This window comes from Pleurodeles waltl, chromosome 3_1 (genome assembly GCF_031143425.1).
Source record: "Pleurodeles waltl isolate 20211129_DDA chromosome 3_1, aPleWal1.hap1.20221129, whole genome shotgun sequence".
Lineage (NCBI taxonomy): Eukaryota > Metazoa > Chordata > Amphibia > Caudata > Salamandridae > Pleurodeles > Pleurodeles waltl.
In genome coordinates, this window is record NC_090440.1 from 92533973 (window position 1) to 92678151 (window position 144179).

Here is a 144179-nt window from a genome sequence, read left to right on the forward strand (position 1 = left end):
TTCTGCCTTCCTGGGACTGGGCTGCTCAGACCCCAGGAGGGCAGAAGCCTGTCTGTGGGTTGGCAGCAGCGGTAGCTACAGTGAAAACCCCAGAGAGCTAGTTTGGCAGTACCCGGGGTCCATGCTGGAGCCCCAGGGATGCATGGGATTGGTACCCCAATACCAGATTTGGCATGGGTGGACCATTCCATGATCTTAGACATGTTACATGGCCATATTCGGAGTTACCATTGTGAAGCTACATATAGGTATTGACTTATATGTAGTGCACATGTGTAATGGTGCCCCCACACTGACAAAGTCCAGGCAAATTGCCCTGAACTATGTGGGGGCACCTTGGCTAGTGCCAGGGTTCCCTCACACTTAGTAACTTTGCACCTAACCTTCACCAAGTGAGGGTTAGACATATAGGTGACTTATAAGTTACTTAAGTGCAGTGTAAAAATGCCTGTGAAATAATGTGGATGTTATTTCACTCAGGCTGCTGTGGCAGTCCTGTGTAAGAATTGTCTGAGCTCCCTATGGGTGGCAAAAGAAATGCTGCAGCCCATAGGGATCTCCTGGAACCCCAATACCCTGGGTACCTAGGTACCATATACTAGGGAATTATAAGGGCGTTCCAGTGTGCCAATCAGAATTGGTAAAAATGGTCATTAGCCTGCAGTGACACTTTTAAAAGCAGAGAGAGCATAAGCACTGAGGTTCTGGTTAGCACAGCCTCAGTGACACAGTTAGGCACCACACAGGGAACACATTTAGGCCACAAACTATGAGCACTGGGGTCCTGCCTAGCAGGATCCCAGTGAGACAGGCAAAAACAAACTGACACACAAGTAAAAATGGGGGTAACATGCCAGGCAAGATGGTACTTTCCTACACTTACTTACCCTTGCCATAACTCATACCTTAGCATCATTATTACCTTTACCTTTTTGTAGCTGGACACAGTATCTGCACCCTTCTCCTATGTCTGGATTGCCAGAAAAAGCAGGCTCCTACCTTTAGCCGCTTTGCCGTTTGTGCAGCAATCCCACTTGATGTGAAACGTATCTCTAACGATGGGTCACACAATGGAGGACAAATACAATTAAGGCATTAAAAAGCTCCTAAGTGGTCATAACTACAGAGGCTAGATGGAAGAATACTGGAGAACTGAAGAGGAACTGACATAGAGTGCCTTTAACACTGTTGAGTAGGTTTACACTTTTGAGAATGTTTACTACTTTTTGGTATTCACAAACTCAGTGTAAATTACTACTAAAAACAGTACTATGTTGTAAGAAAATACCTCTTTTTGCATGTTCATGCCCACATTTTTTGACTGATGCTGCTGTTTTTCGACTCTGAGAGTGCATAGAGGCCTGCTAACTAGAATTCAGTGTCAATGTACAAACCTCCTACAAAGTGTATGTCGATTTGGCTATCTCCATTTGGCAAGTGCTGACTTATTTAGAAGTCTCAAGTATATGGTACTCAGGATACAAAGGGCATGTAAGGCAGAGTGTCTACCCAGGGCTGCAACACTAATGGTGCCACCCTGTGTGTGACAAAGTAGTGGTCACACTGCTAGTTCGACTTTGCCATTCAAACCAACGGCAAAGCCACCACTCCCCTTAACAATATATATAAGTCTCCCCTACTTAAGACCTTTAGAGCCCTATGGCAAGGATCTGTATATTATTAAGAAGTCACTATATTTTTTTTATATATGTCTTAGCAGCAACACCTCTAAATTGTTGGTTTGCTGTGGCAAAAAGAGGCTGAGCCCCCTGTTGGACTGGACCTGTTGCACCTTGCGCCAGCAAAGTTGGTACTCTGCCTGTGGCTCCTGGCTCGGTGAAAAGTAATGTCCTAGTACAAAGCAGTGACTCCAAGGGACTATTGGCTGATCACCTGGAACCAGCCAACCAACCAAGGGACTGATCCTCAAGAGCCAAAAGTTGACCCAAGTCAGCCAGAGCTCAGAGCATTGTCAGAGTCCAGATTGGTCACCCAAGAGGGACACTAGGCTCCACTAGAGGGTTTCACTCTGACTGCTGTGTTTAGCGACCAGTAGCCCAGCAGCAGCTGGCTTTCTACTGTCTTGAAGAGGCCTTTGTCAGCCTTCAACCCCTGTGGCCAAAGTCACTCCACATGACCTATGGTCCGAGGAATCACCACAAAGGCATCCTCGTCAACCACACAGCAACCGCAGCAACTCTGGTGGCGAGGTAACTGTCCAAATCTGCCCCATTGCATCCCACACCCCCAGACCTCCATCCTGTCCGATTTGGTCACCCAACTGGGTAGGAGTAGTCGAACTAACACTTTACAAACCTTTCAAAAGTTTGCAAACTTTAAATTGACAAATGCTTTTTTGCGGTTGAATTAAAAAGTGATAAATCTTTAAAAATCTATAATTGCGGTACCCTCTGGTGGATTTTGTCTATCTTGGCCTCAAAAAATTCATTGAAATATCATCTATTTTTATAAATTGGTGTTGTCTTTCTTTTGTGTTGCGTGGTTTTCTTACTTTGTTGTTTGGTACTGTTAAATGCTTTCACTAAGGGCCTGATAATGATGTTGGGGGATGGAATACTCTGTCAGAAGCGTGAAGGATATTCCGTCCAGCGTATTACAATTTCCATAGGATATAATGGAATCATAATACGGAGGACGGGCTACCCATCACGTTTGTGACAGAGTAACACCATCTGCCAAGATCATAATCAGGCCCTAAATTCCCTGATGCAAGCCTTGTTGCTCAAAAGCCATAGCCACCCAGGGTTGAGCTTAAGGTTGTTAAAATGAGCCTAACTGGACCGAAGACAGTTTTGGAGATTGTGTTCCATGGTAAGATAGCACAGCCATATTATATATTACACCCATAACCTCACATGTGGACAACCACTGGTACTGCAGCACCCTTCCATAGAGAGACACCACATTCAAAGAGGTGATGTCCGCAGGGGCAGGTGAGAGGGGGATAAAATAGTATATTTAATTAAAAAATAAATATAAAAAATATGTTTATGTTAACTTTTAATGTAAATTCAATTTCTATATTTTAAAATTTTTATAATGTGCATTAACAATTGTTAAAATGATGTATAGAATTAATTAGAATTAATATTTTTTTTATAAAACTCAATGTTACATTACTTTTGTAATTTAAAATAGGTTATTTTATAGTTAAATAATAAATATGTACTATTTTTATAAATTATTTTTAACATAAATGTGTATTTATTTACATTTTTAACTATTTTAAAAAATGTAAGTTACTTTACCATTATTTACTATGGGGTTTTATTTTAAGTCCCTACCTCTGTTATTGTCCATACCAGTGTTTTTTAGTGGTAGCTTACAATTAGAGTTTGTGAATATGTAAAATTAGTAAACGTAGTAAAAAGTGTAAGTTACATTTGTAAATTAGGCCATTAGTCATCAGTAACTTTCACTGCCACCTGTGAGGCTATCTGCAGCCGTCCACGCAGAACTTCCAGAGGTCACATCACCAATATACACTTGTCCTTGTCCTTTCCTTTACCCTCATCCTTACCTTTACAGTTATCCCTACCCTTATCTTTCCACTTACATTTAAGCTTACCTCTACCTTTACACCTAGAGCCCTAACAATAGACATAGCTTTACCCTTAAATTTAACCCTTGTCTTTTCCTCAACCTTACCCTTTAACTTACTATTCCCCTCCCCTTACCCTTGCGCTTACCCTTATCCTTATTCTTACATTTAATATTACACTTTTCCAACTCTTATCGTTCCACTTACCTTTAAGCCTACCTCTATCTTTACACTTACTCTTAGACATAGTTTTACCCTTATCTTTAACCCTTGCCTTACCCTCACCCCTACTCTTACCTTTTCCCTTCCCTTACCCCTTCCCTTTACTCTTCCTCTTCTCCTTATCTTTAACCTTGCCCTATCCCTATCTTTATAATGCGCCCTATCTTTACAATGTGTTTCACAGGGGCGGCATGCATTCTACCTGACCACTACTGACTGCAGTAGAAAACAGTGGTAGAAACTTTTGAGGAAGAGCAGCAGGGAAATGTTTCATGCAAGCATCAATGCTGGGTTAGCTCCATTGCCCACTGATGCTTAATATATCAACATAAAAAAGATACTTGAGTGGCCAGCTGGATCAAGCCTGAATCTAGCAGGCAAATTCAGTCCCCAATCCATAAGACAGATTGATCGATGTGAGCCACTCATCAAGTGTGCCTCTTTGTCCAGGTCTAGGCACTAGCTTCTAATGTGGTGGGTAGGTAAGGAAAGCACATGTAAGTCAAAGGTTAGTTTTTGTTACAGCTTCTTTTTGTAACAAGTAACGATTGGTACACTCCTGATTAACGGCACATACAATTGAAGGAATAGTATTGGTTCTAGGAGTCTACCTAAGCAATGCCAGTCTAAGGCTCCTCTTCAGCGACCAAGACTGTCTTTCTGTACTGATGGACAGAACGCTTGACTATGGCCTTATATCCCGCCGTAGCGGGCAATACCAGTCATTAAAGGCCCGCTCCAGTGTTAAAGGACCAAACTGAAGGCGAGGCCTTTTAACAAGGGAGCAGGACTTTAATGCAGGTATTGACCAACTAGGAAGGGCTATAAGGCTATTAGAACATTCTGCCACTAGAGGGATGGTGAGGCCTTTGTTCACAGCTACAGCTGTGAACAAAAACATTGGAATGTTAATGCTCCGGGCATCTTTCGACCATTGTTTTCAATGGAGCTTCCAACATTCCAATGTCCTAATTAAGCATGAGTTGCTGCTAAGCCCCTTCTGAGCGAGTCGATCGCATGAGAGCTCACCACAGTTACAGTGATCCAAAACTTCTTCTGCTTCTGAATCCAGGTGCCCCAGCAGTGTTCTAGCATGTCACCTGATGTTCCTGGCATTTCTTTTCTCTGAGACTGAGTGGTGTCATGCATCCTAGTAGGTAGCCAGTTTACAGAGTAATGAGGGTCTCTGGACTTTAGCTCTTACACCCGCACGGTGGCCACTATGATTTACTGAACAATCTGAGATATTGCCAGCGTTTCTGAAAGTAGTTGCCATGGTTTGTCAGAAGAGAGAAAAATAGCAAGTGACTCCCTTCAGCTGCACATCCTCTAGCTGGCACACAAGTTCCCACGCTTGTGTTGTTTGTGCTGCATAAGACTTTCCAGGCTAAGGAGACACTATAATCACTAACCCAAACACAGCGCCCTAACCCCTTCCCTCATCCTTGTTTGTAACATACCCTTAATCTTATCTTTAATATTTACCTTTACACTAACCCTTATTGTTTTGCTAGCTCTACGTTCAACTTTCACTATAATCCTAATGAAATACTTCCCTTATTCCTCTTTCTCAACCCTAACGTATTAATTCATAACCAAGGCTACACAAATTTACAAAATGTATTATTCCTTAACATTTTTATTTTTTATTCATTATTACTTATTTTTGTTATCACAATGTTTTATATGGCGGCTATCTCTATTGCCATACAAAGAAGGATGAACCTCTGTTGTCTGAGAGATCCAGAGCAGCAAAAGTTTTAATTCAGATTAGCAGATTCAAAAGTTTCATCTGACATGAATATTGTGTCCTAAATATTGTTTATAAAAATATCATCCGATGTAAATACTGTATTCCAAATGCCATTTGTTAGAATGTTGTCCCAGTGAGTGTAATTTTCTATTAATAATTTCAATGGGTGATATTTTTGGAAATGATATTGAGGTTGCAATATTTGTGTCTGATGATATTCTCACTGCAGTATCCTACCAGACTGCTCTGAGGTGACACCCTATTCATGGATGTAGACACTGGACTTCAGAACTCATCAACCAGAGAGGTAATTTAATGGACATTTCGCAAAGAAAATTGTTAGGCATTTATCTGCCCCAAAACAGTAGGAAAGGACAGCTTTCCCCTTTCTCATCACATGAGCTTTGCTCCAAACTCTTCTCTAGAGAAGCTTTGGCATAATCAGTTGTCCAGAACACACACCAGCTGAGGGCAGAGACTCTACATTTGTCTTGCTTTTGAGATAATCAATGCAATGCTAGAATAGTTGTGCTTTCTAGGTGAGCTACTAAAACACTGTTCCTCTAGAGTCTGTAAAGTGTATCCTTTTTTTCAAAGAAGAACTGAACAAATTACCATGCAGAAATGACTGCCTCCTGACAAGGCATAGAACTATCTGCCTTCACCAGCCGGCTTCATCAGCAACCTACCTGCTTCTTCCTTAGAACTTGGTTCAAGGACAAGAAGAATTTGCCCCTCAAAGCACTTTAGTACAGAGGGAGGGCAGTCTAAAATTACTCAGCTATTAGCACCGAGTTAATTGTAGTGCTAATCTGGTTACCCATCACCTTTGCTCAAACATGGAGACCAAAACAATGGAATCATTCTGGCCCTATTTCTGAGCTTCCTAGCAAGAAGTACTCTATCTGTGGTACCTCCAGTTCCTCAGATGGTAGCTCAGGACAACCAAACTATTGAGTGGCTCAGTTCCACTTGTGCATAGTCAACTACCGTAGCCTGCCTGTGAATGATGTAGCCTGTACAAACTTAATTCAGAATGCTGTTCTCAGTTACTCAACTTTTTAGTCAAACCATCGGAGGAGTATTTTAATTTTTGGAATGAGCAGCAGAGGCCAGTTTTCAAGGAGGTGATGGTGTCCAGAGATGGCCTTCGGTCTTTTGCCTGCACATTCGACTTTACAATGGTGCTGGCATGAGGATTCTTTAGAGCCTGACTCTTCCTCTGAAATGTTGGCTCCGCTGCAGACTCTAAGGTCCCTGAAGCCTGCTCTGTTAGTGATGAAAACTTCAAGAGCTGTGGCACCAGCCAAGCATTCGACATTAAGGCCAAGGTACCTGAAAGACTTCTATCTTTAGAATCAGCCTGCTGCACCTCTTTGATGACATTCCCAGAATCCATTAAAACTGATTTTCCTGCTGAGGTGCAGTCTGGAAACCCACTTTAATTTATTTTGCATCTCCCATCTCAGCCTTAAGCACCTCTTTGTTAGTGTTAAGTATTGAGGCAGAAGCTGCAGCAAGATCCCTAGATCTGACATTCCATTTAATGATAAGAGAAGGATTCTCTTTCAAGACTACAAGTATCCACCAACCTTATGTTTTTTGAACCAGAATGCAGAAGTCATACTACACACTTTGACTGTAGAAGTTCTTTTAGTCTGAGAATCCATTAATGAGAAATTAAACTCAAACAAATCTAAGGGGCATTGTGTTATAATGCCATAAAAGCTTAAACAACAACTTCATTATTCATAATCGCAGTCCATACTCATGGTAACCCTCTGAAGCATCCCAAGCCTCTGCTGATTGTATCTTCTCCCTAGTTGCAGTTCTAAAGCCTTTTGGGTAGGCAAGCTCCCTAGTTAGGGATGGTAGCTGAAGAACAAAGCTGTGCTTCAAGGCCACTAGTCACGGGAGAGCATTGTCAAAGCACCTCCCTCTAGTACTAACCCAGCCATATCCTAAAATGCACAAATGCTTCTTGACTGCACAAGGGGATGAACAAGGAGTCACCTATCTAGAAGTTGGGTAATAGCAGGAATGACCACAAAAGTGGTTTTTATTCCACATTCATGTGTCACTAAATATGATTTAGCATTTTGTCAGTCATATATGTTCTATTCAGACGGTTTTATTTGTATTGGGTCGATGACTGAATGTTCTTGTAATTAACTTGTTTGCTCTGCTACATGTCTAAAAATATTGGCAAAGCCAAAAGATCTTGCATATGCAAGACCTGTTGGCTTTGGTGATACTTGCTGTGATTCCCATTTCATCAGAGGGTAAATGTATCTTCTTTGTCTTTAGACAAGTTCCGCAAAAGAACTTCATCTCAGGCCATCTTTTAATCAAAATGAAGACGCTGTGCTTCTCGAAGGCTCTCGGTTCATTTCTGAACCAAAATTAATAGATTCAAATTGAACTGGACACAGAAACTGGGATCTAGCTCCCTTAAAAATGTGCAATTAATATTATGGACCGCTGTAAAATTTTCAACAATGATATATGGCCAATGCAAATCCTCTTGGTTAGTTTTCAATATGTTGCTTTCTGTTTCAATTTACAAAAAGCTGTAGTACTTTTTCTTTTGAAGAGGCAGTTTAGTACTCAGTTGGCAGTTGCTAATATTGCTGATTGTACTAAGAGATGCACCTCAGGCAATTAATTTTTAAAATGGAGATGTTTGTCTGAGCTGTCTTTCGATTTCTATGGGATTCATAAAATTATAGGTGGTGGTTTTATGCATACCATAAACAGACAAAGACCTCAGGTGACAATCACAATATGCAATAATTGATGTAAACTCATCTAAATTGGAGAGCATGCCCATTCGCTCCATATCAGCTTCCTGTTGTGCGCTATATAAGTAGATTATAATTATTATTATTATTATTCCTTAGCCGGAAAAGGACCATTACATGGAAATATAAAATTAATACAAAGTTGACCCTTTCAATACTGAAATTACTAATTTTTTTATCCTGATTTGAGTGTCTTAATGTAAAAATGTAATTTAACTTTTCTCATTAGTAGATGTTTTCAAACTGCTGTTATACGGTTCCCACTAAGATAATAGGACTGTGTATTAGGACAACAGAACTGCAGAATGTGGGAGACTATGTCCGTCCCCACCATAAGGAGCTTTCGGCCCAATTCTTGGTGAGCTCAAAGTGCCTTACCTAAACCCTTAATCCTACTAAGGTGGGAGGTGATTGTGGCAACCTAAACATGGCACTCTGACTCCCAAGGAAGTTGTAGAAACAGATCTCACCCTTTTGTTGTATTACTTATGCATGCCCAGGCAAAACACAAGAGAGATACAAGTTAGAATGTGCTGCAATAATTAAGCAGAAGAAACAAAGCAAAGTAACCAGCATTAGGAACATTGTAAAGAGAATGAACAAGCCAACCATGTTAAATGATTTCTAGAGATTCCTACAAAACGTTAAGTCTATACTGAGAGCATAGTGGGTGACATTATCCTGAGCACCCATACCTGAACAGTAGCATTAGGAGCCAGCCTGTTGTATGAAAGGCAGTCCTTTCAGGCAGCTGGTAGATTAACTCCAGCAGAACTGCATGCTCAACACAGCATTCGTCCCAGGACATTAGTGGCTTGAGTGACCCTCAGCCCATTCTAGGTCAATGCATTGTTTATGTAATCAAATCAACACTGTGCTAGAGGCACAGCTCTGATGCAATGATATGTCTAGATGGTAAAAGTTGTCTCTGAACGGGCAAAGTAATCACTAGGATATTGTGTTCTGTGTTCCTAGCATTAAACAGATTGTACTGATTATATGTTGAGAAAAGGCTAACTAAAACAAGCAACTTGTCCAATATATTCCTAAAATAATATCATGCAAACAAAGTGTGTAAAATGTCACTGCTAAAAAGCACCGCAACTAAAACAAGTAAAATATGAAATATAAAATAAAGGTAAAAATCAGGAACCAAGTTAGGTTCAAATGGGCCTCACTACACTCTCCTCTTGGACGTGAAGAGACAGATTCTAAAACAAAACATACCATCAAAGGAATAAAAGTAATTAGGGGCCAGATGTACGAAATTTGGGAATTGCGACTTGCAATTTGCGAGTCGGAGCGACTCGCAAATTGCAAGTCGCAATTCCCAATGCAGTACGGTGTCTCAGACACCGACTGCAACTCGCTATGGGGTCGCAATGACCCACCTCATGAATATTCATGAGGTGGGTCGCAAATTGCGGCCCCATAGCGAGTATGGGCACTCGCTAACATGGAGGCCTGCTGACGTCAGCAGACCTCCATGTTCGCGACCTGCTTTTAAATAAAGCAGTTTTTTTTTTTTGAAGTGTAGCCCATTTTCCTGACAGGAAAACGAGCTGCACTGCAAAAAAACCGAAACCTTTTGTTTCGGTATTTTTTCAGGGCAGGGAGTGGTCCCTTGGACCACTCCCTGCCCTGAAAAAATATTTTGGGGTCCAGTCACAAACTGGAAGGGGTCCCATGGGGACCCCTTCCAATTTGCGAGTGGGTTACCATCCACTTGAAGTGGATGGTAACTGCGATGCCATTTGCGACCGCGTACGCGGTCGCAAATGGTATGGCATCCCACAGCGACTCGCAAATAGGAAGGGAACACCCCTTCCTATTTGCGAGTCGGAAATGCATATTGCGAGTCGGTAACGACTCGCAATATGCATTTCTGCATGCCAAACCCACGTTTGCGACTCGCAAACGGCGATTTTCGCCGTTTGCGACTCGCAAACGGGTTGCTACATCTGGCCCAAAATGTTTACTGCAATGAGCAAAGCAAAAAGTTGAATTAAAAACATAGGGGGTCATTACAACATTGGCGGTAAAAGGCGCTTACCGCCGTGCAGAAGACCCCCAATACACCACAGCTATTATGACACACATCTCGGAATCCGCCGAAATTCAGACACCCACACAACACCGCCACACCAAAGGTCAGTGAGAAACTGGCGGAAACAAATCCTCCACCTCCACGCCAACAGAAACACGCCCATGCTATTACGACCCACGAATCCACGCGGCGGTCATTCAACCGCGGTATTCCATTGGCGGTACACACCGCTGCGCTCAAAATACACACACATCTACAAAACACCGCCACGTTGGACAATTACAAATACACACACCTGATACACATACACACACCACTCCCACACACCCAACACAATATGAAACACACACCCACATCACCCACAAACCCCTAAAACCAGAAATTCTGAAAGAAGGCCAGAGAGACAGCACAGCAATTGACAACCCCATCACACAGAGGCACACAACACCATCACCCACACAACATCCACGCACAAAACACCACACACCACTACACTCACCACATTCATCACCACATACACCACCCCACACCACCCCATGGCACGTCAAAGACACCCCCGCTTCTCTGAGGAGGAGCTCAGGGTCATGGTGGAGGAAATCGTCCGGGTAGAGCCACAGCTATTTGGCTCACAGGTACAGCACACATCAATAGCCAGGAAGATGGAGTTATGGTGCAGAATAGTGGACAGGATGAACGCCGTGGGACAGCACCCAAGAAATAGGGAGGATATCAGGAAGAGGTGGAACGACCTACGGGGGAAGGTGCGTTCAACGGTCTCCAGGCACAACATCGCGGTGCAGCGGACTGGCAGCGGAACCCCACCTCCTCCCCCACAACTAACAACATGGGAGGAGCAAGTCTTGACCATCTTGCATCCTGAGGGCCTCGGAGGAGTCTGTGGAGGATGGAACACTGGTAAGTCAAATCTTAACTATCATATCCCCCACCCTACCTGCATGCTCTCACACCCCCCCACCCTCACCCCCTCCCCTATCACTACAACTCCTCACTAATGTACCCATGACACCAACCACCCATCCCAACACCAAGCCCTGCATGACACACCTAAGCATGGACACCCCTCACTAAAGCATGCCCACTGCACATACACAGAACACCCCCCCCAACCATCATCACACAAACCCACAAACAGGAATGCTTGCACTGGGGTACACAAACACCCACCCATTGCACACCATCACACACACACATTCAATAATCATGCTCTTATGCCCCTGCAGGAACCCGAAGAACCGTCACCACACCAGAGGGTCCAGACAACACCACTCCACCCCCAGAAGAGGCCCACAGTGACGAGAGCAGCTCTGCCCTACTGGATCTTGATGACCAGCCCGGACCATCGTGGGCCTCAGGACAGTCGGTTCCCCTTGCACAGGCACAGCCGAACACCGACCTTCCACCCTCTGGTAACACCAGCACAGCACCCACCCAGCGGGCCCAAACCTCCCTACCCAGGACAGGTCAATCAGCGGTGTGTCCACCACTACAGGGCACCCAGGGTAATCCACCACCCCAACAACAACAGGGACCTGGGGGCAGTGGTAGTGGACACACAGTCCAGGGGTCGGAGGCACAGGAACACAGGGGAACTGGGAGGGCTGCTGTGTGACAGAGGGAGGACAGGCCATGGGAACCCACTCTCCACCATCATGAGAGCATACCACCACTACCAGGAGACGATGGCTACGGTCCTGGACAAGTTGCAGGAGACCCTGCGCCTGCAGGAGGGACAGTATTTGGGGTTCAGGGAGGAGCTCAGGACCATCGGCTCCGCCCTGGGCACCATCGTAGGGGTGCTGAAGGACATACAGCAGACCTTGAGGGACACCGTGGCACTCCAAGGGGCCCCTGACACTAGCCAGGACGATGAACTGCCCACCACCTCCGCCGGCACTAGTGGACAGGACGCCCCGCCACAGGACCACTACACCGGCACCCCACCCCCTGCAGACGGACCACCATCCCGCAAGCGGTCCCTGAGATCCAGGAACAGGACAGAGCAAGATGGCAAGACCCCCGCCAGGAAACAAGACCACCCTGATTGTCCTCCCACTGTCCCACTTTGTTATCCTGTCCATATTAGAACTGCCCCTGCTCCACTTCCTATGCCCAGATGGGCAGTGCACCTTTGAGACTAATAGACTGGACTCTGCCATGGACATTCCTCCACCATCACCCATCACCATTTTAGAACCCCCCTTCATTTTTGAGCACTTAAATAAACACCATTGAAACACAAAACAATCTGGAGTCAGTGTATGATTTGCTAATTTGTATTATCAATGACAGTGTCATAATGGCTTTACCATTGTAAGGCTAACATACCTATGTCACACATCACAAGGCCTTGAAGGATGCAAGCAGTTGACACGTAGGTAACCACACCTGTGAAACCGTAATGGAAGGGTACAACTCAGTTAACAAATAGTGATTTAAATCTAGGAACAGGATAGAGGTAGACGTGTGAAAGTGAATGTAATGTTAAACCTGAAAATGTTCTCACCTGTGTCTCACTGGAAATATTGCTGTATGACTGACTCCCTGTTGTTGTTTTCTTCTTGCTCAGCTTCATCCTCATCACTGTCCACAGGCTCCACAGACTCCACAGCTGCTACAGCACCATCATCTGGATCATCCTCCTGCAGAAAAGGCACCTGGCGTCGCAAAGCCAAATTATGGAGCATGGAGCAGGCGATGTTGATGTCACACACCTTCTTCGGTGAGTAGAATAGGGATCCACCTGTCATATGGAGGCACCTGAACCTGGCCTTCAGGAGGCCGAAGGTGCGTTCGATCACCCTACTAGTCCGCCCATGGGCCTCATTGTACCGTTCCTCTCCCCTTGGCTCTTCTCTCTGCTGCTCGTCGCTCCTCTTCTTCTTTTCCTTCTTCTGAGATCTTCTCTCTTCTGCTCTCCTGCTCCTCCTCTTCTTTACCGTCTTCTTGGCTCCTCTCTCTGCTGCTCGTCGCTCCTCTTCTTCTTTACCTTCTTCTGTGATCTTTTCTCTTCTGATCTTCCGCTCCTCTTCTTCTTCTTTACCTTCTTCTGTGATCTTCTCTCTTCTGATCTTCCGCTCCTCTTCTTCTTTATCTTCTTCTGTGATCTTCTCTCTTCTGCTCTTCTCTCTTCTGCTCCTCTTCTTCTTTTACCTTCTTCTTGGATCTTCCCGCGTCTGCCCTCCTGCTCCTGACTCGTCTCTCTGACCTCCCTCACTCGCCACCCCCTCTGTAACGCCCCTATCTTCCTATCTTTCTATCTTTCTCCCTCACTCGCCACCTCCTCTGTAACCCCCATCTTCCTATCTTTTTACCCTTCTAACCCTTCTATCCCTCACCCTCACTCACCTCCACCTCCACCTCTGTAACCCCCTATCTTCTATCTCTCACCCTCACTCACCTCCACCTCTGTAACCCCCCCTATCTTCCTAACTTTCCTCCTAACTTTCTTCCTAAACTCCCCGCCACACTTAACCCCCCCATCTTTTCTCCCCTCTACCTGTCCCCCCTCCCTCCGCTTTCCTGCCGCCACCTCCTGCACGCCCCCCCCCCCCAGCTCCCATTCGTCGCCCCACTCTCTTCCCCCGCCCCCAGCTGACCCCCCCCTCCTCCCTCTTATGGCGGCCGCTGCGCGACAGAGTTAGCGACCCTTGACCCAAGGGTAGGTCGCTCCCCCTGCCGCTGCAGCTCCACCAGCCCAGGGTCCTGAGACCTCCTAGCAAGCCCAGCAAAATCACAGTAAGTACCCCCCCACCACCCAGCCCCTCGCCCTGCCCCGCGCTACTCACCTCCTCTCCTCTTATTTTCTTCATCTCTGATCTTCCTCTGCGCTCTTCATCTGTATTCTTCATCTGTACTCTTCTTTCTTCCCTGCTCCCCGTACTGCGTGTTGTTTCTTCTGTCTTCATCTGTGTTCTTCTTCTGTGTGCTTCTTTCTTCTCTTCTCTGCACCGCGACCTGCGTGTGCTTTCTTCTTCTGTGTCCCTCTTCTAGGCTCTTCTCTCCTCTGCTCCTCTTCTTTTACACCGTCTTCTTGGCTCTTCTCTCTGCTGCTCGTCGCCCCTCTTCTTCTTTACCTTCTTCTGTGATCTTCTCTCTTCTGATCTTCCGGTCCTCTTCTTCTTCTTTACCTTCTTCTGTGATCTTCTCTCTTCTGATCTTCCGCTCCTCTTCTTCTTTATCTTCTTCTGTGATCTTCTCTCTTCTGCTCTTCTCTCTTCTGCTCCTCTTCTTCTTTTACCTTCTTCTTGGATCTTCCCGCGTCTGCCCTCCTGCTCCTGACTCGTCTCTCTGACCTCCCTCACTCGCCACCTGCTCTGTAAAGCCCCTATCTTCCTATCTTTCTCCCTCACTCGCCACCTCCTCTGTAACCCCCCATCTTCCTATCTTTTTACCCTTCTATCTCTCACCCTCACTCACCTCCACCTCTGTAACCCCCATCTTCTATCTCTCACCCTCACTCACCTCCACCTCTGTAACCCCCCCTCCCCTATCTTCCTAACTTTCCTCCTAACTTTCTTCCTAAACTCCCGCCACCCTTAACCCCCCCATCTTTTCTCCCCTCTACCTGTCCCCCCTCCCTCCGCTTTCCCGCCGCCACCTCCTGCACGCCCCCGCCCCCCCAGCTCCCATTTGTCGGCCCACTCCCGTCCCCCGCCCCCAGCTGACCCCTCCTCCCTCTTATGGCGTCCGCTGCGCGACAGAGTTAGCGACCCTTGACCCAAGGGTAGGTTGCTCCCCCTGCAGCTCCACCAGCCCAGGCTCCTGAGACCTCCTAGCAAGCCCAGCGAAATCACAGTAAGTACGCCCCCCCACCGCCCAGCCCCTCGCCCTGCCCCGCGCTACTCACCTCATCTCCTCTTCTTTTCTTCATCTCTGATCTTCCTCTGCGCTCTTCATCTGTACTCTTCTTTCTTCCCTGCTCCCCGTCCTGCGTGTTGTTTCTTCTGTCTTCATCTGTGTTCTTCTTCTGTGTGCTTCTTTCTTCTCTCCTCTGCACCGCGACTTGCGTGTGCTTTCTTCTTCTGTGTCCCTCTTCTAGGCTCTTCTCTCCTCTGCTCCTCTTCTTTTACACCGTCTTCTTGGCTCTTCTCTCTGCTGCTTGTCGCTCCTCTTCTTCTTTTCCTTCTTCTGTGATCTTCTCTCTTCTGCTCTCCTGCTCCTCCTCTTCTTTACCGTCTTCTTGGCTCCTCTCTCTGCTGCTCGGCGCTCCTCTTCTTCTTTACCTTCTTCTGTGATCTCTCTTCTGATCTTCCGCTCCTCCTCTTCTTCTTTACCTTCTTCTGTGATCTTCTCTCTCCTGATCTTCCGCTCCTCTTCTTCTTTATCTTCTTCTGTGATCTTCTCTCTTCTGCTCCACTTCTTCTTTTACCTTCTTCTTGGATCTTCCCGCATCTGCCCTCCTGCTCCTGACTCGCCTCTCTGACCTCCCTCACTCGCCACCCCCTCTGTAACGCCCTATCTTCCTATCTTTCTATCTTTCTCCATCACTCGCCACCTCATCTGTAACCCCCCCTATCTTCCTATCTTTTTACCCTTCTATCTCTCACCCTCACTCACCTCCACCTCTGTAACCCCCCCTCCCCTATCTTCCTAACTTTCCTCCTAACTTCCTTCCTAAACTCCCCGCCACCCTTAACCCCCCCATCTTTTCTCCCCTCTACCTGTCCCCCATCCCTCCGCTTTCTCGCTGCCAACTCCTGCACGCCCCCCCCCCAGCTCCCATTCGTCACCCCACTCCCGTCCCCCGCCCCCAGCTGACCCCTCCCCCCCCTCCTGCCTCTTATGGCGACCGCTGTGTGGCCGCGCGCAGCGGGCGCGCTGCTGCCGTGCCAAAGGCAAGCCCGTCTGCGCCCGTCTGCGCCTGGCCCGCGCCCAGCGCCACGACCCCTGGCCCTCAGCACTCCCTAACCCCGCTGCACTGCTACGACCCCATCACCCTCCACGCCCTCAACCCAGGGCGTTCCAGCACCTGCTTCCAAGCCAACCCGAAACGTACCCACGGACCCTTCGTATGTCACACCTGCAAACTTACCTTCCACCACAAAACCACCACGACCACCAGCCCACGCGCCATCAACCACCTCAAATGCATCCTGATCAACGCACGATCCGTCCACAAGCACGTCGTTGAACTCTGGGACCTCCTGGACTCCACCGCACCAGACGACGCCTTCATCACTGAGACCTGGATGAAAGCCTCCTCGGCCCGACATCGCCATAGCCATCCCCGAAGGCTACAAGATTTCCAGAAAAGACCGCACCAACCAAGTAGGAGGAGGAATCGCCATCGTCTTCAAAGACTCCATCAACGTCACCACCTCCACCGAAGACACCCCCCTCGCCGCCGAACACCTGCACTTCCAGATCCGCACTGACCCCAGGACCACCCTCAGAGGATCCCTCATCTACCGTCCCCCCGGACCGCGCGCCCTCTTCAGCGACTCCATCACCGACTTCATCTCCCCGCACGCCCTCGCCTCGCCGGACTACATCCTCCTCGGCGACCTCAACTTTCATCTGGAACAGAACAATGACCCCAACACCATCACCCTGCTCGACAACCTCACCAACCTCGGCCTCAAGCAACTGGTGAATACCCCCACCCACATCACTGGACACACGCTCGACCCCATCTTCTCTGCCAGCAAACCCGTATCCTTCAGCCACGCCTCCGCTCTACACTGGACCGACCACAGATGTGTCCACTTCACCTTCAGACGCGAAACTCACCACCTCCGCACACAACCCATCCCACGTTGACAGTGGAACAAAATCCCCAAAGAACAGCTTCTCTCCACTCTCATCGACAACCAACCCACCTTCTCCGCCGACCCCAACGACGCAGCCCTCAGCCTCACGAACTGGATCACCAACTGCACAGACAACCTCGCTCCCCTCAGACGCCTTCCAAGACAGTCCAACACCAAAAAACCCCTCTGGTTCTCTGACACCCTTAAGGAATCAAAGAAAACTTGTCGCACCCTCGAGAAAGCTTGCGTACGGACCACACCGCAGACAACATGACTGCCCTCAAGAACGCTTCCCGCGAACACCATCACCTGATCCGCGCCGCCAAAAAGAATTTCTTCACAGACAGACTGGACAAAAACAGCCAAAACAGCAGAGAACTCTTCAACATCGTAAAAGAGCTCTCCAACCCCAATGCCAACGCTATCACGCCCTCACAAGACCTCTGCAACTCCCTCGCCACCTTCTTCCATCGTAAGATTACCGACCTACACGACAGCTTCGGACACCAGACCCAGCCGACCACCACAGAACCCACAACCCCAGCCATCACCCTCAACGCCTGGACCCACATCAACACAGAAGATGAGCCACCATGAACTCCATCCACTCTGGTGCCCCCTCGGACCCCTGCCCACACTTCATCTTCAATAAAGCCGACGACATCATCGCCCCGCACCTCCAGACCATCATCAACACCTCGTTTTCGTCTGCTACCTTCCCCGAGAGCTGGAAACACGCTGAAGTCAACGCCCTACTGAAGAAACCTACGGCTGACCCAAGCGACCTGAAGAACTTCCGCCCCATCTCGCTCCTCCCCTTCCCTGCCAAAGTCATAGAGAAGACCGTCAACAAGCAGCTTACCACCTTCCTTGAAGACAACAACCTTCTCGACCCCTCTCAGTCCGGATTCCGAGCCAACCACAGCACAGAAACCGCCCTCATCTCAGTCACAGACGACATCAGAACCCTGATGGACAACGGAGAAACAGTTGCTCTCATCCTCCTCGACCTCTCGGCTGCCTTCGACACCGTCTGTCACCTCACCCTAATAACCCACCTCCGCTCCACCGGGATCCAAGGCCAGGCCCTGGACTGGATCGCCTCCATCCTCTCCAACCGCTTCCAAAGAGTCTACCTCCCACCTTTTCGCTCAGACCCCACCGATATCATTTGCGGCGTCCCACAAGGCTCCTTGCTCAGCCTGACACTCTTCAATGTCTACATGAGCCCCCTCGCCGACATCGTACGCAAACACAGCATCATCATCACCTCCTACGCCGACGACACTCAACTGATACTTTCCCTCACCAAGGACCCCACCAGCGCCAAGACCAACCTGCAAGATGGAATGAAAGACGTCGCAGATTGGATGAAACTCAGCCGTCTGAAACTGAACTCAGACAAAACGGAAGTCCTCATCCTCAGTAACACCCCAACCGCCTGGGACGACTCCTGGTGGCCCACGGCCCTTGGCACTGCACCGACCCCCTCAGACCACGCACGCAACCTCGGCTTCATCTTGGACCCACTTCTCACCATGACCAAACAAGTCAACGCCGTCTCATCCTCCTGCTTCCTCATCCTCCGCATGCTCCGAAAGATCTTCCGTTGGATCCCCGCCGACACCAGAAAGACCGTGATCCACGCCCTCGTCACGAGCCGCCTGGACTACGACAACACCCTTTACGCTGGAACCACCGCTAAACTCCAGAAACGTCGGCAACAAATTCAAAACGCCTCCACCCGCCTCATCCTCAACATACCCCGCAACAGCCACATCTCTGCACACCTGAGACACCTGCACAGGCTTCCCGTCAGCAAAAGGATCACCTTCCATCTCCTCACCCACGCACACAAAGCCCTCCACAACAAGGGACCAGAATACCTCAACCGTCGCCTCAGCTTCTGCGCTCCCACCTGTCTTCTCAGCTCCACCTGCCTCGCTCTCGCCACCGTCCCTCGCATCCGTCGCTCCACGGCGGGTGGGAGGTCCTTCTCCTACCTGGCGGCCAAGACTTGGAACACCCTCCCCACCATCCTCAGGACCACCTAGGACCACTCCGCATTCCGGAGACTACTCAAAACCTGGCTCTTCGAGCAGCAGTAACCCCTTCCCCCTAGCGCCTTGAGACCCGCACGGGTGAGTAGCGCGCTTTATAAATGTTAATGATTTGATTTGATTTAATCAGGTCCTGGGATTCCTCACTGGGGTCAATAGCCAGGAAAGGTTGGGGTAACCTGAGTCCCCCAATAGCCATACACAGTGCCTCTGGAGTTGACCCATCATATCAGGGATGCTGCTATTCCACAGGATGTAGGCGTCATGCACTGAGCCAGGGAACATAGCATTTACCTGCGAGATGTACTGGTCTGCCAAACAGACCATCTGGACATTCATGGAATGATAACTCTTCCTGTTCCTGTACACCTGTTCACTCCTGTGGGGGGGGGACCAGAGCTACATGGGTCCCATCAATGGCACCTATGACGTTGGGGATATGTCCAAGGGTATAGAAGTCACCTTTAACTGTAGCCAAATTCTCCACCTGAGGGAAAATGATGTATCTACTTACGTGTTTCAGCAGGGCAGACAACACTCTGGACAACACGTTGGAAAACATAGGCTGGGACATCCCTGATGCCATGGCCACAGAAGTCTGAAATGACCCACTTGCAAGGAAATGGAGCACTGACAGCACCTGCACGTCAGGGTGGATTCCAGTCGGATGGCGGATCGGTGACATCAGGTCTGGCTCCAACTGGGTCATAGTTCCTGGATTGTAGCACGGTCAAACCGGTAGGTGACGATGACATGTCTCTCTTCCATTGTCAACAGGTCCACCAGCGGTCGGTACACCGGAGGATTCCGCCATCTTCTCATATGTCCCAGCTGACGGTGCCTACGAAGGACAACAGCGAAAACCAGTCATTATTCCTCCAGGTATGTACCCACAGTTACACACAAGACTACACCAGACACAAAACCCTTCCTGTATGTGTGTTGAGTGTAGGCCTAACTATGTGTGACACAGAGGTAAATTAAGCCATGTGGGCCCCTGAAATGGCGGCTGCCTGACCTCTAAACTGGGACAATGGGATTGTGGGGTAACTGCGCTGGTGTTGTACACCGTCGCGGTAGGCGGTCGTAGACCGCGGTGCAATGCTGCATTGGTTAACATTGAACCCTATGGGTCCCAGGAGCCAATGAACAGGTGCGCCGGCGGTGATGATGCGCACCTCCGCGGACGTCACCGCCATTTTCTATCTGTTTAATCACTAGATACCTGACCTTCGACAGGAGAGGACCTACACTGCAAGTGCTGCTGTGACCTCGGTCTGGAAGCGATGATGGCTGCTGCGTCTGCGTCTGCGAAAGGGCCCCTGCCTCCCCAGTACACGCTACTCTACGGTCCTCCAGACCAACAGGTTAGCACACAGGGAGCACGTTGTATGGGCTAGGCCTGGGTGGAGAGGGCTGGTTGGAAGAGGGAAGGGGGCAGAGTACATAGAACATTAATGCATGGGAATAAATGGGCCACATGGCCAGAGTAGGGAGGGGGCCACTCACATTGACGGTGCAGTTGGTAATGACTGTTCCTCTTCCCTTGTGCATGTCATGTGGGTCAGGGCCCACCAGAAGAGGGACATCTGGCGTGCCATCGCCAAGGATGTTCGGACCCTGGGGGCCCACCAGAGACGGGGCACCCACTGCCGTAAGAGATGGGAGGACATTCGCCGCTGCAGCAAGAAAACGGCGGAGGCTCAGCTGGGGATGGCCTCCCAATGTGGGAGGGGTGCCCGTCGCACCATGACCCCCTGATGTTCCGGATCCTGGCGGTGGCCTACCCGGAGTTGGATGGGCGCTTGAGGACATCACAGCAGACACAAGGGGGTGAGTACAACCTCATTCTGCTGACTTTGCGTGCAGTGGAGGGGTCTGAGAGGGGGAGGTGGGCTGTGGGTGTCCGTAGACCAGTGCGAGTTAGGTAGGCAAGGCCCCTCCGTAATGTAGGCCATGTGGCACTCTACCCCACCTCAGCAGAGTGGCAAGTCGAGGTATAGTTGCCCCTGTGGCATCCATGTGCGCAGATGTCCACCATTCCCATGTAGGCCATATCCCAGAAATTGCGTGTGCACAGTGCAGGAGCACGGCGTAATGCAGGGGGCTGCTGCGTCTGTCTTCTCCGCCAACGGTAGCGGAATGCCATGCACTAAAACTCTCTTTCTTTTGTCTCCCCACCCCCTTGGCGGAAACAAATCCTCCACCTCCACGCCAACAGAAACACGCCCATGCTATTACGACCCACGAATCCACGCGGCGGTCATTCAACCGCGGTATTCCATTGGCGGTACACACCGCTGCGCTCAAAATACACACACATCTACAAAACACCGCCACGTTGGACAATTACAAATACACACACCTGATACACATACACACACCACTCCCACACACCCAACACAATATGAAACACACACCCACATCACCCACAAACCCCTAAAACCAGAAATTCTGAAAGAAGGCCAGAGAGACAGCACAGCAATTGACAACCCCATCACACAGAGGCACACAACACCATCACCCACACAACATCCACGCACAAAACACCACACACCACTACACTCACCACATTCATCACCACATACACCACCCCACACCTCACCCACACCACCCCATGGCACGCCAAAGACACCCCCGCTTCTCTGAGGAGGAGCTCAGGGTCATGGTGGAGGAAATCGTCCGGGTAGAGCCACAGCTATTTGGCTCACAGGTACAGCACACATCAATAGCCAGGAAGATGGAGTTATGGTGCAGAATAGTGGACAGGATGAACGCCGTGGGACAGCACCCAAGAAATAGGGAGGATATCAGGAAGAGGTGGAACGACCTACGGGGGAAGGTGCGTTCAACGGTCTCCAGGCACAACATCGCGGTGCAGCGGACTGGCAGCGGAACCCCACCTCCTCCCCCACAACTAACAACATGGGAGGAGCAAGTCTTGACCATCTTGCATCCTGAGGGCCTCGGAGGAGTCTGTGGAGGATGGAACACTGGTAAGTCAAATCTTAACTATCATATCCCCCACCCTACCTGCATGCTCTCACACCCCCCCACCCTCACCCCCTCCCCTATCACTACAACTTCTCACTAATGTACCCATGACACCAACCACCCATCCCAACACCAAGCCCTGCATGACACACCTAAGCATGGACACCCCTCACTAAAGCATGCCCACTGCACATACACAGAACACCCCCCCCAACCATCATCACACAAACCCACAAACAGGAATGCTTGCACTGGGGTACACAAACACCCACCCATTGCACACCATCACACACACACATTCAATAATCATGCTCTTATGCCCCTGCAGGAACCCGAAGAACCGTCACCACACCAGAGGGTCCAGACAACACCACTCCACCCCCAGAAGAGGCCCACAGTGACGAGAGCAGCTCTGCCCTACTGGATCTTGATGACCAGCCCGGACCATCGTGGGCCTCAGGACAGTCGGTTCCCCTTGCACAGGCACAGCCGAACACCGACCTTCCACCCTCTGGTAACACCAGCACAGCACCCACCCAGCGGGCCCAAACCTCCCTACCCAGGACAGGTCAATCAGCGGTGTGTCCACCACTACAGGGCACCCAGGGTAATCCACCACCCCAACAACAACAGGGACCTGGGGGCAGTGGTAGTGGACACACAGTCCAGGGGTCGGAGGCACAGGAACACAGGGGAACTGGGAGGGCTGCTGTGTGACAGAGGGAGGACAGGCCATGGGAACCCACTCTCCACCATCATGAGAGCATACCACCACTACCAGGAGACGATGGCTACGTTCCTGGACAAGTTGCAGGAGACCCTGCGCCTGCAGGAGGGACAGTATTTTGGGTTCAGGGAGGAGCTCAGGACCATCGGCTCCGCCCTGGGCACCATCGTAGGGGTGCTGAAGGACATACAGCAGACCTTGAGGGACACCGTGGCACTCCAAGGGGCCCCTGACACTAGCCAGGACGATGAACTGCCCACCACCTCCGCCGGCACTAGTGGACAGGACGCCCCGCCACAGGACCACTACACCGGCACCCCACCCCCTGCAGACGGACCACCATCCCGCAAGCGGTCCCTGAGATCCAGGAACAGGACAGAGCAAGATGGCAAGACCCCCGCCAGGAAACAAGACCACCCTGATTGTCCTCCCACTGTCCCACTTTGTTATCCTGTCCATATTAGAACTGCCCCTGCTCCACTTCCTATGCCCAGATGGGCAGTGCACCTTTGAGACTAATAGACTGGACTCTGCCATGGACATTCCTCCACCATCACCCATCACCATTTTAGAACCCCCCTTCATTTTTGAGCACTTAAATAAACACCATTGAAACACAAAACAATCTGGAGTCAGTGTATGATTTGCTAATTTGTATTATCAATGACAGTGTCATAATGGCTTTACCATTGTAAGGCTAACATACCTATGTCACACATCACAAGGCCTTGAAGGATGCAAGCAGTTGACACGTAGGTAACCACACCTGTGAAACCGTAATGGAAGGGTACAACTCAGTTAACAAATAGTGATTTAAATCTAGGAACAGGATAGAGGTAGACGTGTGAAAGTGAATGTAATGTTAAACCTGAAAATGTTCTCACCTGTGTCTCACTGGAAATATTGCTGTATGACTGACTCCCTGTTGTTGTTTTCTTCTTCCTCAGCTTCATCCTCATCACTGTCCACAGGCTCCACAGACTCCACAGCTGCTACAGCACCATCATCTGGATCATCCTCCTGCAGAAAAGGCACCTGGCGTCGCAAAGCCAAATTATGGAGCATGGAGCAGGCGATGATGATGTCACACACCTTCTTCGGTGAGTAGAATAGGGATCCACCTGTCATATGGAGGCACCTGAACCTGGCCTTCAGGAGGCAGAAGGTGTGTTCGATCACCCTACTAGTCCGCCCATGGGCCTCATTGTACCGTTCCTCTCCCCTTGGCTCTTCTCTCTGCTGCTCGTCGCTCCTCTTCTTCTTTTCCTTCTTCTGAGATCTTCTCTCTTCTGCTCTCCTGCTCCTCCTCTTCTTTACCGTCTTCTTGGCTCCTCTCTCTGCTGCTCGTCGCTCCTCTTCTTCTTTACCTTCTTCTGTGATCTTTTCTCTTCTGATCTTCCGCTCCTCTTCTTCTTCTTTACCTTCTTCTGTGATCTTCTCTCTTCTGATCTTCCGCTCCTCTTCTTCTTTATCTTCTTCTGTGATCTTCTCTCTTCTGCTCTTCTCTCTTCTGCTCCTCTTCTTCTTTTACCTTCTTCTTGGATCTTCCCGCGTCTGCCCTCCTGCTCCTGACTCGTCTCTCTGACCTCCCTCACTCGCCACCCCCTCTGTAACGCCCCTATCTTCCTATCTTTCTATCTTTCTCCCTCACTCGCCACCTCCTCTGTAACCCCCATCTTCCTATCTTTTTACCCTTCTATCCCTCACCCTCACTCACCTCCACCTCCACCTCTGTAACCCCCTATCTTCTATCTCTCACCCTCACTCACCTCCACCTCTGTAACCCCCCCTATCTTCCTAACTTTCCTCCTAACTTTCTTCCTAAACTCCCCGCCACACTTAACCCCCCCATCTTTTCTCCCCTCTACCTGTCCCCCCTCCCTCCGCTTTCCTGCCGCCACCTCCTGCACGCCCCGCCCCCCCAGCTCCCATTCGTCGCCCCACTCCCGTCCCGCCCCCAGCTGACCCCCCCTCCTCCCTCTTATGGCGGCCGCTGCGCGACAGAGTTAGCGACCCTTGACCCAAGGGTAGGTCGCTCCCCCTGCCGCTGCAGCTCCACCAGCTCAGGGTCCTGAGACCTCCTAGCAAGCCCAGCGAAATCACAGTAAGTACCCCCCCACCACCCAGCCCCTCGCCCTGCCCCGCGCTACTCACCTCCTCTCCTCTTATTTTCTTCATCTCTGATCTTCCTCTGCGCTCTTCATCTGTATTCTTCATCTGTACTCTTCTTTCTTCCCTGCTCCCCGTACTGCGTGTTGTTTCTTCTGTCTTCATCTGTGTTCTTCTTCTGTGTGCTTCTTTCTTCTCTTCTCTGCACCGCGACCTGCGTGTGCTTTCTTCTTCTGTGTCCCTCTTCTAGGCTCTTCTCTCCTCTGCTCCTCTTCTTTTACACCGTCTTCTTGGCTCTTCTCTCTGCTGCTCGTCGCCCCTCTTCTTCTTTACCTTCTTCTGTGATCTTCTCTCTTCTGATCTTCCGGTCCTCTTCTTCTTCTTTACCTTCTTCTGTGATCTTCTCTCTTCTGATCTTCCGCTCCTCTTCTTCTTTATCTTCTTCTGTGATCTTCTCTCTTCTGCTCTTCTCTCTTCTGCTCCTCTTCTTCTTTTACCTTCTTCTTGGATCTTCCCGCGTCTGCCCTCCTGCTCCTGACTCGTCTCTCTGACCTCCCTCACTCGCCACCTGCTCTGTAACGCCCCTATCTTCCTATCTTTCTCCCTCACTCGCCACCTCCTCTGTAACCCCCCATCTTCCTATCTTTTTACCCTTCTATCTCTCACCCTCACTCACCTCCACCTCTGTAACCCCCATCTTCTATCTCTCACCCTCACTCACCTCCACCTCTGTAACCCCCCCTCCCCTATCTTCCTAACTTTCCTCCTAACTTTCTTCCTAAACTCCCGCCACCCTTAACCCCCCCATCTTTTCTCCCCTCTACCTGTCCCCCCTCCCTCCGCTTTCCCGCCGCCACCTCCTGCACGCCCCCGCCCCCCCAGCTCCCATTTGTCGGCCCACTCCCGTCCCCCGCCCCCAGCTGACCCCTCCTCCCTCTTATGGCGGGCGCTGCGCGACAGAGTTAGCGACCCTTGACCCAAGGGTAGGTTGCTCCCCCTGCAGCTCCACCAGCCCAGGCTCCTGAGACCTCCTAGCAAGCCCAGCGAAATCACAGTAAGTACGCCCCCCCACCGCCCAGCCCCTCGCCCTGCCCCGCGCTACTCACCTCCTCTCCTCTTCTTTTCTTCATCTCTGATCTTCCTCTGCGCTCTTCATCTGTACTCTTCTTTCTTCCCTGCTCCCCGTCCTGCGTGTTGTTTCTTCTGTCTTCATCTGTGTTCTTCTTCTGTGTGCTTCTTTCTTCTCTCCTCTGCACCGCGACTTGCGTGTGCTTTCTTCTTCTGTGTCCCTCTTCTAGGCTCTTCTCTCCTCTGCTCCTCTTCTTTTACACCGTCTTCTTGGCTCTTCTCTCTGCTGCTTGTCGCTCCTCTTCTCCTTTTCCTTCTTCTGTGATCTTCTCTCTTCTGCTCTCCTGCTCCTCCTCTTCTTTACCGTCTTCTTGGCTCCTCTCTCTGCTGCTCGGCGCTCCTCTTCTTCTTTACCTTCTTCTGTGATCTCTCTTCTGATCTTCCGCTCCTCCTCTTCTTCTTTACCTTCTTCTGTGATCTTCTCTCTTCTGATCTTCCGCTCCTCTTCTTCTTTATCTTCTTCTGTGATCTTCTCTCTTCTGCTCCACTTCTTCTTTTACCTTCTTCTTGGATCTTCCCGCATCTGCCCTCCTGCTCCTGACTCGCCTCTCTGACCTCCCTCACTCGCCACCCCCTCTGTAACGCCCTATCTTCCTATCTTTCTCCCTCACTCGCCACCTCATCTGTAACCCCCCCTATCTTCCTATCTTTTTACCCTTCTATCTCTCACCCTCACTCACCTCCACCTCTGTAACCCCCCCCTCCCCTATCTTCCTAACTTTCCTCCTAACTTCCTTCCTAAACTCCCCGCCACCCTTAACCCCCCCATCTTTTCTCCCCTCTACCTGTCCCCCATCCCTCCGCTTTCTCGCCGCCAACTCCTGCACGCCCCCCCCAGCTCCCATTCGTCACCCCACTCCCGTCCCCCGCCCCCAGCTGACCCCTCCCCCCCCTCCTGCCTCTTATGGCGGCCGCTGTGTGGCCGCGCGCAGCGGGCGCGCTGCAGGCGTGCCTAAGGCAAGCACGTCTGCGCCCGTCTGCGCTTGGCCCGCGCCCAGCGCCACGACCCCTGGCCCTCAGCACTCCCTAACCCCGCTGCACTGCTACGACCCCATCACCCTCCACGCCCTCAACCCAGGGCGTTCCAGCACCTGCTTCCAAGACAACCCGAAACGTACCCACGGACCCTTCGTATGTCACACCTGCAAACTTACCTTCCACCACAAAACCACCACGACCACCAGCCCACGCGCCATCAACCACCTCAAATGCATCCTGATCAACGCACGATCCGTCCACAAGCACGTCGTTGAACTCTGGGACCTCCTGGACTCCACCGCACCAGACGTCGCCTTCATCACTGAGACCTGGATGAAAGCCTCCTCGGCCCCGACATCGCCATAGCCATCCCCGAAGGCTACAAGATTTCCAGAAAAGACCGCACCAACCAAGTAGGAGGAGGAATCGCCATCGTCTTCAAAGACTCCATCAACGTCACCACCTCCACCGAAGACACCCCCCTCGCCGCCGAACACCTGCACTTCCAGATCCGCACTGACCCCAGGACCACCCTCAGAGGATCCCTCATCTACCGTCCCCCCGGACCGCGCGCCCTCTTCAGCGACTCCATCACCGACTTCATCTCCCCGCACGCCCTCGCCTCGCCGGACTACATCCTCCTCGGCGACCTCAACTTTCATCTGGAACAGAACAATGACCCCAACACCATCACCCTGCTCGACAACCTCACCAACCTCGGCCTCAAGCAACTGGTGAATACCCCCACCCACATCACCGGACACACGCTCGACCCCATCTTCTCCGCCAGCAAACACGTATCCTTCAGCCACGCCTCCGCTCTACACTGGACCGACCACAGATGTGTCCACTTCACCTTCAGACGCGAAACTCACCACCTCCGCACACAACCCATCCCACGTTGACAGTGGAACAAAATCCCCAAAGAACAGCTTCTCTCCACTCTCATCGACAACCAACCCACCTTCTCCGCCGACCCCAACGACGCAGCCCTCAGCCTCACGAACTGGATCACCAACTGCGCAGACAACCTCGCTCCCCTCAGACGCCTTCCAAGACAGTCCAACATCAAAAAACCCCTCTGGTTCTCTGACACCCTTAAGGAATCAAAGAAAACTTGTCGCACCCTCGAGAAAGCCTGGCGTAAGGACCACACCGCAGACAACATGACTGCCCTCAAGAACGCTACCCGCGAACACCATCACCTGATCCGCGCCGCCAAAAAGAATTTCTTCACAGACAGACTGGACAAAAACAGCCAAAACAGCAGAGAACTCTTCAACATCGTAAAAGAGCTCTCCAACCCCAATGCCAACGCCATCACGCCCTCACAAGACCTCTGCAACTCCCTCGCCACCTTCTTCCATCGTAAGATTACCGACCTACACGACAGCTTCGGACACCAGACCCAGCCGACCACCACAGAACCCACAACCCCAGCCATCACCCTCAACGCCTGGACCCACATCAACACAGAAGATGAGCCACCATGAACTCCATCCACTCTGGTGCCCCCTCGGACCCCTGCCCACACTTCATCTTCAATAAAGCCGACGACATCATCGCCCCGCACCTCCAGACCATCATCAACACCTCGTTTTCGTCTGCTACCTTCCCCGAGAGCTGGAAACACGCTGAAGTCAACGCCCTACTGAAGAAACCTACGGCTGACCCAAGCGACCTGAAGAACTTCCGCCCCATCTCGCTCCTCCCCTTCCCTGCCAAAGTCATAGAGAAGACCGTCAACAAGCAGCTTACCACCTTCCTTGAAGACAACAACCTTCTCGACCCCTCTCAGTCCGGATTCCGAGCCAACCACAGCACAGAAACCGCCCTCATCTCAGTCACAGACGACATCAGAACCCTGATGGACAACGGAGAAACAGTTGCCCTCATCCTCCTCGACCTCTCGGCTGCCTTCGACACCGTCTGTCACCGCACCCTAATAACCCGCCTCCGCTCCACCGGGATCCAAGGCCAGGCCCTGGACTGGATCGCCTCCTTCCTCTCCAACCGCTTCCAAAGAGTCTACCTCCCACCTTTTCGCTCAGACCCCACCGATATCATTTGCGGCGTCCCACAAGGCTCCTTGCTCAGCCCGACACTCTTCAATGTCTACATGAGCCCCCTCGCCGACATCGTACGCAAACACAGCATCATCATCACCTCCTACGCCGACGACACTCAACTGATACTTTCCCTCACCAAGGACCCCACCAGCGCCAAGACCAACCTGCAAGATGGAATGAAAGACGTCGCAGATTGGATGAAACTCAGCCGTCTGAAACTGAACTCAGACAAAACGGAAGTCCTCATCCTCAGTAACACCCCAACCGCCTGGGACGACTCCTGGTGGCCCACGGCCCTTGGCACTGCACCGACCCCCTCAGACCACGCACGCAACCTCGGCTTCATCTTGGACCCACTTCTCACCATGACCAAACAAGTCAACGCCGTCTCATCCTCCTGCTTCCTCATCCTCCGCATGCTCCGAAAGATCTTCCGTTGGATCCCCGCCGACACCAGAAAGACCGTGATCCACGCCCTCGTCACGAGCCGCCTGGACTACGACAACACCCTTTACGCTGGAACCACCGCTAAACTCCAGAAACGTCGGCAACAAATTCAAAACGCCTCCACCCGCCTCATCCTCAACATACCCCGCAACAGCCACATCTCCGCACACCTGAGACACCTGCACAGGCTTCCCGTCAGCAAAAGGATCACCTTCCATCTCCTCACCCACGCACACAAAGCCCTCCACAACAAGGGACCAGAATACCTTAACCGTCGCCTCAGCTTCTGCGCTCCCACCTGTCTTCTCAGCTCCACCTGCCTCGCTCTCGCCACCGTCCCTCGCATCCGTCGCTCCACGGCGGGTGGGAGGTCCTTCTCCTACCTGGCGGCCAAGACTTGGAACACCCTCCCCACCATCCTCAGGACCACCCAGGACCACTCCGCATTCCGGAGACTACTCAAAACCTGTCTCTTCGAGCAGCAGTAACCCCTTCCCCCTAGCGCCTTGAGACCCGCACGGGTGAGTAGTGCGCTTTATAAATGTTAATGATTTGATTTGATTTAATCAGGTCCTGGGATTCCTCACTGGGGTCAATAGCCAGGAAAGGTTGGGGTAACCTGAGTCCCCCAATAGCCATACACAGTGCCTCTGGAGTTGACCCATCATATCAGGGATGCTGCTATTCCACAGGATGTAGGCATCATGCACTGAGCCAGGGAACATAGCATTTACCTGCGAGATGTACTGGTCTGCCAAACAGACCATCTGGACATTCATGGAATGATAACTCTTCCTGTTCCTGTACACCTGTTCACTCCTGTGGGGGGGGGGACCAGAGCTACATGGGTCCCATCAATGGCACCTATGACGTTGGGGATATGTCCAAGGGTATAGAAGTCACCTTTAACTGTAGCCAAATTCTCCACCTGAGGGAAAATGATGTATCTACTTACGTGTTTCAGCAGGGCAGACAACACTCTGGACAACACGTTGGAAAACATAGGCTGGGACATCCCTGATGCCATGGCCACAGTAGTCTGAAATGACCCACTTGCAAGGAAATGGAGCACTGACAGCACCTGCACGTCAGGGTGGATTCCAGTCGGATGGCGGATCGGTGACATCAGGTCTGGCTCCAACTGGGTCATAGTTCCTGGATTGTAGCACGGTCAAACCGGTAGGTGACGATGACATGTCTCTCTTCCATTGTCAACAGGTCCACCAGCGGTCGGTACACCGGAGGATTCCGCCATCTTCTCATATGTCCCAGCTGACGGTGCCTACGAAGGACAACAGCGAAGAACGAGTCATTATTCCTCCAGGTATGTACCCACAGTTACACACAAGACTACACCAGACACAAAACCCTTCCTGTATGTGTGTTGAGTGTAGGCCTAACTATGTGTGACACAGAGGTAAATTAAGCCATGTGGGCCCCTGAAATGGCGGCTGCCTGACCTCTAAACTGGGACAATGGGATTGTGGGGTAACTGCGCTGGTGTTGTACACCGTCGCGGTAGGCGGTCGTAGACCGCGGTGCAATGCTGCATTGGTTAACATTGAACCCTATGGGTCCCAGGAGCCAATGAACAGGTGCGCCGGCGGTGATGATGCGCACCGCCGCGGACGTCACCGCCATTTTCTATCTGTTTAATCACTAGATACCTGACCCAGGAGGGCTCAAGTATCGTCACTGGTCCAGAGACCACCGCCAGAGTCACAGCCCAGGAGGGCTCAAGTATCGTCACTGGTCCAGAGACCACCGCCGGAGTCACAGCCCAGGAGGGCTCAAGTATCGTCACTGGTCTGGAGACCACTGCCGGAGTCACAGCCCAGGAGGGCTCAAGTATCGTCACTGGTCCGGAGACCACCGCCGGAGTCACAGCCCAGGAGGGCTCAAGTATCGTCACTGGTCCAGAGGCCACCGCCGGAGTCACAGCCCAGTAGGGCCCAAGTATCGTCACTGGTCAGGAGACCACCGCCGGAGTCACAGCCCAGGAGGGCTCAAGTATCGTCACTGGTCCAGAGACCACCGCCGGAGTCACAGCCCAGGAGGGCTCAAGTATCGTCACTGGTCCAGAGACCACCGCCGGAGTCACAGCCCAGGAAGGCCCAAGTATCGTCACTGGTCCAGAGACCACCGCCGGAGTCACAGCCCAGGAGGGCCCAAGTATCGTCACTGGTCAGGAGACCACCGCCGGAGTCACAGCCCAGGAGGGCCCAAGTATCGTCACTGGTCAGGAGACCACCGCCGGAGTCAGTGCCCAGGAGGGCCCCGGATGCCACAGCCCCGCTGGGCAATGATGGAACGTCATGCCACACACCAATGCCCAGTGTAGAGAACGTCATGCCACACACCAATGCCCAGTGTAGAGAACGTCATGCCGCGCACCAATGCCCAGTGTAGAGAACGTCATGCCACACACCAATGTCCGTATCAGAACCGCCATGTCAAAGCACCGCTGAACAGGGCAAAGACCGCCATGGCAAAGTACCGCTGAACAGGGCAAAGACCGCCATGTCAAAGCACTGCTGAACAGTCCAGAACCGCCATGGCAAAGCACCGCTGAACAGGGCAAAGACCGCCATGTCAAAGCACTGCTGAACAGCCCAGAACCGCCATGTCAAAGCACCACTGAACAGGGCAAAGACCGCCATGTCAAAGCACCGCTGAACAGGGCAAAGACCGCTATGGCAAAGCACCGCTGAACAGGGCAAAGACCGCCATGTCAAAGCACCACTGAACAGTCCAGAACCGCCATGTCAAAGCACCGCTGAACAGTCCAGAACCGCCATGTCAAAGCACAGCTGAACAGGGCAAAGACCGCCATGGCAAAGCACCGCTGAACAGGGCAAAGACCGCCATGGCAAAGCACCGCTGAACAGGGCAAAGACCGCCATGTGAAAGCACCGCTGAACAGTTCAGAACCGCCATGTCAAAGCACCTCTGAACAGGGCAAAGACCGCCATGGCAAAGCACCGCTGAACAGGGCGAAGACCACCATGGCAAAGTACCGCTGAACAGGGCAAAGACCGCCATGGCAAAGCACAGCTGAACAGGGCAAGCACTGTGTAGGAATGAATAGCCCGCCACATCAGGCATCCTTATCCCATGTGCAGCTGGGGCAGTGACAGGACAGGAACTTTCACAGGGAGACTCATCCAGTCTGGGCAAGCCACCCACTGTAGAGACTTGAGAGACTGTGGCTTTCACTCCCCAGGATTGAACAGTGGGCATCCCACCCACTGTAGAGACTTGAGAGACTGTGGCTTTGCACTCCCCAGGATATATCAATGGGCATGGAGCCCCGTCGTGTATCTGGCTTTGTATTAATCCGGCTGAGGTGCCCCCCCTTCCCTTCCCCCTGAGGTGCCTGTAGTATTTCGATCTGATGCCCCGGCAGTGTTCTCTCCGATTGTGGTCAGGTATCGTTTGTGGGCCTCGCCCATGCATTTTTGGACTGTTGGTCCACTGGCATTGTTGTGTACATATCTGCACTACTTCTCGTATTGTATATATAATTATGACTGATTTTCTAATATATATCTGTATATTTTTGTATGACATGTATATTGGCACATTACAATGTTTGACCGAATTTCGCATTGTCTTTGCATTCTTCCGGGGGGATTGTGGGTTGTTACTGTGATTTTTGTGAATGCATTGGTGTGTATGTTGTAATATGCGAGGGTGGGGGTGTTTGGTGGGTGTCCCCCTAACTTTTGCCTCCCTCGTTTAGTAGGTGCAGTACTCACCGGTGTCTTCGGCGCCTACGTAGTTGTTGGTCGTAGAGGAGCAGGAAGACAAGGGCAGGTAGGATTTGTAATTCCGGCTCCATGGTGTCCTCCTTCCTCGTAGGATGTGTTCAGGTGGGTGTTTTCCCATAGCAAAAGCTGTTTCCGCCGTGTTTTTATCCACGGTGAATCCGCCCCGGAAAAGGTGGCGGATTGGCGGGTTGTAATACTATGGGCGGTACATTGTCTCCCGCCTGTCTGTTGGCGGTGACCGCCGCGCTGCTTGTCTGTACTGCCGTGGCGGGCGGTGTGTTAAAGTGGCTGTCTTTGTTGGCGGTTTCCGCCAGGGTCATAATTCCCTTTTTTTTGTCCGCCGGCCTGTTTGTGGTATTTCTGCAGCTTTAACACCGTCCGCCAGGGTTGTAATGACCACCATAAATTTAACCAAAAAATGTACTCACAAACAAGAGCAAAATTAAAAGTTAGTGGAGGTTGCCAAGATGTCATCCAAATTGTCAATGGAATCCAGAATGGATCCCGCTTCATCAGACAACAGAACCACAATGGCCTTGGTGAGCAAGTCAAAGAAACAAACATGGTCAGTATCATCATCCAGAGAACAAGGTAGTAGTATCCTGTACAGTGCTGCAGTAGGACAGCCAGAAGTAAGGAATCTTGGAGCTACAGCATTCATATCCATATGGAATGGCTCATAAAAGGTATCTAGAAGCAACTGCAGTCTCATAGGACAGCCCCGAAACTTAACCCTCAACGGGACATCAACAGATCCATGTCTATAGATTGTACCAATTGCATTACAAAACAGATATCCAGTGCACACGCGAAAGGGCATGAAAGACAGCGGAACACAGGCTGCACACAGTAGCAGCATACTGGCTGGAAAGATATGGACCAGTTTCCATTTAGTTTCTCCAATAAAGGTACGTCAGATACTGTATCATGCATTCATGACACAACTGGACAGGCTGTAGTTTCATCACCATTTGGCCTGATGGTGGGACATCCATTGCAGAGCAGCAAAAGTAGAACCACAATACCACCAATTAGGAATAATACAAGTAGTATACCTACAAATACACTTGAAAATAAAGCATGCATAAAAGTTGGTATCACTCTGAAAACAGCCTGGAAAGTGATGAAAAAACCAGACTCACCTACTTTAAAAAAGTGCATAACAACTACGGTGTTAGATGCGTTAAAATGTGACTTCCAAGGTCGCCAAAATGTCAGGGAAAATTGGTGTATAACAGCAATTCTGTTTCAGAGGACGACCTTGCAACTTGCAATTCAAAGGTTTCACAGACAGACGTAAGCACTATGCTGATGGTGTTTCGGCTACTGTGAAAAGCAACTTCTCAAATGTTTCCGTGTTAAATATTGTGTATGTAGCATCTTTCCTTGTCATTATTTGTTGTTTTTGTGTCAAATTAAAAGGTAAGAGCAATTCTGTTGCGTTCACATGATTCCAGTGCATGCAGTTAAAATTTAAGACTTGTATTGTCCGAATTAACTGCATAATAGATCTAAGCTGACTTTGCCCATGTTGTAAAAAAGGCATGTCATTTTGTATGATATCAATTGCAGAAAATACAGTGTTACTTAACATGTAAATATAAGTGGACAATGTATTCATCCCATTGTCATCAAAAGCCAATACCTTTTCTAGATTAGTCTGACCTATTTCCCTTAAATGAGAAGCAGTTTCAATTTGTGAAAGCTTCCAAATTTCAATTTTATGGCATAAAGGAATCTTTTAGAATGCAGTGACCTATGATCTAACAAGAAATCCTAAAAATACATGTCATCAAAGAGGAGAGAGGTGCTCTTTTAATGCAAATAAAGTGGAATGTTGCATCCATTGCTAGCCTAACTTCCCCACAGTATACACAGCGACCAGTCCTGAGTGAATATAATGAGGTTCTGGTCTGCTTACTTTAAAACCCTTTATAAATGTGCAAAACGACTATTTTCGTGTCCAGTGGCCACAATAACCACCCTTTCGGACCTGAAAGTGTAGAGTTAAATGTACCATTCAGTGCCATGCCATTGAGCTGTTCTTCAGTGTAATTAACTAAATGCTGCCAATTTTCAAAACGGGCAGTTGAGGGAATACTGGGCACATTCATTTCTTTATTTTTTGCTAGACCTAGTCGAGTGGTCTGCTGCACTGTCATTCAAACACATATCTGTAGAGGAATTAGACATGCTTGTGCTTTCAAAAATAAGGCATTGATGCCCTCACTTGCCAATTTTGTGTTCTTCGAACTAATCTTAAATCAATTGTTTCTTTCCAATAGTCATAGTCTTTGATTGCTAGTTGGGAAACAAACACATTTGAAAAAATATCATTTTGTGTGGGTCAGCATTTTTTTCCTAGCTTTGGACCAGAAAAGGTATGCTAATTTGTCTGAATATGCTTCGAAACTTCCCACCGGTGGAGTTATACAATGTTCCCATTGTGTATAGTTGAAAATTGTACATGGAGTACTAGCTCTATGTAGGTAATGGTGTGCATAGGTATGATAGCAAAACATTTCACCATATTTTTGCTGAATTCATGTACATATCTTCACTTTCAAATACAGCTAATATTCTAACTCAGAGAGCATCAACAACACTTTTAAACTCCCCATTGTTCAGATATTGCACCTGGCGTAATCAAATTGTGCAAAGCAACTTTAAAAACATAAGTAAATTGTACAGTCTCTGTAGGACCAAAAATATCATAGGGGACCTTATTCCAAACTATTTCATCAGAAAGAGTAGAAATGTTCACAAGAACTGGGTGACGACTTTGGCTTCAACATCTCACCTACCACTTCCAGAGCAGAACATTCTTGGTGATAATGCCCATTTATAAGAAGAAAGCATTTACAAATCCAATACATAAAAGTAAAGGAAGGAATACAATTGTAATTGACAAGTAGGATTTTGGACAGATGATATAAGTGTGCTTCAACTAGTGAAAGAAATCACGTACACCATGAAGAGAAGAGTGAGAAGAATCAGGAGAGAAGTCGTCAATGTCGACACACTAACCAGAAGTAGTCTGCGCAAAGACAGGTGCCCCAATAGCGGAGAGAGACTGTTGTTTAGAGCAGTAGAAGAAAACTGTAGACCTATGTCTGATGCATTTCTTGCATTTGCAGCAGTAACAGGAATCAAGAAAAAAGTTCAGTCTCTGATGTTCCCAGCCTGGAGGAAACCATAGCAGTTTTGTTTAATACTTAAAGAGGTATTTCCCGCAGGGCAGTGAGAGGAGTTAGGGAACTATCCAGGCATCATAACGGCCTACTGTGAAGAATCGGCCACATGATGCTACTTTACTTGATCAATGGAGACAAAGGGCCAGATGTATGAAAGCATTTTGCAGTCACAAACGGTGTGAATGCCCGTTTGCGAATGCAAAATGCCAGTTCAGAATGTATGAAATACATTCTGAACGCAATTTTAAGGAATCGATAAAATAGCGATTCCTCAAAATTGCGACCCTGTTTAGAGAGTCGCAAATTGCGACTCTCTAAATTAGAAATCGCAAATAAGGATTCCTTATTTGCGATTTCTTAGCACATGTATGAAGCAATTCCTAAATGCGATTTTGGCATTTAGGAATCACTAATTACCACCAAGTTGAACTTGGTGGTAACCATGTGCAAAATTTAAAAATGCATTTAAAATGCATTTTTAAATTGTACATGTAAACACACATGCCCTTTTGGCATGTGTGCACCTTACATGTCCCCCAAAAAATGTGGGGATGCAGCAGAGGGGGTCTTAGGTCCCCAGCACCCTGGGCTTTTGCATTTCCAAAATTGCGATTTCTGGTTCAGAAATCGCAATTTAGGAAATGCAAACATTTTGCAGATTTGGGCCATAGCTGCGAATGGGGCCGGTATCGCAATTTGCGATTCGGTAATAGCATTTGCAATTTTTAAGAAATCGCTATTACCGAATCGCAAATGTGATACATGGCACTTTGCAAGTCGGAAATAGCGATTTCTTAAAAATCGCTATTTCCGAATCGCAAAGGGCCATGATGATACATCTGGCCCCATATCTTTGTCTTTACTACCAGTAAGTGGTGGTAAAATCACAGTTCTGGTTCCTTCAATGCCAAGGACTGGCACCGGTGCATGGTATAATGGGCCAAATTCTTTCTTCACCTCAATCTTTTCTCAAACCAGATCCCTAATCTTTGGAATCCAGTCAGATGGTGCTGGTTGCTCCTTCACTCTTTCAGAATGTATGTTTGAATGCTAATCCTGGAAGTTTTGGACTTCCTTCAGGACAAAACGTTCATTTATGTCCAAAGGTGTATCTGCCACCAATGCACAGAGACCATCAAGATCTGGGACATACCTATGGATGCCGACCATGACTTCATATGGGGTCCAGCCACTCAAAGATTGTCTAGGCAGATTATTTTATGCTCTCTGAAATCCTTACAGGTGATGAATCCAACTATGACCTGAACCTAATATGTTAACTGTTAAGGATTGCTTTCAGTCTCAGTTTTTCCTCTCCACAATCACATTTTCCTTAGGCTGATATAGGAAGGAGTAATGCACAGCTACATCCAGGGTTTCCAGGGTGTTACTGAAATCCACAGAGGGAAAAGAAGGGCCCTGGTCCGAGTGTAATGCTGCTACTGCATATGCCCCGATGAAAACCTGCAAATCCTTAATAACAGTGTGAGCATCAACTGATCATTGTGGTAACACCCAGAGGAATCTGCAGCAAGAATCTACAGCAAGTAGAGTGTATTTGAATGCAACATCTGAAATCTGTTTTAAACTGAGGCTTCCAGGTAGCTGTAGAATTTCCACCAGCAGTGCAAGGTCTAGGGTGGGCCTGGAAAGTGGAGTTCCCCCTGCTGATAGCAGATTATCTTTGGTTGATTTATTACCCAGCTCATCTGCCACCCCACAGGCAGTTAGATCATCTCTTGCCACTGATGGGTTCGGGCTGTCTCCTACAAGGGACATTGGGGCTTCCATCCTTGAGGTAAGGGATGGGCGGCCTCCCACTGGGGACACCATGGATACTGTCTCTGATGTCACAGAGAAGAATGTCTATAATTCCCCGGCCCCTAAGGCTAACAATGTCATACATGAATCGGGCCCCAACCCTTCCCCCAATACCCCTCTAACCTACAGCTACTAAAGTGGAATATAGCTGGTATTAAATGAAACTGATAGATGAGAACTGGGGAGGCTTTATTGATGGTTTTCTTATCTGCATCCTTCAAGAGGCCTGGGCAACCAACAAGGTCTATAGAAAGGGTTTTATTAGATATAGCTTGGAGGCAATACCCTAACCTGCAGGAAGGCCCTTGGGAGGGCTTATTGTTTGGATTAAAATAGGACTTAATTGTTTAGTGAAGATGGTCAAGACTGACTCCCTTGACCTTCTTGGCCTAAAAATAACACAAAAGGTTGGGATACCCTACTTGTTGGTTAATATTTACAATAGGTCATCCCTCTTTAATAAACCATCACATAACCTGGAATCTCTGAATTTACTATTAGAAGATCATGGGGCAGGATCCCACATGATCGAAGCAGGAGATTTTAATTCCCGTTTCGAGCCCTATTCCCTCATCCTAGAGCTGACAAGTGTAGAAGATGATGCTGGGGAATTCCTTCTTATTTTAATTCCAGGAAGAATGTTAAGATGAGTGCAGCCGCATTACAGATAGCTGACATAATTGTGTCTCGTGGATGAAGAGCATGCAACGGCCGATCAACACCGGGCCCCAAGATTAAATCAACTTTCAAGAGGGGTGATTATCAAAATGATATAGTTTACATACTGCTAGACGTAAGGATTTGGCATGAAATGGTTGATGTGGCAGTCATAGATCACCACAATATTGACCACTTCCCTCTCCTCTTGTACCTAAAAGGATTCCGAATCAGAGGCATATTCTGCCCTGAGATTGTAACATCTACTGCAACAGTCTTGACAAATAATAGACAGAATGTGAAATCGGTAGTCTTAGCTAAAACTGGAAGTGTCCTAAAAGAAATCTGTGAGCTCATCAGTGTAGCGCTGTATATGCTCAAAACTCAAGCCTGTCCAACTTCCCATATGTTGAGTGTTCATGAAGATCTGTTTGCTAACTTAGGGAAATTATTCAGCAAAGATGTTAAGGCAGCAGTATCCTACCTAAGACACATTAATGGTTCAATAACCATTGCAGGGTGGCTAAAACTGCTTTTATGAATGCTTTAAAGAGTAAAACAAGGACATACATTATTACCACTAAACAGAATTATACAAAGGTTATTAAGACTAGTAAATCCCAGTGGGAAGCTCCCTTCTAGGATGACCTGGTGGAAGCAGCAAAAGAGAAGGACTCTAGACGTTTTTGGCATTTGGTCACACACAATGGTTGCAGCGCCTACGCTTGCCCAGAGTGACACATCCCAGCATCAGAGTGGGTTAAACATTTCTCTGTTCTTTATGCAGACTCATCATGCATGGAGAGATATAATAGTTCTCAGTCCTCCCCCAACTCTGCAAGCAGTGAAGGTGCCCAGATGGTATTCATATTGGAAGAAACCTTGAATGCAATCCAGGCATAAAAAGCAGGGAAAGCTCCTGGTCCTGATAGAATCCAGTCTGACCTATATCTCTCTGAACCCTTGATTTGTGGCCCTTATATAAACTCTCTTTCCAATGCTGTAACAGCAAGTGCTCTAATTCCTTATTCCTGGAAAGGGGCAAAACTGTGCCTATTTATAAAAAGGGTGATCAACAAGTGCCAGGCAACTATGGGCCAATAAGCCTTATTGATAATATTTAAAAAATCTACAGTAAGCAACTCCAGGGAAAACCAACTATGGGAACAGATACAGGATGAAAAAGTGATATTGCTTTTCCAGGCAGTTTTTATGGACAAGGTAAGGACTATTGATCAAGTTCTGCGGTTTTTGACTATAAAATAGAAAACTACTGGCCTTGATAGGGGGTTACTTTTTGTTGCATTTGTAGATTTAAGGGCTGCCTTTGACCTCATCCCAAGGTCAAAATTATGGGAGGTCTTAGGGAAAATTGTGGTTCCTGCTGGTCCGCTCTTGCTAATCCAGCAACTATTTGCAGGAAATTTTGCTAGGGTTATACTGGGCCAGGTGAGTAAACGAAAGACGAAATTCCCATTAAAGAGGGGTGCCCCAGGGTTGTGTCCTGGCTCCCACTTTCTTCTTGTTATACATTAACAGCTTTATTCCATATATACACAATTGTGAGAATGATGCCCCCAGGATCACAGGGCTGAGGGTACCAGGCCTGTTATTTGCAGATGACACGCTTCTCACGTCCAGGACTGTACAGGGCTTAAACACCCTGCTGGGGAGGTTCAGCTTATTTTGTAAGGATCAAGGGCTAGAAATCAACAGCAGTAAAACAAAATACATGGGGGGTCATTACAACATTGGCGGTAAATGCCGCTTACTGCCGTGCAGAAGACCGCCAACACACCGCCGCGGCCGCGGATTTCCACCACAGCTATTACGACCAACAGCTCAGAATTCACCAAAATCCAGACACCCACACAAGTCCGCCACACCAAAGGTCAGTGATAAACTGGCGATAACAAAACCTCCACCATCACGCCAACAGAAATACGCCCACACAATCACGACCAACGAATCCATGAGGTGGTCTTTCAACCGCGGTATTCCATTGGCGGTACACTCCGCCGCGCTCAAAATACACACACATTTACAAACCACAACCACATTGGACAATTCTAAATACACACACCTGATACACATACACACACCACTCCCACACATCCAATGCAATATAAAACACACACCCACATCACCCACAACCCCTTACAACCAGAAATTTAGACGAAGGCCAGAGAGACAGCACAGCAAAGACAACACCACCATACAGAGGCACACAACACCATCACACATACACATCCACGCACAAAAAAACACACCCCTAGACATCACCCCACACATCACAACACACACCACCTCACACATCACCCACACCGCCCTATGGCACCACAAAGACACCCCAGGTTTTCTGAGGAGGAGCTCAGGGTCATGGTGGAGGAAATCATCCGTGTAGAGCCACAGCTATTCGGATCACAGATGCAGCACACCACCATAGCTAGGAAGATGGAGCTATGGCGCAGAATCGTGGACAGGGTCAATGCAGTGGGACAACACCCAAGAACACGGGATGACATCAGGAAGAGGTGGAACGACCTACGGGGGATGGTACGTTCCGTGGTCTCAAGACATAACATTGCGGTTCAGAGGACTGGCGGCGGACCCCCACATCCTCCCTCAGAACTAACAACATGGGAGGAGCAGGTCTTGGCTATACTGCATCCTGAGGGCCTCGCAGGAGTATCTGGGGGAATGGACCCTGGTAAGTCAAAGCTTTAACCTCTTCATCCCCCACCCTACCTGCATGCTATCACATACCCCCACCCTCGCCCTCACCCCCATCACTCCAACTCCTCACATATGTCCCACTATCACAAACCACACATCTCAACACCAAGCCCTGCATGCAACAACAAAGCATGGACACCCATCACCAATGCATGGCCACTGCACATACCCACACACACCCCTAAACAATTATCACACAAGGTCCTACACAAGAATGCAAGCACTGGGGTACAGGGTCACCCACCCATTGCACACCATGGCACACACAGATGCAATAATCATGCCTTTACACCCCTGCAGGGCCCCTACACAACATCACCGGACAGGAGGTTCCAGACATGTCCACACCCCCCCCACAGAAGAGGCCCACAGTGAGGACACCAGCTCTGTCCAACTGAATCTAGATGACCAGCCCGGCCCATCTGGGACCTCGGGACAGTCGGTTCCCCTCACACTGGCACAAGCCACAACAGAGCCTCCCCCCTCTGGAAACACCAGCACAGCACCCACCCAGCAGGCCCATACCTCTGTCCCCAGGACACGTCAAGCAGCAGTGTGTCCACCACTACAGGGAACCCAGGCTAACCCACCACCCCAACAACAGCAGGGACCTGGGGGCAGTGGCAGTGGGCACACGGTTCAGGGGACAGAGTCCCAGGAACACAGGGGAACTGGGAGGGCTGCTGTGCGACAGGGGGAGGACAGGCCCAGGGAACCCACTCTCCATGAGGCCCTCTCCAACATCACGGGAGCATACCACCATTCCCAGGAGACGATGGCAACAGTACTGGCCAAGTTTCAGGAGGAACAGTATTTGGAGTTCAGGGAGGAACTCAAAACCACCAATACCACCCTGGGCACCATTGTACGGGTGCTGAAGGAATTTGTGAACACCAGGAGGGACACTGTGGCACAACAAGGGGCCCCTGACACTAGCCTGGATGATGAACTGCCCACCGCCTCCACCGGCGCTAGTGGACAGGAGGCACCGCCACAGGACCACAACACCAGCACCCCACCCCCTGCAGATGGAGAACCACCCCGCAAATGGTCCCTGAGATCCAGGGGACAACGACAGAGAACAATGCCAAGACCCCGCCAAGAAATGAGACCACCCTGATTGTCATCCTTTTGTCCCACTTTGTCACCCTGTCCATCCATCAACTGCCCCAACTCCACTTCCTATGCCCCTTTGGACAATGCACCTCTGAGACTAATAGACTGGACTCTGCCATGGACATTCCTCCACCATCACCCTTGACCATTTTACAACCCCCTCCACTATTTAGCACTTAAATAAACACACTTCAATCACAAAACTATCTGGAGTCAGTCTGTGCTTTCGAAAATGTGTATTTGCAATAACTGAGGAAAAATGCAATATCCATTGTATTGTCAACCTACCTATGTCACACAGCTCTAGTCCATGAAGAAACAAAGTAGATGTCACACAGTGGGACCCACATCCGTGAAATTGAAAGGCAATGTGACAACTAAGGGTCCATACACTGGGTGAAAGTGACAGACAGATGAGAGGTTGAACAAGGGTATCAGATGTAGCAGGCAGTGATGTCTTCGTACCTGTGTCTCACTGGAAGTATTGATGAATCACCGTGTTTCTGTTGTCGATATCCTCTTCTTCTGCTTCCTCGTCTTCACTGTCCACAGGCTCCACAGCTGCCAGAAGACCTCCATCTGGACCGTCCTCCTGCAGAAAAGGCACCTGTCATCGCAAAGCCAAGTTGTGAAGCATACAGCAGGCCACGATGATCTGGCACACCTTCTTTGGTGAGTAGAATAGGAAACCACCTGTCATATGGAGACACCTGAACCTGGCCTTCAGGAGGCCGAAGGTCCTCTCTATAACCCTCCTAGTTCGCCCATGGGCCTCATAGTAGCGTTCCTCTGCCCTTGTCCTGGGATTTCTCACTGGGGTCAGTAGCCATGACAGGTTGGGGTACCCAGAGTCACCTGCAAATGTCGAGGGACAACTGTTAAACACACTAACTCTTAGGGACAACCCCAGACACCTAGTCACACTGTATAGGGTCCATGTCCTCACCTAATAGCCACACACGGTCCTCTGGAGTTGCCCCTCCACATAAAGGATGCTGCTATTCCTCGAATGTAAGCGTCATGCAGTGAGCCAGGAAACTTGGCATTCACATAGGAGATGTACTGGTCGGCCAAAAACACCATCTGCACATTCATTGAATGGTAACTCTTCCGGTTTCTGTATACCTTTTCACTCCTGCGGGGGGGTACCAAGGCCATATGTGTCCCATCAATGGCACCAATGATGTTGGGGATATGTCCCAGGGCATAGAAGTCACCTTTCATTGTAGGCAAATCCTCCACCTGAGGGAAAACGATGTAGCTGTGCATGTGTTTCAGCAGGGCAGGCAACACTCTGGACAACACGTTGGAGAACATAGGCTGGGACATCCCTGATGCTATGGCCACTGTCGTCTGAAAAGACCCACTTGCCAGGAAATGGAGTACAGACAGCACCTGCACTAGAGGAGGGATACCGGTGGGATGGCGGATAGCTGACATCCGGTCCGGCTCCAACTGGGCACACAGTTCCTGGATTGTGGCATGGTCCAGTCTGTAGGTGACAATTACATGACGCTCTTCCATTGTCGACAGGTCCACCAGCAGTCTGTACACCGGAGGATGCCACCATCTCCTCACCTGCCCCAGCGGACGTGCTCTATGGAGGAGAACAGCGAGCAGAGGGTCAGCCAACACTGAGGTACGAAAACACAACTTTATTGCACACATTTTTTAATCCGCTATGTCCCTGTCTTAATGTGTATGCAAGGCCTAGATATGTGTGATGCATTTAAAATTAATGCCATGTGGCCCTCTGAAATGGTGGCTGCCTGACTTGTAATGTGGGACAAAGGGATATGAGGTAACTGCGCTGGCATTGTACACCGTTGCGGTAGGCGGCCGAAGACCGCGGCGCAATCCTACATTGGTTAACATTGGACCCTATGGGTCCCAGAAGCCAATGACGATGTACGCCGGCGGTGACGGTACTCACCGCCGCAGACGTCATCGCCATTTTCTCTCTGTTCACTCACTTGATACCTGATCTTCGACAGGAGAGGACCTACACTGCAAGTGCTGCTGTGACCTCAGTCTGGAAGAGACAACTGCTCATGTGTCTGGGGAAAGGGCCCCTGCCTTCACCACGGAGGAGTTGGAGAAAATAGTTGATGGGGTCCTCCCCCAGTACACGATACTCCACGGTCCTCCAGACAAACAGGTAAGTACACTGTGAGCATGATGGATGGGCAATGCCTGTGTGGAGTGGTGTCGATGGACGATATGGGGGGGTGAATGAGGCGTGCATGAAACAACGGTGAGTGGATGTGTGTCATGGCAAGGGTGGGAACGTGGGCCAATGACTGTGACGGTCCGGACGGTTAATGTTGTATCTTTTCCCCTGTACTTTTCCTGTAGGTCAGCGCCCACCAGAAGAAGGATATTTGGCGTGCCATCGCCAAGGAAGTCCGGACTCTGGGGGTCCACCACAGACAGAGCACCCACTGCTGGAAAAGATGGGAGGACATTCGCCGCTGGAGCAAGAAGACAGCGGAGGCCCAGCTGGGGGTGGCCTCCCAACGTGGGAGGGGTGCCCATTGCACCATGACCCCCCTGATGTTCCGGATCCTGGCGGTGGCATATCCGGAGTTGGATGGGCACTTGAGACCATCACAGCAGCCACAAGGGGGTGAGTACACCCTCATTCAGCTGAATCAGAGCGCATTACGAGGTGCCTGGGTGGGGGAGGTGGGCTGTGGGTTCCCCTAGGCCAGGGCGAGTTTAGAAGGCAAGGTCCCTTCGTAAGGCAGGCCATGTGGCACCCCACCTCACCAGTGTTCAGAGCCAACTACACCTAGTCAGGCTCCTGTGACTTCCATGTGTGCAGCAGTCGGGCATAGGCCTTGCACCCCATGTCCCTGGGATTAATTAGGGAACTCTCAGTGCACGGCGTAGTGCAGAGGGCTTCTGTGTCAGTAGTGTCCGCCAAAGGTAGCGGTATTGCATGCACTCAACATGTCTTTCTTCTGTCTTTCTCCCCCTTTTTTTGGTCTCCCTGTTTTTGTGTGCAATAGTATCATCAGGCAGAGGAGCAGTGGCACCAGAGCAGGAGGGAGCTGCATCCCACATGGCCCTGGAGGGCAAGACAACGGAGTCTGAAGGCACCAGTGGGACGGAGGGCGAGGGGAGCTCCACGGCGGGGACAGGAGCTGAGACCAGTGACACAGACTCCTCCTCTGATGGGAGCTCCCTTGCGGTGGCGGGCCCCTCTGTGCCCCCTGCATCTACAGCCGCCACCCCCCTACCAGCACCGCTCTCCCAGCAGCCCCTCACCGTGTGCCCCGTGGCCGCTCACCCAGGAGGGTGGGCATCTCCTTCGCCCCAGGCACCTCAGCCCCTGCCCCTGTCAGCCCTGCTGCCCTCAGTGAGGAGGCCATTGACCTCCTCAGAACCCTCGCTTTTGGGCAGTCTACCATTCTGAATGCCATCCAGGGTGTAGAGAGGCAGTTGCAACAGACAAATGCATACCTGGAGGGCATTCATTCTGGTCAGGCAGCCCAACAGCGAGCTTTTCAGAATCTGGCCTCAGCATTGATGGCAGCCATTGTCCCTGTGTCCAGCCTCTCCCCTCCAACTTCCTCCACCCAGACCCAAACCCCTGTACCTCAGCGTATCCCAAGCACACCATCAGACCAGCATGCACACACCTCAACACACAAGGGACGCTCTTGCAAACATAAGCACCACACATCCCACAGGCACTTACACAAGCATCATACCCATGCAGACATACCAACATCCACTGCCTCCACTGTGTCCCCCTCCTCCTCGTCTCCCTCCTCCCTCCCTGTCACGTCTCCACTCATACCTGCATGCACCACATCTTCATCCACTACGTCCATCACCAGCACACCCATCACCACACACCGCTCACGTGCACTCACCACCCCACTACCATTCACACATCCCCTGTGTCCTCTCCCAGTGTGTCGGTGAGCCCACCTCCCAAGGTACACAAACGCAGTCACACACCCACCCAACAACCATCCACCTCACGACAGCCTCCAGCCCATGCACCTTCACCCAAAGTTAGCAAACGTACACCTCCTACAACCAAAACCTCTTCCTCCACTCCCAAACCCCCTCAATCTACCCGTCCCAGTGTGTCTAAAAAACTTTTCCTGTCCAACCTTGACCTCTTCCCCTCACCTCTCCCACCCCTTCAGTCCCCTAGGGCACGCCTTTCCAGGTCCCAAGTCAGCACCTCAGCCACCACATCAGCGGGAACAGTGGTGCCAGCAGTAACCAGCTTCTGGAGTGCACCAAGCAGCAGGGCAGCCAGTGTGCCAAGGAGCCAAACCACGGACAGTCCCCCACCTCAGAAGCATAAGAAGTTGGCCACTGGCCGGAGGGAGAAGGGCAAAACACCTGCCACCAAGGGCTCTCCCAGGACTAAAGTTGGGAGTGGGAAGACAGCAGCGGCACCATCCAAGGTGGTGAAGGAGCACAGAAAGAAAGGGAAGTCGGCGCCAACCTGCACGGCGGACAAGACCACCAGCAGCCCCGCTTCCCAGGACACCGCCGCCACCAGCACCACTGCCAAGGACACCGACGCCACCAGCACCGCTTCCCAGGACACTGCCGCCACCAGCACCGCTGCCAAGAACACCGACGCCACCAGCACTGCTTCCCAGGACACTGCCGCCACCAGCACCGCTGCCAAGGACACCGCCGCCACCAGCACGCTCACTGAGCCACCCACCAGCACCGCAGGCCAATGAGCGCTGCAAGCACTGCCGCTACTGAGGCCACCACCAGCAGGATGAAGCACTCTGGGCACAAAGCCCCCTCCAGAACCAGTGGAGATTCACATCCACTACCTCAGTCCTTGGCAGGATGAAGCACTCTGGGCACAAAGCCCCCTCCAGAACCAGTGGAGATTCACATCCACTACCTCAGTCCTTGGCAGGATGTAGCACTCTGGGCACAAAGCCCCCTCCAGAACCAGTGTAGACTGTTATCCACTTGAGAGACTGTGGCTTTGCACTCCCCAGGATAAAGCAGTGGGTAGACCACCCACTGGAGAGACTTGAGAGACTGTGGCTTTGCACTCCCGAGGATAAAGCAGTGGGCATGGAATCCCCTTGTGGATCTGGCATTGTGCACTCATCCGGCTGAAGTGCCCCCCCTTCCCTTCCCCCTGAGGTGCCTTTTGTATTTCTATCTGATGCCCCTGCAGTGTTCTCTCCGTTTTGATCGGGTATCTTGTGTGGGCTTCGCCCATGCATTTGGGCCCAGTGGTCCACGGACTATAAATGGTGCAGTACCTGGACTTGTATTCTTGGTGTATATATTTGTTAATAGTGTATATATATATATATTTTTGAGTACTGGATTTTAATTGATTACTATCGTTATAATCATTTCCTTTTGTCTTTGCATTCTTCCAGGAGGGTTGGGTGGTGTAACTGTAATGTCAACATTTATTATTGTGTGTGTTGTAGTATGTGTGTGTGGGGGTTTTGCGTGTTGCGTTTGTGTGTCACTCTCGTTTCTTCCCCCCTCCCCTGTGTTGTAGGTGCAGTACTCACCGTGGTCTTCGCCGCCGGCGTTCGTGCTCCTGGTAGAGGAGCAGGAAGACAAAGGCAGGTAGTATATGGAGTTCTGGGTCCATGGCGTCCTGGTTCCTCGTGGAGTGTGTAGATGTGAGCATTGTCTTCCGCCTGTCTGTTGGCGGTTACCACCGCAGTGTTTGTTTGTACCGCCATGGCCGTGCCGAGGAGTGTTAAAGTGTCTATGTTGGCGGTTTCCGCCATGGTCGTGATTCCATTTTTTTTCTGCCGGCCTGTTGGCGGTTTTACTGCCGCTTTAACACCGACCGCCAGGGTTGTAATGAGGGCCATGGTGTTCAGTCCCTGGAAAAAAGTCAGAGTGACTTTAAAGATTAAATGACTCTCATAAATGGATGGGTCAAATTGCAAAAACCTCACTGTCATTGAAAGGTAGAGCTGGTTCAATCCTATGGGTTACCAAAAGGTTCTCCTCATATCTGATTTCTCCAGCCCTGGAGATATATGAAGCCTAAGCTTGCGGGGCTGCACTATACGGGGCCAACTTGTGGGGCCATTGCAACTTTGATGTACTAGATAAAAATGAAAGGTCCTTCATTAAAGCTTTGCTGAAGCTCCCTAAGAGTGCTCAATCACTTCCATTAAGGTCCGATTTAAACCTTGGATATCTGTCAGATATTGCCGGCCTAAAACCCATTTTATACTGGATTATGATATGGTCAGTAAAAGAATTAGAGCCTTATAGAGCTTGCCTTGGGGAGCTATTGGCTAATAATCAAGCCCTTATGATCTCCTGATTAACTCACATTATTGATGGGCTGACCAGGATGGGGTTAAGAGAATACTGGCTTTCTCCTTCTACAATTCCAAGTTGTTCTTGAGAAACTGTCAACACTCGCTACTGGACACTTGTTTACTGCTCCAAAATTTCAAATGCTACTATGGGTAGTCTAACAAACTCATATTTGTCTTTTAAATGTGTTCCAGATTTTGAGGATTTTATGGACTATATCAACGCCTCGCTCCTGTGAACACTTTTTATTAAGTTCAGGCTGGGGGTCTTGCCAACATCCTCTTTTGCTGGTTCTTGATCCAACTCTTCCACCCTGTGCCCTATGGGCTGCAATATCGAAGAGAATGGCAAGTACTTATAATTTTTCTATAGTGCCTTGACTCATGTCAAGCAATGAACTCGCTGGATTATCCCCCTTTATCGGTTGTTCGGGTTCAGAGACACACACTAGTCATTAAGAATTAAGAGCCTGTAAAACTAACATAGGTGTTAGTTTTAAAGCATAGCTCATGAGCTAGTCTTCAACTGTATCAAGCATTAAAAAGGCACATCATTGTAATATTGTGTTAAATTTTGTGAGCTACTTATGAAATGGTAATTCGAATGTACCTCACCGATGTGCAAAAAAATGACATTAGCTCTATACACCAATCTGGACCACACGAAACAAAGACGCAATACAGAATTAAAAAAACAAAAAGACAATGCCAAACAAAAGAATACTGTACAGTACAAATATAAATAGATATAATCAACCACGTGGAATCAACAAATTCAAAAGCCCACCACCACACAAAGGGACATTCTGTATTCCAAGAGCCATCCACCCATCATCCAACAAAGTAACATTCTTTAAGGGACATTCTGCAATTCAAAATGCAACTAGACATGAGCAACGAAAAGGACATTCAGAAATTGTGCTTCCTGCTGATTATTGTTATTGGTGGAATGATGACTAACATTGTTAATATAAAGATGGGACTGTGTGGCTGCAAAGGCTATAGATACGCCAGGCACATGTAAGAGAACCCTTTGAAATATGCTATGGTGGCCACTTTTGGAAATAAGCAGCTTCCCTTGAGGCATGGAGGGAGGGGTCTTACAGAATAAAACGGCTGTTTGATCTGATCATAAATATCATATTATTTAGCCATATGAGTGTGGCACCTCCAGAGTGCAAATTGTGTAATGAGTACAGTACATCAAAGTCAATGAAACTGCTCTGTTGCTTTAATATGCAAGGGTGTCCTTGAATTTGTTCTGAACGTCTGATTTATTTTATTTACTGGGTTATAATAACAAGGCTGTACTGATGCATCTCGGCTTCAACAACACAGCTTATAGTTTTTTTTGCTTACTGAACAAAACCCTTCCATAGTCCTCAAGAGCTCACAGCCTGTCATTAGGGCCCTCTAATCAGAAGAGCACTAATCTAGCTAAATGAAACAGGATTAAGAGACAGACCAGATTGATTTGGTTAAAACTGTATTTTCTCTCTATGCCACTCTCTTGCTTGGATGTTGCCAAGCTCTGTGGCTTCCATTTTAGATCACTCCACTCAGCTAGATGAATGGTGAATTCAAAATGAGAGATATCACTTGAATCAAAATTAGGGATATCACTGGTGTCACTGCTACATTGTTTACTGATGAGGGACCTCAACAGAAACACTGTGGGCCTGATTTAGCTCATGTCGGTGTCACCAACAAGCCACGTCAGTGGCGGGCCTGAAAAAAACGTCAAGTCAAAGGTGTTCTGCCCATTGTATTTAGATGTAACAGCTCTGCAAGTGGAGGGCAGGCAATAGATTGCTGACGGACGGAGATGGCGGGGGGACCCAGCGGACTTTGTACAATGGCAGGGGCTATGGAACAGAGGTAAGTGACACACACACTGTACTTTAGCCATATGTGTCCCACGCACTACACAACACACTACATATACACCATCAGACATTGCAATTCCAACACAACCAGTACATGCCAAAAACACACATTGACATACATCCATGACAAAGCACACACCATTGAAACTGCACCCACACATGACACTACCTCAACAACCATCACAACTACACACTCAGCTACAGAAACGCACAAAGCCACAACTACACACATCACGACAATGTCCGCCGCACAACAACACTCACCTGAAAGTGTCACACAGCAATACAACATTCACAACAACATTGGTCTCACATGCAAGTTACACACATACAGACACGGCCACATCACCCACTCCAGCCCTCTCCACCTCTACCAGCCAATCCACACACACACACTCATACACGTACTGGCTCACATACACAACAGATAGCACAAACCTGCCAGTATAGGTCCCCTTGCAATGCGCACACATGGACACCACTGGCAAGTGTGATTGTGCCATCATTGTGGTGCCAGAATCCATTTGGCAATGAATGATGTCACCACAATGACAGTTGTGTATGTGTGCGATATGTGTGTTGTGCCAGTGTGTCCCCAGTCATGTGTTACACAATTGTCTCACCGACATATGCATGTCACAGTGATTTTCAAAAATTACTGTGCCACGTATATGACTGAAGTGGTCCTACCTCCCGTGCAGTGCCGACCCAATGAACCCTGCCTATGCGGCATGTGGGGGGGTCATGTTTTCACACATTCAAATCTACATGGCGGGAGGGGTTGCTGGGGTCCCACCAGCATCCACTTTTCCCTCTCCGGCCATTGATGCGGGTGGTGTTGCTTGGCGGAGACAGCGGTTCTGATGTGGGTTTTCGGATATACGACCAGCAACATCTAAATGTGGCGGGCAGACCATCACGGCATCAGACGGGTTTCATTTAGATGGAAGGATGTGAATCTGCAAAAGATAAGAAATACATCCAGGTATTAAGACAGCAGTGGAGATAAGCGTACTTCAGCAGATTCAAGGTACTTAAAGGGAGTGAATAAGAACACTAGTGCAAAGTGGAAAGAATGGCAAAGACGGAAGCTATTGTGCTGCAAAAAGCCAGGAAAACCAACAAACCATTTTTTTCGGGGTCAATGTTGACATTTCTGAAAATGCACGGCCATCAAATCATGCACCAATAGTTCTCTGTGGTGATTCTTTGAGTGAGGACCATAAGAAGCATCTCCCTGTTTTTTGCATTTCCCTATTAAATGGCAACTCCTACGGAGGACTCCCAAATGAGCTATGCCAGTGGGATCTAGCTGAGTCTACCAAAATATTTACTATCTAGAGATCAGTGAGTTCAGAATGTGGTATTGCAGCCCCTGCTGCAGGATCACATACTTTAACACTGTGAACCTGTCTTTCTATTCTGAAAGAGACTAATTTCAACAAAATGACAATGATTGATCAAGGCTTCTGAAGCACGTGACCCAATTCCTATTTGCGAAGACAGTTAAGATTTCCTCCCCATTGAGTCTGTTCATTCCAAAATCCAGGAGGAGGCATTTGGGTGAATTTGCCATCTCTGTAATGGCCGCAACCAAAAAGCAGGTTCCGCCTCTCCCCTTGCATCCACCTAACAGTCATTAATAATAAACCTGACTAAATAGATTCAAACAATTGGTTTGAGGGAAACCGACAAGAAAGTGTCACCCCCCAGGTTTATTGGGTGAGTGGTACTGCCCAAGCTATACCTGGGCTATTTTTGGGCTATTCACAAAGCCCTAGAGTAGCACATATATATACATATAGGTCCCCATTTTCCTCCTCCAGACACCATTTTATGGAAGGTGACACGATGGCTGGAGGAGCTTTTAGGTTTAGAAATATTGTCCTGCCCATCCAAACCTTTATATTTTTCCTTTAGTGAAATTGTTTTGGGTCCTCATTAGGTTGCGTTTCTTTTGACTGCTTTCTTTGGATACAGGTGTGCAGGGTGGAGAAGTTTTTGTGTGTTCGTTCATGCTTGAGGCAGATGCTGGGCAGTTAGCCTATAAATTGCATGTCTTTTAGATAAAGTTATTGTTAATGCGATAGGCGGATCACGAAAAAGGGGAGGGTGTCTAGGAAGGACACCTGGATGAGGCAGGGAAGTTAAAGTGATGGTGTCGGATTTTAGATCGAGGTTATTAGATGTAGGTTAAGAGTAGGTGAGGTTAAAGATCACTTTCTATTGTGCATCAGGGTAGGAGTTAGATAGAGGTAGGTTGTTCGGGGAGGGAACATTAGGATGGGGTGTTATTAATCATAGGTAATTTGATGTATAGTTTGGTTTATAGTTTGTAAAGCAAAAGCCTAGGGTTGTTTGTAATGTGCACCTGTCTTCAATAAAGCCGACTTTTTCACACCAAAAATAGGTATCTGTGGTATGTGCCATTCACCTCTCACCCAATCTGGTGTTTGTAGGAGTACAATCAAATGTAACATTGTGAATCAGCAAATACGTCAAATATATTAAATAAAAATAAATAACCATATCTAGGAACTTGTTCAATGATAAGCAAGATTTAAGCCACACCCACGAATCATATGTAATATTAAAGACTATTTAAACGGCTGATTTTATTTTTGCTCAAAAAAATTGTTGAAAATGACTGCATACTCCTCAGTATAAAAGAACGCATTCACGTGCAGGCTGTTAATGGTTCTCTGCCTGTCTCTAAACCAAACCAGCAGGGCAGACAGAATCTCGTTTTCATCCACCCACTTCTACAGTTTGTCCAGAAGGACTATAGAATATAGCGCCTTATTTACACAAATGATGCATCACTGGTGCAGTATTGCGTCTAAATATTTAACGCTGTGTAATGACAGATCCTAATGCCATGCTTGCGCCGTATTTACAAAACAGCGCACAATGGCATTAGGATCTGGGCAGCGTCAAAGTGGGGTGAGGCCCCAACAATTGTTGACTCTAACAAAACAACATGTAGTCCCACTGGATATGGACATGCATGATCGACGTGTTGTAGGCATGTAAGAATGAATGCATGATTTGGGTAGGATCACCGTGTGCTACTTATCTGTGTACTAGGACCCAAAAGTGGGTAATCTGAGGAATCAAATTCTGCAAGAGACTGTCATGAATACATTTAATTGAAATGTGGGTACTAGAACATCTTTTTCCGGAGGATACACACACACACTCCCACACACAAGAAATCCACACTGTATTTTGAAATAAGTTTAATAATACATTGATGGCTCGATTTACAGCATTATATAAGAAAAAGGTATGGCAGATTTAAGCGTTAAGGTGAGTAAAATGAAGGCAATACATGAAAATTGACTCGATTGAAACCAATCTCTCTTTAGAATGTGTTCAGTTCAGTTCCCTTCCTCCTTAGTACACGCTTGTGTCTACATCAGCAACATTAGCAACAAAATCTTGGAAAAATAGGAGTTTAATAAATGGCTCATACGCATAAGTGGTCATATCTCATATGTTTACATTCCACAGCCTGTCTGGAGGCAAGGGCAGTCTTCGTCTAGGATTTGTCAGTGTGCAGAGTGCAAGTGCCAGTTCGCATCCTTAACACAGATTGTTTGTCATAGGTGCTCTTTCTAAAACGTCTGAAATCACTCTATCACCCCAAGAGGCTCTGGTACCAACTTTATATAACATTTTTCAGCAATATTATGAGAATAAAATGAGCCCTGTGATCTCTGATGCTAGTTGTGAACATAAATGTATGATTTCTCATGCACATTAATTTAAAGCTCCTGTGTTTCCCTTTAAATAGCAATATTATGATGTGTATAATATATGAAAATGCCCATTAGCACACAAATAAATGTAGGCTATGAGAAGCCTCAGAAGCAGAAATATGTTAAGGCATGTAACCCACACAGAGTTACTGCTGTGGGTGGAATACCACCACTCACAATGAGGGCCCAAGAAGCAATGCTGTGAACTCAAATTACTTTTGCAATATCAGTGCTCAAAATCAGTAGCTCATGTCATTCCTGCTGTTTGCTGTGCTATTCGCAAACAATGAGTAGTGCAACCCTACTGCGGAATTATCTGACTCTCTCTCTACTGTTCGGATAAATAATTATTACTGATCAAGAGGAAGTTTACACCAAAAATATGTATAGCACCTGCTAACAGTGGAAAGATTCAACAATACATTTGCACATTATTATTAATAGTGCCAGGGACTAATGTAGAGACTGCCTTTATAAATGCTGTGATGAATTTACAGGTGCAAAGTTAGTACCAGCTTTGTGCTAGTGCTGACATGAACAGATTCCCTGGGCAGCTGAATGATATTACTGCTTCCATGATATAGTTGTACCACTTAATTCAAAAATAGTCAACTTGTGTTAACTACAGAGAAATCAACTTACTGCACATTTAAGGCAATTGTATACTCCAGCTTTCACTTTTTGCTTCAGTGCTGGAGCAGAGAGGAAGTTAAGTTTCCCACCCACAGCATATCCAGCAACAATAGGTGTACCAGATCAGCACAGACAGCTGAAGGTAATTATAAAAGTGTTCATACATGCAGGTGTGTGTGTGTGTGTGTGGGGGTATGTGTGAGTGTCTGCGCGCGAGTGAAAGTGGTTGGCAAAGGACTGAGTGAGAATAAGTGACAGTGTAACTAGGAGTGACTGAGAATAAGTGAGAATGAGCCTGACTGAGTGAGTAAGAATGATTGAGGGTGAGAGAGTGTGAGTGAAAGAGTGCATGTGTGTGAGAGTGTATGCATGTGGGTGTGTCAGAAGTGAGAGAATATAACTGAATGAGAATGAGTGAGCGACAACAAGTGAGACTAAGGGCCTTATTACGACCTTCACAAATGTGGCTGATATCCGTCTGCCGTATTATGATCCTATTATATTCAATCGAAATACGGCAGACAGGATATCCATCACATTTGTGATGGCGGAAACTCCTCCGTCAAGGTCGTAATAAGGCCCTAAGTATGAAAAGAGTGACACTGTGAGAGTGTACGAGAGTAAGAGTAAATGAGAGTGACAGAGTGAGTGAAAATGAGTGTGAGACGAAACAGCAGTGTAAAGGGAGAGAGTCTGATTAAGGAAGAATGGATGTGATTGTGAGTGAAAATAAGTCTGGGTGAGTGAATGTAAGTCAAAACGAGTCTGAGGCATTCTTCAGGGCTACGGATCCTTAGCTTGTACAAGCGGCTGGGAGATGTCATCAGTACGTGCAGAGGGGAAGGGTGGACCTTTCGAGAACAATGTGACTGCAAAGAACATCATCCTAGCCCAAGACCAGAAGTTTGTACCCTAGAATTGAGGGTGTCTGTAACTTATTTCCCCACTCAGATAGGACTTGAGTGTTATTCTCAATAATTAGGGTATTGCGTTATTAAACCACTTTTACTAGGGATCCGTAGCTCTGAGGAATGCCCCAGACTAGGGTTGGCTCTTTGTGAGGGCAGAAACATGTTGGCTGAATCCAAAGGCCAGAGTCATCAGTCTCAGTAATTCCATCAGCGTGTTTTTAGTCATACCTACGAACACCACTAATAAAGTTAAATTATACTGGTAGTCCTGAAGGTATTTTTAAACTGATCTGGATCCCAATCATTGTCCAGTAGCTTTTTTAAAAAGAACTCCTTCTGGTGCAGGACTACAGAGAGGTTGAGTTGGTGGCACTGTCTTACTAGGGTGAGGAGAGGTGGTCAATGATGAAGCATGTGTTGGAGTGTAGTTATTATAATCAAAAATTAACATGAAATGTTTGCAAATTAATGCCTAGTAATGCCATATAGAAATTGTATTGCTGTGTTTTACTAAATGCATGTTTGAAATGTGCCCACGGGGAGTGGCCACCAATGTATACGATGGTAAATTAAATTGACTAACGATGAATTATTAATGTACTAATGTATGATTTTGCACTAGCATCAAGAGTTATATGTTAAGATGTCGCTAAAAATTAATAACCAGGCCTTAGCTTGAGTTGGGGCCTAGCTGCCGGTCTCATATTAAATGTGTTTTTCCAACATGAAATGTGCTGACTTGCTGAAGGACGTGTAGCCGTACTTTTCCAGAAACTAGAAGATGTGTGTAACCGTAGTAAATTCTTTCTCATGAGACTCGACTTGCTCAAGGAGACATTCTTGCTGAATGCAACAGTGTAAACTTGCAACAGGTACAAGGTCGCCTGAACTGGTAAACACAATGGAACTACTGACTGAGCCTGAGAGAAAGTTCGTACCTAACATTCTACCCGTTGGAGACGTCAATTACAGGAGCCAATTAACTACGTGAGAACTGTTCTAAAGTGACAATTCCAATGAGGTGATTACCTGATTATTGGACGGAGATAATGATGCACCAAAATTTGCCCAATTGAAAATTAGGGGACTGTAGAACAGGGATGTGGAATTCCTATCACCCGAGACATCTTGTTTGGGGTCAAGGGCAACAAGTTTTTATGTTTACTTTGTCCTTGGGACAAGTAGACCCAACCCTCTGCAGTACAAACCCTTTGGCTGCCTTTTTACAGAAAGTGGAACTCTCTGCAGTTGAGGTAATGTGTTTCCAAAAGATAATGCTGTTCGAACTTGTATTTATGGTTCATTATTTGAAAGCTTTCATTATTAGGGTGAGTGCTGTAAATAAATGTTTTAAGGTCACACTTCATTACTGACTTGGTTCCAGTACAAAAAAAAAACGTGTATACACATGTTTGAAAAGTTTAGGCTATGAGGCTAAGTATAATGTTCCCAGAATGCTCTCTGATTAGATGCAAATCAAGTGTCATTTAGTAAAATGTTTTGATGCATGCTAGTATTTCCCAAAAATCTTTCTAATGGAAAATCAGTGTAACCATTTTCAACACGATTATGGGAAGCATGAAAATAAACAAACACTGACAAAGCCAACTGATCTGACATATTTTTATAAGTCTTTTAGTTTCATCAATGCATGACTTGTTTTGACATGGCTTTTGTAACACTTTATTGTTGTGGGAGCTACCAGGCCCTCAACATTGTAACAAACACTGGCAAAAAAAAACCAAAACGTCTTTGGACTCTAAAAGCACACGTTGCCACCAGTGGCATAACAAAGGCCCCGCAGCTGCCCTCCAGGGGGCCCCTTCAGCACAGCACCTGCCCTGAGTGAGTCTGGAGAGGGGGCTCCTCCATGTTCTTTGCAAAGGGGCACCCTCCAGTTTCCTTACGTCACTGATTGCCACTGTAGTTCCTGACACTGAACAAAACTACTTTGTGTGCCAATATGCTCCTTTTGGAAGAGCAGAATGCGATCACTCACAGTAAAGCCAGCCGAAAGAGAGAGAAATAGAAGTTTAATAAAAACAAAATGTCTTTGTTAACACCAGACCTAATTAGGGACCAAGACCCACATGTAGGTAGCTTTTTGCATGTCGCAGAAAGCACATTGCGATGCACAAACCCAGTTTTGCGATTCGGTAACCTGGTTACCGAATCGCAAAACGGGTTTGCGACTCGCAATTAGGACGGGGTGTTCCCTTCCTAATTGCGACTCGCAGTGCTATGTAGGATTGTTTTGCGAACGCGGGCTCCAACCAATCGCAGTTTGCACCCATTTCAAATGGGTGCTAACACTTTCGCAAAAAGGGAAGGTGTCCCCATGGGACCCCTTCCCCATTATAAATGTCACTGTAAACATTTTTTCAGAGCAGGCAGTGGTCTGCATTACAAAAAAAAAACTGCTTTATTGAAAAGCAGTCACAGACATGGTGGTCTGCTGTCTCCAGCAGGCCACCATCCCTGTGAGGGCCGCCATTCGCAAGGGGGTCGCAAATTGCGACCCACCTCATGATTATTCATGAGGTGGGCATTTGCGAAGCCCTTGCGAGTCACAGATGGGGTCAGGGACACCATCCTACATTCGGATTTGCGACTCGCAATTTGCGGGTCGCAAATCTGAACCTACCTACATGTGACCCCAAATTCTTAAGGAAAGTCACAAAAGTGCACCCATGGTATATGTCGTACCCCTATAAAATATTTGTGAACTGTATTTTAGCATGGGTAAATACCATGTGTAGATTTGCTCATGTGAAAATCTATTGAGCATTTGCAAGTTCATTTTCCCTCCAGCCACTTTCTTCCCAACCCTGGAAGAAGTTCTAATTCTGCCATTGTCAGGAGTAAATGTCCAACCTTTCTTATTATGGGAAAATATTAGAGAGAAGCTGGTGAAAATCTTTAAAACATACAGGTTAGTAGGTTTGCAGACTCAAAGGCATTCCAGCCCTGGAACTATTGCTTACTGCTTCCTCCAGCCCCAGTATGCAGATCTGCAGAAAGGTGGCAAAATAAGGAAATTGCTACAGTAGGGATTGAAACTGCAAGTATTCAAGCCCTACTATGGTAGTAGCCCTGGCATAATCAGAGAGGCTATTATCAGAGCTCTTACATAATGAGGCTGCTGCCATAATTTGGCGCCACACTACATGGCACCAAAGGGACAAGTAGATCTTTTTACAGGACAAGTAGATTTGAGAAGCAACCTGTCCCCTGGACAAGTAGATATTTTAATAAATTCCACACCCCTGGTAGAACAAGATTGATATAATCCTTTGACACAAGGAAAAATCAGCCATTACGTGCCTTTGCTATTACCTAGACACTTCGTCACTTTGTCTTTAAGACTTTGCTGTTTAATTCTTCGAACCATCCTTATCTTTGTCCGGCCCGTTTCATACTTTTCCTCCTTATGAGGGAAGTGTTCCTTATTACCTGTCTTGCTGAACTTTGCTGTGTTTCCTGGCTGATGGCGAATCAACTGATGTCCTGAGGACGAAGACTGACTCTGTATGCTGACCCATTACGGAGGGTAAGTATATGATAATTAAATTGTAATTGTCTGTTTGCCTTTCCTTTCTAGGTACCAACTGCTACCTTTTGATAGAGACCATAGTTAGATGTTTTCTAAATTTGTGTTGCTAAATTGTTTTTGCATGAAGCCCAACATGCTAATGCTAATTCGAGCTAGTTAAGGGGTTCACTAAACGGACGCAAATAGATGAATGACTGAATAAATGCTTTGTTGAATAATGTGCTAATGATACACTGCTAAAGTTAATCCATGTTGACGTCGTGCTTTGTTCTAACGTTCATGATCTTTGTTTTGATTAAATCTTATTCAAGTTGCCATATTGTGACAGTATTAATGTGTTTTATGGTTTTGAGACTAATAAACTTGTTAGTAGAGTGTAACTAATAGGGAATAAAATTACTTAAATCTTACTCATTTTTTGTGTGGTTATTCATGGTTGAAAGGTCATGGTGTGATTAAACTTTATTAATGCATTTATCTAAATTGGTTTACTTTGACATATTGGTTATTGAGAAAATTATTGACCTAGTGATTTATGTGCTGATTAGTTGTCTCGTCCTAAGGTGTCTTCAATCAGGGTCAAAAGATTCATTGGCCTAAATCGAGTCCCAGACAAAGTAAATTACCTAAGAAATGACCTAAGACGTTATCACATGAAACAACTAAATGTGTGAAACCACCTCTTCCATAAAGAAAAGTCTTTTTCTCTTGCTTCCAATAGCGTTTATGGTAACCCCAAAAGGTGGGATGATATAGCTTTAAATAGGAACAGGCAATAACCTACCTAATAACTCGCCTGCCACCAAACCGTTTCTGATAATTGACTTTCATTTATTTACATTCTGCATTTATTCTGACATTATGCATGCACATATAATTGTGTATTTGAGGTCCACTTTAAAAATGATTAACTAAAGTTAGCTTGACTAGGCCTTTATATCTTGACATTATATTTATTTTTTTCTGAGTTGTGTGTGTTTCTTTCCATTTTGCAGGTGCGCATTTGTGATTTCATAGTTGGGAATGGAGTTTTGTGTATTAGAGATAGAGAAGCCTCAGAAGGGAAATATTGGCAAGAACAGGACACTTTAACGAGCAGAATAAGCCACTTATTCATCACATTTCAGCAACAAGAATGCTTAAGGTTAACTTGGTTGTTCAAGCTCTGTGGAATGGGAAATTTAATCGGTGTTGGAGAAGCACCTTGTGAGAAAGAGATGTAATTGTGTTTTGTTGACTTGTTAAGAGATATGGATACATCTGGAATTTTTTGGTCTTTAATTGGTGTTCACACTGTTAGATGGCACAGCAGAATCCCTTTAGACTTTGAGGAATACAGACTCCTCTGCTTCCCTTTGTCCTTCGAAGTGTGTAGATTCATGCTAAACCCTGATTTCCCTTTTCAGAAAACTTCTACTGGAGTCTTCACTATGCTGACACCTCCACCTGTTTATCCTGAATCTTTTGAAATCTCTATATTAAGCATTTCTATTCTAGCTTAGAGCCTGCATTGGATGACCCTTAAATCTGTTCATGTTTAGAAGAGATGATCAGAGTTCCTTTATGGAATGCCAATTTCTGTCTCTTAGTATCTGTGTAGCGGTGACTGTATTCTTTGTATGCGTAATGCTACTGAGATTGAATCTATTTCGGTACCTCAGTGTGCCGATTCTGATTTTGTGGCTTTGTAATATAATCTTGATATGCACCTATATTGGATTGATTACTAATTTGTAATAAACCTACTAAATTTCATTTACAGATTCCTGGCCCTCATTGTGTGGCCAAATGGGCTACACAAGAAATCAAATTGTAAGCTTGATATTAACTCCCTTGCTTCCTAGTCAGCTACAATGGTCCATCAGATGAAGACTGACTTCAGCTTCCGTGTGTGCTCCAAAACCAACATAGTTCATCAAGAGAGGGTGTGATGTGATTATGATCTTGCAGACAAAACAATATTCGGGAGGACTGTGTGTTGGACTGAGTGCTCCTGTTTTTGCATTTTGTATGGATGGTACTAGAGAAGCCAAGCCTGGAGATCACTATTACTAGAAACTAAGAAAGATGAAGGTAAACAAATAGACAAGAGTGCTGAATTTTCCAAGTAGAATTGTATTGTATTGTATTGTAATCGTATTTATATAGCGCTCACTACCCCTGACGAGGCGTCGAAGCGCTTTTTGGTGAGTAGCACGCTACTCTGGAACCCAACAAGAATTAGTGATGGATTAGTATAGGGAAATAATGAGTACAGTTTTAGTATTATTATGAGTTAATTTGAGCCGCAGATATGAGAGTTTGTTAGTTAGATTGACTGGAGTAATGGAGGAGTGGAAGAGGAAAGAAATCCAGAAGTGTTAATTGGGAGTATATCCTTCATTTACTCAACTCAAAGGCTTGGGATGAGTAAAGGGGGATGGAGGAGGGAAGAGTATGTGGAAGGGTTAGGGAGAGCATAGTAGCAGGGTGAGATAAATGCGGGAGAAATTAGTAGGATTGTGTGGGAGGTCACAGTAGTAGAGTGAGGTTTGGTGAGTTAGATGTGGAAGCGGAGGGAAGAGCTTAGGCAGAGTTATTTAGGAGATGAAAGTAGTAGAAAGGACTTGGGATGAGTCACAGTGAGAATGGAGGATAGTTTGATAGAGATATGACATATGATGATGGGTAGATAAGTGTGATAAGATGAGAGCAGGAATTCATCGATATCTAGTATAACAACCCACCAAGGAGCCATGCAATGACCCACGAACATGCCAAGCACAGAAACAACATATACACGTACATACATACACACATACAAACACACATGAATACACACACATATGCATATACAATACATAATTAGAACCATGGGTAAAATATACTTAGTCAAACAGGTTTAAAGAGTGTGTGTGTATTTTATTGTTATGACATAGTAGCGATACATATATTCTAAAGAACTATACATAACTAGAAATATACACATAATCTGAAAAAAATATTTATCAACATAGGCATATGCAGTCCATAGTTGTTTGAATATGGTGGTTATGACGGAAAGAGACAACTCTTGAGTAGTTTTCTGAAGACAAGAAAGTTATCTGTGGCTCTTATAGTTGGGGGTAATGAATTCCATAGTTTGGCTGCTTGAACGGAGAAGGATGTACCACCTATAGTCTTTTTCTTGTATGGTGGTGTTCTAAGGCAGGGTGCCAATCTTGAGCGGAGGTTTCTTTGTTGGATGTATTTGGTTATTTTGTTTCTGATAAAAAGCGGTCCTGTTCCATGCATAGCTTTGTGGGTGATACAAAGCAGCTTGAAAGTGCATTTTCTGGAAACGGGTAACCAGTGTAGTGCTCTCAAGGCAGAGGAGATGTGGGCTTGCGGCTTTACATGCAATAGTAGCCTGGCTGCAGAATTCTGGATATGTTGTAGTTTTTTCATAATAGATAGAGATGATCCATGGTAGAGGCCATTGGCATAATCCAGTTTGGATAGTACAAGCGAGATACTAGCTTGCACCTTGTGTGGAAATCCGAGGTGGGGGAATATGCGTCGTAAAGTCTTTAAGGTAATGAAGCTTGTTCGTGCTAATTTGTCCACTTGGGCATTCGTAGTTAACTTGGAATCCATGGTGATTCCTAGGTTTTTAACTTCCTTGGATAAATATGTTATTTTCATAAGTGTGCTGACCTGTGGATTGAAGGAAAGATTGCTTTTGAACAATATATCTAAATGGTGCATCGTTTGAACTGGTACTGGAGGCCCTGAAGAGTCAGGTCAGGTAAATATTAAGCATGGAGGCTCGATTACTTATGTATAGAATGTGTGCAAGTGGTCACTGAGGCACAAACAATTTTGATGCATTGAAGGCAGAACTTCCTTCAGGTAGTTTGCTGCTTGATAGCATTCCTCATACCCATCTTCCAGTCTGAGTTAGATCTGGGTCATACCTGCATGATGGGTTTCTATCATGAAAACCAGGGGCAGCAGTAGGTGTTGACAAGCATGTGCAACACAACTAAATCCCACATCTTCAGTTTGTCCCCAGATGTATCACAGAGGTACTTACCAAAGGCTGTTACTATGAGTGGATGATAACACAACTTTTTGAATGAATCTCTAAGGCCTATAATATTTACTATTGGGTTGTGTCCGTAACCAATAAAGGACTATTGATTTGACTAGAAACTACCAATTATGAGGCCTACAGTGATAACATTATAAATACTCACAGAATTCCAGTTGGCAAAACAACGTACAATCTTTCTCAAAAAACCCAAACAAGGATTATACCAGTGAGAATTTTATGCCTTCAAGGCTTGTCAGAGAGGTGATCAAAACCAAAACTCTTTCTGAGTTAGGTAATCTGTGAAATTCCAGGTAACAAAATACCTGCCATTAGCATGTAACACAGAGTATTAACAATCCACCCTCAAAGGCCTATTAGCTTTAACAAATGATTTTTACAATATATATGTCAAGGTTACTGCCTCTTATGTAATTTTTCATAATAAACAGATAAGACCTATGGCATTGAATATAACAAAATTATCACAGTGCTAACATTTTATTCACAGGATTTGTCTGAGGAGGGGTCCAACACCAAGGGCCAGATGTAGGAAGGCATTAGCGCATCGCAAACAGCGAAAAACGTCGTTTGCGAGGCGGTAATGCCCTCACGCGATGCTGAAACACATATTGCGAGTCGGAACCGACTCGCAAAATGTGTTTCAGACTCACAAATAGGAAGGGGCGTTCCCTACCTATTTGCGAGTCGCACCGCTATGTAGGGTTGATTTGTGACCGCGAAAGCGGTCGCAAATGAACCCGCAGTTACCATCCACTTGAAGTGGATGGTAACTCATTCGCAAACGGGATGGGGACCCCTTCCCCTTTGTGTATGCTCACAAAATTATTTTTTCAGAGCAGGCAGTGGTCCTATGGACCACTGCCTGCTCTGAAAAAAAACGAAACAAAAAGGTTTCGGTATTTTTTTCTATTTGCAGCTCGTTTTCCTTTAAGGAAAACGGGCTGCAAAGAGAAAAAAAAAAATGCTTTATTTAAAAGCAGTCAAGGACATGGTGGTCTGCTGTCTCCAGCAGGCCACCATCCCCGTGAGTGCCTAGACTCGCTATGGGGTCGCAAACTGCGACCCACCTCATAAATATTTATGAGGTGGGTCTTTGCGACCCCATAGCGAGTCGCAGAAGGTGTCTGAGACACCTTTCTGCATACCAATTTGCGAGTTGCAAATTGAGAGTCAGAAGGACTCGCAATTTGCAACTCGCAAATTGGTTTCTACCTACATCTGGCCCCAAATCCCTTTTCTACTACAATAATTTGTGAGATTTCAAGTAACACAGAATCCTCTCTGTAGACCTTAATACAGAGTAATAAAAACCCACCCTTTCGTGCCAATAGACAGGATCATATGATTTTCACAACATAGTTGCCAGACTTACTGCCTTTGTCTTAACTTTTCAAAAGGATTAGATCAGGCCTATAGCCTTGACCATTGGCTTGCGCCATAACAGACAGACTCCTGCTGAATGGAGAATTAGCTTTCCCATGAGGCAAAAAGTTGACTATAAGCATTCTTTTGTAGAAAAAGCAAACACATTCTGCCCAATCAAAAGCTGTACTGAAGCAATCAACATGTGGGTGGAGCCAAACTTCCTCTCACAGCAGTGCTTCAGAAGGCCATTTGTGTGACACTCATACAAAGTATGACTATAGGTATGTTGGGAAGCCAGACCCCAAAAAACAAAAACAAATGCCTTACAAGGAGCTTTGAGTGTCTGAGCTCCGACCTCGTTTTTAGGGTCGAGCCTGCGTTGCATGCGCTTGCGCATGCATATCGCAGCGCAACGCTTTAGTATTTAGAAAAGGGCTTGGAGCCCTGTCCACGTCACGTCAGTGTTTTTTATTGGTTCGTGGGCTTGCCTAATAAAATCTGCTTGCTTTCATTAGTCGAAGGCACGCATATGTCATGCCTTTTCCGGTGGCTAGCCCTCCTCGAGCGCAACGACCAAGTACAGAAAACATGCGAGGCTCGCTGTTTTCCATCGGGCTCGTGGACTTATTTTTCTCTAATTTACGAGCGCGATCTCGCTTGGCAGAAGTCGAGCCGTTTACCTAGTTAATTTCACTTTTTCGGGTTGTGTACACAAATGCACTTTTGCCCGATAGGTAAAAAGTCGGGTTAGGATTTTACAACGCGATCAGCTCTAACATGAGCAAACGCGAGACCTGTTGCATTGTAAATGCTTGTTTCTGTTTGTGCTCTCCTGATTGCCATTATACAGGTCTGAATGATAAAGTGTACTTGTAAGTAATTGTAATATCCAGGGTTCAAGGTTCCCCTCAGACATTGGGGCCCTGGTTCTATTGCACCTGCTGGACCAATGGAAGCTACGTGCTTGACTCACATAGGTGTTTATTACCCAATTAGGACAAAACACTATCTAGGTATTGACTACAGACAACATTTTAGTATAAGCTAGTCAACATATTTCGACACAAAATGCTCAATAAAGTCTTGCTGAACTTCTAGTAGAAAATGTGTCCACAACCGCGTATAAAACCTAAATCGTGGAGATTTGGCTAATTATGTTCCTTGTTTACTGCCTTTATTAGCAAATTATATTTGCTGTGCATTGATATGAGTTCAAATGCTTCTATACCTACCAACTGTAAAGTGAAATGCCCGTATGTTCCCTAAAAATTTGAAAACTAAAGTAACGGGTAAAATCAAGGAGATTTAGCAGACTCGCCAATAGACACGATTAAGCTGAGAGACTCCCGATTTTTGAAGTAAAAAAATGACTTTATTTTAGATGCTTCTCGCCTAAAATTGTTAATGGGGAAAATAGATTCTGCCGATTTTTTAGATAAAATATCCCACTTCTCAGTTTGAAAACGTTCGCGTCCGTAGATAAAGCGATTTGCCCAGAATCACATGCCTTAAATTAGTGGGTGAGCCGTGATCAAACTTCAGGTCTTACCCCCGACATTGTACCTGCTTTCTCAGCAAAGCTGGTTTGAGTGATGTTTGCGATACATCTGAAAAACTCGCCTGAGCACACATACGGTATAGATTGTTTTCTGTGATTTCCAAATGACTCCCAGGAATGACAACCAACCAATAATGTCCTTACTAGGGAAACAACATGCGCCTGTCTGTAGTCTCCACTGAAACAATGTGAATGCTCTCTCCAATCTGAAAAAAAGATTTCAGATAAATCTGAAGGACCTGCCACGGAAATATATGTTCTCGAAAAAAATTGTTTCAGGGTTCAATAAAGGTTCTCGTTATTATTACAATGCTCTGGATATGTGAAAGGGGCCACGGGAGGATGGGGTTGGGAGCGGAGGGCTACAGGGCATCCCCTCCGTCGGAAATAGGCTGTTACAGAATAGGGAACATGGCTGACTGCACAACCTTTGAAGGAATGCCACCTTTGAGATGGTAATTTAGTTCCCATGCACACTGACCTCTGACCCGCCTGCTGAGACTGGCCAATTGTTCCGGTGTTTTTGAAAGGTATGGACCTGCACGCTGGGGCCCAGACAGAAAACACCAAACCCTCATCAAAGGGGCGGTGCCCTTTGGCCCCTGCAGGTCTGATCTGCTTTCAGACCAGTGACCTTAGGGTAAAAGATTATCTGGCTCTAGAACAGCATAGTGTTGCTGTGATCGGTCCCTGACCCTGGCTCTTACAAATCAAAGCTTAACTCATTAGGAGATGGCCAAGAGGTTCCAGAATCCTCAGGGCCTTCCCTTTAACCTCTGCAAAGATGGCCGCTCTGCCTCCAGCCCCGACAAAGCATAAACAACCGAATTTCAGAGGCCCGGCCCTGCAAAAGAAGTAGAAAAGCTCTGACAGAACAGGAGCGTTATTAAAAAGAGCACAGTTTGTATTGTGTTCCTTTTGGGCCTCCAGTTTTAAAGTGTCCATCGCCCTTCATTTTTCACAGTTAATGGGGATTTAAGGTTTATATAGACCCTTTGTGCCCCAGGAAGCTACACTAAAATAGATGCTGCTTTTCATACTGCTTTAGAAATAAACCTTTGTTACCACAAGTGGGTACCTGATTGCACGTAGAGTTACTTGCTTACGTTTCCTAGCGGGCCCTGTCCTCTGGTTCATTTCCAATTATTGGTGTATTTGGGACATAACCTGCACTGTTCACATTTTATTGCATCTTCCTGCATATTGCAAGAGAAGCAATCTATCTTTCACAAACGAAAGTGAACTTGCATCAAAAAGTGAACGTGCATCACTGACGTGTTTTGCACATGTCTGTGTGCGGGCGTTGTCAGTGCCCACACTGCGACTCCAACAGGAAACCAACAGAATTATAGAGACAGAAGCTTTTATGCTGCACTTGTTATGGATGTCTTGCAGGTTCGAGGTGCTGTTAACACAGCAGAATGTTGGTGTGTTGTGCATGCCGGCCAAGGCTTCAGGTTGCTTATGTGTGACATTTCTCTGTTTTCAGTGTGCTCATGTGTGGCATGTGTGGCATTCCATTGCCTTTGAGTGGCAATGTAGCGAGCAGAAAAGCAGTTATACTTCACTGTGTCATTGGACTTGAGATATTTAATACAGGTGTCCCCACTAGAATTGCCTGATATTGTTGACAGTCAATTCACTAGAGGGAAAAGTGCAAATACAGGTCGCAGAAAGTAAACTGTTACTGCCTATAAAGCTAGACTGCTAGAGGGTATGAGCCACACAGCATACTGCCACCTGGCATCTATTTGATGACCATTCACACTCTGCACTAAAAATAAGAATTCTTATTGAATGACTTTCCCCATCCTCAGACAAAACAATATAATTTAAAATATGCATATTTCTCAATTTACCTAAATTAACAGTTGAGAAAAAAAACATTTGGACCTACAAACATCAAATGTACCAAACCCACAGACCATGCACATCCAGACACACTCAGTCACACACCCACACAAAGACACACACAACTAGACTGACATCCACCCATACTGAGACACATGCACCCACACAGACACACCCACATGTTCACTCACACACACTCCTATACACACACACATGCACACACATGCTCAGTCAGACACACACCCAGACACACAACCCCACATTCACAATCATACACAGACCCACACACCAACAAACACCTCCACACACATTTCGCACACAATCACACATACACACACACAATGAGACACACAGACACCCACACACTTTACACATTCACTCACACACCTACACACATACTTTGTCAGACACCCACACCCACACATTGAACCCCCAACACACACACACACCTAGACACACATACTCAATTAGACAAACACTCCCACACCCAACACCACACACAGTCATGCACACCCACACACACACAACAACAGACATCTCCACACACCTTCCCTAGCAAACATACATACACACATACAACTACTCCCACGCACATGTCCCAACAGTCAGCAACATACCCACACAAAGACACACATGCAACTACAGCCACAGACACACTGTCAGCCCCCAACACACATGCACACAGTCACCCACACACACCAACAGACACCTCCACACACATTCCCTTACACACATATGTTCACATACAACTTGTCTAACACAAACACACCCACTACACCTACACAAAGACACACAAGCACACTCAACATCCACACACACCTACCTATACACACACACACAAACACACACTCAGACACCCGCACACAATAACACACACACTGACAGACACCTCAACACTCATTCACTCACACAGATGCATGCACATACAGCTACTCCAACACCCCCACTCAGTAACGCACCCACACAGACACATGCTTCCACACTGAGACACACACCCACACAGATATCCCCACATGCCCACTCACACACATGCACAAACACACAAACTCAGTCGACACATGCACCCACACACTCAACCCCACACACAGTCACACACACACCTACACACACATACTTAGTTCGACACACACTTTCACACACAAAACACCACACACACAGTTGTGCACACCAGCACAGTAATGCACCCCCACACACACCAACAGACATTGCTAGACACCTTCCATAGCACACATACACACACAAACACAACTACTCCCACACACATGCTCCAACATAGTAAGTAACTCATCCACACCAACACACACACAACTACAGCCACACACAAACACACACACACATACGCGCAGACAAATCACACACACCTACAAACACAACAGACACTTCCCCACACATTCCCTCACACACATACATACACACACAACTAGTCCAACACACCCACACATAGACACACATACACAACACCCACACACACATGCACTAAGACAAACACTCACACACAGCATGTAGTTTGAAGAGAATTCACAAACAAAAGTCAGTGCAAAGGTGGTGGTTGGGTGATGTTGGAGTGCTGAATAGTAAGTCAGGTAGTCAATAACTGCTATTTCCATTTTATATTCTGATTGGGAGTACATATATCACTACTTTTATGCTGTTTGTAATAGGTTTATATTTATTAACAGTAAATTGTCACTTATAATGAGAATCTTAAACAGATCTGCAAAGCTAAAAAAGCTTTATGAACTTTTGACTTTTAGCTTTTTACAGCTTGTAAGGATATTCAAGTTGGTTGCCATGGAAACTGAGTTTGTGGAAAGGTCTATGGGAATAAACTGTAATGCAGAGTGTACCGTATTTTTGCAACTGAGATATGTAAATGGTATGCTGGTCAGTTTTCAAGTGAAAGTGAGAGACTAGGAATATAGAAAAGTGACCTATCTGTTCCTTTCCTTAGCCTTCTCTTTTTTTTAAGGGTGTTTTGAGGATCCACGCAGGATCATCGCAGTGATACACAAGGGTCCATAATGAGCACCCTGATGGCTGTTTAAAATGCAGGTTTAAAATGTGTGGTGGGTCTGCAAATCTAACCCAACATGTAAAGATGGATTACATAAAGTTCAACCAATAGCAACTGTTCCCAGTAACTCTTTGAAAAAATGCTGCAATGTTATTGTCTGAGGGTTTAAATCTTATAGCAAAATATACCCTATGCATAACCTACGGCTTTTGAGTTTATCTGTGGTTGGTGAGATGGGGCAGAAGGCGAACTCTTTGCTTCTGGTTTTCAGAACTGTGCTGATTTAAGTGTGGTACAAATGTCTCTTTTCATCTACACTTAATCAAGATCTTATTTTCCAGGTATTTTTTCTCACTATATATTTTTTAGACTTTTAAAACTGTGTGTATTAATTTAGAACTTAATTTTAGAATTTAATGTAGAACTTAATACATGCAGGAGGGTTCATTTAATGAGTATATAAATGCATTTTCGTTTTTACTGCAAGCAGTTGTATATTGGGAAAAATCTATAGGACTTTAGATCAACAGGTCTGTGCAACCATTAGTTTGTTTTTGTTGCCTTTCAATGGAATTGATTAGAATTTTATTTGCTGAATAAAGCTACTAGAAAATTATTTTTTAATATTGGATACAGATATGAAGTTAAAGTCATTTTCTATGTCATATATCATGTTCCAATGTGTGTTATGTTGTAGACATATGCTTTAGGAAATGGAGAGCCTCATTTTAGTGCCTTGCTGCGCCTCCCTGTACCACCAGAAAAGAGCAGAAATGGGCCATATGTACAAGATATGGCACATTTCTGTCCTCTCCAGCTGCCCTGGCACACAAAATGCTGCCTAGCGCCAACGCAGACAACCTTGTACTATGGTGCAAGGATACCTGCGTTGGGGTGGATGATTGTTTTTGCGCAATAAGGGACACCTTCCTGCACAAAAACAATCACAAGAGGTGTTTTCGTCTTTCCATGTGTGCTGCAAAATGCAGCACACATAGGAAGAGGTACAAACGGACAAATAAAGATATTTCTCCCCATTGCATTACTCTTACACCATCCCCTGAGGTGGTGTAGGAACCTGACACATTCCCAGGCTTGTAAATCTGGGAATGTGTCGGATTAATTCGGGTTCCATGGGTGTTGTGTGGGAGCACCCCAAACAACACCCATGGAACGCCCCTTTCACGCAGTGTTCTGCGTGAAAGCGGTCCATATTCACAAGGCCATGAAAAGTCACACAAGGTGGCTTTGCGTGGCCTTGAAAATATGGAGTGGCACACTGCGCCACCGGAGGGTAAACAAAATGATGCTCCGATGGTGCAGTGTGCAAATGAGGCCCTGAGTGTATAGTAGGTAGTAATGTTGACCATAGAGAAATGGTGGACATTAAAATATTTATTGAACATCTGTACGATGAGGATAAAACAATTAAACAAAAAGTTCCTATGTAGTTACAACAGGTACTCCCTCTGTGAAGAGATGAGGTGAGGTGTTGAAAAATGGCCCTTTCTGCAGGGTCAACCCCAAACTTTTTGCATTCTTTCTCCTATTTTTCTGACCCTGTTATTATTGGTTTTAGGACTGTGGGCACTTCATCGCAGCTAAACAGTGCTAAAGTGCATGTGCTCTCCCCTCTACATGTGGTAATATTGGCTCAACCACAATTGGCGTATTTAATTTACTTATAAGTCCCCATTAGATGGCACTACATGTGTCCAGGGCCTGACAATTAAATGCTACTAGTACCCTGCAGCACTGATTGTGCCACCCACTATTATAGCACTTTAAACATGACTCAGGCCCGCCACAGCATGGCCTGTGGGTGCGGTTTTAAACTACCATTTCGACCTGGCAAGTGCACCCACTTGCCAGGCCCAAACCTTCCTTTTTATTACACGTGCCGCCCCTAAGGTAGGCCCTACTTAGCCCCAACGGCAGGGTGCAGTGTATTTAAAAAGTTGGACATGTACTTTTTAGTTTAAAACGTCCAGGTAGTGAAAAACTGCTACATTTATTTTTAACTATTGCAATACCTATTTCTCCCCATAGAATAACTTATGGTAAAGTTGGATTTTAAATTGTAACTCTAAAAAATTCCACTTTTAGAAAGTTGGCATTTTCTTACTTTAACCATTCTGTGCCTCTGCCTGTCTATGAATACATGTCTGGGTTGGGTGACAGCTGGGCTTTGTGCATTCCCTCTAGACAGCCACACACAATAGGAGTTTAGGTGTGACTTGCTGGGCCTTAATGGACCATTAACTGGCTTGATGGGGGGTGGAATACGGCCTCGCTAACACCTGAATAGACTTGTCCTGTCCATCCACAATAGGGCTTAACTAACGTGTATTGTCACTCCAGCCAGCAAGGAGCCAGGACAGGAGAGGCAGGACATCTGTACATTGCAAAGTTAGGCCTGGAAGTTTCTCCCACCTTCCAGAACCAGGGCAAAGGCCAGGGTTTGGGGTCCAGTATGAATACTCCAAACCCTACTAACTCATATGTCTACTGAAACCAAGGACACTCTGCCAGGAAGAAGGACTGCTGCACTGCCAGGAGGGACTGCCACTCTGCAACTACGTTGCTGTGTTATCCTACTGCTGCTGTTGTAGGAGGGACTGTCACTTTGCTACTTGCTCTGCTGTGCTTCCTACTGCTGCTGCCATAGGAGGAACTGCCACTTTTCTTTTTGCTCTGTTGTGTTGGCCTGCTGCCTGATGCTTCTGTGTTACAGTTAGAAGGACTGGACTTGTTCCCTACATCCTTGCAACCAAGAATCTCCAAAGGGCTGTTGCCTTGCCCCCTGTTCTTCTGCAGTCTCAGGGACATCAAAGTCTGCTGCAACTCACCTGCTACAGCACCTGGATTCTGCTATCTGTGAATATACCCTGCCAAGTGGTCCCATCCCAGCCCTGGACCCTTGGAAGTGGGCTTAAGGTGTTCTGCATTCTGAGGTGTTTATTGGACCTGCCGCAAAGCCGCACAAAGCGATGCCAAGCCCTGCAAAGCCTTGCCGCGTAGCTCTCCCGGATCAATGCAAAGTGATGCCATAGCCCACAGAGCTTTGCCGCACAGCTTCTTGAACCGACGCCCGATGATGCAAAGCCGCGCAACAGAATGCCACACAGACCGCGCACTAGGATTTAAGGTACTGTGTTCAGCAGGCCCAAGTGGGGCCCTGCTGCCGGACCGCACTCCATCGCTTTCAGCTTGAACTTGTGAATTTGTCCTAGTCCAGCGTGACCAGATAACCTCTGTTGGCGCTTTGCGCTTCTATGCTCTATTTTCACCTAAATCTTTAAAATTGCATATCTCAGGATCTACTTATTGGATTTTTGTCATTCTGGTATTGTTTAACTCGGATAAATATTATCTATTTTCCCAACCTGGTGTTGACCCCTTTTGTGGTGGCTTTCACTGTGTTACTATAGTTAAGTGGTGCACAAATACTTTACACATTGACTCTTCAGTTAAGTCTGACTTCTCTGTGCCAAGCTACCAGGGGGTATGCACAGGTTAATTTAGGGAGTGCAACTGACTTACCCTGACAAGTATTGTGGTTCTTACTTGGACAGGGTGCATACCTCTGTTAACTAGAGACCCAATATCTAACTCCAGAGCAAACACTTTATGTTGGTCAACTATTGGGTGATGTCTTTAGAAGGGGAGTAGTGTCTCTATGAAGACATTTGTTCATGGTAAAGCTTGATGTAGAAGATGCTCTGTCTACTAATGTGTGATGCTTGGGATGGGGACTGCCCTGTCCATCATGAGTACTGTTCATGGTGAAAATTATATGTAGATGAAGCTTGAGCAATTAATAGGTGATGTGTCTGCTGGGAGATTATCCTCTCTATAAATAGGTCAGTTCAGAGTGAAAGCTGTATGTACAAGAGGCGTGGTTAAGTAATTAGTGGCGTTTATGATGGGGGATTGGACCCTGTGACAAGGTCAGTCTAGGGAGAAAGCTGAACGTTCAAGAGTATTAGCAAACTAAGAAGGAGTTGGATATCTTTTTGTACAGGTCCTTTCTGGGCAAAACTTGTAAATAGAAAAAGCTTGGCCAAGAAATAAGTGATGCCTGTAATGGAGGGACTGCTTTCTTCATAAGAACCTAGGTTATTGGTGAAAGCTCTATGTAGAAGAGGATTCTGTAAGTCAGTCAGTCAGTCAGTCAAAGAATCTTTATTCGGCAAATGCCATAAAAGCACAATACATTTCAAGCAAAAAAATGTAATAGTTAAAATACAATACAAATATTAAAAGCAATGATAACAAAGCATCTTCAATCAACAGTATCACAAAATTCTATACATTGGCATTATCAATCAATCCGACAACCCTATGAAATCTAAACATATACAATGCAAAGATAAGAGCCTAGCATCGGGATAAAATCATATATTGCCAATTTATGCTAATGAGTATCTACTTCAATCAATTCATATAGGCCCTCATTACAACATTGGCGGTAAATTCCGCTTACCGGCGTGCAGAAGACCACCAACACACCGCCGCGGCCACGGAATTCCACCACAGCTATTATGACCCACAGTTCGGAATCCGCCAAAATCTAGACACCCACACAAGTCCGCCACACCAAAGGTCAGTGATAAACTGGCGAAAACAAAACCTCCACCGTCACGCCAACAGAAATATGCCCACACTATCACGACCCACGAATCCACGCAGCGGTCTTTCAACCGCGGTATTCCATTGGCGGTACACACCGCCGCGCTCAAAATACACACACATCTCCAAAACACAGCCACATTGGACAATTCGAAATACACACACCTGATACACATACACATACCACTCCCACACACCCAATACAATATAAAACACACACCCACAAACCCTTACCACAACAATTCACGAACGAAAGCCAGAGAGAGACAGCACCAGCAAGAACACTAGCATCCACAGGCACACAACACCATCACCCACAGAACTTCCACACACCTCACACAACACACCACTACATATCAGCACACTTATCACCCCACACTCCACCCCACACATCACCTACACCACCCCATGGCACAGCAAAGACACCCCAGGTTCTCGGAGGAGGAGCTCAGGGTCATGGTGGAGGAAATCGTCCGGGTAGAGCCACAGCTATTCGGATCACAGGTGCAGCACACCTCCATTGCAAGGAAGATGCAGCTATGGCGAAGAATAGTGGACAGGGTCAACGCAGTGGGACAACACCCAAGAAATCGGGAGGACATCAGGAAGAGGTGGAACGACCTACGGGGGAAGGTGCGTTCCGTGGTCTCAAGACACCACCTGGCGGTTCAGCGGACTGGTGGCGGACCCCCACCTCCTCCCCCCCAACTAACAACATTGGAGGAGCAGGTCTTGGTGATTCTGCATCCTGAGGGCTTCGCAGGAGTAGGTGGAGGAATGGACTCTGGTAAGACAAATCTTAGCTATCACATCCCCCACCCTACCTGCATGCCAGCACATACCCCCACCCTCACCCCCAGCACTCCTACTCCTCACAAAAGTCCCAACATCACAAACCACCCATCCCAACACCAAGCCCTGCATGCAACAACAAAGCATGGACACCCATCACTAAAGCATGCCCACTGCACATACCCAAACACCCCCCTAAACCATCATCACACAAGCCCCCACACAGGAATGCAATCACTGGGGTACACGGTCACCCACCCATTGCACACCATGCCACACACAGATGCAATAACCATCCTTTTATACCCCTGCAGGACACCTACCCAATGTCACCGGACAGGAGGGTCCACACATGTCCACATCACCAACAGAAGAGGCCCACAGTGATGACAGCACCTCTGTCCAACTGGATCTAGATGACCAGCCCGGCACATCGGGGACCTCTGGGCAGTCGGTTCCCCTGACACAGTCAAAGGCCACTACAGAGCTTCCCCCCTCTGGAAACACCAGCACAGCACCCACCCATCGGGCCCATACCTCCGTCCCCATGACACGTCAATCAGCTGTGTGTCCACCACTACAGGGAACCCAGGCTAACCCACCACCCCAACAACAACAGGGACCTGGGGGCAGTGGTAATGGGCACACGGCCCAGGGGACGGAGGCCCAGGAACACAGGGGAACTGGGAGGGCTGCTGTGCGACAGGGGGCGGACAGGCCAAGGGAACCCACTCTCCACGAGGCTCTCTCCTCCATCATGGGAGCCTACCACCACTCCCAGGAGACGATGGCAACGGTACTGGCCAAGTTTCAGGAGAACCAGCACCTGCAGGAGTAACAGTATTTGGGCTTCAGGGAGGAATTCAGAAGCATCAACTCTACCCTGGGCACCATCGTAGGGGTGCTGAAGGAACTCGTGAACACCAGGAGGGACACTGTGGCACAACAAGGGGCCCCTGACACTAGCCTGGACGATGAACTGCCCACCACCTCCGCCGGTACTAGTGGACAGGACGCCCCGCCACAGGATCACCACACCAGCACCCCACCCCCTGCAGAGGGAGAACCACCTCGCAAACGGTCCCTGAGATCGAGGAACAAGACAGAGAACAATGCCAAGACCCCCGCCAAGAAATGTGACCACCCTGATTGTCATCCTACTGTCCCACTTTGTCACCCTGTCCATACTTAAACTGCCCCAGCTCCACTTCCTATGCCCCTTTGGACAATGCACCTGTGAGACTAATAGACTGGACTCTGCCATGGACATTCCTCCACCATCACCCCTCACCATTTTACTACCCCCTCCAATATTGAGCACTTAAATAAACACACTTAAAGCACAAAACAATCTGGAGTCTGTCTGTGATTTCGAAGTAGTGTATTAGCAATTACAGTGGCAAAATGTTAATTCAAATGTAATGTCACACAGCTCTAGTCCATGAGGAATCAAAGCAGATGTCACACAGTGGGACCCACATCTGTGAAATCGTAATGGAAAGTGACAACTCAGTGACCATACACTGGGTGAAAACGACAGACAGTAGAGAGGCAGTAGTGTTTAAGTACATGTAGTAGGCAGGTCTGTACTCTTACCTGTGTCTCACTGGAAATATTGCTGGATCACTGAGTCCCTGTTGTTCATGTCTTCTTCCTCGGCTTCCTCATCTTCACTGTCCACAGGCTCCACAGCTGCCACAACACCTCCATCTGGACCATCCTCCTGCAGAAGAGGCACCTGTCGTCGCAAAGCCAAGTTGTGAAGCATACAGCAGGCCACGATGATCTGGCACACCTTCTTTGGTGAGTAGAATAGGGATCCACCTGTCATATGGAGGCACCGGAACCTGGCCTTCAGGAGGCCGAAGGTCCGCTCGATCACCCTCCTAGTTCGCCCATGGGCCTCAATGTAGCGTTCCTCTGCCCTTGTCCTGGGATTCCTCACTGGGGTCTATAGCCATGACAGGTTGGGGTAGCCAGAGTCACCTGCAAATGGCGAGGGACAACTGTTAGACACACACTAACCTGGAGGAATATCCCCAGACCCAGACAACCATTCCCACTGAGTAGCTTCCAGGTGCTCACCTAATAGCCACATACCGTGCCTCTGGAGTTGACCCATCACATAAGGGAAGCTGCTATTCCGCAGGATGTAGGCGTCATGCACTGAGCCAGGGAACATGGCATTCACATGGAAGATGTACTGGTCTGCCAAACATACCATCTGTACATTCATTGAATGATAACTCTTCCCGGTTTCTGTACACCTGTTCACTCCTGTGGGGGGGGAGGGGGCCAAAGCCACATGGGTCCCATCAATGGCACCTATGATGTTGAGGATATGTCCCAGGGCATAGAAATCACCTTTCACTGTAGGCAAATCCTCCACCTGAGGGAAAACGATGTAGCTCCGCATGAGTTTCAGAAGGGCAGACAACACTCTGGACAACACGTTGGAAAACATAGGCCCACTTGCAAGGAAATTGAGCACTGACAGCACCTGCACTTGAGGGGGATTCCTGTGGGATGGCGGATAGCTGACATCAGGTCTGGCTCCAACTGGGTACACAGTTCCTGGATTGTGGCACCCTCAAGCCTGTATGTGATAATCACATGTCTTTCCTCCATTGTCGACAGGTCCACCAACGGTCGGTACACCGGAGGATGCCGCCATCTCCTCACATGTCCCAGCGGACGGTGCCTATGAAGGACAACAGCGAGCACAGAGTCAAACAACTCAGAGGTACGTACCCACAGCTTACACAGAACACCATTCATACACAAAAAGTAGCCTGTATGTGTGTTGAGTCTAGGCCTAGGTATGTGTGACGCAGTTGAAAATGAAGCCATGTGGGCCCCTGAAATGGCGGCTGCCTGACCTCTAAAGTGGGACAATGGGATGTGAGGTTACTGCGGTGGCATTGTACACAGTCGCGGTAGGCGGTCGAATACCGCAGCGCAATGCTGCATTGGTTAACATTGGACCCTATGAGTCCCGGAGCCAATGACGATGTACGCCGGCGGTGATGGTACGCACCGCTGCGGACGTGACCGCCATTTTCTATCTGTTCAATCACTCGATACCTGATCTTCGACAGGAGAGGACCTACACTGCTAGTGCTGCTGTGACCTCGGTCTGGAAGAGAAAATGGCTCGAGTGTCTGGGGAAAGGGCCCCTGCCTTCACATCAGAGGAGTTGGAGAAACTCGTGGATGGGGTCCTCCCTCAGTACACGCTACTCTATGGTCCTCCAGGCCAACAGGTAAGCACACTGGGAGCATGATGTATGGGCTATGCCAGTGTGGAAAAGGCTGGATGTAAGAAGGAAGGGGGGAGAGTGCGGCGTGCATGAAATGACGATGAATGCATGTGCCACATGGCAAGGGTAGGGATGGGGGCCAATCACTTTGACGGTGCAGTTGGTAATAACTTTTTCTTCCCCCTGTACAATTCATGTAGGTCAGCGCCCACGAGAAAAAACATATTTGGCGTGCCATCGCCAAGGACGTCCGGACCCTGGGGGTCTACCACAGACGGAGCAACCACTGCCGGAAAAGATGGGAGGACATTTGCCGCTGCAGCAAGAAGACGGCGGAGGCTCAGCTGGGGATGGCCTCCCAACGTGGGAGGCGTGCCCGTCGCACTATGACCCCACTGATGTTCAGGATCCTGGCGGTGGCCTACCCGGAGTTGGATGGGCGCTTGAGGGCATCACAGCAGCCACAATGGGGTGAGTACACTCTCATTCTGCTGACTTTGTGTGCAGTGGAGGTGTCTGGGTGGGGGAGGTGGGCTGTGGGTTTCCCTAGGCCAGGGCGAGTTCCGTAGGCAAGGTCCCTCCGTTAGGCAGGCCATGTGGCACCCCACCTCTGTAGAGTGCCAAGTACACCTAGTCATGCCCCTGTGTCATCTGTGTGTGCAGATGTCGTCCATAGCCTTTTAGGCCATTTCCCAGGGATTGAAGAGTGGACCCCAAGTGCGCGGCGTAGTGCAGGGGGCTTCTGTGTCTGTCGTGTCCGCCAACGGTAGCGGTAAAGCATGCACTCAACTTGTTTTTCTTCTGTCCTCCCCCCCCTTTTTTGTGGTCTCCCTGTTCTTGTGTGCATTAGCATCATCAGGCGGAGGAGCAGTGGCACCGGAGCACCAGGGGGCTGCATCCCACATGGCCATGGAGGGCCACACTACGGACTCGGAGTTCACCAGTGGGACGGAGGGCGAGTGGAGCTCCACGGCGGGGACAGGAGCTGAGACCAGAGACACGGACTCGTCCTCTGATGGGAGCTCCCTTGTGGTGGCGGCAACATCTGTGCCACCCCCATCTACAGGTACAGCCGCCCCCCCCCCTTCCAGCACCGCCCTCCCAGCAGCCCCTCAGCCTTCGCCCCATGCCCGCTCACCCGGGAGGGTGGGCATCACCTTCGCCCCAGGCACCTCAGGCCCTGCCCCTGTCACCCCTGCTGCCCTCAGTGAGGAAGCCATTGACCTCCTCAGGTCCCTCACTGTTGGGCAGTCTACCATTTTGAATGCCATCCAGGGTGTCGAAAGTCAGTTGCAACAAGCCAATGCATTCCTGGAGGGCATTCATTCTGGTCAGGCGGCCCTTCAGCGAGCTTTTCAGACTCTGGCCTCTGCACTGATGGCAGCCATTGTCCCTGTGTCTAGCCTCCCCCCTCCAACTTCCTCCACCCAGACCCAATCCCCTGTACCTCTGCCTATCCCAAGCACACCTACAGACCAGCATGCACACAAGTCAACACACAAGGGAAGCTCAGGCAAACATAAGCACCGCACATCCCACAGGCACTCACGCAAGCATCACACACATGCAGACACACCAACATCCACTGCCTCCACTGTGTCCCCCTCCTCCTCGTCTCCCTCCTCCATCCCTGTCTCGTCTACACTCACACCTGCATGCACTACCTCTACAGCCACTACGTCCCTCTCCAGCACACACACCACCACACCCCGCTCACGTGCAGTCACCACGCCCACTAACATTCACACATCCCCTGTGTCCTCTCCCACTGTGTCTGTGACGCACCATCCCAAGATACACAAACGCAGGCACACACCCACCCAACAGCCATCCACCTCACAACAGCCTCCAGCGCATGCACCTTCACCCAAAGTCAGCAAACGAACACCTCCTACAACCACCACCTCTTCCTCCACTCCCAAACCTCCCAGTGTGTCAAAAAAACGTTTCCTGTCCAACCTTGACCTCTTTCCCACACCTCCCCCACCTGGGGTGTCCGTCTCCTAGGTGCCGAACTAGCACCTCAGCCATAACATCTCCGGGACCAGTGGTGTCTGTAGTCACCGGAATCTGGAGTGCACCGGCCACCAGGGCTGCCAGTGTGGCACGGAGCCACAGCACAGACAGTCCCCCACCTGTGAAGCATCAGAAGTTGGCCAGTGCCCGGCGGGAGAGGGGGAAGACTCTAGCCACCAAAGCCGCTCCCAGGGGTCCCGTTGGGAGTGGGAGTGTGGAGTCAGCTGTGACACCTTCCAAGTTGGGGAAGGGCCACAAGAAACCCGGCAAGTCTGGGAAGAGCAGCGCGGCGGAGAAGACCGCCATCATCCCTGCTGCCCAGGAGGCCACCGCCAGCACAAGCCCAGCTGCCCAGGAGGCCACCGCCAGCACAAGCGCAGCTGCCCAGGAGGCCACCGCCAGCACAAGCCCCGCTGGGCCATGAAGGACCGCCAGCACAAGCCCCACTGGGCCATGAGGGACTGCCAGCACAAGCCCTGCTGGGCCATGAAGGACCGCCAGCAAAAGCCCCGCTGGGCCATGAAGGACCGCCAGCAAAAGCCCCCCTGGGCCATGAAGGACCGCCAGCAAAAGCCCCGCTGGGCCAAAAGCACCGCTGAACAGGGCACCGCCGTCTCAAGCACCGCTGAACAGGGCACCGCCGCCTCAAGCACCGCCAGCAAAAGCCCCGCTGGGCCAACAGCACCGCTGAACAGGGCATCGCCGCCTCAAGCACTGCTGAACAGGGCACCGCCGCCTCAAGCACCGCTGAACAGGGCACCGCCGTCTCAAGCACCGCTGAACAGGGCACCGCCGCCTCAAGCACCGCTGAACAGGGCACTGCCGTCTCAAGCACCGCTGAACAGGGCATCGCCGTCTCAAGCACCGCTGAACAGGGCACCGCCGTCTCAAGCACCGCTGGCCCATGAGCGGCAAGGGCACTGACGCTACTGAGTCCGTCACGGGTGAATGAAGCACTCTGGGCACCATGCCCCCTCCAGAACCAGTGGAGACTGTAATCCACTACCTCTGTCCTTAGAAGGATGAAGCACTCTGGGCACCATGCCCCCTCCAGAACCAGTGGAGACTGTCATCCGCTACCTCTGTCCTTAGCAGGATGAAGCACTCTGGGCACAAGGCCCCCTCCAGAACCAGTGGAGACTGTCATCCACTTGAGAGACTGTGGCTTTGCACTCCCCAGGATAGAACAGTGGGCAACCCACCCACTGTAGAGACTTGAGATACTGAGGCTTTGCACTCCCCAGGATAAAGCAGTGGGCAACCCACCCACTGTAGAGACTTGAGAGACTGCGGCTTTGCACTCCCCAGGATGTAACAGTGGGCAACCCACGCACTGTAGAAAATTGAAAGACTGTGGCTTTGCACTCCCCAGGATGGAACAGTGGGCAAGCCACCCAATGTAGAGACTTGAGAGATTGTGGCTTTGCACTCCCCAGGATAAAGCAGTGGGCAACCCACCCACTGTAGAGACTTGAGAGACTGTGGCTTTGCACTCCCCAGGATGTAACAGTGGGCAACCCACCCACTGTAGAGACGAGAGACTGTGGCTTTGCACTCCCCAGGATGGAACAGTGGGCAAGCCACCCACTGTAGAGACTTGAGAGACTGTGGCTTTGCACTCCCAAGGATGGAACAGTGGGCAAGCCACCCACTGTAGAAACTTGAGAGATTGTGGCTTTGCACTCCCCAGGATGGAACAGTGGGCAAGCCACCCACTGTATAGACTTGCGAGACTATGGCTTTGCACTCCCCAGGATGGAACAGTGGGCAAGCCACCCACTGTAGAGACTTGAGAGACTGTGGCTTTGCACTCCCCAGGATGGAACAGTGGGCATGTGGCCCCCTCGTGGATTTGGCGTTGTGCACTCAAGCGGCTGAGGTGCCCTCCCTTCCCCTCCCCCTGAGGTGCCTGTTTAGTTGCTCTCTGATGCCCCTGCAGTGTTCTCTCCGTTATGGTCGGGGATCTTGTGTGGGCCTCGCCCATACTGCGTGGTCCCAGTGTTCCACGGACTTAATTGGAGCACTACCTGGACTACTATGCTTGGTATATATTTTGTAAATGGTGTATATATATATTTCTGCCTACTTGATTTTAATATATTACAATGGTTACACTCATTTTCTATTGTCTTTGCATTCTTCCAGGAGGTTTGGGGGGGTGTAACTGTGATGTATTGATATACATTAGTGTGTGTGTTGTAGTGGGTGGGGGTGGGGGTGTTGCGTGTTTCGTGTGTGTGTCCCTGTTTTTTGCCTCCCCCCTCCCCTGTGTCGTAGGTGCAATACTCACTGTGGTCTTCGCCGCCGGCGTTCGTGCTCCTGGTAGAGGAGCAGGAAGACTATCGCAGGTAGAATTTGGAGTTCCAGGTCCATGGTGTCCTCGTTCCTCGTGGGGTGTGTAGAGGTGAGCGGTTTTCCTTTGGAATTCCTGTTTCCGCCTTGTTTTTATCCGCGGTGAATCCGCCCCGGAAAAGGTGGCGGATTGGCCTGTCATAATAGTGTGGGCGGTACATTGTCCTCCGCCTGTCTGTTGGCGGTGACCGCCGCCCTGTTTGTTTGTACCGCCGTGGCGGTCGGAGTGTTAAAGTGGCTGTCTTTGTTGGCGGTTTCCGCCACGGTCGTAATTGCGAATTTTTTCCGCCGGCCTGTTGGCGGTCTTACTGCTGCTTTATCACCATCCGCCAGAGTTGTAATGACCACCATAGTTTCCTAACAGCCATCGCCGATTTAATAAAGCTTAAAACAGAATGGCACAATTGTATTGAAGAGAGTTTTTATTTGTTAGTCAATGCTTCCTGATGAGATGTAGTTTGCAATTTATGCAAAATTGGCAGTATAAAAATGTGTCTAGGAGCACAGAATAAGGAAAATGTGACACATGGTTTGCTTAGAAAATTTGTCACAGGGGCAGTTTGGAAGCATTTTATGCCAAGTATATTTCTTTGGAAAAGCCATTCTAAAATGTATCAAATTTAATCTAAATATAACAAGGAGAGAATATGATGAGCTCGAAAACCAAATTGTTGGAAAATGGGTTATTGGTAGGGCAGGTAGGTACCTACACCTAGCAACAAGCCACAAACCTCCACAAAAGTACAGTTAGGTCTCAGTAAATTAATCCCAGCTCTACCCTTGGTAGCTTGGCATCGAGCGTCAAGGCTTAACTTAGGAGACAAAGTGTAAAGCATTCAAATATCACACAACAGTAATTAAATAAAACACAGGAAACAGTTTAAAAATCCAAAACCAATTTATAAAAATAGCTTATATTTTTATCTTTAAAATGACACAAAAACGATTAAAATCGGTTCAGGGGAACCGGAGATATGAATTTTTAAAGTATTATTATTTTCTAGCGCATAGAAACAAAAAGCGCCAATCGGGTCATCTGGTTGCACCAGGACCGGGACAAAGTCAAACTTTCAGGCCGACCGCGATGGAGCCCTGCTCGGCTACAGGTCGCGGGAAGCCTCGGTTAAAAAGTTACCTTCTGACTTAGTCTTTATTTTGAAGTTTTTCTTCACCGGGACGAACCTGCCAGTTGGATCCGACCTCCTGGAGCCCTTGTCCGGATACGCGAAGTCGGTTTCCTCGGTGGTGATTTTTACCTTCGGACTTAGTCGTTTTTTCGAGATGAAAATCCTTCGACCGGGGTAAACCTGGATCTTGATCCGACGTCCGTGGAGCCCTTCTCGGATACGATGGCTGGAAGGTCCCGGTCAACTTTTTACGTTCGGACTTAGTCTTTTTTTCGGATGTTTTTCTTGACCGGGACGAACCACGAAGTCAGGCCGGGTCGCGGTTGAGGCAAGCCGGCTAGAATTTCCGCGTCGAGTCGGTCACTTTATGGAGCTTTTTTCTAAAATTTCTCCAATCTTTTCCAAACTTCTGGGGCTTCACCCAGATGTTCTTTTAAGGTTCTTTTGGGGTCCACAGCTCACCCCAAGGGTCCAGAAGTTCTGTGATGGTCCTTGGGAAGTGCGGACTTCAATTCCCAGAGTGCACCTGGCGCAAACTCCTTTTTGGCCACTGGGCAGTGGTCACCTGGTCACTTTTTCAGGAGTTGGTGCAGGGGACTCTGGTTAGCAATTTTTCACCTGTAGCAAACAGGGAGTCCCTCCTTGAACCAGTGGAAGCCAGGCAAAGTCCTTCTTGTGGTGAAGCCCAAGTGTGCAGCTGGAGCAGTCTTTCTGAGTGCAGGGTCCAGGTGCAGGCCAGGGGTCCAGCAGGGCAGTCCTTCTTCTTCTTGTAGTTCTTTCTTCTTGAAATTTGGTGGGGATCTGAGGCGTGGGTGCAGGTCTGCCAGTTTTATCCTTGCTCCTGGGTGAAAAGCAGGGGGGCCCTGGTCCTCCAATCAGGGACAGGGTCGTCCCCCTGTGATGACCACTTCCTGGGAAGTGTGGCAAAAATCCATCCCAGAAGGCAACAGTCTCTAAAAATCCAAAATGGATGAATCTGATTTTTAGAGGAGAGATCTGGCTGAGCCCACCCACTGGTGTGGCTAAAAATCATAAACACACCCCTCTCCTGCCCTCTCCTAATCTAATCAAGGGGGCACCTAGCTGTCTGGGGTTGCAGGATGTGGGGGTGTTGCTGGGTGCTCCAGATGTCCTTCTCTGCCTTTGAAGACCAGTTTGGCAGCCCTCCCCCTTCCTGCTTCCCCATCTGCTGAGGGGAGATTCTCTCCCCCAAGCACATTCCTTTGTGTGAAGTCAGGCCACTTCACACCTCATTAAAGTAGCCTGGCAGAAGCTGCTGCAGGCTGGCCAATCAGAGCACAGCAGCAAAAACAATGCAGAGCTGAAATTGGCAACTTTTTAGGTAAAGTCTAAACTTTTTACCTGCACTAGTTATATTAAATCCAACAACTGGAAGTTGTGGGATTTATTATAACAATCAATTTGATACCAAATTCTTGGTATGTAACATTTAAGGAGACTTTAAAATTTAAATAAAGTCTGCCCATTCTAGCCTATGAAGGCCATTTACTTCAATGAGGGAAAAACGAATTTGGCTGTTTTTACCTCACCAGGGCTTATAAATCTATTTTTATAAAGTCCCTGCTTATAGTTACATGGCACCCAGCCCTAGGGGCACATAGGGCACACCTTAGGGGTGACTTATATGTAAAAATAAGGTAGTTTAAGACTTTGGAAGTACCTTTAATTCCAAAGTCGAATTTGCATATAACTTTAATTTAAAAGCAGCCAGCAAGGCAGGCTTGCTTTTAAAATGACACTGGGCACCTCAGCAATGCACCTAGGTGTGCACCACCTATGCTGTGGTCCCTAAACCTACATGCCCTACCATATACTAGGGACTTATAGGTAGGTTTACTTAGCCAATTATAATTAGCCTAATTTGCATATCCATTTTACACAGAGCACAGGCCCTGGGACTGGTTAGCAGTACCCAGGGCACCATCAGAGTCAGGAAAACACCAGCATAAAGTGGAAAATGGGGGCAAAAAGTTATGGGGCCTCTGCAATCAGCCCCAGTTTCTCACACAAATTAAATATGATTCTAACACCGTGGAAGTAGAAATTTGAACATAGGATTAAAATGTTTTCAATTTTACTGCCCCTTGGTATCTGCATTTCGCAGCATACTCTATATATTATGTTTTAAGCAATTCCTTAGTATTAGTGGTTAAAGACCCTGGATTAGTAAACATGTTCTCTAACCCTAAATTCCGAAAGGAATTTTTAACATGAGTAAACCACGGAATTTTAGCTGATTGAATGTAATCTTTAATGCAATCTTGTACCAAGCTGGCCGCAGGATTTGACCAAACTTTTAGCCATAACAAAAGTGGGGCAATACCAACCGACTCCTCAATGTACCGTACTCCCAGCTCCTCATGGCAAATAATATTTGTACATTCTTAGGTACCAAAAGCAGCCTATGCTAAAATGTGTTCTCAATTTGTTGTAAACGGGCTGGTTTGATGTAACCCCAAAGACCCGCCCCATACATAGCTGCAGTAATACATTTAGATTTATAGAGCGTAATAATCTGATGAACTGGCCTATGACCCAGTTTACGGGCGAAACAAAAGATCGCCTCTATATTTCTCTCCATTTGTTGGATCTTAAAATTAAGGTGGGGGTACCGTGACAAGGATGAGTTTAAATATAGTCCTAAATAACAGAAATCTTTCACTGTAGTTAAAATATTGCCATCCATAGTAAAACATTTGGTGCATGTGTTTCGAGGACAACATGTCATAATGTGTGACTTTACAAAATTGACTTTCAAGTCAAGATCTTGCATAAAAGTAAAGAAAAGATCTAATAAATTCTGAAGACCATTTGCTGTGCGGGCAATCAAAACAGCATCATCAGCGTACAATAAAACCGGGAGTTGTCTAAATGCCATCCGAGGGAAATCCTTACCATTTTTTACTGAAAAACTATAAGGACCATTGATATATAATAAAAATAAAAAGGGTGCTAAAATACAACCCTGCCTAACTCCTCATAAGGATGGAAAAGGAAGAGATCTCTCTCCACGCTGGCCATATTGGACTGAGATTGAAAGGTCAGTGTATGAACGTTTAATTAATTCAGGCACATCCTGGTCAACCCCCATTATATCCATAAGATGCCACAATTTCTCTCTATTCACCAAATCAAACGCACTAGATAAATCGATAAAAGCTAAGTGGATAGATACTCTCCTGACAGTGACATATTTACTAAGAATAAGATGTACATTTAAATCCGCTCCACTGTGCCTAAACCAGCCTAAAACCATATTGGATTGAAGAGAGAATTTTAGTCTTTCCTATCCAATCCTCAAGCCGGGTCAAGATAACACTTTCCAAAATCTTGGCGGTGGAATCTATTAGGGAAATTGGTCTATAACAGGTTGGCTCTTGTCTATTTCCCTTTTTAAAAATAGGAACAATTATTTTGCAGATTTCCTTGAAGAAGGAATGCTACTTTTAACCACACTAATCAGTACATTTGTGAATAGTGGTCCCCAGACGTCTGGAGTAGATTTAAAAAGATCAACCAGGATCCCATCTAGACCAGGGGCTTTCCCTGATTTCGATTGTTTGATAGCTGCAATTACCTCATGTAGCTCAAAGGATAAATTATTCGTATTCAAATTTGCTGCCACCATATTGGAATTACTACAATCCCCTTGTTCATAATGGGGGTCATTCGCAGGCTGAAATATCTTCGTGAAGTGTTTCACCCAGACCCCTTCAGGTATCAGACACTCGCCCTGTTTATTATCATGTTCCAGGAAGTAAGGATGATAGACTACTATCCAGAATTGTGCAGAGTCCTTCAGTTCCGTAGCCGCCAAGAGTTCTTCCCATGCTCTAATTCTAATTTAGTTTCTCCTTTCCTCCAGGGCTGTCTTATATCGGCCCCTTGCCCGTATAACTAGTTCCCGACTAAACGGGATTCTTTTCAAAGCTATTGTTAACTCTTTATGGGCAGCTATACAGGTAGAATTAAACCATCACCGGGGGTTGAGGCAATAAGAAGGCCTAATACTCACTAAAGCCTCAGAGATGGCATTACTTAAAACTTCAAATTCTTATACAAGATGAGGATATGACGGCTGTGGCATCAAACACTTATTAATAGAACCAAGATTTTGCTCAATAATATACTTATGAAAGATTTTTGGATCTATATTTTCCCATTTCATACGAAAACCGGAATTTTTATTGAAAACTGGGCTGAGCCGAACATTCGGCTCGGGCCGCAACACGCGTTTCCCAGACGAGGGGGCGCCCCCAGTCTGCTGTGTGCTTTCCGAGGCCCTAAATTGGGCATGGGGCCTCGCTCTTTTTCTGTGCACTGCGTTTTCAGGCATTTCTGACCCCCACTCACCTGTTCTTTTCTTCTCTTTTTTCTTTTCTTCTTCTCTTCTTTTCTGGGACATCTGGTTGTACCTTCCTCTATGTTTTTTCCCCCTTCCCATGTTACCTTTCTCTTCCCAGCATTCCTTGTTCCCTATTCTCTATGGTTCCTAGTCCATTCTGTTCTATGTACTTTTCCCTATCTAAGATGGTGTCCTTTTACTTCCTGTTGGTCGTTTTCTGTTCGTTGGTATTTAAGGGCTGTGGTTCTTTCTCTCCTTGCGCTGCAACACTTTCTATTTGGATGGTGTCTTTGCTCCTGCTTCCTCGTATTCTTGTGCTGGTTCTCGACAGTTCGGAATACTTTTTCCTGTATTTGCTCTTGTTGATATCTCTTCCTTTTTGTTCCTGTTTTAGGAACCGTGGCTACCAGAAAGAGTCGCCCCTACTTGGGCCAAGGCCGAACATTCAAGAACAGGATCCACGCCACTCGCTCTGCGGCCTTCAGGGTAAAGCAGTGCGCAAGTAGTGACAGAATGCAGCGCCCAATACTCCCGACGTCGTCTAACATCATGGATGATACAGTGGCGGCTGCTGCAGATCCTGATCAATCTCTTCTGGCAACCATTCAGCACCAGGCTCAGGAACTGCAACAATTACGCACCGAGAATGCTGCTCTACGTCAAGCTTTGGCCTTTCGCAGTGCAGATGTTCCGACCGTCTCTACCTCTACTCCTCGTTTCTCTGGTGAACCAACTAAGCTGCGAGAGTTCCTTGATGCATTAACTGTGTATTTCGCCTTCCGACCCACCCAATTCTCCCACAACAAGACAAAGGTGGGATATCTTATCAGTGCCTTATCCGGTCCTGCCTTGGCCTGGGCAACCCCGATGGTATCCTCCAATGACCCAGTATTATCAGACTATCCTGCCTTTGTGAGTCGGTTTAAACAGATGTTCAGTCATCCAGGATTGGAGGCCTTTGCGGAAGAAGCCTTTATGTGACATCCAACAAGGCTCACAAGATGTCCTCCAATATATTACCCGCTTTCGACAGCTAGCGGCTGAGACCAATTGGGTGGAACGATCTCTGGTGACCTTATTTCGTAGAGGACTTAAAGAAGAAATCAAAGACGAGTTGGTGCACTCCACCAGAGTTGAAGATCATTGTGGTCTGATGGATCAGGCTCTTTCCATCGAATACTGTCTCCAAGAGCGACGTATAGAGAAGAGAAAGAGTAGAGGATCATCTCAGCCAAGCACTTCCCCTGTCTTTATGCATCATCCCGAGGAACCTCGTTCTCCCGCCAGAGACGCCGAAGGCGAACCTATGTAGGTGGATACCACTCGAGGACCACTTTCCGTTAGCGAGCGGGAAGACAGACGTAGGAAGGGATTATGCCTGTATTGTGGTGCTGCCGGCCACATGCTTCGGACCTGCCCCGTTCGTCCTCAAAGGCCATCGGGAAACGCCACTTCCCGTCCTCTGTAAGAAGGGAGGGGACGGGATCATCAGCTATACCTTCCATTAGTTCCTTCAAGGACAATGCCACTACTTTGTTTATGTTACCTGTGATGTTACACTTACCGGACGGCCGTCAAGAGAGAACACTGGCTTTACTTGATTGTGGTGCCAGTGGCATATATATGGATAAGACTTGGGCCACGACTCAACAAATACCAACACAACCCAAGGAAACCGCAGAACAAGTTCACACAGTGGATGGGTATTTTATATCCTCTGGTGCAGTTGATACCACCACCATGACACTGAGTTTACAATTTGGAAACCATCAAGAACACATATCTTTTGATCTACTATCATCCCCCAGCCATACTACCATTTTGGGTATTCCGTGGTTCATAAGATATAACCCTTATGTAAACTGGGAAACCCAGACTATTTCCCTGTCCTCCCAGTTTTGTCATGAGAACTGCTTTGCTTCAGACACTTATTGGGCACCCAAGAGGTTGATGCCTACTGAAAGTATTACTGGATGTTCCATCTTTACAGTTCAAGGAGTTCCTGATCACTGCTTGGATTTTCGCAAGCTAAATAAAATAACTATAAAGGACCGTTATCCTTTGCCTCTCATTAAGGATATACTAGAGGCAGTCAGAGGGGCTCAACGATTTACCAAACTGGATCTTCGTGGAGCCTACCACCTTTTGTGTATTAAAGAAGGAGATGAGTGAAAGACTGCTTTCCGGAGCCCATTTGGTCATTATGAGTTATGCCTTTTGGTCTTACTAATGCCCCATTTTCCAAAGATTTATGGATTCAGTATTCTCTGATCTCTTGAACCACACGGTTGTCATCTATTTAGAAGATATCCTTATTTATTCTAAACATCCTGAACTTCATTCCTCTCACGTTAAACAGGTCCTACAAAGACTCCAGGAACATCAACTGTCCTGTAAACCCGAAAAATGTGAGTTTGACAAGACTGAAGTCAAATATTTGGGATATCACCTTAGTCCCACCGGCATTGCCATGGACCAAGAAAAGGTACAAGCCATTGTAGATTGGCCTTCTCCTTCCTCTATTAAGGAAACACAATGTTTTTTAGGATTGGCTAATTTTTATCAGCAGTTTATCTTGGACTTTGCAAAACAAACCAGCACATAACACAAACATTAAAAAAGGAAAATCTAAAGAAAGGCTTCGTCTGGACCAAGGCGGCTGAACAAGCTTTTCAGAGTCTAAAAAAGGCCTTCACTCAGGCTCCGATATTGAGGCACCCAGATACCAACAAACAATTTATTGTTGTTACAAATGCTTCCGAAAGAGCCATCGGAGCTGCCTTACTCCAACAGCAAGAAGATGACGGTCTTGAACATCCTGTGTTCTATTTGTCCCATGTAGTTTTGGCGTCAGAACAACATTACTCAGTAGTTGAAAGGGAGTTGTTAGCCCTGAAAACAGCCTGCCTTGAGTGGAGACAGTTTCTTATGGGGTCCCAAGAGCCCTTCGAGGTACGAACAGACCATCGCAATCTACAATGTTTGCGTCACTTTTTATGCCAGAACAGTCGTCAGGCTCGTTGGGCCTTCTTCTTCAGTCAGTATGACTTTTATGTCACTTATATTCCTGGATCCCAAAGCATTCTGGCTGATGCCCTATCTCGCCGTTATCCAGATTGTACTTCTACCCCATCACAGTATCTTCTTGAGCCCAGTAAAATCATCAGAGTAGCTCAGCCTTTCCTGGATGAGGTACAACTGGAATACTCCAATCTGACTGATCAAGAAATAAAGAAACTGAACATATGTAAGATGCAAGGATATTATTATTAGAAGAACTTGTTGTTTCTCCCTACTAATGGAGTCAGAGAAAAGGCACTACAAATGTGCCATGATTCACCGGTTGCTGGTCATAGAGGCATTAAGGCCACACATGAACTACTCTTGCGCTCTTTCTGGTGGCCTACCTGGAAATCGAATGTCGAAAGATACGTTCAGGCTTGTCCCATATGTGCTCAAGTAAAGATTCCACGTACCAGACCTGCAGGATTACTACAACCATTACCTGTTCCACCGGCTCCCTGGCACACCATTTCTACTGATTTTATGTGTTCATTACCTCCAACAGCAGGAAACCAGGTTATCATGGTCACCGTAGATTCTTTTACTAAGATGGCTCACTTCACTGCTCTGAAAAAACGACCTAATTCCCAAGAACTAAGTCAGATATTTATCCAACATATTTTCAGTCTCCATGGACTTCCACACAGCATTGTATCTGACAGGGGACCTCAGTACATCTCCCGGTTTTGGAAACATTTTTGTAGGACACTGAATATCAACATAGCACTATCATCGGGTTTCCATCCTCAAACCAATGGACAGACTGAGCGTCTCAACCAAGGATTGGAGCAGTACCTTCGCTGCTTTTGTAATTCTACTCAGAGCAACTGGAACACTTACCTCCCTATTGCTGAATTCTCCTACAATAACTCTGTCCATAGTGCCTTCAAGGTCACTCCTTTTTTCTGTTCTTATGGCTATCATCCTACCTCTTTTCCTACTACTCCTCAGTCTACCTCTTCTCTTCCTGCTGTTACTTCATTCTCCAGATGACTTTTACAGATTCATAGATTGATTCGTTCTAACTTGTTGAACACCAAGAGATACATGAAGAGAATAGCAGACAAGAAACGGAGGGATGCTCCAGAATATCACCTTCAGGATAAAGTCTGGCTTTCATCTAAATTTCTACCTTTACGCCTTTCTCCGAATAAGTTCACACCCTGTTACTATGGTCCTTTCCGAATCCTTCAGCTGATCAATCCCGTCACTGTCCGTCTTCACTTGCCTCGTACCTGAAGGATTCACCCGGTCTTTCATGTTTCTCAGCTAAAACCCTATGTACCTGATCCTTACTCTCGTCAGTTTCCCTGTCCTCCTCCTGTGTTAGTGGATGATGTACCTGAATACGAGGTACAGGAGATTTGTGATTCTCGTATCTTTCATAAACGTCTTCAGTACTTGATTCATTGGAAGGGTTATCCTCTCAGTGAATGCTCTTGGGAAGATGCATCTTCTGTTCACGCACCTCTTCTGATTCGTCATTTTCACTGCTTGTTTTCGCACAAACCTGGGCCTTCGGGTGGGGGGACCTACTGTTGTGCCGCTGCACGCGGCACGAGCCGAACATTCAGCTCGGGCTGCAACACGCGTTTCCCAGACGCGGCGCGCCCCCAGTCTGCTGTGTGCTTTCCGAGGCCCCAAATTGGGCATGGGGCCTCGCTCTTTTTCTGTGCATCGCATTTTCAGGCATTTCTGACCCCCACTCACCTGTTCTTTTTTTCTCTTCTTTCTTTTCTTCTTTTCTGGGACATCTGGTTGTACCTTCCTTTGTGTTTTTTCCCCTTCCCATGTTACCTTTCTCTTCCCAGCATTCCTTGTTCCCTATTCTCTATGGATCCAGGTCCATTCTGTTCTAAGTACTTTTCCCTATCTAAGATGGTGGCCTTTTACTTCCTGTTGGTTGTTTCCTGTTTGTTGGTATTTAAGGGCTGTGATTCTTTCTCTCCTTGTGCTGCAACACTTTCTGTTTGGATGGTGTCTTCGCTCCTGCTTACTCGTATTCTTGTGCTGGTTCTCGACAGTTCTGAATAATTTTTCCTGTATTTGCTCTTGTTGATATCTCTTCCTTTTTGTTCCTGTTTTAGGAACATATCCTTGTGGAGGTTTTTTCCCCTTTTCTGTTTTTTTTTCCCTGTGGCGCTACTTCTGAGGGACACGGCCTGCTCCTGGCGTACCCATTGCCTGCAGCACCGTGGCTACCAGAAAGAGTCGCCCCTACTTGGGCCAAGGCTGAACATTCAAGAACAGGATCCACGGCACTCGCTCTGTGGCCTCCAGGGTAAAGCAGCACGTAAGTCGTGACATGGCCACAGTAGAGGAGATAGGTAAAACGACTGAATCATAGAAAAAGCTCAAAGGATGTATTTGGATCCCTTGTTTCCTCTTAGCATGGTATAAAGAATCCATCAATAAACGATTAACCAAACACGGGTTAGCAAAATTAATCACAATGCAATCGCCATCATATACCTTCTTTGAAAGACCCACCCACTTCACTCTCTTCGTGCCATAAGAATCTTGTTATTTAAATCAACTTGATAGCTAAACTTTTGCCTCAGCCAATGAGCACATTTCCTCATTAATGCCATAGTATCTTCCCTACATAAAGGTTCAAGGGGAGGGACATTAGCTAAGACCAAAACATATGGCATGCAGTCTGGTGGAAGTTGCAAAATTTCATTTTGGGCAGTGATAAGATTAGTCCGAAGGACCGTTATACAATCTGAAGGGGGTTCCCAATCTGCCTACCAAGGTGGGAACAGTCTCTGTAAATAAACTTCCATGGCCACCTGTAGGGTGAACCTTGGGTGGGTCATAGGAAATTGGTCGATCAATATGCGGTGCTTCTTGATGTTCAGACAAGATCACCTGCTTATGGGGATTTGCCAGTTCCCCAGGAGATGTTTGAGTAATCTGCTCAATCATGTTCTTTTGCAAATGTTCAAATTTTGTAGTTATCAAAGTTACTAGCTTCTCCTCCAAAGCTGCAAAAAGAGGTTTAAGCATAGAATCTATTTGATGTGCATCATCATCCCAGGTAACTCTCTTTTCCCTTGTGTCTGGGTCTAAGTCCTCAGTTCGTAAGCCTGCGGCTGATGATGAATCAGCTGGTGGGTCCAAAATTAAACAAGTATTTCCCTTTTGCCTTATGATCCGCTTTGAAGATTGTCAGGGAGACCAGATCTTCGGGGCCTGCGCACGTTTCCAACATGTCCACCACTAGACAGCTCCAAAGCTCCAATAGATATACCACAGAGCCTGAGAGAGTCCAAGTGGGGGAAAAGGGGATTAGGTAGGAAGCAAGAGGTTAAACAACACAATGTCAAGATATAATCACATTGACTTTCAATAGACTATGGTTCTAAGAGTTCTTATACTGTAATCATAGATAACCTAGGAAATGACTATAACTAGACCTCAAGAAATCTAGGTACCTGGAAAAAATCAAGTATGTGTTAATGCAATGTTTCATATGAGCTTTTCAGGAAATATCACATACTGTCTAGAATCCAAGAACCTTCTTCAATAGTGTTTCAGAATAAACATTGCATTTTTACATGAGGACAAAGGCTATCTGAACATTCCCTTGAAACAACAGAAACTGTACTAGGAACTTAATATGCACAAAGAATGTTGCACTTTGAATTAAGCATTTCAAAGAAATCCAAAAGCTCAGGATAAATGTGTGCACCTCAACAAACACGGCACACCAAAGTTTTCAATGTCATGAAATTATCGCGCACACTGCCGATCTAAAAGCAAAGAGTTTTATGCCAGGGTTGAATCGCGCACACTGTTGCCGATTCGAAATAGACGATGCAAATGTCAGGAAATGATCGCGCACACTGACGATCCAAAAACCAAGAGTTTTATGGCAGGGATTGAATCGCGCACACTGTTGCTGATTCGAAATACACGATGCAAATGTCAGGAAATGATCGCGCACACTGCTGATCTAAAAGCCAAGAGTTTTATGCCAGGGTTGAATCGCGCACACTGTTGCCGATTCGAACAAGAATATGCAAAGGCCAGGAAATGATCGCGCACACGGTTGGCGATCTGAATGCCAAGGGTTATATGTCAGAAATGAATCGCGCACTCTGCCGATTCGGACAAGAATATGCAAATGCCATGAAATGATCGCACACACTGTTGCCGATCTGAATGCCAAGGGTTACATCTCAGAAATGAATCGCGTGCTCTGCAGATTTGGACAAGAACATGCAAATGCCATTCTGATCGCGCACACTGTTGCCGATCTGAATGCCAAGGGTTACATGTCAGAAATGAATCGCGCACTCTGACAATTTGGACAAGAATATGCAAATGCGATGAAATGATCGCGCACACAGTTGCCGATCTGAATGCCAAGGGTTACATGTCAGAAATGAATCGCGCACTCTGCCGATTCGGACAAGAACATGCAAATGCCATGAAATGATCACGCACACTGTTGCCGATCTGAATGCCAAAGGTTACATGTCAGAAATGAATCGCACACTCTGCCGATTCGGACAAGAACATGCAAATGCCATGAAATGAACGTGCACATTGTCGCCGATCTGAATGCCAAGGGTTACATGTCAGAAATGAATTGTGCACTCTGCTGATTCGGACAAGAATATGCAAATACCATGAAATCACACTCACGCACACAGAGAGTTTCACAACTAGGCCCAAAACTCGAATGTCTTTGAGAACGGGGGTCGGGGGCCCAGCCCGACCTCCGCCATACCACTCTGCTCAAGGATCACCAATATAATGAGGGCAGGCCTGGAGTATCAAAGTAGGCCTCTGGAACAGGAGCTCAGGTAGTTGCTGCTGCTCTGCACCGGGACCTCTGAATAGTGAGCATGTTGCGCTAGGCTGTCTCCCTCATATAGAGTCAAGCCCAGCCCACAAACCACACCCAGTCATGCTGCAGGGAAAGCTTCTAGAAGGTCCGACAAAGGGACCACACCCTTACACACTCAGTAAGCCTGCAACAATACCTTGCAAATGAACAGTTATTGCAAACATCTTTAATAGTGTTTTTCAAGGTTAAACTCTGCAATGCAAAAGGTTAACATACTGCATATAAGCCCAATGCATGAATTATGCTCTTGCATAAAGACTGGGTTTTTGCATTTTTGTCGTCCGTAGAGCGCGCACTGTCCTGATGTTGACAGTACTCCCCTCTCCCAAACGCACTCTAGGGCCTGGTTTGCCTGGGTTAAGACTATGAAAACGTCTCACTAGTCATGGAGCATGAATGTCAGATGCAGAGACCCATGAGTTGCTTTCAGGACCGTAACATTTCCAAGAGATCAGATACCACAGGTTACGACCTCTAAGTTTGGAATCCAACATCTATTTACCTTCGTATTCCAATTCCCCCTGTACTAGAACTGGAGCTGGTTGGGAGCTTACCTTCTGGACTGCTTTTTTCAGGAGGGAAGTATGGAACACCAGATGAATACGTAGTGACCAGGGCAACTGCAGTTTATAAGTCACTGGATTAATTTACCGGAGGACAGTGTAAGGACCTATAAATTTGGGATTATGTGCTTTTTCTTGAAGTCAATAAGTCTTGTAGAAAGCCACACTTTATCACCTGGTTGATACTGAGGTCCTTCACAATGTTTCTTGTCGTAGTGCTTTTTATATTTTTGTTTAGCTTTTTCTAGATGCTGTTGAATCAGTTTCTGGGTTTGATGGATTTGTTGAATAGTTTCTGACACAGCTGGTGTAAGAGAACTTTCTTGAGGAATCGTGATTGGCAAGGTATCAGGATGGTAGCCAAACAAGCCAAAAAAGGGTGTGACACCAGTGGAGGTGTGAAACGAGTTATTGTAGGCTAGTTCAGTTAACTAGAGCACTGATGTCCAGGAATGAAGTGCTTTCTCAGCGTAAGCATGCAGGTATTGTTTCAATGTCTGATTCAGTCTCCCAGTTTGGCCATCTGTTTGAGGATGATGGCTAGTAGATAGTGTGGATGTAACTTGAAGCATTTTGCACCACGTTTTCCAGAAGTTGGAGGCAAATTGCGATCCTCGATCGGAGAGAATCGTTCTCAGCAGCAGGTGATAACGGACCACTCTATTCAGAAGGATGGTTGCCAGTTCACTGGAGGTGGGCGATTTCTTGCAGGCAATGAAATGTCCATAATTCGTGAGACTATCTACCACCACAAGGGTTACTGAGTGCCTTTGAACAACTGGTAGACCTGTAATGAAGTCTAACGAGATGTGTTCCCAGGGTCGAGGTGGAGTTGGGAGCAGATGTAACAAACCTTTCGGTTTTGAATGATTTGTCTTGATGCGAGCACAGACTTCGCAGTTAGTGAGCATTTGTTTGACGTCTTTAGTCAGAGTAGGCCATCAAAAGTAGCGTTGGATTAATTCAAGAGTTTTAGGAGTGCCTGGGTGACCTGCCGTAGGTATAACATGCAACCAATGAAATACTAACTTGCGAAGCTTGGTAGTGGGCATGAACAAACGTGCATCATGGAAAGGTAGTCCTTGCTTGATTGATCTTTTGGGATCTGCTTGAGCCCATGCCTGTCATTTTTCAATGGTGAAGTAATTACGGATTTCTTCAAAGAAGTCTTCGGTCCTTATGATGCAGAGGACCTTGTCTGGAGCAATGATAGCTCTGGAAGGCTGGACTGTGGGTAACGTGGTAGACTCTTGGTGGGACAAGGCATCTGCTTTGTGATTATCTTTACCAGGACGAAAATTTACCACAAAATCGAACTCGGCAAAAAACAGCATCCAGCGTAATTGCTGAGGAGTCAAAAGTCTAGCTGAACTCATGAACTGGAGATTGCGATGATCAGTGTATACTGTGATAGTGTACTTGGCACCTAACAAATTATGTCTCCACTCTTAAAAAGGCATCACGGATCGCCAGAAGCTCTTTCTCAGCAATGACATAGTTCCGTTCGGCTTCGTTCAGTTTTCGAGATTTTCAAGACATGTAAGCTACAGGATGAAGTTGACCAGTGTCTTTACTTCGTTGTGACAATACTGCACCAATTGCCACATCTGAGGCATCTGCTTCAACTATGATTGGACGATCCACATCAGGGTGAGTCAAGACTGGGGCAGTGGAAAAAGCTTCTTTCAAAGTTGAAAAGGCTCTGTCAGCTTCTGGAGACCACACAAATTTTTATTTTTTTCTCAATAACTTGGTGATTGGCACCACTGTCTGAGAGAAATGGTTTATAAACCTGCGATAAAAGTTTGCAAAACCCGGGAAGCACTGTACATCTCGAACAGTCTTTGGAGTGGGCCAATCTGACACTGCTTGTACTTTCTTTTCTGCCATGACCATACCTTGAGGGGTAAGGATGACCCCTAAAAACTCAACTGTGGTAACATGAAATTCACACTTGGTTAGTTTGTAATATAGATGATGCTTTCGAAGAGCTGTGAGAATCTTCTTGACATGTTGTACATGTTCGGCTTCATTTTCAGAGTAGATTAAAATATCATCAATATAGACTATTGCAAATTTGTCTAGATACTCTCTAAGGACGTCATTCTGGAAAAATTGAAATGCTGCTGGAGCATTTCACAGTCCCAAGGGCATGACAGTGTATTCAAAGAGACCATATCTTGTCTTGAACGCAGTTTTTCATTTGTCACCTTCTCTCATTCTGACTAAATGGTAAGCACCTCGTAGATCGAGCTTAGTGTAGATTTTTGCTTTTTTCATTTGATCCAACAAGACAGGAATCAGAGGCAAGGGGTATTTGTTCTTGACTGTGATCTTGTTCAAACCCCTGATACAGGTTAGAAGATCCCCATTAGCCTTGGGGACAAAAACAAAGGAGAGGCTGCAGGAGACTTAGAAGGGCGGATGAAGCCATTCTCTATAAATGTATCTAAGTACTTTCGTAAGTGTTGATTTTCATGTTCTGACAAGGCGTACACACGACAACTAGGGAGTATCGCACCAGGAGTTAGATCAATTTGACAGTCATAAGGTCTATGAGGAGGCAAGGTTTCTGCTTCTCTTTCATCTAACACATCTTCATATGATGAATACTTCTTTCTCCGCCGCAGTGGCTATGTGAGAGTTGCAATGTTTGGCGACTCGAGACGTCTGGAGACATTTCTCATTACATAAGGCGGAAGAGAACACGACTTTCTGTTCTGCCCAGTTAATCTCAGGATTGTGATGAGTTAACCATGGTAAGCCAAGGATAATTCCATACTGAGGAGCATGGATAACATCAAGGATAAGCCTCTCTTCATGTTTGGTTCTTTGATCTCCCCCATCACAGATCACCGACAAGGGGACAGTCTAAAGAATTACTGGGCCTCCAGTCAAGAGATTTCCATCTACTGTTTGTATTATTTCTGGAGCCTTCTTCTCGGTGCATGGGATTCCCCATGAGCGAACCAACTGGGCATCAACAAAGTTCCCGGTAGCCCCAGAATCTACTAGGGCGTTCTTGAAATAGTTCTTTTTCTTTACTTGAACTTCAATGCCCAGCTTGAGATGCCTAGACTGTGAAGGGTCTATGGTGACACCCAAGAGCAACCCTTCTTTACATCTTGGGTGATCTAGTTTTCCGGCTCGACTTGTACATTGGCTGCAATTTTCTGGACAGGACCTTGATTGCTCTTTGGTTTGATTGGACAATCTTTGGCGAAGTGACCCTTGCGCCCGCAATAGAGACATTGTCCGTTCTTTCTACGTAGGTCCTTTTGGTCTTTGGTCAAAGGTCTCCTGATAGTTCTGATTTCCATGGGTTCCGGGGTTCTCCCTTTCTGAGTTCTTGATTCTCTATCATCGTGAACACGCCAGGAATATTTTTCAGTCTTTTTGCATGTTCCCTGTCGTTTTGCAAGATGATGATCTAATCTCAAAACAAGGTGATATTAGATCTTGACAATCTGTAGGCTGAGGATCTATCTGGGCAAGAATGTCCTTTAACTCATCCTTGAGTCCTTTGTAGAACAAGGCCGCTTTCTTTTTTTCAGGCCAGGATGTCTCTGCTACCAGCTGATTAAAACTAGCTAAGTAGGAAACTAGATCTTGGTTACCTTGTCGCAAGTCTAACAGTTCACGATCTGCCGACAATGACAATGTCACTGTTCTTGGATAAAACACTCGTTCAAACTCACAGACAAAATTTCTCCAATTGTAAAGCAGGGGACTGTCTTTAGGCACAAGAGGGATTGCCCAGGTGGCTGCGTCCCAAGTCAGGTAAGATAACAAGAAGGCCACCCTGGATTGGGCATCAGGGAAAGTGTTTGGTCGACAGGTAAAATATAATTCCACTTGAACCAAGAAAGATTGCGCTTTCAGGGGATCGCCTGAAAACCGTTCTGGAGTAGCCAGGGGGATAGCTAAGGGAACGTTGAGGGAAATGTTCGTAGGAAGATTACCTCCTGAAGCTTGAGGAGGAGGACCAGGCCAAGCCACACCCAAAGGACTTTGGGGGTCATTCTGACCCTGGCGGTAAATACCGCCATGGCGGAGGTTGGCGGTAGCACCGCCAACAGGCTGGCGGTGCTCTGCCGGGCATTCTGACCGCGGCGGTACAGCCGCGGCCAGAAGCGGAAAGCCGGCGGTGTACCGCCGACTTTCCGCTGCCCATGGGAATCAAGCTGCGCCGCCATGGTGATTCTGACACCCCATACCGCCATCCTGTTCCTGGCGGTTCGCCCGCCAGGAACAGGATGGCGGTATGGGGTGTCGTGGGGCCCCTGGGGGCCCCTGCAGTGCCCATGCCAATGGCATGGGCACTGCAGGGGCCCCCGTGAGAGGGCCCCACAAAGAATTTCAGTGTCTGCTTTGCAGACACTGAAATTTGCGACGGGTGCAACTGCACCCGTCGCACCTTCCCACTCCGCCGGCTCCATTCTGAGCCGGCTTCCTCGTGGGAAGGGTGTTTCCCGCTGGGCTGGCGGGCGGACTTTCGGCGGTCGCCCGCCAGCCCAGTGTGAAACCCAGAATGACCGCCGTGGTCTTTTGACCGCGGTACGGTCTTCTGGCGGTTCCCGCTTGGCGGGCGGCTACCGCCGCCCGCCAAGCTTAGAATCAGGGCCTTTGTTCCTTCTTTTCTACCCTTTCCTGCAACTGACTCACTCTCTCAGCTAAGCTGGCTGCTATATCCTTAGATGACACTACCTCTGCTTGGAGCTGCGTGATAACTTTGACTAGCTCGTCCAATGTGGCCATGCTGAGAACAAATGCAAACCAGGAGGATATTAAATTCGTGGGCTCACTATTCTGTCAGGGAGACCAGATCCTCGGGGCCTGCGCACGTTCCCAACATGTCCACCACTAGACAGCTCCAAAGCTCCAATAGATATACCACAGAGCCTGAGAGAGTCCAAGTGAGGGAAAAGGGGATTAGGTAGGGAACAGCTGGGAAGGAGACCTGTAGGAAGCAAGAGGTTAAACGACACAATGTCAAGATATAATCACATTGACTTTCAATAGACTATGGCTCTAAGAGTTCTTATACTGTAATCATAGATAACCTAGGAAATTACTATAACTAGACCTCAAGAAATCTAGGTACCTGGAAAAAATAAAGAATGGGTTAATACAATGTTTCATATGAGCTTTTCAGGAAATATCACATACTGTCTAGAATACAAGAACCTTTTTCAATAATGTTTCAGAATAATCATTGCATTTTTACATGAGGACAAAGGCTATCTGAACATTCCCTGGAAACAACAGGAACTGTTCTGGGAACTTAATATACACAAAGAATGATGCACTTTGAATTAAGCATTTCAAAGAAATCCAAAAGCTGTGGATAAATGTGTGCACCTCAGCAAACACGGCACACCAAGTTTTCAATGTCAAGAAATGATCGCGCACACTGCCGATCTAAAAGCCAAAGGTTTTATGCCAGGGTTGAATCGCGCACACTGTTGCCGATTCGAACAAGAATATGCAAAGGCCAGGAAATGATCGTGCACACAGTTGCCGATCTGAATGCCAAGGGTTACATGTCAGAAATGAATCGCGCACTCTGCCGATTCGGACATGAATATGCAAATGCCATGAAATGATCGCGCACACTGTTGCTGATCTGAATGCCAAATGTTACATGTCAGAAATGGATTGCGCACTCTGCCGATTCGGACAAGAACATGCAAATGCCATGAAATTATCGTGAACTGTTGCTGACCAGAATGCCAAGGGTTACATGTCAGAAATGAATCGCACACTCTGCTGATTCGGACAAGAATATGCACATGCCATGAAATCACACTCACGCACACAGAGAGTTTCATAACTAGGCCCAAAACTCGAATGTCTTTGAGAACGGGGGTCGGGGGCCCAGCCCGACCTCCGCCTTATCGCCCTGCTCAAGGATCACCAATATAATGAGGGCAGGCCTAGAATATCAAAGTAGGCCTCCGGAACGGGAGCTCAGGAAGTTGCTGCTGCTCTGCACCGGGACCTCTGAATAGTGAGCATGTGGAGCTGGGCTGGCTCCCTTATATAGAGTCAAGCCTGGCCCACAAACCACACCCAGTCATGCTGCAGGGAAAGCTGCTAGAAGGTCCTAGAAAGGGACCACACCCTAACACACTCAGTAAGCCTTCAGCAATACCTTGCAAATGAACAGTTATTGCAAACATCGTTAATTGTGTTTTTCAAGGTTAAACTCTGCAATGCAAAAGGTTAACATACTGCATATAAACACAATGCATAAATTATGCTCTTGCATAAAGACTGGGTTTTTGCATTTTTATCGCCCGTAGAGCGCGCACTGTCCTGATGTTGTCAAAGATTTAAAATGTTTAGGGCGAGCTCCTTCTTTCCTTTTTTTAGGTGGTGGGGAGACCGCAACAAAACCGTCCGCAATATCTTCATCACACACAATGGGCAATTGTGAAGAGGGAGCGCCAGGTTTAGACTGAAATAAATTGTGATTAAAAGAGCTCCTAGAAGAGCCCTGAAGCCCTGTACTGGGCAATATGTGGACCAGGGGCTCAAGAGGAATTTTCTGGGTACGTTTATGAGTAGCCCTGATCTTTTCTTCGACCTGCACAATTTCAGTTTCAATGGCCCCAATCGCAGAAGATAAATAACTAGTTATAGTTGGTTGGGAATGCGGACCATGGATACCATCTCCTCATTGAGTGATGTTTTTCCTTTTGCCCATTGTATAATGGGGATATATAAATCTAATCCAAAAGATCTGGCCCTAAGAGGTATATATGGATCGGGGGGTTTGCACAAATACCAGTCTCAATATTAGTCTGGCACTACACAGCGTTAGGTTAAGGTTAAACTAAACATCAACATGGGGCTAAAATATTCTCAAAAACTGCTTACCACATTGCTCCCCGCAGTGCAATTATCAAGGGGGTGGCCCAGCCCAGCCTCTACCGGGTGATGACAGGCACAGGATGGGCCCGCCCTTGGCCCGGGCTTTGCCCAGTCATCGCCCGCGCGCGTCCCGTGTCGCGGGGATCTGAATCGCTTACAAGCGCGGCAAGGTGTGGCCCAGCCCCCTGGAGCCTCGAGCGGTTTCTGGGACTTGCTGTCCCTGCTGCCGGTAGTTCTGCATCCCACGTCTCGGGGATCTGAAGTGCTTACAAGCGCGCAAGGTGTGGCCCCGTCCCCTGGAGCCTCGGGCGGTTTCTGGGACTTGCTGTCCCTGCTGCCGGTAGTTCTGCGTCCCACGTCACGGGGATCTGAAGCGCTTACAAGCGCGGCAATGTTTGGCCCTGCCCCCTGGAGCCTCGAGCGGTTTCTGGGACTTGCTGCCAGTAGTTCTGCGTCATATTTGATGTCAATGATGGGGGACTGCCCTCTCTGAGAAAAACTTACTTTATGGTAAAAACTGTATATAAAGAAATCTTTGCTAACTAATATTGTGATGCCGCCAGTGAAGAACTGGCCTCTATGTGAACATCTCTGCTTAGGATGAAAGCAGTATGCAGAAGAGTCTTGTTCAAGTGATGTCTAGGGTGTGGTTCTTTAAGGAGAGAACAGTCCCCCACCACACATATCACCTATTAGTAGGTCATGCCTCTTCTACATATACGGCTTTTGCCCTGAACACAGTTAAGCATAAAGAGGCCAGTTCCCCAGAAGACACATGATCTATTATTAGGCTGAACCTCTTCTACATATAGATTTGGCTCTTAAAAAGGTGAGCACAAAGACGCCAGTTCCCCATCACACAGATCAACTACTAGTATACTGAGCCTCTTATTTATAGAGCTTTCACCCTGAACAAAGCTAAGTCAGAAGAGGTCAGTCCACCACTAGACACATCACCTATTAGTACAGTGAACCTCGTCTATATAGAGCTTTCCCCAAGAACAAAGCTGACTATGAAGAGGCCAGTCCCACACCACACACATCACATCACCTAATAGTAGGCTGACCCTCTTCTACATTCAGGTGTTTTCCTGCTTCCCCTGACTGTCAGTCCCTGGTTTTCATCATATTGTCAGGCCATGCTTCCTAGGACTGTCAGATTCTGGGCTCTATCACACTGTTAGGCCCTGCTTCCTCTCCCTGTGAACTCTGGTTTCTAACACACTGTCCAGTCACATTTTTAGTCTGTCAAAGCATGGGTTCCAAAACACTGTCACTCTTCTCTGCTTCCACTCTTTGTCAGGCCCTGCTTCCCATTGAAGTCACCCCTCAGATTCAAAAGTACTATCAGGACCTGCTTCCCTTCACTGTTTTGGAGCAGATATGCTAATATGAGAATATTCTAATGATTTGCATATACGTACTAATGAGAAATAATGACAAACAAAACTAATAATTGAAAATAACGTGTAATGAGTCAAATGTGCCCACGGGGAGTGGTCACCATGCATGTTAACACGTACTAAAATAATGTGAAATATAAAAAAATGATGTATTAATATGTCATAATTGATGATATAATCTATGTTTTATGATGCTTCGTATCCTTAACTTAGCCGAACTAGAGGCCTGGTCGGCGCTGGGCCTTGCTTGCTTAACTGTGGAGACGCGATGAGCTGCCGAGGACCGGAACTGGAGAAAAGGACCTTGAACTGTACAGAGTTCAGATGAGCTCTGCTAGAATTTTCTGCAATGTACCAAGGGACAGGAGATGATCAGAACAAATTGATACAATTATGTGTAGAGTAGGCTGAATGTACTTTCCCAGGACTTGAACAATGGAAGCACTGACTAAAAGACTGTGGGCAACAATTTCGTTACCTGAAGAACCGGATGATGTTTTCATCGACAGAAGGACCAATCATATTAATGGAACTTGATGGTTGAACCGACGCAAACAAGTGGTAAACAAAACTATAGGTTAGAATCATAACCCCTGATGAGGATGACCAATTACCAATTTGTGGGACAGACTGAGAGACCCTAATAAAAAGTAATGACACAATAAGAGAGAGGGGAGCAGAGAGGCGAAAGTTGATGACGTCAGGAGACGCTGTCCGAAGTGCTGAAAATTGGGCTTGCTCTCTGTGAGCCTGATTCTTGACGATGACTGATGACCTGGAGACGAAGACTGACTCGTTGCTGATCTATCATGGATAGGTAGCTATAAAGTGCTGACTGACTAATGTGTACTTTTCCTTCTAGGAACCAACTGCGCTGTTTAAAATGTTTTTCTCTTTTAGGTAGATTTTTCCAAATTAATGATTTTTTGGCTAAATTGTTTTCGCACGAAGACCCACATGCTGATGCTAATTTGAGATAGGTAGGCTGACAAGGGTGACTTAATGGTGACCGTAGACTGACTGACTTACATTGCTGAATTATTCAATGTTAAAGGATTCGCTGACTTATATTGATGCCCGTTTTCTGCTTATCAATAACTGAATGGTGAATTGTTGATCATGATGCTAATAACGTTTGATTAACCATTGATGTTCAGAATAAAGGTTTTTGACTAGAATTGTAACTAATAGGGAATAAAAAAAAGGATTAACCTTGTTGAGAGTGATGGAAAAAGGTCTTATATGGTGTTACATGTTGATTATGATGTTTATTGACGTTCCATTGGTTACCGTTTAACTAGGATACTCTATGCGACCCAAATCAAAAGATTAATCGACCTATACGCGTCCCCTTGTAAGTTTACTTACTAAGGACAAGGCGCGCTAGCACTGGCAGAACCTGGTTTATTACAGTCAGGCCCTGCTTTGTCAGGCTCAGCTTCCGCGTCAGCCCTGGGTTGTAAAACTATAGCAGGCCATGCTTACTCTCTGTCAGGCCTTGGGTTCTAACACCCTGTCAGGCTCTGCTTTCCCTTACAGTAGCCCCTAAATTCTAACACAGTCAGGCCCAGATTCCCATCAGTGTCAGTTCCTAGATTCTATTACACTGTCAGGCCCTACTTCCAGTCTTTGTCGGGCTCTAGATTCTAACAAACTGCCAGGCCCCTCTTCCCCTTACAGTCAGCCCTTAGGTTCCAACAGTGTCAGGGACTGCTCCCATCCCTCTCAGCCCAGGCTTCTAGTATACTCTCAGGCCCTGCTTCCCCTCACAGCCAGCCCCTAGATTCTAGGACACTGGCAGATCCTTATCCCCTCACCAGCAGAACCTTGTTTCTAACACGCTGTCAGGCCCTGCTTCTAGTCTCTGTCAGCCCCTGACTTCTAGCACAATGTTGGCCTTACTTCCACTTCTGTCACCCCCTGTGCTCTAATACTGTCAGGTCCTGATTCTCCTCGCTGTCAGGCTTTTAACACTTTGTCAGGTCCTGCTCCCCCTTACGATGTCAAGGCCTGCTTCCACTCTGTGTCAGGCCCTAGGTTGTAACATACTGTCAGACCCTGCTTTGAAACACGGTATGAGGCCGTCAACCCTCAACCCTCAGCTTCTATCACTGTCAGGCTCTGATTTCACTCACTGTCAGTCTTCAGCTTTCAACACTGTGAATCCCTGCTTCCACTCTCTGTCAACGCATGCTTTTTAACATGCTGTCAGGCCCTGCTTCATCTCAATGTCAGCCCTCAACTTCTAACACTATCCAGGTCCTGCATCCCCTCACTACCTGCCCCTTAGTTCTAATACACTGTCAAGCACTTTCTGTTAGCCCCTAGATTCCAACACAGTGCCAGGCCTTGTTTCCCTTCACTATCAGCCCTTGCGTCTAACACTGTCAGACCCTGCTTCCACTCTCTGTCAGCACTCAGCTTCTAACACTGTCAGACCCTGCTTCCACTCTCTGTCAGCACTCAGCTTCTAACAATGTCAGGCCCTGCTTCCACTCTCTGTCAGCACTCAGCTTCTAACACTGTCAGACCCTGCTTCCACTCTCTGTCAGCACTCAGCTTCTAACAATGTCAGGCCCTGCTTCCACTCTCTGTCAGCACTCAGCTTCTAACACTGTCAGACCCTGCTTCCACTCTCTGTCAGCACTCAGCTTCTAACACTGTCAGACCCTGCTTCCACTCTCTGTCAGCACTCAGCTTCTAACAATGTCAGGCCCTGCTTCCACTCTCTGTCAGCACTCAGCTTCTAACACTGTCAGACCCTGCTTCCACTCTCTGTCAACACTCAGCTTCTAACAATGTCAGGCCCTGCTTCCACTCTCTGTCAGCACTCAGCTTCTAACACTGTCAGACCCTGCTTCCACTCTCTGTCAGCACTCAGCTTCTAACACTGTCAGACCCTGCTTCCACTCTCTGTCAGCACTCAGCTTCTAACAATGTCAGGCCCTGCTTCTCCTCACCGTCAGACTTCAGCTTCTAACACTATTAGGCCCTGCTTCCATTTGCTGTCAACCCCTGCTTTCTAACACACACTCAGTCCCTGCTTCATCTCAGCATCAACCCATAGCTTCTAACACTATCCAGGTTCTTCTTCTGTCGGCCTTTGGGTTCTAATACACTGTCAGAACTTGCTTCCCTTCACTGAGAGTCCTCAGCTTCTAACACAGTCAGGCTCTGCTTCCTCTCTCTGACGTCGCTCAGCTTCTAATACAGTCAGGCCCTGCTTCCTCGCTCCGTCGTCGCTCAGCTTCTAACACTTTCAGGCTCTGCTTCCTCTCTCTGCCGTAGCTCAGCTTCGGGCATTGTTAGGCCCTGCTTCTCCTCTCTGTGATTACTCAGGGGCTTATTTACAAGCCCCCTGTGCTGCAGGTGTGTCACTTTTTGTGATGCACCAGTGGTGCATTGTGGAGGCCGATATCTACAAGGTCACACAAAAAGCCACTTTGTGAGGCTTTCATGGCCTTGTAGATATGGTGTAAGGCACTGCAGTGCAGGTTGCTGCGCTGCCTTACACTGCGTCAGGAAAGCAATCTATGGGCATTGCGGTGGGTTTTCCCACTCAACACTGATGGGTTTTGACGCATTCCCAAATTTACAAGAATGTCTAAACTTGGGAATGCGTCAAAATCTTACCCCTCCCCAGCGGAGGCGCAACGAGGAGTAAGATCTTCATTTCTCCTCGTTTTTCACCTTTCTATGTGTGCTGCATCATGCAGCACACATTGGAAGAGGAAAAAGCCTCCATGGCTTGTTTTAATTCAGGAAAGTGCCCCTCCGCGGACGTCGCCTTCCTGACGGAGACCTGGATGAACCCCTCCTCGGCACCTGACATCGCCAGACGGCTACAAGCACCCGCAGAGACCTCACCAACAGACCTGGAGGAGGGATCGCCATTGTCCACAGGAACACTATCAGAATCTCGACCAACACCGAAGACACCCTCAGCAACGCCGAACACTTGCACTTCCAGATCCGCATTGATCCCAAGACCACCCTCAGAGGAACCCTCGTCTACAGACCCCCCCGGACCCCAGCCGCAGTTCAGTGACTCCGTCGCCGACGTCCTAACCACGCACGCCCTTGCTTCTACAGACTACATCCTCCTCGGAGACATGATCTTCCACCTCGAGAACACCAATGACAGCAACTCCACCGCCCTGCTCGACAACCTCGTCAACCTCGGACTCAAACAGTTCGTCACGACACCCACCCACTCCGCCGGACACATGCTCGACCCCATCTTCTCCGCCAGCAGCCACGTCACCTTCAGCCACACCACCGAACTGCACTGGACTGACCACCGCTGCACCACTTCACCTTCGAGAAACCCACCACGCACCATCACCCGCAACAGATCCCCCGCTGCAGCTGGAACAAAGTCACCGAAGACCAGCTGATCCCCGCCCTCGCCTGAGCCCCACCAGCCGACACCGACACAGCTGCCCGTAACCTAAGGCAATGGATCGACGACTGAGCCAACGCTCTCGCCCCGATCAAGAAACGCTCCAACAACCGCACCAACAGAAAGGCCATTTGGTTCACCGCCGATCACCAGGCTTCCAAACAGACGTGCCGAAAAACTCAAGAAGAAGTGGCACAACGAACAAACACCAATCACCCACACGGCCCTCAAGAACACCATCCGCAGGCACCACCAGCTCATCCGGACCACCAAGAGATCCTCCTTCAAGGAACGCATCGACAACAACACACACAACAGCAAAGAGCTCTTCAACATCATGAAGGAACTCTCCAACCCCAGCTCCAGCTCCAACTACATCCACCTTCGCAAGACCTCTACGACTCCCTAGCCACCTTCTTTCACCGCAAGATCGCAGACATCCACGACAGCTTCAACATCAAGACCCCCCGACAGTCGCCAACACCTCAGACTCACCGCCCCCCAGCCACACCAACCTCCTGCATTCCTGGACCCACGTCAACGATGATGAACACCATTCATTCCGGTTCACCATCCGACCCCTGCCCTCATCACGTCTTCAACAAAGCGAGCTCCATCATCAACCCCAACTCTGGATGATCATCAACAGCTCCTTTGAGACCGCCACCTTCCCGGAAAGCTGGAAGCACACCGAGATCCATGCCCTACTCAAGAAACCCAAGGCGGACCCAAAGGATCTCAAAAACTACCGGCCCATCTCTCTGTTCCCGGTCCCGGCAAAGGTCATTGAGAAGATCGTCAACAGGCAACTGACCCACTTCCTTTAGGAAAACAACACTCTGGACTCATCCCAATCCGGTTTTTGCAGCAACCACAGCACAGAGACCGCCCTCATCGTAACCACCGACGACATCAGGACCCTGCTGGACAAAGGCGAAACTACGGCCCTCATCCTCCTGGACCTCTCGGCTGCCTTCGACACCGTCTGCCACCGCACCCTACGCAAACGCCTCCATGATGCAGGGATCCGCAACAAAGCCCTGGACTAGATCACCTCCTTCCTCACCGGCAGAACCCAGAAAGTCCACCTCCCTCCTTTCCAATCTGAAGCCACCAAGACCATCTGCGGCGTACCCCAAGGATCTTCCTTCAGCCCAACTCTCTTCAACGTCTACATGGCACCGCTCGCCAACATCGTCCGATCTCACAACCTCAACATCGTCTCATATACCGCCGACACCCAGCTGATCCTCTCCCTCACCAAGGACCCCGCCACCTCCAAAACCAACCTCCACGAAGGAATGAAGGCCGTCGCCGACTGGATGAAGAACAGTCACCTGAAACTGAACTCGGACAAGATCCTCGGCTCCCCCCCCTCCGCCTGCCACGACTCCTGGTGGCCGGCCACATTAGGATCCGCACCAATGCCTACCGACCACGCACGCAACCTGGGGTTTATCCTGGACTCATCGCTCTCCATGACCCAGCAAGTCAACGCTGTCTCATTCTCCTGCTTCAACACCCTACGCATGCTCCGCAAGATCTACAGGTGGATCCCCACCAAAACCGGAAGGACGGTCACCCAGGCCCTCGTCAGCAGCAGACTGGACTACAGCAACGCTCACTACGCAGAAACCTCAGCCAATCTCCAGAAAAGACTGCAACGCATACAGAATGCATCTGCACGCCTCATCCTCAACATCCCCGCTGCAGCCACATCACATCCCACCTGAGAGACCTGCACTGGCTCCCTGTCAACAAGAGGATCACCTTCAAGCTCCTCACCCACGCTCACAAAGCACTCCACAATGCCGGACCAGCAACTCAACGAACAACTCACCTTCTACACCCCGAACCGACAGCTCCGCTCCACCAACCTCTCCCTCGCCACTGTTCCACGCATCTACAGGACAACACCCGGCGGCAGATCTTTCTCCCACCTCGCCGCCAAGACCTGGAACACCCTCTCCATCCACCTGCGGCAGACCCAGGACCTACTGACCTTTAGGCGACACCTCAAGACCTGGCTGTTCGAGCAGAAGCAGCTCCCCTACCCCCCACCCTCAGCACCTTGAGACCCTCGCAGGTGAGTAGCGTGCTTTACAAATGATTGATTGATTCATTCATTCATGCACAAAAACAATCTTGTCTGGGATAAAGGCATCCTTGCACCATGGTGCAAGGGTGCCTGTGTCGGCACTATGCAGCCCATTGTGCACCAGCGCAGGAGGAGAGGACAGAAATGCACTATATCTTGTAGAGATGGCGCATTTCTACCATTTCTCTGTGGCGCAGGGCAGCGCAGCAAGATCAGTTGCAGCCCTGCGCCACAGGGCTCTGAAATGAGCACCTCAGCTTTTAACATTGTCAAGCCATGCTTAAGCTCTCTGTTAGCCCTCAGCTTCTAATACTGGCAGGCCCTGGTTCTGCTCTCTGTCAGCACTCAGCTCCTATCAATGTCAGGCCCTGGTTCTGCTCTCTGTCAGCACTCAGCTCCTATCAAGGTCAGGCCCTGCTTCCACTCTCTGTCAGCACTCAGCTCCTATCAATGTCAGGCCCTGCTTCCGCTCTCTGTCAGCACTCAGCTCCTATCAATGTCAGGCCCTGGTTCCGCTCTCTGTCAGCACTCAGCTCCTATCACTGTCAGGCCCTGCTTCCACTCTCTGTCAGCACTCAGCTTCTAACACTGTCAGACCCTGCTTCCACTCTCTGTCAGCACTCAGCTCCTATCAACGTCAGGCCCTGGTTCTGCTCTCTGTCAGCACTCAGCTCCTATCAATGTCAGGCCCTGGTTCTGCTCTCTGTCAGCACTCAGCTCCTATCAATGTCAGGCCCTGCTTCCACTCTCTGTCAGCACTCAGCTCCTATCAATGTCAGGCCCTGCTTCCGCTCTCTGTCAGCACTCAGCTCCTATCAATGTCAGGCCCTGGTTCCGCTCTCTGTCAGCACTCAGCTCCTATCAATGTCAGGCCCTGGTTCTGCTCTCTGTCAGCACTCAGCTCCTATCAATGTCAGGCCCTGCTTCCACTCTCTGTCAGCACTCAGCTCCTATCAATGTCAGGCCCTGCTTCCACTCTCTGTCAGCACTCAGCTTCTAACACTGTCAGACCCTGCTTCCACTCTCTGTCAGCACTCAGCTTCTAACACTGTCAGACCCTGCTTCCACTCTCTGTCAGCACTCAGCTTCTAACAATGTCAGGCCCTGCTTCCACTCTCTGTCAGCACTCAGCTCCTATCAATGTCAGGCCCTGCTTCCACTCTCTGTCAGCACTCAGCTTCTAACACTGTCAGACCCTGCTTCCACTCTCTGTCAGCACTCAGCTCCTATCAATGTCAGGCCCTGCTTCCACTCTCTGTCAGCACTCAGCTTCTAACACTGTCAGACCCTGCTTCCACTCTCTGTCAGCACTCAGCTTCTAACAATGTCAGGCCCTGCTTCCGCTCTCTGTCAGCACTCAGCTCCTATCAATGTCAGGCCCTGCTTCCACTCTCTGTCAGCACTCAGCTCCTATCAATGTCAGGCCCTGCTTCCACTCTCTGTCAGCACTCAGCTCCTATCAATGTCAGGCCCTGGTTCTGCTCTCTGTCAGCACTCAGCTCCTATCAATGTCAGGCCCTGCTTCCGCTCTCTGTCAGCACTCAGCTCCTATCAATGTCAGGCCCTGCTTCCACTCTCTGTCAGCACTCAGCTCCTATCAATGTCAGGCCCTGCTTCCACTCTCTGTCAGCACTCAGCTCCTATCACTGTCAGGCCTTGCTTCCGTGTTCTGTCATCACGCAGCTTCTAACACTGTCAAACCCTGTTTCCCTTCACTCTCAGGCCTCAGCTTCTAACACTGTCAGGCCCTGCTTCCTCTCTCTGTCAGTTCTCAGATTCTATCACTGTCAATCCCTACTTCCCTTCACTGTCAGTCCTCAGCATCTAACACTATCAGGTCTGCTTCCACTCTCTGTCAGTCCTCAGATTCTAACACAGTCAGTCCCTGCTTCCCTTCACTGTCAGTCCTCAGCTTGACACTGTCAGTCCAAGCTTCCCTTCACTGTCAGTCCTCAGATTCTATCACTGTCAGTTCCTGTTTCCCTTCACTGTCAGTCCTCAGCATCTAACACTGTCAGGCCCTGCTTCCTCTCTCTGTCAGTCCTCAGATTCTATCACTGTCAGTCCCTGATTCCCTTCACTGTCAGACCTCAGCTTCTAACACTGTCAGTCCCTACTTCCCTTCACTGTCAGTCCTCAGCATCTAACACTATCAGGTCTGCGTCCACTTTCTGTCAGTCCTCAGATTCTAACACTGCCAGTCCCTGCTTCCCTTCACTGTCGGTCCTCAGCTTGACACTGTCAGGCGCAGCTTCCCTTCACTGTCAGTCCTCAGATTCTATCACTGTCAGTCCCTGCTTCCCTTCACTGTCAGTCCTCAGCTTGACACTGTCAGTCCCTGCTTCCCTTCACTGTCAGTCCTCAGCATCTAACACCACCAGGTCTGCTCCCACTCTGTGCCAGTCCTCAGCTTCTACCGATGCCTGGCCCCTGGTGTTTAACACAGTAATGGCCTGGTTTTAATACTCTGAGACGCTATTCCATCTATTCCAGGTGAGTGGGCGATAAAGAAAGAAAAAACATGCACAGCAATGCCTAATAAAATTTCGAAGACAGAAATGCTCTGCAGCTACAAAGTAATCTGCATTTTTGTCTGATGGGCAAGGTTTTATGGCAGCACCGCCCACTTCCGAGTAAACAGGACTCACCTGTTTTATCTGCTACACCTGCCCGTCCAGGCCATTTGCAGGTCTATATAACTCGCTATCTACCACTGACTTTACACAGCGCTATCGCCGTAAGGTCAATCTTGGCGCTGGGCCTCGCCCGCCTGCAGCAGGCAAACAGACGACGGAAGGGGCGATTAAAAAGGGGCAGCTGAAAAACGACAGACTTGATCCTCGTGTGTGCTCACCCTTGAGGCAGTCCCCGCTCACTAATCCCCAAACCTCCAAAAGGCCCAACGCCATGCTTGACCCGGATATGAAAGAAGCCCCTTGCACCGCCAGCAGGCAGGTGGCATCTTGTAACCCCCAGTACTGCCTCTGGGGCCCTGTCAACCCGCGCGCACACACGAATGCCTCTGAGGCCCTGTGGTAAAGATAACTGGTTTATGGTGGTAATGCAAAGAAAACTAAGGCGATTAAACGTGTCGTTTTGGGGTTTTCTGAGCACTGGTCTAGAATAACTTTGGCTCTACATTTCCCTACCAGGACCCATTATTAGACACATTTGCCATGCTTGTTAGGTAGTGAGCTCATAACACCTGAAAATCTGAATGTTGGGAGCTCCCTTGAAGAGGATGCCGTGAATAAGGGTTAATAATCATTGTTTATATTTCTCTTTTCCCATTTAAACTTTCTCATTTTTCCTGTTTAATTTAGAGCATGTCACTCTTGCTGAGTGGACTGTTCTAATAGCTTGACTCTCCTGCTTTGTTCTAGACCAGTTGTTAGAACATTGGAATGTTGGGAGCTCCATTGAAAACAATGGTATGTTCCAGGTTTCTAATGGCCGGTAGCAGCCCGGAGTTCTAATATTCCAATGTTTTTTTTTCAAAGCTGTTGTTGTGAACAAAGTTCTCACAGAGCCGAGGGGATTTCAATCCTCCCTCCCCCGCCCCACCCCAACCAGCTCCATGAGGCCTTTGTTTTATTTATTAGAACATTCTGCCCTCTACTGATGTAATGTTCTAATACCCTTATAGCCCTCCGTTGCTGGGCTATATTGGCATTAAAGTTCCGCCCCCTTGTTAAAGGCCCTAGCCTTTGGCTCACACCTTTAATGGCCAGTATAGCACGCTATAAGGCTAGATGACATACCCTCACCCTGGTTACAGACCCTCAGCTATGGCCCAAGCTTATAATATGTGGGAGGGCCTTCAACAGCTAATTAGGCCCTGCGCAGTAGGCTCTAATGTTATTTGGAGAGGCCGATCTTCAGTCTTAGCACTTCGACTCCAACATCCCAATGCTTCTTCTCTGTGCTCAATTTAGTTCTATATGCGTGGACGGAATGTTCTAATACTACTAAAGCCCTTTGACTTCAGGCTATACAGGTCATTAAAAGCGCAGGAACAATACAAACAACCAGAACATGAGTGAGTGTTGTTTATGTTGTTTATTGAATTCTTCGTGCTATCTTTTCAGTGCGAACTGCATCCTCACGGCACGAACTGACGCAAGGACTTATTTTACTGTAAAATATACCACTAAATGATGGATTTTTATTTTAGGCAATGAAACATAATTTCGTGTAACATTCCCTAAACTTCATGTAATTATGCAAGTGCCTAATAAAGTAAAGCCTATAACTTGGGTAGAAGGCCTTTAAAGCCGGTATAGCCATCAATAGTACGCCATCATGCTGTGTTAAAACATTGGAATGCTGGAAACTCGATTGAAAACAGTGGTACATCATAGGGCTAATAGTGGGCAGCTTTGTTTTGAGTGCTCATCTGCTATGTTAAGTAAGAGTGTTAAGAAGGGACACAGAGCAGAAATGGGAGTGTGTAAATTTACCTCCCTGTGTTGTGTTAGATTGGGGGGGTTGCATGGTACTAACAGCTTTATTGCTCCCACTCATGTTTGCAAGTGTTAACATCTTTTAACTAACAATTGCTTCACTATGTGCCTGACCTTTGGCCATAGCCATCAATTCCCAGTTAAGCAATGTGCAGGAGTTAACGCTCTCTGCAGTGGGCATTAACTGCAGTTAACACTCTGCAGTGGCAAATCAGGCTTAATTAGCACCTACAATGAAATGCAAAAACTGCATCAGAATTATTTTCCTCCTTTAAAGTCTGAAGCAGTAACATGGAGCTCTCAGGGAAGCTTGTCTATTTGTCTGCCTGTGCTGGCTGAGATGAGGGCGGATACCAATAGCTTATTGGTCACAAGCTGTCAGGTGCTGTTTACAACTATTAACTTCCTGATCAGAGGGCCATTCAGTTACATAAACAATCAATGTTTCAATGTGGCCAGATCCACAGTAGCAATGTGTGGCCACAGCAAGGTTCAAAGCTGTCGCAATAAATTGCTTTCATCCTCTTCAGGGTCTGTCTTGCAGCTAAAGTGCCTCCATAAGGGATCTGGATGGTTGAAGAGAGAGAAGGATGTCCACTGCTTCTCTACAGTGCAGATGGTTTTGCTAGAGACTCAGCACTGCTCCTTTTCACAGACCGGAGCAGTCTTGAAGAGAATGCCCAATGATAAATAGAGTGCACTGTCCTGAGTCCTGCAGCCTACAGTCCCCTAATGCATAACCTTTAACAGACACTAAGGTCAAGGCAACATTAATGTCTGCTAACAGGTTGTCCTCAAGGTGGAGAGACCTCCTGCCCCTACTCTAACACATACAAAGAGACAGAAAATACTGTCACAAGGTTTGATGTGGCCCAGGGCAAAGTGCTTTGGTGGGTCCCCAGCTAACTCAGGAATTCTTATCGACCTAGCAAAGATGAAAAGCAGAGTGGATATTCCACACAGATATCTTTAACACGGACATTAACCTATACACAGCTATAAAATGTGCTCAGAAACAAAAAGAACACAAGCACAAAGCACAATATATATTGTTTTATCATTTTTATTTGTGGGATGTTGCTAAAAGTCACGCTGGAAGCAACATAAGAATTGTCAAAGCCAATAAGTCTCACCTATGCAAGAGCTATTGGCTTTGCCAACATGTTTTAGACATGACAATGTGTCTTAGCCATGTTGTACACCAGAAGGCTGCTGTTCAGCATGACTCAATGTTAGTGGCATAGAGGAGAGTGGAGTAGAGTGGAGTGGCATATTGAGGAGTGGTGAAGAGGAAGAAAGAGTAGCGAAGAGTGGAGTGGAGTTTTGTGGAGTGGAGTGGTGTCATGGAGTAGAGTGGAGGGGAACATAGTGCAATAAAGTGTTGTAAGGTGTTTTAGAGCGGCATAGAGTGGAGTAGAGTCATGGAGTAGAGTGAAGTGCCATAGAGTGGAGTGGCATGACCTAGAGTGAAGTAGTGTACAGTAGTGTGGTGTATAGTGGCTTTGAGTGGAGTGGCGTAGGGTGGAGTAGAGTGAAGTAAAGTAGAGTGTCAGAGTGGAAGGGCGTATTGTGGAGGGGCGTTGAGTGCAGTAAATTGCCATAGGTTGGGGTGAAGTGGTGTAGAGTGGAGTGTCATATAATGGAGTAGAGTGGCCTATTGTGAAGTGGCATAGAGTGGAGTACACTGGAGTGTGGTGAAGTGGGGTGTTGTGTTGTATTGTTTCATGAAATAGAGTGACGTAGGTTGGAGTGGCTTAGAAGGAAGGGACATAGACTGGAGTAAAGTGTTGTAGAGTGGAATGGTGTGAAGTGGAGTGGATTAGTGTGGAGTATGCATCGTGAGGTAGCACACTGTCATTACAGACAACACATTTTTAATTGAAATGACAATAACATTTACATATACCATTTTACTGTTAAAACTATACAGCGCACATATGATAATGTGTGTAAATGGCATCACCTAATGTACTGATTGTTTTGACCTTATTAAAATATTTGTATACACTACACTTCTGAATTTAAAAAAGAGTGCTTCATTTGTGCTTTCTTTCTGATATCTTCTGAAATATTTATAGGGTTCATTTACAGCCGTTTAAATGTTATTGTGTGCTAGGAAAAAAACCTTTTCTTTTCCAGTATTGAGAAGCCTGTCATTTTGAAGTCAGAGAAAGAAAAGTAAACACCATGCTCCACTAGAAGACAGAGCCTGACATTTGACCTCTGTCTTTAAAAGCAAATGTGACAACAAGGACAACATTTAAATCCCTATTTACAGAAACAAGGACTTGTGGAAGAATACAAGGAGCGATGATGAACAAGGTTTGCCCAAGCGGAGTGATGAAGACATGGTCTGCAGTCTAAAACAAATAAAGCCTGCAAATATAAAGCCAGAAAATGTGAGTTACAAACCCCAAAACCAATGGTAAGCAACTGGCGGAATGCATTCCCATGGAAGCTTTCAGAATGCCCACAAGATGTCTTTTTGTAACCAGACAGCTGTGCTCTCTGATAGCCTTGGGCCTAAAAAGGGAATGTGTTTGAAGAGAAAGAATTTTCTTTACATACTTTTATTTATACTGGGACTATTTTATTATACATTGATTAAAAAACGCCCCTGTCGGGAACATTTTGGCAAAAAATAACTATATTTCAGAACATAAAATGAAAAATCGATCCTCTGTCCCTTTTGATAAATGACCACTATGTGATAGCTATCCGATATACCGTAATATATTTTAGGACAAACTGGTTTAATATTTTTCACCCACAATTTTACAATAAAGGACAAGGCTACATGTGGTACTTTCAGAATGAACAAAAGTTGGCACAGGAAAGCATAGATTTTTCCAATGACAGAATTTTATACACTAATAATTAGGAATTGCAATTATCTACTAAGATAACTCAGTGAGGTACAAGCTGTCTGTTCTAATCCTTGTAAAGTTGACTTAAAGTTGTATCCTTCTGAACTGAATAGAATACCACAAAACTGAGTAAAATAGCATCTATTAATTACAGCTCTGCAGCAAGAGAAACTGTGGTAGTATGTGCTATACAGAAATGAAATATAGCATATGAGAGACTGCAATGCTTTTTGAAATGGTGTACTTGTTTTTAGGTTTTGGCCTGGAATCAGTTTTAGCTGTCTTGACAGCCTCATGCAATCAAAAGAATGCTTAATAAATAACAAAGATAGGCAAAGCCTATATTTTGTCTTTAATGTGTCAATGCATGTAAACACACCCTGTACAAATGATGGTTAAATGCGTGGACAATACTGTTTATCAGGTTAAAGTCTGCCCTATTGGCATTGCAATACTTTAAGAAAAGTAGCACAAAAACAGCTTTGTACATAAAATGAATATAAGAAATAAAGAACAGAATTTGAAAAATAGTTTGATGACTGTTGGAAATGGCCCTTGTTGCAGGGTTATCCTCAATCTTTTTGCTTTTTACCTCCTATTTTTGATCCTGTGCTGAATTGTTTGCTGGCTTTAGGACTCTGGGAACCTTAGCCCTGCTGACAATTTCCTAAAGTGCAAGTGCTCTCTGTCTAAATGGTATTGGTGATTGGTTTATTCATGATTGGCATATTTGATTTACCAGTATGTCCCTAGTATAGTGCACCTGGTGTGCCCAGGAGCTTTAAATAAAATACTACTAGTGGGCCTGCTGCACTAATTGTTCCACCCACATGAGTAGCCCTGCAAACATGTCTCAGACCTGCCATTGCAGTTGATGTGTGTGCAGTTTTAAAGGTTCCTTTTCGACCTGTCAAGTGCACCCACTTGCCAGGCCCAAACCTTCCCTTTTACTACATGTAAGGCACGCCTACGGTAGGCCCAAGGCAGCCCCAAGGCAGCCGCAGGGGCAGGGTGCAGTGTATTTAAAAGGTAGGACATGTACTGGTGTGTTTTACATGTCCTGATAGAGAAATACTGCTAAATTCAGGTTTCACTATTGCAAGGGCTATCTCTCCCATAGGGGTAACACGGGGATTGCCTTGAAATATATTTTAAGTGCAATTTCCCTTTGGGGGCAGGTAGGGATATGGAGTTTGGGGTCTCTGAAATCACAATTTAAAATACATCTTTTGGTGAAGTTGTTTTTTAAATTGTAAGTTTGAAAATGCCACTTCCAGAAAGTAGGCATTTTCTTGCTTGACCATTCTGGGTCAGGATGACAGTTGGGCTGTATGTGAATTCACTCTAGACAGTCAGACAAAGGGAGATGAGTTGTGCACTACATAGCCTGATAGGTCTTCCTGAGCTAGAGTAGTTAGAGGAGCTGACACTTGCACCTGAATAGGGCTGTGTCTATCCTTGCACAAATCAGTCTCCAACCCTCTGGAGTGTGTCTAGGGGCAGGGTAGGAAAGGCAGAGTCTTGTGTACTACAAATAATTTTCTTTAAAGTTTGCCTACTTCAAAGGCAGAATTGGGTATAAGTACTGGACCTCTGACCCCACAAAGTTAGAATTCTTATGGACTGAGGACATTCTGCCAGGAAGAAGAGCTGGATGATGTAGGAGGGACTGACACTCTGCCTGTTGCTTTGCTGTGCTGGCCAGCTGCTTGCTGCTTCTGTCCTGGGAGTTAAAGGACTTGACTTTGCTTTCTACATCCTGGTTCCAAAGATTCTCCCAGGGCTGAGACTGTGCTTGCCTCCTGTTAAGAAGTCTCAGGGACATCAAAGACTTAATCTGGAAGCGCCCAGGCTCTTTGGCTGAGAGTCCTGGCTTGCCAAGTGAGTTCTGGTGCAGCCAAGAAGAAACCAAGCATGTTGAATCCAGAGCCACTTCTGAACCCGCACCGCTGTCCGACTCCACACTGCTGCTAGCACCAGAGCTGTGGTCCCCTCGGTATGCAGCTACTTCGACCAACACCGCAGGCCTGATGTTGCTGCAGCACCTCTGAAGTCCCACCACAACATGATTCCCGAGTGCTGTGTCACTGATGTACGGTACCCCGACTCTGCCACAGCACCTGTGGCCTCGTGGTGTGATTGCAACACCACAAAATTGACACCTTGTATCTTGACCTGCTGGATTCATCAACCCAGCTGGGATGTACGGAACCAATGCCTCACCACTGATGCCACATCCTCCCACCCCCGCAAACATAAGGAATCAATGCCTCACCTCCCCTACATAACAGTAAGGAACCAATGGCTCACCTCCCCAGCAGCAGTAAGGAACCGATGCCGCACCGTCCCCAGCGACGCCTCACCTCCCCGACTCTGTGAAACATCCTTGTTTCCTCATCGTTTTCAAAGGTACTGTACCTAGGATCCATGTGACTCTGTGACTGGCCCGCATTCCCTCGCAACTGGGGTTGGATTTTTGGGAACGACTCCAATAAGAAGCTGCGAGAGCACCAGTTGGAGCTATTTTGTTTCTAAACGATATACTAAGATTTAATCTTTAGAAATTCATATTTTTGCTTGTGTATGTTGCATTTTGGTCTTGTTTCATTCAGTAAAATATTGGCTATTTTTCTAAACTGGTGTGGAGTCCTTTTGTAGTGTTTTCACTGTGTTACTGTGTGTGTGGGTACAAATACTTTACACATTGCCTCTGAGATAAGCCTAACTGTTCATGCCAAGCTACCAAGGGGATGAGCAGGGATTGTCTTAGCTGTCAGGCTCCCTTACCCTGACTAGATTGAGGGGCCTACTTGGACAGGGTGCAAACCGCAGCCAACTAGAGACCCCATTTCTAACAATGACTGTGTGTAATTTTCAGATATAAAATCTTCCTGTGTTTATTCCAAAGGAAATAGTACCTGGAAGTTAGAATTATAACCCAAACAACCAACAGCAGGAAGCAAACAGGTAATACTCCTCTGGGTGGAGCTAAAGCATACTCTGTATACAATTTAAAGAATTGCTAATACATTTTACAGACAGCTACATTGTCAAGTCAGGATTAAAAATATACATCTAACCATAGATATCTTGAGGGACTTTGGCTTACCCCTTTTCATCCATTGGCGGCTTCAACTATCACTCACATTTTCTTTCATACTTCCACCGCAGCATACCACATGGGCCAACAGATCAGCTCCCTTTAGGCATTATCTCTCGTTGCTTAGAAACCTGTGCATCTTTGTCTAACAAGAAGTGCATATCTAGTGGGTTTATACTTTATTTTGCCATTTTTTTCTTTCTATTCTTTAGTACCTGGTCTTCAGTTCCTAGTCCCATGTTTTTAGAAACTCCCTTGTTATATGATGCCTTTTTTGATCACTTAGGCCCATATTTATGAAGACTTTGAGTTGATCTTGCATCACACAAGCTGACGCAAGGACAATGCAATGGTTTCCGTAAAATTTACAAAGCTACACAAGGTCTGACTTGTGTGGTTTTGTAAAGAAATGTAACACAAGGCAGCAGCTTGTATTGCGTTATGTTATATTTCACATTGGAAGGAGCTCCATGGGTGGAGCATGGGCGTTCCTGTGCATCCACCCATGGATTTTGGCACATTTCCAGACTTACAAAGACTTGCAAACTAGGAAATGTGTCAAAATGCCATGGCTTCCCAAGTGAGGCATAATATGGAGAAATATCTTTATTTCTCCTTGTTATTTCCTTGCTACACGTGTGCTGCTTTCTGAAACACAGATAGAAAGAGGAAAATGCCTCTAAGAGTTATTTTTGTGCTGGAAGGAGTCCCTTCTTGTACAAAAATAATCCTGCTTGTAAGGCAGGCACCTTTGCACTATGGTGCAAGGGAGCCTGCATTGGCGATTGGCTGCATACAATGTGCCAGCACAGCAAGAGAACAGAAATGCTCCATATTTTTGTGAATATGGACCATTTGTGCCCTCTCTCATTCATGCAATGCAGCACATCAACTTTGCTCGCTGTCCTGCGTTGAGTGAAAGTTTAGCAAGTATGGCCCTGAAGGCCTCATATATAAGCCCCTTGCGCCACCGCTATATCATTTTTTTGTGACGCAGCTATGGCGCTAGCAAGGCACTACACTGCTCCATATTTACAACCTGACGCATTGGGCCCAATGCATACATTTGTAAAGCCCTGTGTCACATTTTATCTGTGCCAGTTATAATGTATGCAGGTTAGGTTTTCCCTCGGAAAATGCTATGTGGAACTGACTCAGTGAAATTTACAACTTTGCACTTCATCATTCAAAAGTTTACCGTCTGCTCAAAGCAGGTGTGAAATTGACGCAGGTCTTTTTCCTATAGGACTCTCCTTGCATTGCTGGAGTTGCATCAGTTTAACGATCCATTAGTTTAGCGCCAACAGATGCGTAAGAAATTCTGGTGCATCTGTGAAAATGTGCGCCATGGAGCTGCTTATTAGAAATATACCTCATTCGAGGTATTGTTAGTGGATGTGCACAAGCGCAAGAAATCTGACGCATCAATGGTGATGCGTCAGCTTCTAGTAAATGAGACCCTTAGTCTTTTGAAGGAACAGTAAACCCTTTCGCTTTGCGTCACAAATTGGGTATTGCTTCCTCCAAATTCTACAGCAGCTTCTCACCATGTGCATGTGTGTTTCATTCATTCGTCTTTACCTGGAACATCTCTTTCAGCCAAGCCCTTCTTTAAAATCAGCCATGTGAAAATTATTGCAGAGCTATGTTTATTAAGAGTCCCACGCTGATGACATCATGGGCAGTGCTTGCAGTAAAAAAGCTGGGCAAGCAGAAGCATTGCACTGTGACACTCAGGTAATCCAGCGCTGCCTTGCATGAGATTTATACTTGAGGATCCATCCTCTAGTGCAAACATTAAAGGTAAGCTGCTTAAAATGTGTATTTTTGTGCGATGTGCACATCTTCAATTCCACTTGGTTGTACCTCGTTTTGTTGGGCGTTAGGATGTGATGCAAATCCAGGTAATGCTATTTTAGCAGACCTGACTTTGCGTAGAAACCATTGGGTCTTTGCGCTGTTTCTGCCTCCTTACACCCCCTTTGCCCAGGCAATGAGGATGGTTGGCACACTGGAACTCAAAGTCACTTTGCTCTGCACTTTCAACAATTCTTACTTAACAAGCTATGTCGTTTGCATCCCTTTGTGTTGTGTAGTGTCACTTAACATTCACGCTAAATGATAACAACTAATTGTAAACACTAAGGCCCAAGGTTTTAAAAGTGCAAAGAAGACTTAAGTACCAGCACTGTACTTAAAAATAATATTGCAGGCCATCTTGGTTTTCCTTAGCCTTCTAAATGAATTTGGCCTTCAGCCTCTTTCCTCTAACTGCTCAGTCAGTCCTTCGGTGTATAGCATAATCCTTATAACGTGAAATAGAAACCTCTTCATCCCGAAGACAGTTGTGCTTTCCTAGAGCTGACAATGCACCCAGTGTTGAATGAGTCCTTTGTGTGTAATTAGGTTTAGGAGGAGTGGCCTGCCGGGAAGCAATGCAGCACCTGGCAGCAGTACCTGGGCCATAACCAGACTGTGTCTAGTGGCCTTCAAGGACCAGCGACGGCTCTTTCATCTCTTAAATTGCAAATGACTTTATAACTAATATTTGTCTATGGTGCAACTTCTAGGAGCCCAGGTGCCAAGTAGTCTGCAGTTACCACTATTTGAGGTGCTAGCTTTATAAAATATGTTAAACCACGGATTTTATACTTTTAATTATTTTCTGAAGCCCTTTAATTCTTTTTTTTAGTAGATAAGTCTGTAACTCCTTCTGGTGTGCCCGCATCTGTATCTTGAAGACCATATTGTTCTTCTTAAATTAATAGACTTAAGGATGTTGTAGAGCTGCGTGTTGGCACGTATGCTCATGTTAGAATTCATATGTTGAATATATTGATGGCAATTTAAAAAAAAGTTTGTTTGTTAACTTTTTGTGTTGCTCCAAGATCCGAATTCCCCAGTTTAATATTGATGTCCTACTGTAGTTTCGGGTTTGCTCATTCATAAACAGGTATTGCAAAGCCAATAGCACGGGGTTGGCTGCCAGTGTTTTGGCTTCATCAGTGTAGATGTTTTTGTTTTATTTTGTCATGTTTTTACCACACTTTATTGCTGGGGGAAGCTGCTGGGTCTCATCAATCTGAAAAAATATATTGGCTAATATCAAAAGTATTTTTTGCTCTCAAGAAGCACACGTTGCCAAAATCCTCACTGGCAATTAATGGGAATACCTTCTGTATGAATGTGCTACTTCTCTCACCTGCCTCTCACAATTAAGTTAGACAGTGGCAAACATGGGCTGACCTGTGGTCCATGCTGTAGGTTGTAGTGGGTGGCAGAAAAATATGAATTACACTAATAGACCAATGAATGAAGGGGGCTAGCTGAAATCCAGATACAAAAGTATATTTTAAAATAATGGTAGAAATAATGTTAGATCTAAAATAATACTGGTCATTTTGGAATGTAAAGGTCTCTCCATTCCTTACTCACTCCTCTGAATGATGTGGGTTCTGAATCTCAAGTAGGGAATATTGTAATACCTTAATACCTCAGCCATAGTGGAGGACAAAATATCAAAAGGCATGTATAGATTTTCTGTCACTACCTACATATACATACCTTGATGATTTACCTATATTTCATCAGGTTATGTACATGTGAATTTAAGAATCTTAAGCACTTAACTTTCAATATTTTTTCTCTTAATATTTTGGCAGCGATATTGAGGTATATCAATATTCGCTACTCTCTTTTCCAGACTACATTCTTGTGAACAGATGTCGAGAACCTATATCTTCTTCTCAAAGAGCTTGATCTATAAGCCATCTGTTAATTTACTAGTCTTTCTCTGCACTCCTCAGTCCATCTTTGAAAACGGGATAGGATGTGGCAGATGGGACCTTTCATCTGCACTCCAGTATTTCTCTTCAAGAATTTCTTTTAGCTAAGATGCCTGCGCATCATATCCTGTACTGCGAACCACAGACTTTATTCAGCAACATTGCTTAAGTGGAGGAGGTGACATAACACACCCTTTGACCCCCGGATAACCTCACAGGAAGTACCCCCTTGTGCCAGCCTGAGGCCAAAAGTCGGATATTTGCTGCTCAGGCACTGTCATAGGATGAAGAGTAAAGTACAAAGAGCAAATAGGGTTCTGTCTAGTTTCTGTTCTTGTTGCTGCCTTCAAGGCCCCTAGGACAAGCCCAGGCAGCAACTTTATCCCTGCCTGTCAGTAAAGTCGATGCTTTTAATCCGAATTTCTGACTTCATGACTTTCTACCTGAATGGAGTTAAAATTATTTTATATTTTTCAGATTACTTTAGCTTGTTCTGCTTGTATAGTGCTTAATGCCGTCCATGGACAGTTTTAAAGCGCTGATGTTGGGGGTAAGATGGCATGTGAGAAGAGAATGGGAGAGGAAAGATGAGGCGTTTGTTGTACTTTAGGCCAACTCGGTACAAGGTGTCGAAGCGCTTAAAAACATTATTTCTGTAAAAACAGGTTTTATGTACTAGCTGGACACTTAAGTGTTGAGTAAGATGCAAGGCTACACGTGCTCAGACAAATGACATCCTGTGAAGTGGGGGACTATGGCGATGCCCAGGCAAGTGTGATGAGGGTACTTGTGCCCCGTGATTCTTCCACTTCCTGAGTGCCCAAGATCAAGGTGGTGGGGTAGGTGGGACTAACAACATCTCTTGAAAACTTTACTTCCCAGCCCAAACCCTTCTGTTTGCTCAAATGTATAACTAAACACAAAAAACGCACTATTTTGGACATGCCTCTTGGGTTCCTCAGATGATGACGGAAGTAAAACATAACTTCCGCTCAAAGCCATCCAAATGCACAGGGGTCATTTCATTGCAAGTGAACCTCCTGCCGTGCTGCGCTGGGAGGATGTGCCTGGAAGCCCTGAGCAGGTGATGGCAGTCCGCCCAGCAATCTGTGAGTCACATCCCATCGCTGGACAGTAACAGCTTCCCTCTGACTCATCCAGATATTTAAACAATAAAGCAAACACTCATTGTTTGGCCTTTGTGAGACAGGCATGCATATCCCATTAACAGCATGATTTATTTAAAAAAGGCATTTCCTCGTGTATAAAATGGGAGCAGCATGTGAATTTGGTTGCAAGCAAAAGGAGAAACTTGCAAAAGCCCCAGCTGACCCCTTAAGACGCAGATGTCGAAATAGAACGAGTGGACGGGGCCGTTGTGGTCATCCTTGTTCACAAAGGATCGTGCCACTTTCCTGTACGCACCACCACTGTCTAGTAAACCAGGTAACTTAGGGCCAGATGTACAAAGCTTTTCCAGATTTGCAAACGGCTCGATTCACAGAATGGGGCTGTTTGCGAACGCAAAAGGCATTTTTAATAGTGCAAAAGCCAAATTGCGATCTGCAATTTGGGTTTGCGATTCAGTATTAGGAAGGAGAGTGTTTAGGGTGTATCTTCCTAATACTGAATCGAGGTGGTATATGTCGCAAAACATCTGCATTTTATCGCGTACTTCAAGTAGGTGGAAACCCATTCACAAATGGGAAGGGGTCCCACGGACCACTGCTTAGTCTTAAAAAATTAAAAGAAAACTTTGCATTTTTTTTACACACATCCCATTGTCCTTTAAGGAAACGGCAGCAGGCCACCATCCCTGTCATTTTAGCAATTCCCATTGGGTGGCAAAGTGAGACCTACCTCAATAATTTTTATACCTTATGTATATTAGTGAGATAGGTCTCACTTTGCGACCCATTGGGAATCACAAAATGTGTAATACATATATTTGTTCATGGATGTTTTCAAATAGCAAATCTCAAAACTTTGCTATTTGGTAATTGCAAACAATTACCTACGTTCATTTGGCCCTAAATGCCTCAAGCCGCAGCTTTGATTTCCACATCCCAATGCAATCTAGTACATGTGTTCAATTGGTCCAGTGGATGCAAATCAACAACACAGCTGCTCAGGGTGTTGCAGAACGAAAAACTGTCCATGAGTGGATCCTTCTCCCTACTAAAGATGTAGTATATTAGAAACATGTACCTGTCAAGGTATCATTTGTGTAAGGTTTTTCACTGATCCCCATTTTTCAGTTTGGTGCTTGTGCGTGTATTTTGTTACGTTACCATGAGTTTATAATGCATACATACCACCTTCAGAAGGGTGCGGAGATTTGTTTTTCAAACCCTATATGTATTGTTTCAAGCATGTTGCTGCTAATTTGACCCATGTTGAGTACAACACTTTGCCCCTCATTACGACCCTGGCAGTCTTAAGACCACCACAGTCGGACAGCCAGCGCCGCCACTTCTCCTCCACTGGAGGGGCTGGTGGTGCTGGCGGTACTAGGGGTCCTGATCCGCCAGAGCGGCGCTGCCCTGGGGATTATGAGTCCCCTCTCTGTCAGCTTTTACATGGCAGTAGCACCGCCATGTAAAGGCTGGCAGAGACTGGGTGCAGGGGCCCCCATGGCCAGCCCCGTTGTGCTTGAGCAGACAGTGAAAAGCGCGATGCGTGCTGGTGCACTCTAAGCACTTCACCATTGACGCTAGCTCAATTATGAGCCGGCATCAATGTTGTGGGCTGTTTCCAGCTGGGCCAGCGGGCAGACGCAGCGGGAAACTCTTAATAGGGGTCGCGGGAAGGGGTCCGCACTAGCAGTAACTCGACTGCAGGAGTTTGGCGTGCAGCCTTTTCTGCCCACGAAACTCATAATGAGGGGCTTTGAGTCAGTCCTGGTTTTAAGCCAAGAGAACTGTGCAGGCTGGAATTTTAGAGCCCCCCTACTTACAATGTTAAAAAAATGACAGATCTCATAATCCAATTTTTGGTTGGCTAAACAATAGTACTGACAAGAGGTGCCACACATGACCTAGGGCCAATAAGCAGCTATCAAGGGAAAAGCGTGTCCCATAAAAGCCATTCCAATGGCCATGTAGGTAATTGGAGTTAAAATGTATGTGTCCCATTTATTACTACATGCATGACTGTATTTGCCTTTAAGCCTGTACAGCCCTCTGCTGACTTTTGTTTGGGTTTGTGCCACATACATACATTCAGACAGGTCATTAGGCACCTTTATGTGAAACACCAACCTGGTTTAAGCAGACCATGAGTAATGCACTAGCCTGGTCACTTGAGGGGTCCTTGAGCATCTATACAATGTTGTGTTAGCCTCTGTCAGACCTTCCCTCACCTCCACTCTAATTACCCTGGACGTCCAAGGTAGAAGTGGTAAGAAGAAGGTAAGAGAGATGGGCAACAGACCTAAGCTAGCCAGCCTCCTCTTTGATTGTATGCACTAAGGGCCCACCCTAGGGTTGCATTTTCACTCTACACTGCTAAGACACTATGGGATCAATTTAGAGTTTGGAGCAAAGAGTACTCTCTCACAAACATGAGATAGTACCCTGTGCACCAAAACTTTGGTCCACCCATCTTCTCTTCTTTAGAGATGGATGGACCATAAGCTTTTCATCGATAGAGCCCACATTGGCTCTGTCGATGGATAGCTTACTCCAATGGCCTTACAGAGTCTGAGCCGTTGGAATAAAGCCATTACACCTCCTGAATGCTATATTGTTTCTGTCTGTTACTGCCATCAAAAACCTGGGAAGGCGAGGGACTGAAAAAACAACCATGACCCCTACACCCTGGGAGCAGGCTTCCAGGGTGCAGGGTCATTTTTGGGGTCATTAGTTTTTTGTTTTTCAGAAACAAACTGTTAGTTTGGGAGTTTGTTTCTGAAAAACAAAACAAAAGTATAAAAGTTGGTGACTGGCCATCTAAACTGACAGTGGCTGTCACCCAAACACTTTGAACCTTGAAGGGAACCTCTGTGATGGCATTTCCTTTCAAAGTACAGTGCTGACTGCTGGGCTGGCAGTCATCTCTAAATTTCATGGACGGATTATCGTGGGGATGTTGGATATAATGTTGTCCCCCACCCTGATAAACTGTAGTCCATAGTCTGTTAGACAATCTCTAAATCAGCCCTATGTTTTTATCTCTGTGTTCTTCATTGATAAATCCTTGTGATCAGGTTTATCAGTGTTATTGGTTCAATTCATGACTTTAACTTCTTGAACACATTATGATCTTAGGTGAATAAGCATGACTGTTAATAGGGTCTCCTCAAACATGCATCTAGGTGGGAAAATTAACTCATCGCCTTGGCCCCAAGGCACGATTGAAGAGAGGAGCATAGGAGTTTTGGGATATCTGATGAGTGTTCATTTTCAGGAATCATAGAAGCAGTGCCATGTTGCAATAGAAGGCAAAGGCAAGGAGAACCAACTACAGGAGTATCCACCGAACTACATCCACGGCAGAATGTGCACTCCTGAAGTCAGATGGACCAGGCCGTCAGGGTGAGGTGTTGGTGTTCTCTCCAAAAGTCAGCAATTGATGGAAACTAAACATTTGGGATGAAGCCCTGATAGAATGAACATGAGCTCTTCTGATATAACAACAGTGTCCTGCAGCTTTTAGTGGATTGCTTGTAAAGTAATGCAGATTGTGCAATGAAACTGTGGACTTTACATTCTTGCACAAAGCATTTACAGGTAATTCCGGGCAATGTGAAGGGTGTCATCTTTAGGCAGGACAATTAAGAAGGGAACAAGAATCATGAAGTATACATCCCTCTTATCTTCACTTGTTTGTCACAAGATGGGGGTCTCGTCACTATCCCTATGGACTACCATGAAATCAAACATATCTTTCTTTTTCATCCTGATTCTCCTATTATAAGATGTGACTCCTGTCAATGGCTCCCTCAGCTTAAATTGTCTCCTGCTCTCATGAAAGATTTAGAGCGTACGGGCAATTTTCTTCTAGTCAATTGTTGTTCTCTTCCCGCACACAAATTAGAAATCTACTCACTACTGAGCGAACGTGCCCCAGAAGCTCTTTTTCTAACTCTAACTTTCTGAGGAATCCTCACCAGATGTGGCTTTGGCTCTACTCCAAAATTATCTAATACATCGCCTGGATAGACCTCTCCTTAAAGGTGGAGAAGTCGCAATCATTTATAAAAATTCTATAAATTGCACTTCCCAGCCTATTGCTTACCTGATAGTGAGAGTTTATTCTTCTCTTTAGCAATCAGTGGTACGTGTACATTCTCTGGAATTCTAATATACCACCCCCCGGTCCATATGGGAGGTTTCTACAGGCTCTTCCAGAATTGGTTGCGGACTTGGCCTGCAAACACCCCAACTTTACTGTCCTGGATGATTTTAACATTCATATGGATGAGATGCACAATACAGCTAGCAAAACTCTTTTGATGGATATGGCATTGTTAGACCTTGGACAGTTGATCACTGCCCCCACTCATGCCAAAGGCCACACCACTGATTTAATTTTTAGCACCCTCCAAATGCTATTTGTACAACCCCCCCTTCATTTGGTCTGGTCTGATCATTTCTTAAATCCCTTTAATATTACACTCACATACTCTACATCAACATACCACCCTTTTAGGAAGTTGACTTTGCGACAGTGGTCTAAACTTAACTGTAGGAATTGGTCAGACACCCTAAAATATACCCACACTTTTCCAATAGAATCATGTTCAGCAGAAAGATTTAAAGAATAGATTTCTAGTTCCCTAGATGTCATTTTACCGACCAAGACAATAGTTAAAAATGGGGGCCACAAAAAGGCACTTTGGTTCTCCCCTCAATTGCGTCTTTTAAAAAAGGAGTGTAAAAGACTTAAAAGGAAATGGAGGAAAACCTACAATGATGTTTCCAAATTGGAATACAGAGAATCGGTCAGATTATATCATATGGAAATCAAATCTGTGCAGGCAGCTTATTATGCTTCTAGAATAGAGCAATCCTCCAATTCTCCTAATGAGATCTTCGCTATATTTATGGAAAAGACTCAGGAACCTGTTGCCTCCAGTCTTATAGAAGCTTCCAAAGAACACAGCAATAATTTAGCTTGCTTTTTTCGTAATAAGACTCAGTCAACCTTTTCTAATGACTCATCTAAAGAGCCTAAAAAGTTATCTCAGACTGAACACCATCACTCCAGACCCTCTCTCTCAGTCATCCAACCCATGACAGGAGAGCTACTTGGAAATTATTTGTTAAGAATAAAATCAGGATCTCCAGCCGTTTCAGTTCAAGGTTTGGATGTAACAGCGCCGATTTTAACTAATATTTTCAATGATTCTTTTATAGTTGGGAGTCTATCCCTAGTTTGGAAACACGCTATTATTAAACCTCTACTGAAAAAACCTAAGCTGGATGCATCTCTACTAAGCAATTATAGACATATTGCTCTTCTTCCTATAGCATCCAAAATAGCGGAAAAGCATGTTAACAAACACATTTCTGGCTTCTTAGAAGAACATAAGCTCCTACATCCCACTCAGATGAGTTTCAGACCTCAACATAGTATGGAAACAGCCCTTTTGGCGGTGACAGAAAAAATTCGACAACGACTAGATACTGGTGGTTATGCAGCAATTATTTTATTAGACTTAAGTGCAGCATTTGACACAATCAATCATAAAATCCTTCTTCAAAGAATTACTCAAGTGGGATTCGAAGGTACTATTTTTAACTGGCTTTCTTCCTTCTTAGAAGGTAGGTTGTTTCAGGTTTTGGATAGTTCTTTTTTTCTGATATCCATTCCTTTAGCTGTGGGGTTCTTCAGGGCTCCTCTCTAAGCCCCACTCTTTTTAACATCTATATATCTCCCTTGGCTAAAATTGTGGAACCCCCTGGTCTCTCTCTGATATCTTATGCTGATGATACCCAGCTGGACTATTCTTTTAGCACCAATGTAAACTCTGATCAAGAAGCACTATCCTTCTGCCTTACAGACATCGCTAACTGCATGTCAGATATTAAGCTCAAGCTAAATGATGAAAAAACTGAAGTAAATGTTGGTTGGCAATTTTTCCCTACTTAAATCTCCCATCTCAATTCCAGAAGAATTGAAAAGACTTTCTCCCCCAAAGGAAACCATAAAAAGCCTAGGAATATGGCTGGGCTCCCGTCTATCGATGGAACAGTATGCAAATAAAATTGCGGCTTCTTGCTTCAATCTTCTAAGAATGATTAGAAACATTTTCAAATCTCTCCCCTTTCTTTCCAAAAGACTTAGGCCCATATTTATACTTTTTGACGCTAAACTGCGCTAACGCAGTTTAGCGTCAAAAAGTTTTGCGCCGTCTAACGCCATTCTGAAGCGCCATGCGGGCGCCGTATTTATGGAATGGCGTTAGACGGCGCAATCAGACCGGCGCTGCCTGGTTTGCGTGGGAAAAAACCACGTAGACCAGACAGCGCCGGCGTAGGGGGAAGATGGCGCATGGGCGTCTTAAAATGGGCCAAGTCAGGTTACGTCGAAAAAATCGTCTTAACCCGACTTGCGCCATTTATTTTCGACGCCCATCCCCCATCAACATGACTCCTATCATTGTAAAGATAGGAGTCATGCCCCCTTGCCCAATGGCCATGCCCAGGGGACTTCTGTCCCCTGGGCATGGTCATTGGGCATAGTGGCATGTAGGGGGGCACAAATCAGGCCCCCCTATGCCACAAAAAAAAAAAAAAAAAAATACTTACCTGAACTTACCTTAATGTCCCTGGGGTGGGTCCCTCCATCCTTGGGTGTCCTCCTGGGGTGGGCAAGGGTGGCAGGGGGGGTCCCTGGGGGCATGGGAGGGCACCTGTGGGCTCATTTTGAGCCCACAGGCCCCTTAACGCCTGCCCTGAGCAGGCGTTAAAAAGTGGCGCAAATGCGCCGTTTTTTGTCACGCCAACTCCCGGGCGTCTCTTTTGCCCGGGAGTATAAATACCACGTAAAGGCCTGGGAGTCATTTTTTAGACGGGAACGCCTCCCTTGCATATCATTAACGCAAGGAAGGGGTTCACGCTAAAAAATGACGCACATTCCGGGAACTTTGGCGCTATTCGCCTCTAACGCCATAGTATAAATATGGCGTTAGTTGGCGTTAGTTTTGCGTCGAAATTGCGTCAAAAAAAACGACGCAATTTCGGCGCAAACGGAGTATAAATATGGCCCTTATTATTCAAGCCCTCATATTATCTCGCCTAGACTATGGGAATGTGCTGTTCCTGAGTTCTCCCATCTCTGTATTAAGTAGACTGCAGATAGTGCAGAATGTGGCAGCCCGGCTACTCATGGCCATCCCCAGAACTGCATCGGCCAAATTAGCCTTAGCTTCCCTCCATTGACTTCCTATCCAGCAAAGGATTAATTTTAAAGCTTTGTGTATGGTACATCGAGCTCTTCATGATAGAGGACCTTCTTTTATCAAGCGCATGATCACACCCTGCACCCCAGAGATCTCTTAGATCCTCATCTGCTGCTCTTATTAACACCTGCCGTGTTAAAAAAACAAGATGGGGGGGTAGGTCCTTCACATTCAAAGCAGCAAATCTATGGAATTCCCTCCCCCTGTCACTTCAAATGGACAATTCCAAACTCTCTTTTCGAGGTAAATTGAAGACTCTACTCTTTCCAGCATAAGTTCTCACTGTGATGCCTTCATACTCTTTCAGCACTGGGAGGCCTTTGGGTAGCCATGCACTTCATAAATCTATTACACTAAACTAAACTAAACTTTTTTGGTCAAATATTATTAATTAGATCTTGTTTTTGGAGTTCTGCTTTGCACTGAGATAGTGACCTAGGGTATTTTGCAGACAACAGTGCATCTAGTGATGAACAGCCTTGAAGTGTTAATAATAATTTGATTGATGAAGAGACCTTTGTTGTCCACTGTAATTGAAGGCAACACTGAATGTAATTTCACTTTCATATGATGACTATGGCCCTCATTATGACATTGGCGGTGTACTGAACACCACTGTTAAAGAGGCAGTAATACCGCCAACAGCCTGACTGTAATTACCACCAAATTATGACCATGGCGGTGATACCTCCCATAGTCAGCCAATGTACCACACCAACCGCCAGGGCGTTAATACCACTGACCACGGCGGTAGCCACCTACAGCCAGGAGGAAGTCAAGGTACCGCCCACCATATTATGACATAATAAACCGCCAGGATTTCTGGGGTGGTACCAACACCATCAAAAGCCTGGCAGAAACACAGTACAGAAAACAAAAGATTTACCATCAGGGACACAGAGGACTCCGCGGCCACCATGGAACTGGAACTCCAAGTCTTCCCGATGCTCTGCCATGCCATGGCCATCCTGGAGCGCCGACGAAGACGACAACGGTGAGTACAGCAACCTAGCACACAAGGGAGGGAGGGAAGAAAAGGAGAGTGACACACTCACGCACAACACACACCATACACAGAACCTGCTGCAGAGTAAAACGACTCTCACAGGACCCAAAAGCAAATAATGCAAGGACCACAATTCAGAAGTAAGAACACAGTAATTTGCTGCCAATAGCCACCATAATGAATCATGAAATCAAAATGCAAACGGCAATGTACCAATTGGGCCACTGGCCAGTCCAAAGTACCAAAGGCCACATGGCCACAGGGCATAGTCCAAGCCCCAACTTGACTCCTGACAACATCCGGACTCCACTGTTCAGGGGCATTATGTTGGAAATGAGCAGGCACGTCAGGGGGAAGGGGGGCTGGGGGGCACCTCAGCTTGAGTTGGTTTCATGCCCACTGGTTCTGGAAGGAGCTCCTTGCCCAACAGTCTCTGGAGGGGAGTGAAAGGCCACAGTCTCTGGAGTGGTTAGCATGCCCACTGGTTCTGGAGGGGGCTCCTTGCCTAACAGTCTCTGGAGGGAAGTGAAAGGCCACAGTCTCTCAAGGGTGGGCTACATGCCCTCAGCTGGTGGAGGGGTCTCTTTGGGTTCCTCTGCTGGTGGAGCGGGCTCCTTGCCCTCTGCTGGTGGAGGGGGCTACATGGCCTCAGCTGGTAGAGGGGCCTCTTTGGGTTCCTCCGCTGGTGGAGGGGGCCCCTTGCCCTCTGCTGGTGGAGGGGGCTCCTTGCCCTCTGCTGGTGGAGGGGGCTCTTTGGGTTCCTCTGCTGGTGGAGGGAGCTCCTTGGCCTTCTTTGGTGGTGGAGAAGTATCCTTGGCTTTCTTTGGTGGTGGAGGGGTATCCTTGGCTTTCTTTGGTGGTGAGGGGGATCCTTGTGTTCCCTCTTGTGACGGGCCCCCTTGGCCTTTGTCATGTGACTTGTGTCCTTGCATCCAAGTCTAGGAGGTGCCTCCACTGACCCCATCCTCTGTCCCTTAGATTTCGTCACCCTAGTCCTCCCTTTCTGCGGCGGAGATGTGGACTTACTAGGAGTTGTTCCCGTCACACTCAGGGGCCCCTTAGTGCCAGCAGCAGATTTTCTGGTGGGAGCAGTAGCAGACTGTTTGGGTGAGGTGCTGGGCTGGGTTGTTGGGACCCTGCTCTTATGGGCAGGCCGGGGTGGGGGGGGAAGGAAGAGGTCAAGATGGGCAAGGAAAAGCTTCTTAGGGACGTTGGAGCGGATTGTTGGAGGAGGGATGGGAGTGGAGGTAGAGGGAGTGGTTGAGGGGGTGTACGTTTGCTGGACTTGGGTGCAGGTGCATGGACAGTGTGCGTGTGTGAGGTGGATGGCTGTTGGGGGTCTGAGTGTGAGCGTTTGTGTCTCTTAGGAGGGGGGCAGACAGGGTGGGAGAGGACAAACAGGACCTGTGGATGGATTTTGTGTAGGTGTCTGCAAGTGAGGTGGATGTGCTGCATGATGTGGTGATTGTGGTGGTGGCTGTTGACGCAGTGCATGCAGGTGTGAGTAAGGCTGTGAATGTGAGGGAGGAGGAGGAGGAACGGGAGACAGTGGAGGCAGTGGATGTTGTTGTGTGTGCAACTGTCTGTTGTTTGTGTGAGTGCTTGTGGTTTGAAGTTTGCTGCCTGTGCTTGTCTGTGCCACTCTTGTGTGATGTTTTGTGGGCATCGGATGGGATGGGGTTGAGGAGACTGGGACTGGGAAGTGGTAGTTTTAGGGGGGACGGTAGGACCAGGGACACTGCCTGCCATCAGAGGGGAGGCCAGAGCCTGAAATGATCTCTGTAGGGTCGCCAACCCACCGTGGATGCCCTCTAGGTAGGCACTGCATTGCGGCATCTGGAATGCCAGCCCATGGATGGCATGCACTATGGTTGACTGCCCTACAGAGATGGATCCCAGGAGATCAATAGCCTCCTTACTGAGGGCAGCAGGGCTTACTGGGGCAGGGCCTGAGGTGCCTGGGGCGAAGGGTGAGCGGGCATGGCCAACTCGGTGGGGGGGATACTGGGAGAGTGGTGCTGGTATGGGGGTGGTGGTTGTACCTGTAACTAGGGTGGTTCTAGAGGTGTCCGCCACCACCAGGGAGCTCCCATCGGAGGAGGATTCAGAGTCAGTGTTGTCACCTCCTGTCCCCGCCGTGGTGCTCCCCTCGCCCTCTGTCCCACTGGTCCCATCGGCATCGGTGGACTCTGCCTCCTGGGTCCCGTGGGCTGCAGCTCCCTCACTCGGCGGTGCCCCTGCTTCTCCGCTAGATGATGCTAATGCACACATGGACAGAATGACAGAAGAAAATAGTGTGGGGGGGGGCAGAAAGGGAGCACTGGGTCAATGACAGCACCAACACCACAGATGGCATACACATTACCATCACACACAGGGACCAAGATTGAGCACTATGCACCGCACTGGCATTCCATTTCACAGCAAGATGAGAGCCAACCACTACCATCTGCACCCCTCCTGGGACCTACTAAGCCCTGTCTGACATGGAATGCCACCTAGCTAGCTAACAAGATTTTGCTATTCACCCATTTACCCTGAGCTGGACCACACAGCAACGTATGAGCTGGCATTAAGGGGCACCCACTGACTGAAACCCACCACCAGCATCCTATGCCAGGCAACAAAGATGGGTGTCTCACACACTGTACTCACCTCCTTCTGGCTGCTGTGGTGCCCTCAAGTGCCCATCCAGCTCTGGGTAGACCACCGCCAGTATGCGGGCCATCAGAGGGGTGACGCACCTATTGAAAATCAATGGGCCAACTTGCACTTTGCTACACTAGTGTCAAAAATTACTGAACAAAACAACCCATTAACTAGTAATAAAAATACCATCCCACTTCACAAAGTGGAGAATGCGCTTACGTATCAGGGAAATGTCCATTTGCACATGTAACTTTTTTTCTATCTCAACAGAGAACATACTTTTTTCTATGCAGAAACCACTTATTATGTTTTAATTCTCATTCCAAACTTTCACACAGTTACTCAGACTTTTCAGCAAAACTTTTTGAGCCCTTCGTGGATCGGAATGCCCATGCAACATGGATACCGACAAACATGAGGCGATGGGCGTTCCATGAATTTCACATACACCTCCAGAAACACCCTCATTCAAGCGCTTTGAAATTTTAACTTACAATGGCAGCATAAAGACAGGTTTTCCACCTATGTGCTCTATCTGTTTCAGTCGTCATGTGAAGGTTAGCATTGTAAATTACTTATTTATGCACATGTAAGCTACAATAAGGTGAGCAAAATCCGTGTGTGCCAGACCCACTGTCTTTTCGCAACCATTCCAATTGGGAATTCCATTTTTGGAAATGTTCTGAGCAAAGATATCGAAAGGGAAGAGTAACATAGTCAAGTTTACAAACTACCCTCAGCATTAACTGGTTTGGTTCTGTGCCTGCCAAAGTGTATCTGTGTGGCTGATGCACTTTTTGCAAAGCTGATTGGCAAACAGCTGAGATGTTGCTGTAACCTACTTGGCATTCATTTCTTTTTTTCACAAAAAAAACCCCAAAAAACAGAACAACAACAAAAAAGATAGCCCATGCCGTGGCGGACTCAGGAAAGGAAAATCATAGGGTTTGCTGGTAGTTCTTTCTGTGATTGATCTTAGCCCAATATGCTGCTTGCTGTTTGGTTCTTGATCTGGATTTAGGCATCACCTAATGTCTTTAACTTGAACATACAGGTAAAATTATACTAGTGCCATTGCAGCATCTGTTAAACATCTGTATCAGATTAACACACTTTTCCCCACCGTTACACTAATATTAAAGTAGGGCCAGATAAGAGGAACAATATTCATTACCATGGGGAAAATACAGAGCACTGTTGTTGTGCTGAAGATTATCCTAGTACAAGTATTGATTAACATAGGTTCAGCTTTATAGGATATTTACATGAGATAAAGGGGGTTATTCTAACTTTGGAGGAGTGTTAATCCGTCCCAAAAGTGACGGTAAAGTGACGGATATACCACCAGCCGTATTACGAGTTCCATAGGATATAATGGACTCGTAATACGGCTGGTGGTAAATCCGTCACTTTTCCGTCACTTTTGGGACGGATTAACACCTCCTCCAAAGTTAGAATAACCCCCAAAGTTACATGGAGTGAATACAAATGGCAATCAGTTTATAATTGATGATTTTCCCGAAAATCTGGCATGGTTTTGACTCTCGTCGACCTGCTTTGGTCAACTATGGATTTTAGAAATCCTTTATCTTTGGGACTATACAGTGAAAAACCTGCTGAATGTTCAGGATCCACCATCCATGCTGATCTACGGGAATGCTAGTCCCACAGATCAGCCTCGATTTTCTTTACTGGTCTCCCAGTGCATTTTTTAAGTATGTTTCAGGTTCTCTGCATGGCCCACAACACTGTTTATGAAGACCTTACAAGTGAAGACATCTGCTTTGACCCTTGGTATCTCGTTTGATTACCAAAGGAATTGGAGACAGAGACTGGTAGCCCTGACCTATTTGACTCTGGCCTCCCCGTTGTGGAAATCTCATCGTTTTTCTTTGGCATTCGCCTCCAGCTTCAAGTTCAGGAAGAGATTGAAGACCTTGCTCTCCAATCTAGCTTTCACCGCAGTGCTAATTGTGTCTTGAACATGGATTTTGCAATATTCGCTGTGCTTTTTGTACTGTTAGAAGTAACATACCTGTATGTTTTGTGAGAGCAGATTTGCTGACATGTAATGCATGGGATATAAGAATGTAGGCTTCTAGCTAAATTGGGTCCAATCTAGGCCGTGTCGTCCATTTTGAATGTGACACTGAGGTCTAATAAGTGACTCTACGTGCTGTTTTGTCTGTGTCATAATAAAGACTTGTTGACTCCTCCAAGCTGAGAAGTGATTTCCTGTGTCTACTTAAGCAGAATTGACCTTCTTATGGACAGATCAACAGTCCCAGCTGAATAACATACTATGTAACATTTTATGTACCAAGAGCAGAAGCTGTAAACACTATAACTCAGTGTATTAGAAGTGTGACTTTGCTTTATTTCTATTGGTTATGAGCATGTGAACCATGTATTAATGTAGAACAAATATGAAGCTTTTGACTAAAGCCCTGTAAAAAGGTGCGATTTCTCTATGTTGGAGGAACATGCTTTCCTACTCTCCGAAGGAAAATCTTTGCTAAACATTTACTGGAACTCTGCTGAGTTTTGCTAAAGTTTCTATTAAGTCTAATGCCTATTGAATTAACTTGGATAGCCCAGCTTCAGCATTTCTGTATTTTACTTATTTAAGTAAATATTAAAACGAAGATCTTTGTCTAATGTTCTTTACCAGAAATGCTTTGCTATTGCCTTCAGTACTGTTGCCACCGCACTTACTAAGAGAGACCTTTCCGGTGAGGATCACCAAAGTCCGGAAGGGATACTACCGGTCCGGTGCGCAAAAAGGAACTTTACATATAGGTTTGCGCACCAACACTGTCATGCCGTTCTATGGGAGGGAAAGCACAACATAATATTGTTGACGCGAAATAAGCCTAGTGTGGTATGTAGCAACTGTCTACCAAGCAAGACATGAAAATTGAGTTGGTAAGACTTAAGTAAATATTTTTGGGGCTTATTTGCCAATGCGACCTACGTTGCCCTCTATTATGAAGTCACTATAATGCTTCAGTGGTAATTATGCACCCAATATTATCATTATGATTCATGTATTTAATTCAGTGAAGCGTAATTACTGCAGGGTAATGAGTAACCCATGTGGATCTTCTCTGGAATACGAAATGGGACACAGATGTTGTTATATAACATACAACACACACAACCTTGGCATTGGACTATCTGAAAACAATTGTATACCCCTTTCCCTAAGTCACCCTCCCCAGAGGGTCTTCTCATTGCTATGAATTTAATTATTTCTAGGTCTGGCCTAGACAGCTTTTGTGGTTCACGAGCCAAAACATAAGAAAATGCATACAAACATAACTGTGGGTCAAACCTCTTCATCCACTGGCCTGTTCAGTTGTTAATCACATTTAGATACAGCACAGAGCAGGGGTCAGTGATTCAGCCCACTTCAGGCATTGCGTCTTCTGCACTGCTAACAGTTTGTTGTATCTGATCGCATGCGCATTTCTGCTTAAAAAAGTGCACTTCAGTGACAGAGCTGGTGGGTCACTTTGGTAATTGTTTTTCTTTCCGTTCTTTAACTTTTTTTTACTTTTAACTCACCAATGTGTGTTTATACTATGCTTTCAGGTTACAGTAATTGAAAATCAATATTATTTTGAGGTTGTTACAGTAATTGAAAATCAATATTATTTTGAGGTCTATACCTCTTCTAGGTGCGGCTGCCTAAGATGCCGCACACTTAGGGGCATATTTATGAACCGCATTGCGCTTGTACCACAACGTGCAAGCGTGACACAACTTAAAATAGAGATTTAGGAATCCATGCAAGGCCACTTTGTGTGGCCCTGAGTGGCTTCATAAATCTGGATTAAAGCAAAGCAGCGCAAATCACTGCATTGCATTACTCTGCCCTGCAGGGATTCCATGAGCGTTGCATGGATGTTCTCATGCAACTCCCATGGTTTTTTATGCAGTCCCAGATTTCCCAGAACTGGTAGACCGGGGAAGGTGTAAAAAAGGGGAGGCATAAAATATCTTTATTTCCCCTCATTACTTCCACTTCCTGTGCGTGTGCTGCATTTTGCAGCACACATAGAAAGAGGAATATGCCTCTCAGGATTGTGCTTGTGCAGGAAGGGCTCCCTGATTCCTGGGGTATGCTACAAACAATTTTCTTGAGTATGGAGTTGAAATAAGGCAGCCAGATACTGTGAGTATGTCCTGTCAGGAAGGAGGTGATCCGTTTGAGGGTACGGAGTCTTGTATGTTCTTGTATGTTGTGGACTCTGTTGAAGAGGGTGTGGTGGGATATGCTGTTGAATGCTGCTGAGAGGTTGAGGAGAATCAGGGCAATGGTCTCCCTGTGATCGAGGAGTGTTCTGATGTCGTCTCTGGCTGTCATAAGTGCTGTATCTGTGCTGTGGTTAGCTCGGAAACCTGATTGGGAGATGTCAGGCAGGTTGTTTTGTTCTTACTTAGTGAGCTGCTGTTGGTTCCTGACCTTCTCGAGTGCTTTGGCATGGTAGGGGAGGAGAGAGATGGATCAATCATTTTTTAGTTCATTGAGGTCAGCGGATGGTTTCTTTAGGAGGGGTCTGATCTCTGCGTGTTTCCATTTGTCCTGGAAGACTACCATGGTGACTGAGGTGTTAAGGATGCTGGTGAGTTCTGTGCTGATGTGTTTGGTTCAGAGGTTGAAAAGGTGGTGAGGGCATGGGTTGGTGGGTGCTCCGGAGTGAATAGATTACATAATGGCTGAAGTGGACTGCGTAGTGAGCGATGTCCATGTGGTGATCATTTGGCTGCTGCACACTGGTTGGACAAGGCTGTGGGTTCGGGGTTGAAGTTGTTGTATATGGTGGCAATCTAGCTGTGAAAGTAGTCCATGACGGTGTGCAAAGTTCTTGGGAAGGGTGAATTGTGTTCTCTGTGGCTGCTGTATCAATGCGGGCTGTGATGTCTGCTCTCTTGGCTTCCTTGATTTGTCAGTGGTAGTCCCTAAGGGCTGCTCTGTTGGAATGGTTCCTGGTGAATCACCATTGGTTTTCGAGTTAGTAGTGGCTGCGCTTGGTGCTTCTGAGCTCTGGGGAGTACCAGTTGGCTTGTCTTGAGGTTTTGTTGGTACTAGCTGGCTTCAGTGGGGCGACTCTGTCAGCGCATTCAGTAATACCAGGGAGAAGTTCTGGAAGGCCTGTTCTAGGTCTGATGAGACTTTGGGTTGGAAGGTGCAGAGAGCCTGAGTCAATTGTATTTCTGTTACC